General features: G+C 42.3%; 1 protein-coding gene across 1 annotated transcript; it reads left to right on the top strand.

Moving 5' to 3' along the window:
- Positions 1 to 52,756: 52,756 nt before the first annotated feature.
- Positions 52,757 to 119,429, top strand: LOC124594585 (carbonic anhydrase 1-like). The gene is made up of 5 exons (XM_047132956.1): positions 52,757 to 52,943; positions 72,209 to 72,347; positions 86,603 to 86,708; positions 98,736 to 98,963; positions 119,211 to 119,429. The coding sequence occupies exons 1-5, from the start codon at positions 52,757 to 52,759 to the stop codon at positions 119,427 to 119,429; spliced, it is 879 nt and encodes a 292-aa protein (XP_046988912.1).
- Positions 119,430 to 144,179: the final 24,750 nt, after the last annotated feature.

Genomic DNA, 144,179 nt, shown 5'->3' with positions numbered 1-144,179 from the left:
AAAATAGAAATAGCTGAAAGTAGAGTAAAGTGATTTCATGATCAGAGAATAGAGACCTGACACAGTCAAAGACTGCTTTTATCGGTTGCTGATCATCAGACAGAATTAATGTAAGACATTGGTTTTATTTACCCAACTATTGTGTGAATTATCAAATCCCAACTATTTGTTGTTGTTGTGATCTTCAGTCCAGAGACTGGTCTGACGCAGCTCTCCATGCTACAGTATCCTGTGCAAGCCTTTTTATGTCACAGTACCTACTGCTACATACAGCCTTCTGAATCTGTTTAGTGTATTCATCTCTTGGTCTCCCTCTACATTTTTTACCCTCGATACTGCACTCCAATACTAAATTGGTGTTCCCTTGATGTCTCAGAATGTTTCCTACCAACCGATCCCTTCTTCTAGTCAAGTTGTGTCACAAATTTCTCTTCTCTCCAATTCTATTCAGTACCTCCTCATTAGTTATGTGATCTATCCATCTAATCATCAATGTTCTTCTGTAGCACCACATTTCGAAAGCTTATATTCTCTTCTTGTATAAACTATTTATCATCAATGTTTCACTTCCATACATGGCTACACTCCATACAAATACTTTCATAAACGACTTCCTGACACTTAAATCTATACTCAATGTTAACAAATTTCTCTTCTTAAGAAACGTTTTCCCTGCCATTGCCAGTCTACATTTTGTATCCTCTCCACTTCGACCATCATCAGTTATTTTGCTCCCCAAATAGCAATACTCATTTACTACTTTAAGCATTTCATTTCCTAATCTAATTCCCGCAGCATCACCCGATTTAATTTTTACTGCATTCCATTATTCTCGTTTTGCTTTGTTGATGTTTACCTAATATCCTCCTTTCAAGACACTGTCCATTCCGTTTAGCTGCTCTTCCAGGTCCTTTGCTGTCTCTGACAGAACTACAATGTCATCAGCGACCCTCAAAGTTTTTATTTTTTCTCCTTAATCTATCTTCGAAGTCGTAGGGTCAGTATTACGTCACCTGTTACAACATTTCTCTGGAACACAAACTGATCTTCCCCGAAGTCAGCTTCTACCTGTTTTTCCATCCATCTGTAAAGAATCCGTGTTAATATTTTGCAGCCGTGACTTATTAAACTGATAGTTCCGTAATTTTCACATCTGTCGACACCTGCTTTCTTTGGGATTGGAATTATTATATTCTTCTTGAAGTCTGAGGATATTTCGCCTGTCTTATACATCTTGCTTATCAGAAGGTAGAGTTTCGTCAGGGCTAGCTCTCCCAAGGATATCAGTAGTTCTTATGGAATGTTGTCTACTCCGAGGACCTTGTTTTGACTTAGATTTTTCAGTGCTCCGTCAAACTCTTAATGCAGTATCATATCTCCGATTTCATATTCATTTACATGGTCTTCCATTTCCATAATATTGTCCTCAAGTACATCGCCCTCGTATAGACCCTCTATATACTCCTTCCACCTTTCTGCTTTCCCTTCTTTGCTTAGGACTGGTTTTCCATCAGAGCTCTTGATATTCATACAAGTGGTTCTCTTTTCTCCAAAGGCCTCTTTAATTTTTCTGTAGGCAGTAGCTATCTTACCCCAAGTGTATCACTACATCCTTACATTTGTCTTCAACTGATCCAGAGCCTTAGCTCGGATAGTTACGCTCAAATATTTCAGTAAGCCACCAAGCGTAGGCAACAGAGGTGGGTGTATCGTAGTGTGAGAAATATTGACCATAAACTCACAATATGGGTGATATTTTATAATCCTAGAATAGCACCCAGTCCCACACAGCTTGGAATATCAAATCCAGACAAATCATGAAAGTACACTGTACTCTGAGCAATGTTGTAACTCTGCCTTCACCAGTTACACCAAGTCTTTATGTAAACAGAACTAACGGCCAACTGACTCGCTATGTCCAGATCTTAGCCCGTGATGCCCTCTCATCCACTGTCACTCACTGCCTCACTGCCTTGCTTTTACCACCCCCACCAACGCTGCTCCAGGCCCACTTTAGGACTTCCTCTGGCAGGTATAATCAGCGACAAGTTGTAATTAGTTTGCACTGCCCATGGTAGTGTCAGTGAATAATGTTTGATATCAAGGGATGCGAACTTGATTGCTCGCTCCCACCGCTCAGATTTAAGATGTGTTGATGTAGGGGACCAGCTGAGGTATGGTGGGGTATTTGTGTCTTCATGAAACAAAGAGCACATATGTGCATGTCAGTCTCATCAAATTATCACATAAGATTAAGGAATATGTGTATCCAGCTCTAGCAGTAGCTACAATCAGTTACATGCTGATAAAAATCAAAATCTGTGTATACAAGGACCATTCAATAACTAATGCAACAACGTTTTTCTGAAAGCAGGTTGGTTTTAATCAGGATTCCAATACTCCATATTATTCCCCACCCTTTTGGTTAAAAATCCCATTTTTCAATACAATCTCTGTTCAATGGATGGCCATGCACCACCGTACTAGGAGGGCCTGTGCTCCCACGTAGTAACATTCTACCAGATGATGTCAAAGCCTTGCTGCATCAATAACCTACCCATTATCCGTATGCTTCTTCCCAGGAAGAGCGTCCTTAATCGTTCGAAACAGATGGAAATCTGAAGGTGCGAGATATGGAAGTAGAGGGGCTACAGGGCTGCCACTCCAAGTTACCTTTATCCAAGATGGCAGCTATGACATCAGCTGATGGCGTCATCCGATATGGCGGCCTTGACGTTAACTGATGAAGTCATACAAGATGGCGGTCGCGACATCAGCTGATGACACAAGTGCGTGACATCAGCTCATGACACGAATGACATCATTCAAGATGGCTCCCGTAACATCAGCTGGTGACACAAGTACCATTAGTGAAGAAGGTGGGAAAATGCCATGCTGCCCTGGTGGGAAGTTTTAATTTTGGGGGGAAGATAGGTCATTTGAGCTGCCTCCACTAACCTAAGCAAATGACAGAAAAGAAAATGCAGTTGGGCTACCTCCACTAACCCAAGAAAACGGCGGGAAAGAAAGGACACTTGGGCTATTTCTACTAACCTAAGGAAATGGCGGGAAGAAAAGGGCAGTTTTGCTACCTCCACTAACCTAGCCCTGAATCTCCTCCCTTTCCCCAGAAAATGGCAGGAAGTTCAAATTCCATCAGGACAGTGCAACACACCATGGCCACCTCTACTAGCCTAAGAAAACGTAGAGAAGATAGGTCGCTTGGGCTACCTCCACTAAGTCATCCGACCACCACCTCTTTCTAGAAATCGCCAGGAAAAGGACTTGGCATGTGCTGGACATAGGTCTTTATTTTCCACACAGTCTTTATTTAAACAATTAGTGGCAGTATCACCATCAAGTGTGTTCGCCATGGGGTCCAGAGTCCAACTGAGATAGTACACAGTACTGCCACAAGAGGGCGCCATCGCCCCTCCCATCACATAATCCAAGATGGCGGTCTGGGTGGGGAGAAAATCGCGGGAAAAGGTCTCAGCCTGTGCTGGATGTATGTCTTTATTTAAACAATTAGAGGCAGTACCTCCATATAGTGTGTCCTCCATGAGGTCCAGAGTACAACTGACGTAGTACACAGTATTGCCACCAGAGGGTGCCGTTGTCTCTCCTGTGTTGTAAGCATAGATCTTGGTCTGGGGGGAAATATGGTGGGAAAATGGCGCAGCCTGTGCTGGGCTGCTGGAGAGAGGAAGGAGTGTATTTATTTTCGAGCAATTTATTTAGGGGCAGATTTCACATAGTTTATGTACACTCCTGGAAATTGAAATAAGAACACCGTGAATTCATTGTCCCAGGAAGGAGAAACTTTATTGACACATTCCTGGGGTCAGATACATCACATGATCACACTGACAGAACCACAGGCACATAGACACAGGCAACAGAGCATGCACAATGTCGGCACTAGTACAGTGTATATCCACCTTTCGCAGCAATGCAGGCTGCTATTCTCCCATGGAGACGATAGTAGAGATGCTGGATGTAGTCCTGTGGAATGGCTTGCCATGCCATTTCCACCTGGCGCCTCAGTTGGACCAGCGTTCGTGCTGGACGTGCAGACCGCGTGAGACGACGCTTCATCCAGTCCCAAACATGCTCAATGGGGGACAGATCCGGAGATCTTGCTGGCCAGGGTAGTTGACTTACACCTTCTAGAGCACGTTGGGTGGCACGGGATACATGCGGATGTGCATTGTCCTGTTGGAACAGCAAGTTCCCTTGCCGGTCTAGGAATGGTAGAACGATGGGTTCGATGACGGTTTGGATGTACCGTGCACTATTCAGTGTCCCCTCGACGATCACCAGTGGTGTACGGCCAGTGTAGGAGATCGCTCCCCACACCATGATGCCGGGTGTTGGCCCTGTGTGCCTCGGTCGTATGCAGTCCTGATTGTGGCGCTCACCTGCACGGCGCCAAACACGCATACGACCATCATTGGCACCAAGGCAAAAGCGACTCTCATCGCTGAAGGCGACACTTCTCCATTCGTCCCTCCATTCACGCCTGTCGCGACACCACTGGAGGCGGGCTGCACGATGTTGGGGCGTGAGCGGAAGACGGCCTAACGGTGTGCGGGACCGTAGCCCAGCTTCATGGAGACGGTTGCGAATGGTCCTCGCCGATACCCCAGGAGCAACAGTGTCCCTAATTTGCTGGGAAGTGGCGGTGCGGTCCCCTACGGCACTGCGTAGGATCCTACGGTCTTGGCGTGCATCCGTGCGTCGCTGCGGTCCGGTCCCAGGTCGACGGGCACGTGCACCTTCCGCCGACCACTGGCGACAACATCGATGTACTGTGGAGACCTCACGCCCCACGTGTTGAGCAATTCGGCGGTACGTCCACCCGGCCTCCCGCATGCCCACTATACGCCCTCGCTCAAAGTCCGTCAACTGCACATACGGTTCACGTCCACGCTGTCGCGGCATGCTACCAGTGTTAAAGACTGCGATGGAGCTCCGTATGCCACGGCAAACTGGCTGACACTGACGGCGGCGGTGCACAAATGCTGCGCAGCTAGCGCCATTCGACGGCCAACACCGCGGTTCCTGGTGTGTCCGCTGTGCCGTGCGTGTGATCACTGCTTGTACAGCCCTCTCGCAGTGTCCGGAGCAAGTATGGTGGGTCTGACACACCGGTGTCAATGTGTTCTTTTTTCCATTTCCAGGAGTGTATTACACTCATACAAATCACACGCTCTGACATGCTTGGGGTCACGCCACAGCCTACAGACCTGCAAACTACTCGTAAATTACCGAAATAACACATGTTAAACACTCTGCACACACGCAAACAACTCCTAAATTACTGACATAATGCACAACAAGGCACACACAGGTGCAAACTACTCGTAAATAATGCAGCATACTGATGTGCAGACATGAAATCAACTCGTAAGTTGTCAAAATATTGCAGTACACAGCATACAGATCTGTAAACTACAGATAAATCACCGAAATAATGCGGTACATTGATGTGCAGACCTGAAAAATACTCGTAAATCACTGAAATAATTCATATATAACGCTCTCCCAACACGCTCACAACGCTTAAGGAGCCAGAAACAATGCAGTGCACAAACACGCATTGCACGTAAAAACGCTATCGAACTATCATCAACGTATCAGTCTCCAGCGGCGCGCGCACGTCGACGCCGCCGCGAGCTACTGCCTGATGCAAGCCAGTGTGAGATATCACTCTCATGCCGCTACCGCCTACAGCAATCAGGTGAAAGTCGCTTCTATTTTCGGTTATGCAGTTAGAGTTCTTCGAGTGTTATACTGATGTCATAGAACTCCAAGGCGCTCACACACTGCTCCTACACACGAAACAACTCTGGGCACATGTGTTTACCGTTGCCGACACTATACCTGTGGATACTGATGTCACAGATCGTGCTATAGAAATCTGTTCCAGAACAGCACAGGCTGCTTTCTCCCTAGCGAACCTAACGGGACATACAAGCTGCGTCTAGCCGTGCACACATACCCAGCTGACGCATCACCGAGATATGTCCGCACGGCAACTCACCATCTAGAAGGTTCTCAATGTTATACTGACGTCACATGGCTATGTAAAATAAGAGCCAAGTCGAGCTCACGGAAATTGTATAGTGTCCCAGAAATAGTTAATGGTCGCTTTTGTAGGAGCTTTTGTGATGCCTCAGCTTGTCTGCATGGAAAATTTTGTCCTAACCAAACCTGTAGCGCAGAATAACGCCGAATGAATTCCTCATAATGGTCCTAACATGGCACCCCATCCATCACTGCGAGGTATGTGGCGCGTTGCATTGTCCTGCTGGTTGATGTCATCGTACTGCGGAAAAACAGACAGCATGTAGGGGTGGACATGGTCCTGAGGATTTATGTACACTAGTGTTGATCCATTGTCTTCCGGAATGATGAGATCCCTGGACCATAATACTTCCTCCTCCTGACGTTTCTGACGATTTTTGCTCGGTGTTCGCTTTCAGACGTTCCACGCCATACACACCAACGGCCATTTATCCAATGTAGCATAAAAAGCGATTCATGTGAAAAGACCACCTATCGCCACTCAGTGGACGTCTAGTTGCGGCATTGGCTTGCAAATTCCAACCTTCGTCGCCAATGAACAGCAGTCAGCATGAATGCATGAACCAGGCACCTGCTGCTGAGGCCCATACGCAGCAACATTGCTGAACGGTCATTGATGAGACACTGTTTTTAGCCCCCTGGACCATGTGGGCAGTCATTCACTCAACAATTGCACGTCTATTTGCCCATGCACATCTCAGCTTGTGTCATTCACCTGTGTCATCTATGTCCTGTGGTGCACCTCATTTGCCTCAGAACCGGTTTTGGATAGTGCCATTTTGCCATGCATGGTATACACAAACCACAGGAGCATGGAAACAGTTTGCAGACTTAGCCGTGTCGGAAGAGTTCCGCCATTGTCCTGAAAGAAAATGTTGATTGCCCTTTTGGACATCAATGATCACTCGGTTTTCACGATAACTACTCCACTGTTTTCCCATTTCCCTGAGACGCTTTAGATATCCTCAACTGCTAGTGCTGGCACCACGTAGACGTCGAACACAGGTGTTGATCACGTTAATGTGACTGGACTGTGGCCGGCCGGGGTGGCCAAGCGGCTAAAGGCGCTACAGTCTGGAACCGCGCGACCGCTACGGTCGCAGGTTCGAATCCTGCCTCGGGCATGGATGTGCCTGATGTCCTTAGGTTACTTAGGTTTAAGTAGTTCTAAGTTCTAGGGGACTGATGACCTTAGAAGTTAAGTCCCATAGTGATCAGAGCCATTTGAACCATTTTTTTTGACTGGACTGTGTATTTCAAACTGGGAAATTCCATACTGCCAGTCCGTCCACTCTTTGGGTTGTAGAACAGAGCTTGCTATCTCTTGGAGTACAGAATGAGAAGTAAAACAAAATGAGAAAATCATTTACTTCATTTTGTGTACAAACAAACTAGGTTTTCTCATTTTTGCAACGAACTACATCATTCCCACTAGGCTGTTAATGTAAATGAGTAGTTTATTATCCACTACTAACAAGTTTCGAACGTCTGCTCATTCTCAAGAACTGGTGTGTAGAACCGAGCATTACAGTACAGTAAAGAGAATGTCCGTTGTTAGATGACAGGTTTTACACGAAAAATAGTAATAATCCAAAGCAGACAATGAGTTTCTCAAGCAAAATAGCACTATTCATAATGGAAAGAGTGCATAGCGCACAGTGTCTGTAGTTTAATGTAGAACACAACTATTTTGCGTGTAGAACCAAACGCCCATCCTAGAATAGTGTATTCAGTCTCCTAAAATACTTTGTTTCACACATCATGCACTACTGCTACAACACTGCAGATCAACAAGGTGCTCTTGGAAATGAGCCCAGGCTCGGAAAATGCCAGTAGTGCTTAATAAAGCTCTCAAAAACGGCTCTGAGCACTATGCGACTTAACTTCTGAGGTCATCAGTCGCCTAGAACTTAGAACTAATTAAACCTAACTAACCTAAGGACATCACACACATCCATGCCCGAGGCAGGATTCGAACCTGCGATCGCAGCGGTCACTCGGCTCCAGACTGTAATAAAGCTCTCATTTGAAATGATAGCCTGATGGAAATATACTGAGATTCTGGTAAACTAAATGTAAACATCTCTCACCTATTAGGCCTTAAGCCTGTTCCGAATGTCCGACTGCCATCTACAAGGCAGTACAAGTAGCGATCGCTGATCGTGGAACGTATGATCCACATGTCGCCAGTTCCTCCATATGTTATTACTAGTACGTGAATCCTAATGATGCCGGTGCATCTTTATACTAACAGCTCCTGAACTGGCCTTATAAGAGCTGAGTGGACTCCGTACCAGAACTCCATATCTCAGAAAAAAGAGAGGAGGGAGTGGGAATCAAACACGTGTCCTACCGTGCCAAAGCAGCAACGCTAAGCATTCGCCTACCTTTAATTATTTGTTTGTTTTGATTGGCGAGTAATTCGCGATATCGAGGCAAGCGCTAACGCCTCCAGTATGCAGTGACCATATATTGGTGAAAGGCGTGTGGGTGCTTATCGCTCCCATCATATATAATGTAATGAACATAGTGACCTAACAACCATGCAGTGGTATTTGACTTTCCTCACGGAAAGTAGGAGGAATCTGCACTTTATTGGGTATCAGCCGAAATGGCAGTCTTAGCGGATCGAGTTACGGACGCTGTTTTTGAGTTAGTGCCAGTTCGCTTCGTGACCACGATAGGTAAATCTATGTTGTAGCGTGTCTATGACGGGGCGGCGACTACACTGATCCGTGACACTGCGTCCAATACGAAATAGCAGCTCATTGGTGGATTAAGTACAACGTGATGCCACGAAGATGCCACCGCCATTGTAAAACATGAAGGCTAAGATGAAACCACACCGTCTACCAAGAAGTTTGCTTTGATGCCCATCCAACCGGCGCCGTACACTCAATCCTTCTCCCGTGCTTTAACGAAAATGAGGTACTGAAATGCTGCCTCTATAGAATATCTGCCCCCAAATAATCGTCATCAGTATAAGCTTCACGGACATGTTTTAACTGGAAATTTACTCTGCCAGTACCGATAGGTGGATTTAGACTGCCCGGCCACAGACAGTTAAACAACACAGACGTGAATGTGTGGACTGCGTGATAGCGAGCACAGCGCGCCGAACAAATAACACAGGCCATTTCCTTTGAATATCGGAAAGTTTCTAACACCCGAGACAACGCGCATGTGCAGTTACCTCGTATCGTAATAGAAAAATGTGATACTTCCATAGAAACGACCAGCCAGCTGTTTCAGTTTCATCGCGGGAAGGGGAAACATCCGAGCGATGTAAAATGCTTTGCACAAGACATAGGTATCCAGAATCTGAACTTTCTGAATCTGGTTAAGGGAGAGCCTTCCATGTTCCACGATTGCTCCTTGTATCTCCTCCGTAACCGACTTCCAACTAAGTGTAGCCATTTGGAGTGGAGAACGGTCAGTTATGACTCCCACAGATTTATGACTATGGACCACCGTCGCCATGAAATGACAACATTATCAAAATGCCGTAATTTCATCAATCGACATTTGCCTTCGTTGATGCGGGCACCAGATACAAGGCAAAAGGCATCCAACGTAACCTTGAGCAACGGAATTTCAGTGGCAGGATGGAGTAACACCATCACATCATCCGCGTATGTAACACCGAAATCGTCTGGCCCAAGTGTGTCTATCCTTGTGGCTGAACGACGATTCTTCGAAGAAGGGGCTCAAGTGGTTATCCATGAGGAAAACCCTTTCGGAGGTTCACTGAATCGTATGGCTAGGGCCCCCCGTCGGGCAGACCGTTCGCCGGGTGCCGGTCTTTCAATCTGACGCCACTTCGGCGACCTGCAGTCGATGAGGATGATAGAATGATGATGAGGACAACACAACACCCAGTCCCTGGGCGGAGAAAATTCCCCGACCCATACGGGAATTGAACCCGGTCCCAGAGGATTGACAGTCCGTCACGCTGACCATTCAGCTACCGGAGGCTGCCTTTCGGAGGGTAATAGCGGGTGTCAGTTGGTCATTTACAGCCAACGAAGCTTGTTTCTGCCGAAGCGATGTGAGACAGTGCTGCCTATCCAAAAGAAATCAATTTGATATTTTTTTTATCTGATTCAGAACTAAATTAGAACTAGTTCTCCCACTTCTGAAAAGACTTTCAGGATGTTCACCTTAGTTGTAAAGCAAGCTGAGAGCACCTCACTGGGAAAGCCTGAAGATCTACAAAAAGAAAGCTCTCCCTGTTCGGTGGTATGTGGCTGAAAACCTGCGGTCTCTTCATGTGGTGGCCTAATAATTTATCCAGAGTATAAAACATAAATAAAAAAGGTAGCAACGGTCTTGGTTAAAAGACCTGAACCATAAGCACAGAGGACGACCTCGAGTGGAGCGTGAGATCTACCTCAGGAATGATTCTCTCCATATGGCAGATCCATCATCACACACCTTGAAAGACATATCTTTGTCAATTCATTTTTCAGTGCAAAATTCGGAACCATCCCACTCTGAATATTACAAATACAGCTGCTAGAAATGTCTGACCTACAATGAGTATTTGACCCACCAGTGCAATAATAATCCAAGCAGTCCACTTAGCATCCTGACCACCAGTCACCACCTTCATTAAATACCTGAAACCTAGCCCATCCCAACTGCTTCTGTAAATATAAGGGAAAGCCTTCTCCCCACAAACCTCAATTGATAGTCTTCAGGCATTACCCTTGCCACTTCTTTGGTTCTGCAGATTATCCATCTATTTCAATACTCTCGGTATACTTCAACGAGTCACGCAGTATTTCACACTGTAGTTCAATGAAATTTCGAAATCGCTGCTACTTCATGTTCTCACGGATACACCATAGTCTGAACATACTCCCATCCTACCTTGTGCTGCAGTTATTGGTCTTTCAGCACACAATGCCCCTTTTAAGGAAGAAAGTTGCTCACTCTTTACCCGAAACCTCAGAACACTCTCTAGCAAATACATTCCTCCAGTTCACATCCCTAAACCACTCCTGAATCGCATTATAACTTGATCTCCCTGCTCATAATCCTGTTACTCCCCATCATCAAAGACGGGAATTGGCCATCAAGACTCAACATCATTATCATCATCTAAACTTAACGGACTCATGAAAGTACCTAAACCAACATCATTACTTCAAGATCACTCCCTCTTTTTAAGGAAATCTGAGTGTCTGTTGAGTTTTTAATGTTCCTTTCAAACGCCTTATTTTTAAATAATTTTTTTGTGGCTGAAAGCAAGCCAAATTTCTGCTGTAAACAGAACGAAATGTCAGTAAAGAAAAATGTACAAATTGATTGAAAAATCTCGAAATCCGAAGAACCCTCTTGCTAAGACAGTCATAAGCTGTTGACGTAGCGCTTCTTTCAGGGCCATGACGACAGATAGTCGCTACAGTGTTGAAGTCAAGAAGCGTCCATACGAAAATTAACTGAGGCCCACTTTTTCTGCTCATCAGCGAATGAGACAGTTAGACTAAAGCATTTAAAAGTACAAAACATATGGGTTTAAGGTAAGCAGATATCTGATAGTATGTAACGAATGGGAAATGTGACGAACATGTGTTACTTCTCATAGTATAAAACATTTTAGAGTGCCTTAAATGCACCTACATTTCAACAAAGCTGTTTCTTCTGTTTCAGAAAGCTGTCACAGCCTCGGCTTCAGAGAAGACTGTAAGTACCAAAACCAGTTTTTATGTAACAATGAAATCAGAAAACAATGTGGAAGCTGGTGAATAACAGAACAAGCAAGTCTTGGACGAGTATAGTTCACGTATAGAGGCATATCGTCGCCATATTTAACACAATGCTGGATGAAACTCAATTTCACTAGCAAAATTTCACCTACAAAACCGTTCAGTACTGATTCGAAACTCGATGTTGAACAGCAGAGTGGGCATTACTGTTACTGATAGGAAGTACCGTGAGGGAATACATTAAGCTTATTTCTGAAACACAGAGTATACAATCGACTTCTGCATTTTTGGGCAGATATTTTACTACAGTACAAATCCAAATATAAATGAGCGTAAGACATCAAACTAACGCTATTACTCTGTAATTATCCACCGGACACAAAGGCTCGCTTAAATCAAAATGCACAGATAATGTCCCAGAACAACATTTGAAAATTTTTTGGTGGAGTTGGGGTTCACCTTGTATACCGGCGTGCAACTACACCTTTAGGTTTTGAAGAGAACTCAGCAGGAAATGTTGTAGAAAGACACAATATTCACATTTCTAATGGTGGAGGCTCCTGTTGATGTTTTTCTACCATGTATGAGCATAAAAAATTAGTTTCTAAAAAATCTGCCCTCTGCAAAACACAATGTATTTTATTTTGTCAATTTACCCTAATCTGTTTCGACATATACGTGTCTTCACCTTTCGGTCTACATTTATGTCTATAAAATATCAAACAAAGTTCAAGTTTGTTTCACTATTTTAGGCCACAAACTATAAAATGTGCAGTTCTCATTTTTTTATTGCTTTCCTGAAACTACATCAATTTTGAAAGTGTATTTTGCAGGTCGGCTTCTAATAGTGCATTTCCTTGGGTTGTCAGGCAAGTCACCTGGAACAAAATAGAAGATTTTTTTTTCTTTTGACTCATCAGAAGACTGATGCGTGCCACCACGAATGCCTTTCCTGCGCCAACCTCTTCTTCTCGGAGCAGCACTTGCAACTTAATTCCTCATTTGCCTGATGTATTCCAGTCTCTGTCTTCCACCACAGTTCTTATCCTCTACAGTTCACTCTAGTACCAAGAAGGTGACTCCCTGATGTCTTAAGACATGTCCTATCATCCTGTCTCTGCTTCTTGTCAGTGCTTTCCATATGTTGGTTTCTTCGCCGATTCTGCGAACATGATCATCCCTTGTCAGTGCACCTCATTTTTAAGATTATTCTGCAGACCACGTCTCAAACATTCTGATTATCTGCTTTTCGAGTTTTCCTGTTGTCCATGTATCAGTACGATGTAGTGTTGTGCTCCAAACGTATATCTCAGAAATTTCTTCTTCAAATGATGACGTGTATATGATATTACCAGACTTCTCTTGGCAGGGGATGCCTTCTTTGCCTGTGCTTCTCTTCTTTCTATGTCCTCTTTGCTTTGTTTGTCAAGGGCATATCTTTATTTTTCTTCTGCCTTGCTTCCATCATCAAGTGCAAAGTCAAGACTACTTCTCTGGTGCCTTTACTTTTCCTAAAGCTACACTAATCCTCATCCATTAGTTCCTCGATTTGTTTATTATTCTTATAAGCAGCTTTGATGCATGAAACGTTAAGCTCATTGTGAGATAGTTTTCGCACCTGTCTGCCCTTTCTGTCCTCGGAATTGCGTGGATGATATATTTCAGAGAATCCGATGATGCCTAGCCAGTCTCGTAGATTCTACACACTACCTTGAATAGTCGTTTTGTGGCCATTTCGCCCAATGAGTTTAGAAATTCCGATGGAATGTTATCTCAAGTATTCCAAAGCTCTTCTAAATTCCGATTCTAATACCGGATCGCCTGTCTCTTATCTACCGACTCCTGTTTCTTCTTCTATCACGTCATTAGAAAAGTCCTTTCCCTCACAGAGGCCTTAAATGTACTTTTCTATCCATCCAATCTCCCCTCTGTATTTAACAGTGGAATTTCCATCGCAGTCTTAAGTTATTGCCCTTTATTTTAATTTCATCCAAGGTTGTTTTGACATTTCTGTAAGCTTAGTTCTTGCTACCATTATTTCTTTTTCAATAACTTAAAATTTTTCCTATAGACATTTTGCGTGGACTTTCCAGCACTTGCAGTTTACCTCATTACTATCTCATTTATTTATCGACGTTTGTGCCTTTCCGTAAGCATTTTTGTACTCCCTCCTTTCTTCGATCAGTTGAGGTATTTCTTTCGATACCCAAGGTTTCTTCGGAGTTACTGTCCTTGTACCTTGGATGTCTAACATCTGAGATTACCCTTATTACGTATGTCCTCTCCAACTGAACTGCCTAATGTGTTATTCCTCGTCGGAATACCTACATCCTAAGCGAACTTCAAACGTGTCTCATCGTTAATACTTCAGTATCGCACTTCCTTTTACACAGATTCTTCCATACAGTTGTCTTAAATTTCACTCTAATTGTCATAGTTGCTAAATTGTGATCTGAGTCTACATCTTCTCATGGGTACACCTTACTATCCAATATCTAATTTCGGAGTTCTCTTTCTAGCCACGATGTAGTTCAGCTGGAATCTTTCTGCTTGTAAGGGGGCGTTCCAAGTACGCCTTTGCCTCGTGATTTTTGAACAGAACAATTGCTCTTGCTGTCTGATATTTATTGCAGGACTAAATTAGTCCTTCTCGTCTATCACTCCTACCTCACAGGCCATATTCTTCCATACACCATTCCTTTATTCCTCCCCCTAGAGCCTCATTCCAATGCCCCATGATTATAAGATTTTCATCTTTCTTTACATACTGAATTGCCCCGAGTAGTATGCTAATGGGGTTTCTAACGCAGCTTAAAACTCATGTATAAATTTAGCCCAATGTCATTCCCTAGTAAAAAATAAAATCTCCTCAACACATGACAAATTTTTCAAAATTTTATAACAGTGCATTGAACATCCCATAATGAAGATAAATATGAGAAGGCTCCACACCACCACCTAGTTATGAGTGTGCATAACAAAAACAAGACAAATTTCTTTAGCAGATAAACACAGCTACGCTACATTGAACAGATAAATATCACAACAGGAAGATTGTGACTTGCTAACTATCATCTGCAGGTGATCGTGACATGGAGTAGTCATTTCCATCGACATTTGGTATGCATTTTTACTTAAAAATACAAAACAGTATATATAAACAAATAATGAAATTTATCATATAAAGAGCTACTAAAATTTTCAATTAGAATCTTGTGTTGTGCAACACTTAAATTTTTTCTTGTCAAACATGAATATATAGGCAAGTGTTTCTTTTGGAAAGTGGCACACAGTTTCATTGTTGTTTTTTGTGTAGTTAAAACATTTATTCTTCAAGTCATATTTATAACAAAAATAGGGTAATTTTCAGTAAAACTGGTTGGCCTCACACTAACATTACCATTCAATTGTGTGACTTTCTTAAAATTATGGAAAATACCACAAGCCTTGAAACGTTTTTTGGTGGTTGTAGATTCCATATTTCTTTAGGGAAAACTTCATTAATACCGTTCTTTATAAAGATATTCTGTAGTTTGATGTGATCGAATAACGAAGGGTCAGTTAATTGATTTTTCTTTCTTTTTGTCTGGAAAACAACGAAAATAAAGTAGGCATATCAAATTCTGTACAGTTATAGTAATTAGTGATATCTAACTCAAAATTACTTTATTACCTGCTTTTGGAAGAGTATCTTTTATTGCAACTCCAGCATCATTTTATCACTCCATCAAAGAATGGCATCTCCTGAAGTACGACTCCAAGTAAAAATTACAGTTAAATCTCCTTCCCACATAAATTCTTTATAATGTTTAAAAAAATTCTAATGGATAGAGTACTTCATTTTTCTTAACTTTTATCTTTCCATTTTTAAGAATGTAACCTTCTGTAACTAATGAGATAGAGAAGAAGTCAATCTAATAACAGCAGATGAAGAAATTAAATGATACTCCATCTGAGACAAAGTATTGTTCCCTTTTTAACTGCAATAAATCTGAAAAGTTTTGCTACATAATTATAGATTAATTTTTATTGCATTTTGCATTGTAAGTTGGATAATCATTACCATCGATATCAACTATATTAAAGTTCATTTGAAGTAGTGCATAATTACGATGACCCTAACCATGTCTAATATTTATATTAATCTCCATGTTCTTGTTGGTGAGATTTAAATTATTTTTAGCCTTCTCATTCACAGGGAATGAGTGGAACTTATAACTCTCGAGTTTGTCATGATTTATTAAGGAAAACATTTATTTAGTAATTTCAAAAATAACTGACTGACCCACTAACTAAGTCACCAACTACCTGCCTGACCAACTAACTAGCTGACCACCTAACTAACTGAATAACTAAATACATGACCAACTAACTAACTGACCAACAAACTAACTAACTGACTGACCAACTCACTGACTGACTAGCTAACTGACAAAGAAAGCAAAAATATTTTATTAATACTTTTTCTTCTCTAATAAATGTTTCCAAAATATGACCCAGAGGTTGTGAAAAGACTAAATGAAATCGAAAGATAATGGAACAATTAAAAGAGAAATTAAAATGCAAGAATCAGTCAAGAACAGAATATGAAAAATATAAAAAAAGAAGGTCACCCTGTTACTGGTGCAATCGAAAAAGTTAAAAAAGGAATCATAGTTTAGTTGATAATGTTTTGAAATTAATTGAAGAAAGTAGAGAGGTTGAAAAACAAGTGGTCTCTTATAACCATTATACTGAAGAATATAATGACATGCCAATCATTAAATAAGGTGATGGAGATTAAGTGAATCAGAAATATGGGAGGTACTGAAAAAATATGAAAAAGGAGTGGAGACATCAAAAAAATAAAGGACAGTGATGTTAATAAGTGAATATAAGTGAAAGAATGCTAGAATATATTAACCATCGTGAAGTGCTGTTTATGGAGTAAGCTATTGGATGGAGATAAATTAACTGTTGGTGAGAAATCATGTGAAGGAACAGTGAGTTTAATGAATCTTTTAACTAAAAAGCAGATTACTATGGTCGAAGTGGGTAAAAATGTTATGGTGCAGATATGTTATTTAATACAGGTGCATTATATACAGAAAAAATCCAAATAGAATAAATGCGAATGGAGGAGTCAAACATAAACGCTTGATAAAAGAAAATGTGGATCTTAAACATTAAAAATTACCAACAGGTTTAGATTCAACTGAAGAATAAAAAGTTTGTGAAGGCTTAATTAAAAAGTATACAGAAAAACCAGTTGAGTATATTTAAATGATTTCTGGCAATTAATTGATGGATTAGCTGTAATCCATGGAAAAGAATTGGCTGGTGATAAAAACTTTCATAATGAAAAAGTTGGCATAGTACAGATGTTAACAAATAAATTTGGTGATTTCTTAATCAACAATCCAAAAGAAATTCCATGTGTAATCAGATTTCTCAATAATCTTCCCCACAGATTTTGGAAAATGAAAAGTGTGCTAAAGGAATGGTAAACTGTGCTGTAAATAATCTGCCAATGCCAGAGATGCATTTTCCAGGTTACTCATACTGCGGACCTGTTACTACACTAGAAGAAAGACTACCACATGGTGATCTAGGAATAAATAAATTATACAAAGAACGTTAAAAACACTATATTGCTTATAGAGTTCATAAAGATTTAGGAATTAGACACGAAGCAGATAAAGAACTTCAACTTGCTGTAAAAGTGAGAATGCATGCAAGTTGATGCTTCATTAAGAGAAAAATTAACTGCATCTGCAGTTAGAGTAATGATGTAAGGGAAACGAAAATTATGAATGGGCTTAGGTGTGAATGACAATGGTTGGGGAGTATGAAAATATTAATCCTTATATTTCCTCATCTATATAAATAAATAATTTTACAGTTTGCAACCTAGTGGCAAAATTAACAAAAAGATTATAAATTAAAGAAAATAATGAAGTACCCTTGTATTACATAGTATTGATTAGTTTTTAATTGATGAACAAAAATAAAAGAAAAGTGGTGGAAATTTACTTATTATATTGGGTATTCCAGTTGTGGAAAAAATTATTTAATATCTAATAAAAGAGAAAGAAAGTTCTGGACTAACAAAACATGAAGGGAGTTTTCTTCAATTACTTTTGGCCACTGGATCAGCAGCACTTGCAGATCAATAAAGAGAAACATGATAAAAAATTAGAGGAAGAGAAAAGACATAATTTAGTAATGGCGAAGAAAGGCACAGGACTAAAAAATATCCAAAAAATCATCCATATGTATCCTAATACATTATGAAATTCTGATATAGCAAAACATACAAAGCAATTAAAAATTAAATATTTGAGAGGAGTGTTTATGACTAACAGATTACTGAATACACCAAAAACATTTGACTCTGGAATAGTGAATTTAGATACACATGCCTCCAGAGGCACTCACTGGATATGTTACTATAAAAATAAAGATAAAAAATTTGTGTTTGATTCATTTGGAGGAAATATTCCCAAACAATTAGTTAAATATCTTGCACCAAGAGAGCTGTATTATAAAGGACAGTGAATTCAAAATTTTGATGTAACATATGGTCATTTGCGTCTATTTGTTTTGGAATTGTTTTCAGATAATTATAAGTTTAACGATACTTTAAATTTAATCATTTTATTTTATAAATTTTAATCTCTATAAATGGACTATCATGCTGTACACTCACTCCTTGAGGATGACCATATATGGTGTTTGAAATCTAAAAAGTTTACTGAAACATATAGTCCTTATCAAACTGTAATGGAAAATGGAAGACATAGAATTGAAGGTCTTTGCACAATATGCAAGGCTAAGAAAAGTAAATTTGTTAAAACACTTTTGTAGGTAACTAAATCTTTACTCACCTAAAAATATTTAATATGATAAGCAGTTAAATGTTCAACCCCCTGGATATATTCGTAAAATTTAATCTATATTTAACACGCAACCTATGGTTTCATGATTTAGAGATATTTGGTTTCCATTATGTGAAAAAAAGACTGTGTTGATCATAAATGAAATTTTGTGTTTTATTAAAAATGGTATTTCTGTACTCCCCATGAGAGGGGCACTTATTTTCAGGTACTAACTTATAATGAAAGAAAAAACATTACTGCAGTGATCATGTTTTACGACATCTGTAACATTTTTGGATCATTATATTTAATCTCTAACTTATTACCTTTTAATCGATGGAAAATTATTGGTGTGGGATTTTGCCACATTTTTAATATTATTCAGAAAAGATCAGATTCAATCATATTCTGAAGCTAATGGATAATTATTATATTTTGTTTCTGTATTTTGTAGATTGTTATTTTTTAAGGATGTAGTAAAATTCATCTTAATAACAATAATATTTTCAGTGCATCCCTTCAGATGTGCTGTTTCATGCCTAACAGAAAATAAAATATCATTAGTGATTACAGCAATATTTTGACTAAAAAGTAAAGGAAACCACATATCTTGAAACCAGCAGTTTTATTATCTTAACATCATTTCCAATTTAAAGGATCATCGTTCAACAGAAAATATTTGTTCATTTTATCTCTTTTTCGATTTTAATTAATAGATCTATATTTCAAGTTTAATTAATTTACCTTTGTTCTTAAAGTTGACTTTTGATTGCCTTTGAACCCATCCAAGTCACTGTGAATGAAGTATAAGAAATCTTTAAAATTTTGCCTATCCTCCATATCAACAATTTTAATAATTGTATCTCTAATGTTAGAATATTGTAAAACATCACAAATATCTTTGGATTTAAACCATGGATTATTATGATCATCCATTATCATATACGCTTGCTTGTCATTATATACTTGTTGTTGACCAGATTCACTTATAAATCCAGTATCTGAATGTAAGTGTAGCTGCTGACTACACTTCAGTTCTGCACACTTTTTTATATATTTAATTTTGACATTGTCTTTCAAAGCATCTCGAATTAACATATTCTAAAATATCACATACATCCTTAGCTTATGAATTATCAAATTTAATTTCTGTATATGTTATATTTTTATGACTAAGGAATTTAACTAATGTTTTTATTGTGCTTAAAAATCTCCATTGGTCAAACAATTGACTCCTGGAATTCTATGTAGAAAAGTTAAAATATAAATAGTAATTACAGATAATTTTTAAAACATATGACTGAATTTCTTCAATTCTAGAACAATTTTCAGCCAATGGAACGACATTGAGAAAAAAGTTGAATTTTTGTGTGGTGGCCGAATAGGAACCCTCGTACATTCAGTAAAAAAATCTTTGATGAGCCATTTTTTATTAATAAACTTACATTTTATAATGTGCATATGGTATTGTACTATGTCGTTTTCCAAAACATATCTCTTTTTGTCATGGGGGCTTAACACTTTCCTATTGACTTCCACTGTATAGATTTAGTGTTTTTTAATTTGAATCAGTTTCATCACTTTGTATATTTGAATATTGTTGATCAGACATTCTTTGCAGTCTGGAAGGCATACATTGTTCTCTATTACACATTTCTTGACATTTTCGATTTTTCTCTCTTCCTCATTACCAATCTTACAGGCACACGTTTTTGCTTTCAAACTACAGAATTCTTCCATTATTTTTCCATTGCATTTATTCTTCATTTTTCCTAAAACTTTCTTGTTTACTTGTGGAATGTTTTATATATATATACACTCCTGGAAATTGAAATAAGAACACCGTGAATTCATTGTACCAGGAAGGGGAAACTTTATTGACATATTCCTGGGGTCAGATACATCACATGATGACACTGACAGAACCACAGGCACATAGACACAGGCAACAGAGCATGCACAATGTCGGCACTAGTACAGTGTATATCCACCTTTCGCAGCAATGCAGGCTGCTATTCTCCCATGGAGACGATCGTAGAGATGCTGGATGTAGTCCTGTGGAACGGCTTGCCATGCCATTTCCACCTGGCGCCTCAGTTGGACCAGCGTTCGTGCTGGACGTGCAGACCGCGTGAGACGACGCTTCATCCAGTCCCAAACATGCTCAATGGGGGACAGATCCGGAGATCTTGCTGGCCAGGGTAGTTGACTTACACCTTCTAGAGCACGTTGGGTGGCACGGGATACATGCGGACGTGCATTGTCCTGTTGGAACAGCAAGTTCCCTTGCCGGTCTAGGAATGGTAGAACGATGGGTTCGATGACGGTTTGGATGTACCGTGCACTATTCAGTGTCCCCTCGACGATCACCAGTGGTGTACGGCCAGTGTAGGAGATCGCTCCCCACACCATGATGCCGGGTGTTGGCCCTGTGTGCCTCGGTCGTATGCAGTCCTGATTGTGGCGCTCACCTGCACGGCGCCAAACACGCATACGACCATCATTGGCACCAAGGCAGAAGCGATTCTCATCGCTGAAGACGACACGTCTCCATTCGTCCCTCCATTCACGCCTGTCGCGACACCACTGGAGGCGGGCTGCACGATGTTGGGGCGTGAGCGGAAGACGGCCTACCGGTGTGTGGGACCGTAGCCCAGCTTCATGCAGACGGTTGCGAATGGTCCTCGCCGATACCCCAGGAGCAACAGTGTCCCTAATTTGCTGGGAAGTGGCGGTGCGGTCCCCTACGGCACTGCGTAGGATCCTACGGTCTTGGCGTGCATCCGTGCGTCGCTGCAGTCTGGTCCCAGGTCGACGGGGACGTGCACCTTCCGCCGACCACTGGCGACAACATCGATGTACTGTGGAGACCTCACGCCCCACGTGTTGAGCAATTCGGCGGTACGTCCACCCAGCCTCCCGCATGTCCACTATACGCCCTCGCTCAAAGTCCGTCAACTGCACATACGGTTCACATCCACGCTGTCGCGGCATGCTACCAGTGTTAAAGACTGCGATGGAGCTCCGTATGCCACGGCAAACTGGCTGACACTGACGGCGGCGGTGCACAAATGCTGCGCAGCTAGCGCCATTCGACGGCCAACACCGCGGTTCCTGGTGTGTCCGCTGTGCCGTGCGTGTGATCATTGCTTGTACATCCCTCTCGCAGTGTCCGGAGCAAGTATGGTTGGTCTGACACACCGGTGTCAATGTGTTCTTTTTTCCATTTCCAGGAGTGTGTGTATATATATATATATATATATATATATATATATATGTATATATATATATATATATATATATATATATTATTGTATATGAATGTATCAGTATCTGTATATGTAACTTCAATATTTTCTACATATTTTTGTTTCATTAATCTACAGTAAAAATCGTTTGTCAGTTCTTTAGAGAGATCAATTTTGTGTACGCCAATGTATACAGGTTCACTGAAAATAGTTTTTGTCTTGTTCATGAGCATGACAACAAGGTTTTCTTTAAATACTGTTACTTCTTTAAATTTAGGTCTTTTTCTCAATTCTTTGAGTATGAGATTAATTTTGTATCCTCTCTGTTTCTTATATTTTTCTTTGTGTTGCCAAAGGCTGAGTTACTCATCAGCGTATATATCTCTTTCTCGAAGTCATTTGTAGGCTTGGTCCTCATCTGTGTGTTCAGACATATATATTTCTTTAGCCACTCAGACTGCTTAAATTTTTTGAGAGCATCACTCCTAGTGAGAGGTACTGTTTGAAATTTCCGTAGTAAATCTGATATTTCTATAGTGAATCACATATTTCTGTTTATCGTTCAGTGTTCTTAACAACTTGTTTCCTTTGTTCCTGGCACAGTTTTATTCTATGGAGCCAATGGTAAATCTTTTCCTAAATCACACACTTCCTTTGGATATTCCAGATCTACCTGGAATATACATCCCTCTTGAGAAATGTTTGACATCTCACTTATTTTCGCAGAATGCAAGTTTATTGGATCATCCCATTCAAATCCTTCATATGGTATGTATTGACTCATTGCCCAGCCATACAGACTTCCTGCTTCTAAGTAAGCTAAATAATTTGATATCCTAGTCACATTAAAATCCTCCAGATATTTGTTGTTTGCCTTCACATATCTCTTGCAACACTGGGATATGCCCCCTCTTATACCCTTTTTGAGCATTAGAATCATATGGTAATTGTTTATTAAATCGAGTGGTTGTCTAGTCATTTTTAGCATTGACTGGCATGATAATCCTGGTGCTGTATAGTAACCAGAAGGATCAAGATCATAAGCTTTTTTGCAAGTTTTTCTGAAATTCTCGAAGACATCAGCCAATAACGCCTCATCAATTTTCAAATATAAATGATGATATTCGCCAAGATTTTTGGTATCAAATTTTTTCTATATCTTTTTGCTTGTATGTAGTCTTCATGTTCTATTTCAGTATTGTTGAGTCTGTTGCAGATCTTTCTTTGGCAGAAGTCATGTTTGTTCAAATTTCTTCTAACTCTCCATGTAAATGTATAGATAAATATCTTTTATGAACACTAAATCGTCTAAAACTTCTGGTATAAAGTTTTTAATGTTTTCCATTTGCTCCTTCTTGAGATATGACGAAAGTTTATCCAGTGAAGAGGCTATGAATCTAAATGTGTTAATAGATCTTGTCTGTAGATTTTGTGTTTTCTTGCCAAAACTAATGTAATTCTGTTCATTATTGGGGATTAAATCTATCTATTTTCCATCATAACAAAGTTCCTTTACGAATAAATGAGTATCGTATCCAGATAGATTATGCAAGGAAATAGGTACAAAGCTCACATGCTTTAGTTGCAAATTACAATTATTGCACAAAGGGGCAATGTGTTTTCCAATTAGATGACTGTGGTGATCGACTCTTTTGTTCATTTTTTGAAAGTGACACCTGCATAGTTCACAAAATTTTGCTGTTGCTTGCCTTGACTTTTCTTCAGGTGTGGTTTCATTTATTCAATTTCAGAGTAAATTCTTTACATTTCTTCAACTTCTTTTTTCGTACCTTCTATAAATTGGGTCTTTGTATTGTCCATTAATGTATTTGATATAATAACAGAAACCAATTGGCAGTGTTTTTGATATTTCATAGTATGTGGTTCTTTCAGGGTTTTGAGACCAGATGACTATCTTTCGTAGTATACTTTCAAAATCCACATAAATAATGAATGGAACTTTCTGTGAGTGTTGATAATTTTTAAAACCTACGTAGGAGCCTTTCTTTGGTAATTCAACTTTTAATGGTTTGTTAACTAAGCAACTTGGAGTATGATCATAAAATTTTTCTTTTCTGTTAATTTGGAGAAGACATGTCACAGATAAATTTTTATTCTTTATACTTTGTTACCTGAGTTGATACAAGGCGAGTCAAATCTTTAATCCAGGAGTAGTGTGAATTTTCACCTTTTCTGGAAATAAAGTAAACTTAACCGTTTATCTTTCATGAATTTCGCAGTTTCCAACGCATGTATTTCATATTTTTCACTAAATGAATAGACATCGATAGATATATTAATTTCACTTTCAGTTTTCGGTATATTAGCAAAAACTACAGGAAATTTAAATTTTTCGAGTTTTTCTTCAATTTTAAGACAAATGACATGATATTTGCTTACCCTTTGCTGATCTTTCTTTGGGGAATATAATGCAGATTTTATTGACCACAAAAAACATTTTAGATCATTATTTTTCACATTGATGTGGACTTTCTTGGCACTTACTTTTTCTGGCAATTAGATTTAACATGACTCTCTCAGTGGAACACATCTGTTAATTCCTAGTTGCAAAGCTTCTGTTTAATGTCCATCCTGATTTTCGAGCTTGAAAATCAGACACTTTTGCTAGAATATCTTGTTTCCCATCCTTGAATTTCTTAATCAAATCCTTCTCTCTAGTGATCATAGAGTGTGGTGTTTGAAATATAAAGTCCATAATTTTTCGATCAGTGTGCTTCTGATAATCATAAAAGAGAATGCAATTAACTGTCACTCCCCTATGAATTTCGAGGTGATTTTTTCATGGTTTCCATGATCTTTGGTGTTATGCATTGAAGACGAATTTTGGATAAGCAAGGTTAGATTATTCTCGAAATTTATTGTCTGCAACCTCCCTGTAAATGCTTTATTAACTAGATATTTGATAACTGTTGTTCTTCCTCTTTGCCTCTCGACCACATTGGTAGAAAATGAAAATACTTCCTTTAATGGTTCAGTCTTGTTACTTTTAAAAATATCATCAGTACTTCCAGTTTTAGAGAAAGGCAGTTTTCTCCAGAGCCTTCCACTGGCCCTTCTTTTTTAAATGATTTGTTTAGTTATAAAATTAATTAACCCTAACTTTCTCAATATGCTATATCATTTCCATCCTTCTCCCCTACATTAGGACCAAAGATCGATGATGGTAAGTTGCTCGAGTTGGCTGTTTATTTTTAAGGATAAAATTTTATTAGGTTTTAAAAAAAAATTGAAGGTCAACTGTGAAGATTGTTTGAGTTGGCTATTTATTTATAAGAATAAATTTTTATAAAACAGTGAGGACTGTTTGAGATGGCTACTTATTTATAAGGGTAAATTATTATTTGGTTTTTAAAAATTGAAGTGGGCAATACAAAATGAATGTTTTGCACACTTACCTATAAAGGAACAAATTTTATTTACATTTTTAAAATAAATAATAAAATTCTACTATTGAATTTTTTAAATGACAGTTTCTAGCAAATTTAGATCTTTGTTCAGAATTAGATGCATTCTAAAACTGCACTTATTTACTTCAGTTCCACATTCACACATCACTTTACTTTTCTATCTTATAGTTCACAAGTTATACATCTCCTTGCATATCTGTCCTTTGCAGATGGATTTGCACAAAAACAGACAAAATCTTTAATTTCGTGGCACATGTTGCAATTTTTGTTGCTTCATTAGTTTTCATGGATGACATGATATTTTTGTTTGTTATATAGCTAGTTCTACAATATCTTTGCACATGTTACGATGTTTATCTCTTTTAATCATTTACAGATGATATTCAATGAGTGGCTTCTCCTCTCCACACTGCACACATTGCTTTAAAGTTGCTTCCACTTATAAGAATAAATTTAGTTTAGCTTTTTGTACAAAGCCAAAGCATGTAGTTTGAAGATGGAAATGACTGTTAGCATTTTGCGATCACATGCAGCTGCTAGTTATCAAACTGCAATCTTCCTGTTGCATTATTTATCCATTCAGTGTGGCATAGTTCTGTTTAAGTGCCTGAGAAGTTTGTGTTGCTTTTGTTATGTGCACTCATAACTTGGTGGTGATGTGGAGCCATCCCATATTTATCTTCATCATGGCATGCTCGAAGTAGTGTTAGAAAATTCTGAAAAATATGTTGTGCAATTAAGATCTTTTATTTTTTACTAATGAATGATTTTGGGCTAAATTTATATATAATTCCTGAGCTGGGCCAAAACCCCATTAGCACACTACTTACCCGTTCAGAACTGTCATATAAATGGTCTACATTCTGTTTCTGACATTGGCATGTATGCCTGAACTACCTTTTTTGGCGTTGATTTGCTGCTGAGTCTATGAGTGAACTGTCTGCAGTAGCTCACTCCCTGTACAACTTCTCTATTCATAACGAATACTAATCCACTTATACCACTTTCTACTGCTGTTGGAATTACTCTTTATTCATCTGACCAGAATACGCGATCTTCCTTACATTTCAACTCACTGACCCCCCTATATTTTGACTGAGTGTTTGCATTTGCTTTTTCAGTTTTTTAGATTTGCTACTTCATTCAAACGTCTGACATTTCATGCTCTGACATGTACAATGTTATTGCTTATTTTGGTTATTCCATCTTTTTCTCGTGGTCACCATCCCTTGGCAATCCCCTCCTGGAGGTACAAACGGGGAACTAGCTCGGAATCTTTTACCAATGGATAGATTAGCATGACTCTTTTTCAGTTACAGGCCTCATTTCATGTGGATACACATTATACGTCTTTAATGCAGCTATTCCCATTGCCTTCTGTATCCTCAAGCTGCTTTACAGTTCAGTCTCAACTGGCATCAGGTCTATCAACTTCTGTGTCCAGGCTGTTGGAAGAACATGACTTAGGAGTACCACATAGTTTGGAGAGAAGACAGAGAAACTGATGGGAACTCAGCGAAGACTGGATTTCGATTTTACATCCAGACTAGTGTGGTAGTCGCTTTTGGTTTCAAGATGATGACACAGTTGTAAGTTCCCAGTGTTCAGCATGTGGGGTTTCTGTTGTGGTTGTTGCATATCCCTGCGACCCATAGTACCTAGCGCTGGTGACCAACAGAGTGAGGAACCACCCCAAATTATCATGCAAATTAGTTTGAGACGGTGGTTACTGTGATGCAACGGAAATGTCTTATTTACGTCACTGTTAATGTGGGCATTCCAATTAAGCATGAAAGGAATAGTCACCACACCACTTACATGTACATTTTAATGGTAACAGGGATATTCAAGCTATGAATGAAAGGAAATTGACACCAGTGTAATCACATTTATTGCTTTAAGGGCAGGTTCTCATTCAATTGAGCAAAAAATTGGCAGAGCCTGTAATTTTTCTATGAGGCAATGAAAAAGACACATAAAGGATATGTTTGGCGGTTACGATTGCTCGTACCTTGAACGTTATTTTAGAATTTCAATTTAAAAAGTCACAAAATGGTGTCCATAATTACAATTTGAGTAAGGAGAGCATCAAAAGTAGTTTAGCACTGGCCGAAAGGGCCTTTCGACTAAGAGAAGTGTGCGAGTATCAAATACAGGCGTTAATATGGGGAAGAAATTTCTGAGAATGTACTTTTCGAGCACAGCATTGTATGGTAGTAAAACATGGACTGTGGTAAACCGGAACACAAGAAAATCGAAGCATTTGAGAGGTGGTGCTATAGACGAATGTTGAAAATTAGCTGGAGTGATAAGGTAAGGAACGAGAGGGTTCTGCGCAGAATAGAAGAGGAAAGGAGGAAAGGAATATGTGGAAAACACTGAGAAAGAGAAGGGACAAAATAACAGGACATTTGTTAAGACATCAGAGAATGATTTCTATGGTACTAGAGGGAGCTGTAGAGAGCAAAAACTGTAGAGGCAGACATAAATTCGAATACATCCAGCAAATAATTAAGGACATAGTTTGCTAGTGCTACTCTGAGATGAAGAGTGTGGCACAGGAAGGAAAGAAAAGTTCTCCCTCCAGAGTGCTGTGTCTTTTGGAGAGAGCAACTCGGATGCCGCCCATCGTGTTGTGCTCTTCCGTCCCCGGTGAATGCCGTTCTGGCCGACTCTAATCCGAAAAATTTACAACTCTGCTTTGCTCTATTGAGAAAGGTCTATCTTTCTCCATCCACCTTCCCTCTCAACTTTTGGAAGCCTCCACCATACTACAGACAGAAAGGAAGAAAACAGTGAAAGGAAAGCCGGCATTAGCGACACTATGCTGGTCTGCAATTACTAAGCAGTGTAACTGAACAACTGTGTGATCAACGGAATTTGTATATTATCTTTCCAAAAATGTCAGTGGACAGTTTCAGAGAAAAATGAGCACTTAACGTCACATCCGTGTCGCAAAATAAGATGGATGCTGATGAAATCGTGCCAAGATATATCTTCAACAAAATTTCATCAGACATTTTCAACTGGTTTGGGTGCTGTATTTCATTTTGTTTTGCACGCCAATTGTATGACGAAAGACGTGCCATGGTTGACAATTCAACCTGGTGCTAACGTAGAGATCTTAATATTCCTCAAGCACACCCATGTGGAGAGCATATCACATGTACTGGTGTAATAACAACTTCATTTCAGCGTTCATAAATAAGAAAGGAACACCAGTAGTTAAGTGTTGCAGATTCATGAACCATTGTTCCTATAGTGTCCTTGTTTGATGGCACTGCCGTTAAAGATTCATATACATTCACGGAGATGACCTGTTCATACATACTCAGTTCAGTTTACAATGAATGACCTCATTCAGACCTCTTACTTCACAGGTTCAAATCAATTATTCAATATAAGCAACAGCCTACTGCATAATGTATCATGTCGCTTAAAATACTGACCTTACAGGAGAACATTTAAAGAACTATTAGGTTGGTGCATAAGTTCTAGTGGTTTTGTTTTGCTAGTTGGTGTTTCGGTTGCTGCAAGTTTATTTATTATTTGTAGTTCATTTTTGCTATTTGAGATTAGGTATTGTCATCTTGTTATTTGGAGATAGTGAATGTAACTGAAGACGCTAGAAAATGGAGTGCCAAGTGGAAAAATCCAACAAATTCCTCTATTTTAATTCAGTAGAGGGGTGACAGTAGCGGAGGCCGCCATAAATATTTGAGCTGTGTACGGGGATAATGCCATTACAAAGAACACATCAAGAAAGTGGTTTTCTCGTTTTAAGGAGGCTCGTTTTGACATTAGTGACTCTCCACGTTTAGGAAGACATTCGATATTTCATGAACATGATTTGAACGCATTAATACAGAATGATCTACGTTAGTGTACTCGAGAACTGGAAAATGTGATGAACTGTGGTCATTCCACCGTCGTGCGACATTTGCATGCAATGGGGAAGGTTCAAAAATCGGGCGTATGTCTACTGCGTACTTTAAACCAAAACCACAAAAGTCGAAAAGTGGCCATATGTGCATATCCGCTTTCTCGTCGTCAGTAGTGAACAACACTCACCAGTTGTATCCTGTAACGTAATTGGTGAAGAGAAATAGTGTCTTTATGGTAACATAAAGAAAAGAAAGGAATGGTTGACCCCGAACGAAGCACCACCTTCCTGCACAAAGATCTGCACGCATCCACAAAAGATAATGTTATGCTTATGATTGAACAATGACGGTGTGCTGTACTATGAATTGATTGCCCGAGGTGTCACCATCACTGCTGCCATTTATTGTCAACAACTGAGACGTCTCCCAGACGCACTCGTAGAACAAAGACCGGGCGGACTGTGTGAAGATATGCTAATCCATGACAACATCCGCCCGCATTCTGCTAGACCAACCAAAAACATTGAAGAGGAGTACATTTGGGAAGTAATTCCGCACCCGCCTTGTTCACCTGACCTTGCGCCATCGGATTTTCATCTTTTCCGCTATCCATCAAACGGTTCAAATGGCTCTGAGCACTATGGGACTTAACATCTGAGGTCATCAGTCCCCTAGAACTTAGAACTAGTTAAACCTAACTAACCTAAGGACATCACACACATCCATGCCCGAGGCAGGATTCGAGCCTACGACCGTATCGGTCGCGCGGTTCCAGACTGAAGTGCCTAGAACTGCTCGGCCACCCTGGCCGGCCGCTATCCATCGAACGACATTCGAGTAACTTTCTTTCCGGATGAAAATACGCTCCGAACATGCCTCGACGAGCTCTTCGCCGCAAAATCAAGTGATTTCTACAGCTGCGGATCTAAAAGTTACCACAGCGTTGGTAGACTATTGCAAAGAGTGAAAAAGAATACATCACTTATGACTAAAGTCTCTACTAGTGTTTCTGTTGCGTTTATTATAAACTTGTGGAGAAACTCTACGAACTCATGCACCAATCCAATATATCAAACCATAAGTACATAGTATCACACACTGAACGAAAACATAAAAGATCTCAAAACAGATTCACAGTAAACCACAGATAAAGATAATCGACAAACAATTACACAAACACATCACCAAAAGAATTAAAATGTACTTAAAGTTATTCTTATGATACTTGTGTTACTGAACGGTCGCCTAGCAGTTCATGCACAGAAATCAGAGAACAAATTAGAATTCCATTAATGGACATTAATACTGATAGCTTTGTGGTACTCTCGACACGTGCTCATCAGTAAACACTTCGTAGCTGTGTGAATAGTATGATGTACAGATCGATAAATGAGTATTTACGATAAAGTCAAAAGCGGTATTGAGGTAAAAGTTTGTAAATGATTACAAGTACTGACAAATGACGAGTTTAAAAGTTAGAAATTGTGACACTGCTAATGGTATGTGATCAAAATGTTTACGATTACTGAATTAAAAATGAAAATAGAACATCATTAACGGTGTGCTTTAAAATTCAGATAATAATATATGTTAGCAAACAAGCCGTTTCTTCACAGTGTTTATAAGGCCGGATGGCCAGTTTTTTTGCACTGATTGCCTCTGAAATGCACATGATAAAAAAACGCAAAATACAAAGTAAAAATCACATCACTGTTCTTTAACATAACACTTCGTCACACACACTGTTTCTGTACAACGTTCAGCACACGAGAGATTACACGAATTATCGAGTGTGCATAGTTCCAGTCAAATCTTCTTGTGGTCAAGCAATACGAATCAGAGTTCAAATTGTGCAAGAAACAAGCGATGACTAGAGTTGATGCGCTGACTAGCATAGCTAGCATAGATTTTATGTTCGTGGTCTGATCTTAATGGTATTTAGTCTATCTCCAACTCACTCACAGCGCTTAGCGACATAGAGTTCAGAGCTATTAACTCTAAGATCTGTCCAGTCAGCAGATTACTTCAGCAATTGAAAAAAATGTTCATGACTAGCAAGTGGTGTAGCGAGTGTCATAGAACAAAGTCAATTCTCCCACAAACACACGATAAAGAAGATGTCGACGTTAACAGTGATGTTCTACATATATCTGTTTGGTATGACTTGTGATCCAAGTACACTGATGTTCAGAAAAACCAGAATACCTTGAGCGAATGGAGATAGGACGTTCATATTCCAGGATACGTGTATTAGTAGGTTCTGCTGAAATGATTAGCATTTGAACCATGTCCGCTGGTGGGTTCAAGGTCAACATCGATATCGCGGCGCAACATCACCTACCAGTAAATTGTTTCTGCGACTCTCTTTGTTGCTGTAAACTGAAGATAATGGATCAGTGTGACTTGAGCGCACGTGCAGGATGCCTCACAGATATACGCACGAACCGTATCGTAAAGTCAGTGAGTTTGAAAGAGGGCGCGTTATTGGCATGAGAGAATGTGATGCATCCATCCGGGAAATTGCTGCTCGCATGAGACGAAGTGTTTCGGTAGTGCAATGGCTGTGAGCAGAATGGTTTACAGAAGGCCAGAAAACACCACAAGATGGGTCAGGTTACACTACCCAGACCACTCCCCGAGAAGATCACCAGCTCATCTCAGTGGCACTACGGGACAGATCTGCGTCCTCCTCGGCCCTGGTTCAGCAGTGGAACAGTGGAACACATCGTAAACTAACAGGGGTGACAATTTGTCGCCGTTTATTACGGTTACGTGCGCGTCTTCCGCTACTCTAGCTACCTTTGAGGAACTTGCGCCAGCCGAGGTGGCCGAGCGGTTCTAGGCGATCAGTCTGGAACCGCGCGACTTCTACGGTCGCAGGTTCGAATCCTGCCTAGGGCGTGGATATGTGTGATGTCCTTAGGTTAGTTAGGTTTAAGTAGTTCTAAGTTCTAGGGGACTGATGACCTCAGATGTTAAGTCCCATAGTGCTCAGAGCCATTTGAACCATTTGAACGAACTTGCAGAAACATGCTAGACGACAGTGATGTATGGAACGACGTCATTAGGGATAGAAATGGCATCAGATAGTGTTTTCAGACGAATACAGGTTCTGTTTGTTTGAAAATGATGGCTGCATTTCGGTTCGCTGCACAAAATGGGGAGAGGCATCACAGCTACTTCATTCGCACAAGTCATACAGCGCCAGCTCAAGACCTTATGGTGTGGGATGCTATTGGGTAAAATCACAAATCACAGCTGGTGCTTGTTCAGGGCACTGTGACCAGTGTGACCTATGAGCGACCCGTAGCCGTACCCTTTCTGCACTATAACCCAGACGCCATTCTTCAACAAGACAATTCACGACCACATATTGCTGCATGAACATGTGCCTTCTTGGTGCCACTGAATGTGAGCCTTTTCCCTTGGCCCGCCAGATCACCAGATTTGCCCTCAGTCAAAACGTGGAGAAACGACAGGTGAGGCACTGTGACCCAATGCCAACCACGACAGATGAACTTTGAAATCAGGTGAATGCAGCATGTACGGATATACCACAGGACACCATTCGCTCCGTATACGCGTCGATGCCATTACACATGGAACAAGTTATGAAGCCTATGGCGGACCCTGTGCCCACTATGTGTCGGCCGCGGTGGCCGAGCAGTTCTAGGCGCTTCAGTCCGGAACTACGCGGCTGCTGCGGTCGCAGGCTCGAATCCTCCCTCGGACATGGAATTGTGTGATGTCCTTAGGTTAGTTAGGTTTAAGTAGCTCTAAGTTCAGGGGACTGACGACCTCAGATGTTAAGTCCCATAGTGCTTAGAGCCATTTGAACCCACTAGGCAACGGTCACTGAAGTGCTAATCATTTCTGCAGAACATACCAGTGCACAAGTCCTGTGAGGTAAACGACCTAAATATAATCGTTCAAGGTGTGCTGTTTTTTCTGAACATAAGTGTACATAAAGAGACACAATGGAATTGCAGACATTGGCTGTGAGCTGACACTGATTGAAATCAATGGGGAAAGTTACAAATTTGTGCCAGACTGGGATTCCAACCTGAGTCTCCTGTTTAGTAGGCAGATGCTCTGGCCTTTAAGCCATCCAGACACGGCCATGATTGCAACTGCATCGTGGACTACTCTAGCATGCCTCCTGTCAGACCCACATTCTCAATTTAACCACACACTGCTAAACTTTTGCATTGAAGAGATCTTTGGCCATCTCGCCCTAATTACAAATATATGTGGTGCTTGTTCTTTTGGACATGTCCAAAAGTAGTGTATGCGTAAGTTGACATTTTGGGTGTGACGGAAGGCATGCTAAAGTAGTCCACGCAGTTGCAATGACCACTGTGTCCAAATGGCTTTGTGGTCAGAGCATCTGCCTAGCAAGCACGTGACCCGGGTTTGAATCCCGGTCCGGCACAAATTTTCGACTTTCCCCATAGATTGAAATCAATCTCCAGTCGCAGCCAATGCCTGTAATCCCTTTGTGTCTTAATTCATAATGGCTTCTGGATCAAAGTGGTGTCTGTTATTGTATATATATAAAGAGAGTTCATGTTCTTTTGCAATGGTGTGATAACTACTCATGTAGCGTGACCTTGTGGGGCCTCAATGTTTGCAGAGATTCTTTCGATAGACTGCTACAAAGATTGGTTCATGTGTCAGATCAACTAAAAGCCTGCCTTATAGTTAATTATGCTGACATGGGTTCGATGACCTCCATAGCCACTCCAAGTGGGGGTTCAGCACGCGTCGGTAGATAGCAAGTCTCGCAGTGTTGCATCCGCTCTTGTCCTTCACCAGTGACTCAGAGCAGCATACTTCCATTTGGGTCAGCTGTTGCTCTGTTACCTTTTAACATAAGATATATAGCACAGAAATTTTACATAACACCATCGCATAGAACAAACATAAGTACACAATAAGAGATAAGTCTAACCAAAAAATTATGCAGTTGTAATACTAATCATGGCTCTGTGGCTGACAAAGAATTTTACATTTGATTAAGTATATAGGAAAATTTAACTGTACTTTGTAATCCAACAGACCTGACTACAGCTCGACGACCTCAAAAACTTTTGAAATTGAATAGTAAATGAGTGCTGTGGCGTTAAAACTCTCAAGTTACTGTGACTCATTGGTCTACGACACTCAAACAATTTTGAAAAACGTGCACAGAGTGATTCTGGTCTCTATGCCTTACAAAACTTTTAATATTGAATAAATTTGTGGATAAGCAGTTCAAATGACAGCTCTGTAGGCTCAAACATTTGCAGTACAGTAGGAACTTAGGCACTTAAGTCCTTAAGATACAAGTCAAGTACCGTGGCTTCTGTGCTTATTAAACATTTTATGAACTTTTGTAAATTGTATACAAACATAACTTGAGTTCCGTGCCCAAAAAAACTTAATACTACATATTTAGGTTTCTTGATCTGATGATGAAGTCCAAGAATATCTAGCAAAATCGATTAAGATTTACGGTGAAGTTCACTGATGTGGAATTCGCTCATTATCAGAAACAGTACAGTTAGCAGACATGCAATTAATGGTGAATGGCATGCAATTTTATTATTAAAGATACACTGTTACAGTTACTGGCGCATTCTATAATCCACTAGTGTGATGGTACTGTAAGTTATTACACTCCATCAAGTTACACGATGGGTCTTTATCTCGCTTTGTCTTTGCCACTTCCTTTCCTTTTTCAGTTTAAAATACTCCATTTTAATAAAAAAAACTGTTTTTTAAGGACTTCCTGACGTATACAATGAACACGAACACAACATACTGTTACTGATCTCACAAAGCATAATTTTTTTCCAACTCTTCTCATTAACACTGCAAATGCATTGAGGGAAAAAAATCGCGACAGAAAAAAATAAAAAAATAATCTGGGGCACGACTTCCTAACGTGTGGTCTGCGGACCCCTTAGAGGTCTGCCGGCTCTTTCTACAGGTCCATGGCCACCTTTGACCAAAATCTGTAAAAGAATGAAATAAATTATTAATTAAAGATGTAAAAAGCAAATTCATCAATATTGTCTTTTTCATTTAAAAATACGTGTACGTCTACGTAAGGTCCCGTTCCCAAGCAGCTGCTGCGGTTCCGAAGTGTGGATCCGCACTCCGTGCAGTGCCGATGGATGCAGCTGCCTTTCTCCGCAATACTCCGGGGGTGTCGTGCACGCTGGCTCGCGGCGCTCGATGCGCAGAAACCTCCTGCGCATGATATTCCGAAATGGCGCGACCGCAACCGACCTATCAGAGCGCCTCGCTGGCACGCAAGCTGTCCGAGACATCATTGTGATTTTGACCAGTTTACTACTTTCAACGTGGATCAGTGATAGAAGTCGGGATCATTGGAGAAACGAGCAGTTTCTTCATCGCCTTCACACCAAGGAAAACTTCTGGTTGAAATTAATGAGGAGGGAGGACTGCCAAATGAAAACCAATTACATGAAGCGCCACAGCCGGATTTATTAAGCGAATACTCCGCAAGTGCTCCATTAGCTGCAATACCCTGTGGAAGTGAAATAACTAAAAAACTTAAGTACAAGGAAAACTATTTAGAACTGGGCTTTATCGAGACAGATGAAGTTAAGGCTCAGTGTGTAGTTTGCATGCGAGTCCTTCGGAACAGTTCGATGGTTCCACTTAAATTGCGTTGCCATACTGAGGGTACTCACCCAGACTTCCAGACTAAAGAGACTGTTTTTTTGTTTTTTTAAGATGAAGAGCACTGAATTAATTGCTTCTCAACACTGCATGAAAACTCATACAAAACAATTAATGAAAACTCATTAACAGCTTATTTATTGGTAAATTATCGATTAGCAAGGACAGGCAAAGTTCATTACACTGTGGAAACTTTCATAAAACCGTGCGTTGGCGATATTGTTTCTTGTGTGCCAGGCGAAAAGACAGTAAAACTTCTATTTTCGGTGCCACTATCACACAGTACTGTCAAGAGATAGCTAGTTAAGATGTCAAATGATGTGAAGGAATTATTGGTTTCTCGCATGCAACACAATTCATTTTGCCTCCAAATAGATGAATCTACTGACGTTGCGTGATTAGCGATTTTATTGGCTTTTTTCCGTTATCAACACTCGGAATTTTTCGAGGAAGACCTCTTATTGTGCAAACCACTACCTGGCAGTACAACAGGTGCTGAAATATTCCCTTTGCTGGACTATTATTTAGACCAACAAAATTTCTTGGTCTAATTGTATCACGGTAAATGATGACAGCCAATTGTATCGATATGAGCACACATGGTGCAAAAGCCAAGGCGGGTCCAACCGTCGGAGCGATAACTACAATAAAAGAGAGCTCGAAGGATTGCAGCAGTAGTAACTGTGCTCTCCAGTGGCATGGTTTAGCTACGAAACAAATGGATGCTTCCTTCAAGAAAGTTTTAGATGAATCCGTCCAAATAATTAATAACATAAAATCATGGCCGCTGGAATCAAGACTTTTCACAGTACTGTGTGAAGATATGGGAAGCCTTCATCGTTCCCTGTTTCTACATACAGAAGCAAGGTGGTTCTCACGTGGGAATACACTCTCGACTGTATGAATTATGTTCAGAAGTCCTAGCTTTACTTTTAGACAATAATACTAAATTATCAGACTTTATTAATGACGAAAATTGGCAATGTATACTTGTTTTTTTTTTTAGCAGATATGTTCTCCAAAACGAACAAAGTGAATACTTCACTGCAAGGGAAAAGTATAACAATGGTCACTGCCAACGACTAAGTTTGAGCGTTCAAGAGAGCAGAGACAGTCGAGGAAGGTAAGGTTGAGTGTTATAGGTTTCCAACGACTTTTTGAAACAATTTGTTTCACGAAATTCTCGAACAACTCTAAAATTTGACGTTATCGGTGGAGCATTATTTCCCAACAGCTCAAGATCAGAAGCTGCAGGAATACGAATGGGTGGTCATCCTATTCGCTGCATCATGAAAGTCGAACATGCTGTCGTCGAATGCATATGAGTTGTTGACAGAAACTGCCGCGGACTCAACCTTGAAATGTACTTTCGGTGGTGACGGTTTCTCGCACGTTTCGATCCAGTTGGAAAACATAAAATTCCACTCCATTGTTAAAAAAGCAATTTTGCTGCAACATATATATGCCTATCCGGATTCTCTATCCATGCCGCCAACAAAACTAAGACCGAAGCTGATTAGATGCTCAGCGCGACATCTATCTCCAGTTGTCAAGTATCAAACCCGATTTTTCAAAACTGTTTCAGCGGAAACACATTTAGATTCTATTATTATTCCTATGGACTCATCTCTAGTGCAGAAGACCGCATTTTGCTTCATCGACGAGCAGTGAACATCCCCAGATTATAACTTTTGTAGGTATTTTGTTTGTGTTTTCTGTTAGTTATTTAATATTTAATTAAATTCTGTTGATGTTGATGTTTTTGTTCCGATAATTAAAACGATATCCAACGTATGTTGCTTTTCTTTGTAATTTGTTGTGCTCCACTCAATTAGAAATATGGCCTGTCTAGTACGTTGAAGAATGGGAGCAAATCCAACGGCTAGTAACCGAATATAGAGGGAATTCACAGACAAATGGGAACGTCATTAGTTTCAAGTCGTTTCCATTCACCTTTGAACCATAGACTCTTGATTAGCCGCGCGGTTAGAGGAAAAGTGTCAGTTGCATTAACAAGTTTTCAATTCCCATGGGCTTCGCTCTGAATGTCGACAGTTACTGTGTACTCTACTTAGATAGGATCTGCCTTGAACTTTCAGCTGAAAAAGGAGTACTGAAATTTTGAGAATATATTTGTCTTAGTAACATGTTTAAGTGATTAACATTGCAAGAATACAAGTTAATAAAAGCACGAGAGTTGTCATCCAGTGATATCCCATACGTTCTCGATTGGAGGCAGACCTATTGTTCGAGTAGGATAAGGCAACATGTCGGCATTCTGCAGAGCATGTTGCGTTACAGCAACCGAATGTGGGTGAGCGTTATTTTGTTGGAAAACACTCCGTGGGTTGGGTTGATTTGGGCGAAGAGTCCAAAGAGCAAGGTCATCGGTCTCATCCGATTAGCGAAGGATGGGGAAGGAAGTCGGCCAGGCCCTGTCACAGGAACAATACCGGCGTTTTCCTGAAGCGATTTAGGGAAATCACGGGATACCTAAATCAGGATAGTCGGACGCGGGACTGAACCGTCGTCCTTCCGAATGCGAGTCCAGTGCGCTAACCACCGCCCCACCTCGCTCGGTAACACCCATTGAATAGCCGTTCATGAATGATAGCACAACGGGTCGAATTACCAGACTGACGTACAGATTTGTAGTAAGGGTGCGTGGGATAACCACTAGAGTGCTCCTGCTGTCATACAAACTTGCACCCCAGACCGTAAGTACAGGTTTAGGTACAGCTTGTCTAGCGCGCTGACAGATGGGTTTCAGGCCCTCAGTTGGCTTCCTTCTAGCCAACACAGGGCCATCAGCGGTACTGAGACAGAACGAGCGTGCATCAGAAAACACAACATATATCCACCCTGTCCTCGTGTGAGCTCTCGCTTGACACCACTGAAGTCTCAAAAAATGGCTCTGAGCACTATGGGACTTAACTTCTGAGGTTATCAGTCCCCTAGAACTTAGAACTACTTAAACCTAACTAACCTAAGGACATCACAAACATCCACGCCTGAGGCAGGAGTCGAACCTGCGACCGTAGCGGTCGCGCGGTTCCGGACTGTAGCGCCTAGAACCGCTCGGCCACTCCGGCCGGCCTGAAGTCTCAAATGGCGGTGGTTTGGGGTCAGTACAATGCACGCTACAGGGCGTCTGACTCGGAGTTGTCCTTGAAGTAACCGATCTGTAAGAGTTAGTTGTGTCACAATGGTGCCAGCTGCTGCTCAGATTGATTCTGCAGATGCAGTAAATGCGCCAACGCCATACACCGAACACGGTGATCGCCACAACAGGATCACCCAAACAGGACCCACAGGCATGAGTAGAAGGGTAGTTACAATCATCAGTATAACAGACTAAAACCCAAAAAAGCATTTCAAGTAGAAACAGAGCCCCAACAATTTTGTTTAACCAGAAAGCTAACTCGCTTTAAATTCTTGGACTATGTCACGAGAGAAAGATATAAAAAAATTGGGTACTGATCTTGGCGTAGCATAAACAGCCACAAATAATTTAAACCTTGAAAGTTTTAAATCCGAGCTCTTCATGGAAGTTCCATTATGCTTTTAGAAATTCTCCACTTTAAACGGCACTGATCGTAATAAATGTGTACATATAATTAAAGAGGTTAACTCAAAAACAAACACTAGCTTGAGGTTTAATACATATAAAACATTTAGGACGGCAATGGCCAGCTGTGCAGTAAAATTTATATTTATTTGGCTAACGACAATGACATTAAAAAAGTGTCATATAACAGCCCTTCAGCAGCAACTGCCATTTGCAAATAAAGCTACTCAATGGAACGGGTATTAAACCCACAGCACAGTGCTCTGTAATGACTCCAAAATCTGATTCAAACTGCATAGCAACTTAACAGGTTAAGGGGGGATGTAGCAAAAAATGTAAACATTTATTTAAAAAATCATTACAGCCATATTTATTAATGTACAAATCGAAAATTTTGCCTGTGTAAAGCAAAACGGAAAAATATAATAAAATATGCAGGATTAATATTTTGCCAGAAATGTAAATTTTTTTTTAATTGTCTTTTTCATAAAAAGCCATAACTCAAATTTTAATTGTGCAATTAATCTGAAAATTTTATTGTGCTGTCCTGAGAAGGTTATAAGAACACTGAACTACAGTTATTAATTTATGGTACAAATTATATCATTAACAGCGTTTTTAATTTTGTTCATCCAAATTAATTTTTTCTACATAAAATCATCTAAATATCAGAATGTAATTGCAGGATCTCGTATTTTTTAATTCCATGGAGACAGCAACACGTTGCGAAAAGTTCCTGAAAATTTCATAGCATTAGCGCGTATACTTTTTGAGAAACGGCTTCCGATAACATAAAAAATGTAAAACAGAGAAAATTATGTGTGTTTTTCGTAATAGCTCTCCCATAAAATAATTTTCTTTCAGAGTAAGTCTGCCTTTTCCTCCTAGTGGTTTTCCATCCTCAAGTACTTCACCTTTCTTCTCTTTCAGCAAGCGACGAAGCCTACCAGCAAGCCACTTTTGGATGTGGCCACACATTCCAACTTTTCTATTGTTGTATTGTACAGATTTTTATCTGTTACAGTTTTGAAAGAAGAGGAGTCCCATCACCAAGGTATTTAGTATATCTAACACCATACTGGTCCTCAGATCTGGAGAACATCCTCACAACTGCAGCAGCCTCCATGCCCCCACTTGAGCCACGATAATTTTTAGAGCATACTACTGCATGCTTTTCTTGTCACAGTTTCCCACTGTCTTCATTGTTGGACATTTTCCTTGTTACACACTGGTGGCAGTATTTAGACATAATTTCTACACCTACAACTGTATCTGAGTCAATACCAATAAGAGATGAAACTCCATACAGAGCTGTGTGATCCCATCTACAGGATCTATTTCTTTTTGGTTTATTTCCACCAGTTCCTCCAATGCTTTTTTCATAGAAACTTTGGCATTATCGCATACAACATCAGACATTTCTTTATTTATTTTTTCAAACCTTGCACAAGATGGAGGCATGTTCAGAAAACCACACAGTTAATTACCTCCTTCCCTGCTCTGTACAAGGCATCTCAGCATATGCTAACCTCAAATTCCTTTCACAGGTACCAGTGTCAGTTTTTTTGGAGGAGGAAAATGAAAACTCATAGCCACACGAATTACAAATTAATTTAAAATCACAAGCTATTCCCACTCTTCTTTCTTCAACAACAATAATGCATTCCGTATTTTTACAGCTAACATATAACAGAAAAACTTTATAGTCTGGCAGAGAAACTTTGAATCAATAAGTCTGAATCCACTGAATCCAGTAGAATGCATCATTCACGCATCTGTACAATTCTCCTGTCCCAAGTTTCGATGGTTCAAGCTGAGAGCTTATGTTCTTCATTTCGAGCTGCTTCCTCTTTTTTGTTGGTAAACCGATTTCCGTGAAACCTCAGTTTCCTAAACACAGTTTTTCCGCTACTCATTATGCATAAATCTTAACTTCCATGTAAAGGTTTGCGAATTCAACCTTACACCTACTAATATGTGTTAGTATTGTCAAAACGTAAATAAACCACATGCAAGAAAGTTTTCAGGCAAAGATGTAGATGTGAGCCAGAGATATAGATGTCAGCCAAAGATATCGAAAGAAAATGGCCTTCACACTGACAAAAATTCCGCTGTTTGCAAGCAGTTTCCCAAATGTCGGAGAAGGTGGGAGTGGCCACCAGTGCAGAGCTAATCAGTTTAACAATTTAATGGCATTTCTAACGCTACTATCACAACAAAATTCAAACACAACATAGATTAAAAGGTGTAGATCAAGAAAATAATATTTTTGAAAAATCAGTTACAACATCCCTTAAAAAACACCCAAACTTTTTTAGCCTACGATGGTGTTCTAACCAATTTGCCCTTGATGGGGAAGTGACATGCTATACCAAAAGATTGGAACAGCCTTGCTCTCCAGAATATTATAATAGAATATATTTTAAGTTATTTACTAAGGACAACGAAACCTGAACACAGACACTGAGAAAGTGAATCTATATCAGTCGCCGCCACATTGGACGACTTACGGCTGATGATGATGATGAAATGATGGTGAGGACAACACAAGACCCAGTCCCCGAGCGGAGAAAATCTTCAACCCGGCCGGGAATCGAACCCGGGCCCAGGAGACAAACACGTTACCACCCTGCTAAGCAGGCGGACATTGTCGCTAAAAAATGAATGCATAGAATGGTATATCTAAGATGTCAGTCAAATAAAAGAACGACCAATGAAAATGAATTACTGGTATTTAGTACTGTAAAAAGAACTGAAAATTTAGAACTTTATTTTAGTGTTTAGCTGATCGGATTCTTTCTCCTGAAACAAGGGATGGCGTTTACGTGCAGATTTTGAAGTGCATACTTGCTGAATTGAATAACTGAAAGTAAATCCTCGCGAACCAGTTTCTGAACAGCAGTTTGTTGCATTATAAAATCAGTATCACTGTTCGCTGAGTGGAGCTGCCTGACTGTTACAATCACTCTTCTATTTCTAGAAACAAAGAAAAAGTGTAAAGCATTAGGCACCGCAAATTTTTGTAGGAAACCAAGAACTGCATCATTTAAATAAAGCACTGTTGGAAATCACACGGTTTCTGCAGAATAAACCTAACCGAATAGAAGTTAAGGAGAATCTGCAGGTCATTAACATTTTGTGAACTGATAAATGATCTTTTCTCTTTTGACCTCAGCCCCACTCGGCTAAAACTGCTTTCTGCAGGCGCACTTATTGAGGGGATTATTAGTACAGATCGAGATAATCTGAAGAAATGTTTTCTCACCTACTACTTTTTTCACAGCAACTTAGCTGGATCCTCATTTTCAGAGTAATCTGTTTCTAAGTAACGTGAAATGTCATCTTCTCTACTACGGTTCCTCTGGGAAGGGTCATCCATGTCATATACTCAGTTGCCAAATCGCTTTTACTTTGGTTCCATAGGGGACACACCACCATCTTTGACAGAAACTGAAAAAAACATAACTTACAAAAGGATGCCGACAGTCTGCCCGCAGCTCGTGGTCGTGCGGTAGCGTTCTCGCTTCCCGCGCCCGGGTTCCCAGGTTCGATTCCTGGCGGGGTCAGGGATTTTCTCTGCCTCGTGATGGCTGGGTGTTGTGTGATGTCCTTAGGTTAGTTAGGTTGAAGTAGTTCTAAGTTCTAGGGGACTGATGACCATAGATGTTAAGTCCCATAGTGCTCAGAGCCATTTGATGTCGACAGTCTAAAACTCACTCCAACAAACGCTCCACAACAACTGGCCCCGGTTCACTGCATTTGCACTCGATACTGCTGCTCGCTTCCTGGTATCTAGCCGAGCCGTAACTTCACATCTGCACCAGGCTGGTCCGAACACTGCCGCTTACACACCCTTCCAGTCAGCACAATTCCCCCCCCCCATTTCCCCCCCTCCCGCCCCCCGGCAACGCCCACTAGTCCCTGCAGCGAGGCTCTCCGTCAAAGATAAGAACTCCCATCGGGAAGCGAGAGCGATAGGAGCCCGCATTGCTCATTTCACTTAAGGGATTTTTTTGGCTTAGAGGTCCGATTTTTATCTCATTTTCAACATTTTTTGAGGTGAAATCAAATGATACCTCAAACAATGCTTGTATCCATTTATTCATTTATCTTTCGTACGCATTTAAAAATTTTTTCTCCACAAATATTAAGGGGTTATTAAACAAAAAGGCGCCAAAGATCGTATGCGCGTTGTGCACAGGTAGGCGGGTGCACCTGGTTCAGGAAACTGTGTGGTCTGAAACAGACCAAACAAAAAAATTATTAAAACATGACTGTATCTATTGTCAGAACCTCTGAAAAGTGAAAAAATGTCATTTTTCACAACATAGCGGCAATTTGAAAAAAAGCAAGAAAAATCGACATTATCTTGGCATTCAAACGTACATAAAAATCGATATTTTGCTAATTATTTAACGTTTAGAGGTTCCGATCATAGCCAGTTCTCTATAAAAATAGCTAAGCGGCATAAAAATCGGCAAAGTAGTTTTTCGGCAGTCCAAACACCCAGCAGGGAAATGAGAAGTCGCGTTTAAAGTTTTAGTAAGGGCTTTCGCCGGTGTTTTGGGACTTCCCATTAGCGTGCGGTGCGCTGAACAGACAAACGCCTTCCTTGATCTCATAAATCTCGATCGCGTGCGTCGCTTCCTAACGGGACGCAGATCCGGCTTCTTTACTGGCCGTAGACGCGCTGTGCTCTGAGCGTATAAGGCGGTCCGCGCTGCACCCTTTGCCAAATTCGAACACCAAGTTGCCAAGTTGAACATTGTCTGTGAAAATCCCATGAAGCCGTCGTTGAAGATAACTGCAGCCAAACTGATTGCAATTTCGACTACTTGGCAGTTCTCTTAGGTTGTTCGCAGATGATGCTGTAATTTACCGTCTAGTAAGGTCATCCGAAGACCAGTATCAGTTGCAAAGCGATTTAGAAAAGCATGCTGTATGGTATGGCAGGTGGCAGTTGACGCTAAATAACGAAAAGTGTGAGGTGATCCACATGAGTTCCAAAAGAGAGTGTGGCAGATATGATACGCGAGTTGGGATGGAAGTCATTAAAGCAAAGACGTTTTTCGTCGCGGCGAGATCTGTTTACGAAATTTCAGTCACCAACTTTCTCTTCCGAGTGTGAAAATATTTTGTTGAGCCCAACCTACGAAGGTAGGAATGGTCATCAAAATAAAATAAGAGAAATCAGAGCTCGAACAGAAAGGTTTAGGTGTTTGTTTTTCCCGCGCGCTGTTCGGGAGTGGAATGTAGAGAGATACTATGATTGTGGTTCGATGAACCCTCTGCCAAGCACTTAAATGTGAATTGCAGAATAATCATGTAGATGTAGATGTTTTACCGGAATGTGTTTTGGGAAAAGCGTTAAAATCAGCGAATTTATCGACTCGTTAGCGCTTTGAGTGTTCACGCCAACACATCTTTCCAGTAAACTGTCATTCGATAAGTCTTCGTATACAGGTCTGATTGCCTCCGACGCCGTCTGTAGGTGCCAGTTCGATGATCCTGTATTTCAACTGTGTGCGATAGTTTATGGGCAAAACGGTTTCGTCCACATGTTCTATAGAATATAAGGTATCGAAATATGCAATAAAAATCGATTTTTTGAAACTTCTAGACGAGAAAACCCCGTTAGTCCTTTACTGTTTGAATTGCAATGTACAGTAGTAAATTATTGCTGTCACACAACAGATTATAACGTCCCTTAATCATTAGCAGTTAACGAAAATACTGATACTTTGGGTAACTTCATTTTACAGTGCTGTATTTATTTACTGAACACTTTTCGTTGAGTTTGTGTAACAGGAGCATATGTGAGTGGAATGGCTCGATGCTTAAGTGGGCTACTTCTAACAATAACTTTTATTAAAACAAGTAAGTATTTGCGCTCTACGGGCACTTTACCAAAAAATTTTAAAATTGAATTTAACAAGAAAACGATTTTTAAGTTCAATAGTTGTGCCTAACGTCCAAAAAAAAAAAAAAAAAAAAAAAGTGGTTCAAATGGCTCTGAGCACTATGCGACTTAACTTCTGACGTCATCAGTTGCCTAGAACTTAGAACTAATTAAACCTAACTAACCTAAGGACATCACACACATCCATGCCCGAGGCAGGATTCGAACCTGCGACCGTAGCAGTCGCTCGATTCCAGACTGTAGTGCCTAGAACCGCACGGCGCCTAACGTCCAACCTACCAAAAGCTTAACACTTACATTTATTTTAAAATTTGAATTTGCTTGAAACACAAGACTCACAATAATATGAACAAGAATTTGAAAAGAGTGATTTGGGGCAATGGCTACTTTACTAAAAACTTATTCACTTGGTGTCCGGCGACAGCTATGGTTTCAGCATAGTGGTGCACCAAAAACTTCGGAATGAATGTGTATAATTATTGAAATGTGGTGTTTCTGGGGAAATGTATTGGTTGTGTTCTAGCCTCCAGCTTCCCCGGACCTTAATCCACTAGATTTTTATTTGTGGGGGGCGGTTAAACCAACAAGTTTAACACGATCTGATAGCTCACGTGCATGCCGCTTCGACAATGATGAATTCAGGTGTGTTGCGTAGGCGCCTGCAGGGTATGATCCAGCGAATGGCCAAATGCAAGGCGGTCGCTTTGAATGTCCTCTCTAAGCTCAATGTTGCTCGTAAGTGTATGTAGCAGCTCTGTGAAGATAAACTTGGATGTCAAACGTTCAGAGTGGAATAATTATTGTGCACAGCATAACGTGGAAACTAGTGTAGCATTCCTATTGTGTTTTTTGTATCTCATTCTCTACAGTCGACGTTACTGAATCCTTTGATATTTTCTATTGACTTTGTGTCCAGGACGAATCAGGGTTGTCGATTACGTGTGTAACAAGTTCATGTTATGTCTTAACGATTGAATAAACGTAACTGTAACAGAACGAAATACACAAGATACTGCAATGTTGAGGAATAAACTGGACACCATTTGATGCTTTAAGGGGCTCCGGAACGCCCTATACTTGCAATGTTAAAATAACGCTTATAAATTACATCTTTCCTCACAAAGTATTTGAGGTAGGAAGTTGAACTTTTTACAGATTATTTATTGGAATATGGGCTACAACTTAACACAGGGATTTTACAAAATTTTAGTTCAGTTATTAAAGATGATTTTTTTTTCAATTGTAATGAAAATTCACAACATTTTTTTGCAATTTTTTATTTATATAGTCAAAAATATACAGTTTTTTTGGAAAAAGGCTGTGTTAAATTATGCAGAAGGTACTGTGTAACATTTACTGAAAGTTTGAAACAAATATGTTTGGAAGATCCTTAGAAAACATGTAATTAGTATGAGAAAATAAAAGTTTTGGGAATCGAGCGACAAAGATTGGATTAACTTTTTAGTGCATTCCAGGTCCATAGGATGGATTATCTTCATCCTCTGCAAACTCCTCCTCCGGCTTCCTCTTGTTCCTCCTCCTGTTTACTCTTGCTTGTATTTCTAGACTCTTTACAGCCCTGTCTGCAGCCCGAAGGTGTTCCTTGTCTAAAGCAAGCATCGCTCGTTGTTGTGTTCGTAGATTTTGCTACCATTTTCTTCAGTTGCAGTTACTGCAACACTGTTCCAAAACGTGGTCATGTATGAACACTTACCACATTTCAGTTGTATTTCACTAGCAAGTCCTACGTGCTTTATTATGGAGAGTTCCAGACCAACTTCACTACAATGAATACATCTTACACAGTTTGAAAAAATTCCTTTGAGAACCGACATATCAAATATTTCATTCACATCCGATTCGCCCATAAAACATTCATAGTTTTCACTCATTGAACCAAGCTTCTCCTGTGAAATATTTTCTTTCCCACTTTGACTGCTATGGGCAGGTGTACTTGAGAGGTTAGGTTCACTCACTTGATTATCGTCTTTATTGTTTACAGTAATAACACATACCTTTGGCTTTCCAACATTCCTCCATTTCTTAAAAGCATTCAGAGGATTTCTAATAACTTTACTTTTACTCATTATTATACTTCAACAAAACAGAGACTCAAGAAACAGAATTAATTACGAATATTTTCGAGATAACGACAGAGTAAATAAACATGAAACAATCGACAATCACACCAGCGATATATTGAACCATCACAGGTTAGCCACAACACATACTTTATCTCACATCACTAAAATGTACCTGATGAACACGGACGTTAATAATAACACCATTTGACAGCAGTTTAACAGCGCCACAGTGGGTCACGCCCATGTAGAACACATTTCAAAAAAAATTTGAAAATAGTTGTAGTCTTCGGAATTGAATAAATTATATATCTATTAAAAGGTAATAGTCTGCAGATTCAGAAAACGCAAAAAAGTAAAAATTGAACTTTTCATGATTTTGAGTCTTTCCGGAGCCTCTTAACTGAACAAAAAATTTTGGTGCGAACGCGGCTCTAACATCGGCGACTCTGCATATCGTTTCTTGACGGCATTGCCTCGTCTGTCTGAGCTAATGGGACAGCTGGAACACAGCGCAGAGTTCATGCTGCCCGTTCCTGGCCACGCTGCACGAATTTTCAGCATTACCAGAACATCTTTTTCATAAATCACATTTCTACTAGATTTCTACATTGGTGGTCTAATTTTTGCTAGCTACACTTTTGTCTTGAACTGAGATGAGGAATCGCAAGTCGACCCCAAGTGCATCATTTTTCCCTGTCAGCTAGAACTTGCACCGCAAATATATCGGTTATGGAAAACGGCACAGGTATGCGGGTTTCGCAGATTGGAATAACAGGCGGGAATCCGACTTTGCAGCTCATACACAGAGTGTTACGAGATTCAAATGTTTGGTTTTGGGGCGATCAACTGCGCGGGCATCAGTTACCGTTTCAACTGTGAGTCTGTTTACAAAATGGAACAATGCCTATTGACAGTACCACGAGCAAGGTAGACTAAATTACAGGGCCAATGGTGTTTCCTGCAGAACTCTTGAGCAAATAATTTACGAGATATTCTAGTTTGAACGTTGTAATTACCGCCAGTTGTTTGTTCCATGTTGTAGCACAAACGTATAGAAATTTCATATGGATGCGTATGTGCATCCGTACACAGACGTTAATGCGTCTCTGAAGGTGTCGTGTTAAACAGGACATTACCTAAGAAAACGAAAGACAAAGTGCATCTGTGGGGTCCCAACCTAAGTACCATCAAAGCCTGTGCTCAGAATGATCACCACCAGCGTGAATACAAGCTTGCAGTCTGCTACACACTTTCTAGAACTTTTTTTTTGTGATCAGTCTGACTGTTTTGATGCGGCCAGCCACGAATTCCTCTCCTGTGCCAACCTCTTCAACTCAAAGTAGCACTTGCAATCTACGTCCTCAATTATTTGCTGGATGTATTCCAAACTCTTCATCTACTATTCATGTACAGTTTTTGCCCTCTACAGTTCCCTCTAGTACCATGGAAGTCATTCCTTGACGTTTTAATAAATATCCTATCACCTGTCCCTTCTCCTTGTCAGTTTTTTCCACATATTCCTTTCCTCTCCGACTCTGCGCAGAACCTCCTCATGCCTTATTTTATCAGTCTACCTACTTTTCAAAAATGGTTCAAATGGCTCTGAGCACTATGGGACTCAACTGCTGAGGTCATTAGTCCCCTAGAACTTAGAACTAGTTAAACCTAACTAACCTAAGGACATCACAAACATCCATGCCCGACGCAGGATTCGAACCTGCGACCGTAGCGGTCTTGCGGTTCCAGACTGCAGCGCCTTTAACCGCACGGCCACTTCGGCCGGCTACTTTTCGACATTCGTCTGTAGCACCACATCTCATATGCTTCTATTCTCATTTTTTCCGGTTTTCCCGCAGTCCGTGTTTCACTACCATACAATTCTCTGCTCCAAACGTACATTCACAGAAATTTATTCCTCAAATTGAGGAATGTGTTTGATACTAGTGGTCTTCTCTCGTCCAGAAACGCCCTTTTTGCCGGTGCCAGTCTGCTTTTGATGCTCTCCTTGCTCCGTCCGTCATACGTTACTCTGCTGCTAGGTAATAGAACTCCCTGACTTCATATACTTCATTACCATCAATCCTAATATTAATTTTCTCGCTGTTCTCTTCCGTCTTCAGCCTTTCTTCGATATGCTCTCAATCCTTATCGAATTCCATACTCATTAGAATTAGACTGTTCATTCCATTCAGCAGATCATGTAATTCTTCTTGACTTTCACTCAGGATAGCAATGTCATCAGCGAATCGTATCATTGATATCCTTTCTCCTTGAATTTTAATTCCACTACAGCACCTAGTAGTAGTAGTAGTAGTAGTAGTAGCTTTATTCATCCGTAGATCTCTTTTTACAAAGATGTAGGACATGTTAAAGTATTTACAAGTTTAGATGAATTTAAAATATTGCAATAAATGCATTTAAGGGAGTTTGAACGTGGTGTTATAGTCAGCACACGAGCGATGGGACACAGTGAGGCAGTGATGAATAGAGGATTTTACCGTGTGACCACGTCACGAGTGTGCCGTGTATATCAGGAGTCTGGTAAAACATCAAATCTCCGGCATCGCTGCGGCGAGAAAACATGCTGCAAGAACGGGACCAACGACGACTGAAGAGAATCGTTCAACATGACAGAAGTGCAACCCTTTCGCAAATTGCTCCAGATTCCAATGCTGGGCCATCCAGAAGTGTCAGTATGCGAACCATTCAACGGAACATCATCGATATGGGCTTTCGGAGCCGAAGGCCAATTCGTTTACCCCTGATGACTGCAGGGCACAAAGCTTTATGCCTCGCCTGATACCATCAACACCGACAATGGACTGTTGATAACTGGAATCCTCGGGCATGGATGTGTGTGATGTCCTTAGGTTAGTTAGGTGTAAGTAGTTCTAAGTTCTAGGGGACCAATGACCTAAGATGTTAAGTCCCATAGTGCTCAGAGCCATTTGAACCATTTTTTGATAACTGGAAACATGTTGCCAGGTCGGACGAGTCTCGTTTCAAATTGTATCGAGTGGATGGACGTATACGGGTATGGAGACAGTTTCATGATACCATGGATCCTGAATGTCAGCAGAGGTTAGTTCAAGTTGGTGGAGGCTCTGTAATGATGTGGGGCGTGTGCAGCTGGATTGATATGGGACCCCTGATACGTCTGGATACAGCTCTGACGGATGACAAGTACGTCATCGTCCTCTCTGACCACTTGCACCCATTCATGTTCATTGTTCATTCCGACGGACTTGAGCAATTCCAGAAGGACAATGCGATAGCCCACACGTCCAGAATTCCTGCAGAGTGGCTCCAGGAGCACTCTTCTGAGTTTAAACACTTCTTCTGGCCACCGAACTCCTCAGAAATGAACATTATTGGGCAAATCTGGGATGCCCTGCAACGTGTTGTTCAGAAGAGATCTCCAACCTCTCATACTCTTACGAATTTGTGGACAGCCCTGCAGGATGCAAGGTGTCAGTTCCCTCCAGCACTACTTCAGACATTAGTCGAGCCCATGCCACATCGTGTTGCTCGCGGGGGGCCTACACGATATATATATATATATATTATATATATATATATATATATATATATATGTATATATACTCCTGGAAATGGAAAAAAGAACACATTGACACCGGTGTGTCAGACCCACCATACTTGTTCCGGACACTGCGAGAGGGCTGTACAAGCAATCATCACACGCACGGCACAGCGGACACACCGGGAACCGCGGTGTTGGCTGTCGAATGGCGCTAGCTGCGCAGCATTTGTGCACCGCCGCCGTCAGTGTCAGCCAGTTTGCTGTGGCATACGGAGCTCCATCGCAGTCTTTAACACTGGTAGCATGCCGCGACAGCGTGGACGTGAACCGTATGTGCAGTTGACGGACTTTGAGCGAGGGCGTATATTGGGCATGCGGGAAGCCGGGTGGACGTACCGCCGAATTGCTCAACACGTGGGGCGTGAGGTCTCCACAGTACATCGATGTTGTCGCCAGTGGTCGGCGGAAGGTGCACGTGCCCGTCGACCTGGGACCGGACCGCAGCGACGCACGGATGCACGCCAAGACCGTAGGATCCTACGCAGTGCCGTAGGGGACCGCACCGCCACTTCCCAGCAAATTAGGGACACTGTTGCTCCTGGGGTATCGGCGAGGACCATTCGCAACCGTCTCCATGAAGCTGGGCTACGGTCCCGCACACCGTTAGGCCGTCTTCCGCTCACGCCCCAACATCGTGCAGCCCGCCTCCAGTGGTGTCGCGACAGGCATGAATGGAGGGACGAATGGAGACGTGTCGTCTTCAGCGATGAGAGTCGCTTCTGCCTTGGTGCCAATGATGGTCGTATGGGTGTTTGGCGCCGTGCAGGTGAGCGCCACCATCAGGACTGCATACGACCGAGGCACACAGGGCCAACACCCGGCATCATGGTGTGGGGAGCGATCTCCTACACTGGCCGTACACCACTGGTGATCGTCGAGGGGACACTGAATAGTGCACGGTACATCCAAACCGTCATCGAACCCATCGTTCTACCATTCCTAGACCGGCAAGGGAACTTGCTGTTCCAACAGGACAATGCACGTCCGCATGTATCCTGTGCCACCCAACGTGCTCTAGAAGGTGTAAGTCAACTACCCTGGCCAGCAAGATCTCCGGATCTGTCCCCCATTGAGCATGTTTGGGACTGGATGAAGCGTCGTCTCACGCGGTTTGCACGTCCAGCACGAACGCTGGTCCAACTGAGGCGCCAGGTGGAAATGGCATGGCAAGCCGTTCCACAGGACTACATCCAGCATCTCTACGATCGTCTCCATGGGAGAATAGCAGCCTGCATTGCTGCGAAAGGTGGATATACACTGTACTAGTGCCGACATTGTGCATGCTCTGTTGCCTGTGTCTATGTGCCTGTGGTTCTGTCAATGTGATCATGTGATGTAACTGACCCCAGGAATGTGTCAATAAAGTTTCCCCTTCCGGGGACAATGAATTCACGGTGTTCTTATTTCAATTTCCAGGAGTATATATATATATATATATATATATATATCGTATGTGTGTGTGTGTTTGTTTTAGCAATAATTAATTAATTAATAATTCGTGATCTACAAATCATTTTATTAACCGTCTTTTACTTCTGAACGTACACATACAGTACATAAAAGTCTTCCATCTTGTGGGGTCATACGAAAAGCGGATCGTAACACAGGGAGTGCGTTCTTAAAGATGCTTTGTCAATGTCACTGCTTTTTTTAAACACATTTATCAAAACACGTTATGTCTGTGTCCACAGGGGAGGAGGAGTTGGGAGAGTGTTGGCCATCATGTGCTGGGGAGAACCAAAGTCCCATAGACATCCAAGACAAGGATGTCACGACGGAAAATCTGCCACATATCAGTGGCTCCATCTACGACAATCACTTCAGAGAGTTCAAGTTCAACCTCACTAACACCGGAACAACGGGTGAGTATTGCGAAAAAATAACAGTCCATCCCCCCCCCCCCCCCCCCCAGACGTTGAACGCTTTCGAACACATGTTGTGGAAATACTGTTAAACTGCAGCTATATTTGGATATAGCGACCCTTCTGCTGTACAGTGGAAATAAATCTTTTACAACGTCTATTCCAGTCGCAAAACAAGCACTGCATTATGCTATACGCGTTTTATGTCTTCGGGGCCTAAAACTATTGCCAGGCGACGAACCAGAATTACGTTGTTGGTGTGCTCTTCAGTCTGAAGACCGGCTTGATACTGCTCTCTGCGTTCGTGTACCCTGTGCAAACCTCTCCACTTCTCCATAACTACTGCATCTTACATCCATTTGAGACTGCTTACAGCAGTTCCCTCCCTCCAATTCCCACCATTCACCCACAGGCCCCCCCCCCCCCCACACACACACTTCGCACACACTTCTTTCCAATTAACTGTTCGCTGATGCCTGAAGATGTGTTCTGTCACCTATGCCCATCCTTTACTCAAGTTGACCGGTAAATTTCTTTCCTTCCCGACTCGATTCAGAACCTCTTTATCAGTCATTCGATCTACCCATCTAATTTTCCGGATACTTCTTTAACACAATATCTCACATGCTTCTGTTTTCCTCCTGTCCCTGCTATCGTCCACGTTTCACTTCCATATAAGCTCCACTTCAGACAAGTACTTCCAAAAATATCCAAACATCTACTTAACACTTCAGTTTAAGTTAGTAGCTAACACATTTATCTTTTTCGCAGATGTTTTTCTTGAAGTTGTCAGTATGAGATTTTTACGATTTTTACTTCCGTCGTAAGTTATTTTGCCGCCAAAACAACAAAACTCATCTATTGTCTCAGTTACTACACTCCATCACACTTGTATCACTTTTAGTCGTTCAGTACGTTTACCAAATCCGTCGCCATCGCCGACAGAACTATAATTTCATCGGCAAAACTTGGATTCATTATTTTTTCTGCCTGAGTGTTAATGTCTTCCCCAAATATTCTTTGGTTTCGTTCATTCCTTGTTTAGTGCACAGATTAAATAACATCAGGGATAGACTAAACCACTTTCTCACTTCCCACACTATCATTGCTTCCCTTTCGTGTCTTTCTAGTGCACTTTGTTTCCTAGAAGTCATAACTAAGCACTCACTACCTGCATTTTGCTTCTGACAGCTTTAGAATTACCATGACTGCCTTCCTATCAACATTATGAAAACCTTTCTTCTAATAGTGGATGTTTTTTCTATTGGTACTAATATTACTCGCATTATAACTTTTTTTAAATAAGAGATCCTTTAACTTTTCAATTAGCTAGCTTTTGAGCCACTGCAGGCTTCTCTTCATATGTTAGCTATTGAAGGGCAATCTTCACTATGTGATCAAAAGTATCCGGACACCTGGCTGAAAATAACTTACAAGTTCGTGGCGCCCTCCATTGGTAACGCTGGAATTCAGTATGGTGTTGGCCCACCCTTAGCCTTGATGACATCTTCCACTCTCGCAGGCATACGGTCAATCAGGTGCTGGAAGGTTTCTTGGGGAATGGCAGCTCATTCTTCAAGGAGTGCTGCACTCAGGAGAGGTATCGATGTCGGTCTGTGTGGCCTGGAACGAAGTCGACGTTCAGAAGCATCCCAGAGGTGTTCTATAGGATTCAGGTCAGCACTCTGTGCACGCCAGTCCGTTACAGGAATGTTATTGTCGTGTAACCGCTCTGCCACAGGCAGTGAATTATGAACAGGTGCTCGGTCGTGTTGAAAGATACAATCGCCATCCCCGAATTGCTCTTCAACAGTGGAAAGCAAGAAGGTCTTATACCATTAATGTACGCCTGTGCCGTGATAGTGCCACGCAAAACAACAAGGGGTGCAAGCCCCCTCCATGAAAAATGCGACCACACCATAACACATCGCCTCCAGATTTTACTGTTGGCACTACACACGCTGGCAGATGTCGTTCACCAGGCATTCGCCATACCCACACCCTGCAGTCGGATAGCCACGTTGATTACCGCGATTCGTCACTCCACACAACGTTTTTCCACTGTTCAATCGTCCAATGTTTACGCTCCTTACACCAAACTAGGCGTCGTTTGGCATTTACAGGCGTGATGTGTGGCTTATGAGCAGCCACTCGACCATGAAATCCAGGTTTTTTCAACTCCCACCTAACTGTCATAGTACTTGCTGTGGATCTTGATGCAGTTTGGAATTCCTGTGTGATGTCTCGATAGATGTCTGCCTATTAGACATTACGACCCTCTTCAGCCATCTGCGGTCTCTGTCAGTCAACAGATGAGGTCGGCCTGTACGCTTTTTTGTTGTACGTGACCCTTCACGTTTCCACTTCACTACCACATCGGAAACAGTGGGTCTAGGGATGTTTAAGAGTGTGGAAATCTCATGTACAGACATATGACACAAGTGACACCGAGTCATGTGACCAAGTTCGAGGCCCCATTCTGCTCTCCCACGCTGCCTAACGACTACTAAAATCGCTGATAGGAGTACCTGGCAGTAGGAGGCAGCAAAATGCACCCAATATGAAAAACGTATGTTTTTAGGGGTGTCCGGAAGCTTTCGATCACGTAGTGTATATTTTGTAACAGCTGGAGGTAGCCGCTGGAATCGTAGCACTTGTGAAAGCGTTTGTATCTATTTAGATGCTGCAGTTTCGTGTACAGCAATAAAGGACTTCCGTGTTAATTTGTTACTTAAACGTTAGGTAATTCCTGAAGTTGTAAGCATGGAACTTTAAAACGATCCATTACAGAAGCGCGGAAAACACAGAACTTAGACGCACTTGCTTTAACAACCTGTGTACAAATATTTCACTTACCATGGTACTTTTTTTTATGGAGACTCGAGCATGACCTTTAATTGCAAGCGAACCGATAGACCCATTGCAAAGTGAGTTGTACGAATATTTTTCTTGTTTAATTGTGCATGTGGCCATATGGAGGACTTTGGTGTTAAAGTTAAATATATATTTTTTGTTTTGGACTGTACCAAGCATTGTCCGGTTTTCAGCGTATTCGCTAGGAACTGTTCACTTTCAAACTACATGGCTGGAAATTTATTTCTCCGCTCGTAATAACATTCTAATAAGCTATAGGCACATATACTGGTAGTGGAAATCCCAAGTTACAGCATTATCCAGTCGCCCAAAATGATTCTTGTAAAGTAACTTTTTCTCAGGCCAGGATAAACATATAACAGAAAGCATGGGGTTGTTTTGAAAGTCTCTTTCATGGTTGTAGGAAACCGCACCACTCTGACCTTACAATGGGAAATGGGTTTTTTAAAAAGTAAGATTAAAGAATGGTTGTGTGCGTGTATGACTTTGTCATTAGAAATGCACACGGCAGTGAAATCGAGTGCAGAATTGCCGCGTACCGTTAGTTACCCCCAGAGAGTTGGGATTTATTTATTTTTTATTGCAAATTTAGAAACCTGTTACACGATTTTTAAAGCAGGTCTTACATTTTACAGTTCTGTCATCTTTTTTGTAGTTTTTTTTTTTTTTACTTTTATATGCAGCGTTTGATATGGAATGAAAAACTTTTTAATATAACAAATGATTTGAGGTTGAAACATAAATACATTTTTTTTGTTTTAAGAAAGAGGTAAAAAGATGATCTCATACGGGAGAGGTCTGTTACTGGCATCAGCACCTGTGGCTGGTCACAACATAGTAGTTTACGGTTTGTAGTAGAGAAATGGTATTGCTAATCTATGCGTTAATATTAGCTACTCATTCACGTACAACACTGGGTGCTTTCTTGACTAGACTGCCAGCGCTTTATGTACTCCAGTATTGGGAGTCGTTAACTATTATTTTACTGTTACGTAGACTTTGTCAGTGCATTTTGGCATGTTATGTCTGGTTCATAATTCCAGTTGTCTTATTTACTGTTATATCTCATCTTCCGCCTCCTCATCTTCTTCATTGCCACTGTTGTCGCTGTCACTATGGGTGTCGCTTTCACCCTCGGGAGAGTATTGTTGTTTTCTTTTCTTTTTTTTAAGTGCTATTTATTTATTTCAAAGTGAGGGAAAAAGTAGGGGATAGTAGGTTTCCTATCAGAAAGTGGCCCACTGCAGTGGAATATCGTTAGTTGTACACAGCGAAGAGAGTAGGAACTGTTTCAAAGGAAAATGAAGAAAATATGTCTCCTACTGTAAGGAGGATAAAGAAACGTAGCGTCTGTCCAGGGCGTCCGAAAATCCAACTCGATGATTTTACTTTGTGCACAATACGAAGAACTATTCACAACTTTTAGATGAATAAGCTATTTCCCACAATTACAAACCTCCACCTGAAGCTGACAGAAAATACAGCAGATTTTCCCGATATTTCAATCTCTACTCCTTTGAAGTAGTTACGTGCTTGTGGTTCCATTTCAAAAAAACTTAAGAAAAGTGCTATTGGATTCGGTGACGGCTGCTGCATCTCGACATACCTTCCTTAGGAGAATGAGAGAGCTACGAGAACACGGCTGTAAGATTCTATTTACAGACTAGACCTGATATGCGGACAGAATCACACAATGAAGTGTGGGTGGCAAGAAAACGTGATTAATTCTTTAGGAAATACACTACTGGTCATTCAAATTGCTACACCACGAAGATGACGTGCTACTGACGTGAAATTTAACCGACAGGAAGAAGATGCTGTGATATCCAAATGATTAGCTTTTCAGAGCATTCACACAAGGTTGGCGCCGGTGGTGACACCTACAACGTGCTGACATGAGGAAAGTTTCCAAACGATGTCTCATTCACAAACAGCAGTTGACCGGCGTTGCCTGGTGAAACGTTGTTATGATGCCTCGTGTAAAGAGGAGAAATGCGTACCATCACGTTTCCGACTTTGATAAAGGTCGGATTGTAGCCTATCGTGATTGCGGTGTATCGTATCGCGACATTGCTGCTCGCGTTGGTCGAGATCCAATGACTGTTAGCAGATTATTGAATCGGTGGGTCCAGGAGGGTAATACGGAACGCCGTGCTGGATCCCAACGGCCTCTTATCACTAACAGTCGAGATGACAGGCATCGAGATGACCGATCGTGCAGCCACGCCTCGATTCCTGAGTCAACCGATGGAGACGTTTGCAAGATAACAACCATCTGCACTGACATTTCAACGACGTTTGCAGCAGCATGGACTATCAGCTCAAAGACAATGGCTGCGGTTACCCTTGACGGTGCGTCACAGACAGGAGCGTCTGCGATGGTGTACTCAACGACGAACCTGGGTGCACGAGTGGCAAAACGTCATTTTTTCGGACGAATCCAGATTTTGTTTACAGCATCATGATGGTCGCATCCGTGTTTGGCGACATCGCGGTGAACGCACATTGGAAGCGTGTATTCGTCATCGCCATACTGGCGTATCACCCGGCGTGATGGTATGGGGTGCCATTGGTTACACGTCTCGGTCACCTCTTATTCGCATTGACGGCACTTTAAGCAGTGGACGTTATATTTCAGATATGTTACTCCCCGTGGCTCTACCCTTCATTCGATCCCTGCGAAACCCTACATTTCAGCACGATAATGCACGACCACATGTTGCAAGTCCTGTACGGGCCTTTCTGGATACAGAAAATGTTCGACTGTTGCCCTGGCCAGCACATTCTCCAGATCTCTCACCAATTGAAAACGTCTGGTCAATGGTGGCCGAGCAACTGGCTCATCACAATACGCCAGTCACTACTCTTGAACTGTGGTATCATGTTGAAGCTGCATGGGCAGCTGTACCTGTAAACGCCATCCAAGCTCTGTTTGACTCAATGTCCAGGCGTATCAAGGCCGTTATTACGGCCAGAGGTGGTTGTTCTGGGTACTGATTTCTCAGGATCTATGCACCCAAATTGAGTGAAAATGTAATCACATGTCAGTTGTAGTATAATATATTTGTCCAATGAATACCTGTTTATCATCTGCATTTCTTCTTGGTGCAGCAATTTTAATGGCCAGTAGTGCAGTGTTGTCAATTATAATCAGTACCGTAGATACAGTCAGCAGATTTCTGAATGGCATGGAGGGTACAACACACAGTCTGGAGCTGGGAAATGCATCATAATTTTACACACAGGAAGTGAAGAAGGATTTCTTGCCAGCGCAGAACTTTGTTCTTGTGGGAAGAAAGGAACCGGTGATTACCACTACGAATTGAACTCGTCGCATCATGAAGAATGATTTCAGAAAGGTCGAAATTTATTGCCTCAAGCCCAGCTTCGGTTATACATCACGCGCTATATCATATGATGGTCGATCTTTGAACCAATAACTCGAGCATGCCATGGCTGAAAGGTGAAATCGTTTATTAGATAGCATCAAAGAATATTTCACCTGTAATTGACGGTTTTAGCAAATTGACTAGGCAGAGCTGATAAGAAAGCATACCAATCTTATTTCGGTATAAATTTACGAGGCCAGAACAAAGATTTTACGACACATGCATTGCGGGTTTGAGAAAATGGGTACAAAGCAAGCAGAAATCATTACCATTCGTGACTCCAGTGGTATGGAGAGAACAAGAAAGCCATGTTTATGTTACTATTTTTGTATGGCCAAAGTTGGCGGGCATAACACGAGCAGTATGAAAGGAGTTTTTATCCAAACGTAGTATCAACCATAAGACCCATGCAACACGGTCCTAACATTGCCGTGCCCGAACCGCCCACCGCTTTAGAATCTTCAACATCATCATCATCATTATCATCATCATCATCAAGTGACATTTCAGATGCTATGACTCCACCGCCCCCCGCCCCCCCCCCCCGCCCGCCCCCCCCCCCCCCCCATGAACCATGGACCTTGCCGTTGGTGGGGAGGCTTGCGTGCCTCAGCGATACAGATAGCCGTACCGTAGGTGCAACCACAACGGAGGGGTATCTGTTGAGAGGCCAGACAAACGTGTGGTTCCTGAAGAGGGGCAGCAGCCTTTTCAGTAGTTGCAAGGGCAACAGTCTGGATGATTGACTGATCTGGCCTTGTAACAATAACCAAAACGACCTTGCTGTGCTGGTACTGCGAATGGCTGAAAGCATGGGGAAACTACAGCCGTAATTTTTCCCGAGGGCATGCAGCTTTACTGTATGATTACATGATGATGGCGTCCTCTTGGGTAAAATATTCCGGAGGTAAAATAGTCCCCCATTCGGATCTCCGGGCGGGGACTACTCAAGAGGATGTCGTTATCAGGAGAAAGAAAACTGGCGTTCTACGGGTCGGAGCGTGGAATGTCCGATCCCTTAATCGGGCAGGTAGGTTAGAAAATTTAAAAAGCGAAATGGATAGGTTGAAGTTAGATATAATGGGAATTAGTGAAGTTCGGTGGCAGGAGGAACAAGACTTCTGGTCAGGTGACTACAGGGTTATAAACACAAAATCAAATAGGGGTAATGCAGGAGTAGGTTTAATAATGAACAGCAAAATAGTAATGCGGGTAAGCTACTACAAACAGCATAGTGAACGCAAAAAAATGGTTCAAATGGCTCGGAGCACTATGGGACTTAACATCTGTGGTCATCAGTCCCCTAGAACTTAGAACTACTGAAACCTAACTAACCTAAGGACATCACACACATCCATGCCCGAGGCAGGATTCGAACCTGCGACCGTAGCAGTCGCGCGGTTCCGGACTGAGCGCCTTAACCGCAAGACCACAGCGGCCGGCTAGTGAACGCATTATTGTGGCCAAGATAGATACGAAGCCCACACCTACTACAGTAGTACAAGTTTATATGCCAACTAGCTCTGTAGATGACGAAGAAATTGAAGAAATGTATGATGAAATAAAAGAAATTATTCAGATTGTGAAGGGAGACGAAAATTTAATAGTCATGGGTGACTGGAATTCGAGTGTAGGAAAAGGGAGAGAAGGAAACATAGTAGGTGAATATGGATTGGGGGACAGAAATGAAAGAGGAAGCCGCCTGGTAGAATTTTGCACAGAGCACAGCATAATCATAGCTAACACTTGGTTTAAGAATCATGAAAGAAGGTTGTATACATGGAAGAAACCTGGAGATACTAAAAGGTATCAGATACATTATATAATGGTAGGACAGATATTTAGGAACCAGGTTTTAAATTGTAAGACATTTCCAGGGGCAGATGTGGACTCTGACCACAATCTATTGGTTATGACCTGTAGATTAAAACTGAAGAAACTGCAAAAAGGTGGGAATTTAAGGAGATGGGACCTGGATAAACTGAAAGAACCAGAGGTTGTACAGAGTTTCAGGGAGAGCATAAGGGAACAATTGACAGAAATGGGGGAAATAAATACAGTAGAAGAAGAATGGGCAGCTTTGAGGGATGAAGTAGCGAAGTCAGCAGAGGATCAAGTAGGTAAAAAGACGAGGGCTAGTAGAAATCCTTGGGTAACAGAAGAAATATTGAATTTAATTGATGAAAGGAGAAAATATAAAAATGCAGTAAATGAAGCAGGCAAAAAGGAATACAAACGTCTCAAAAATGAGATCGACAGGAAGTGCAAAATGGCTAAGCAGGGATGGCTAGAGGACAAATGTAAGGATGTAGAGGCCTATCTCACTAGGGGTAAGATAGATACTGCCTACAGGAAAATTAAAGTGACCTTTGGAGACAAGAGAACGACTTATATGAATATCAAGAGCTCAGATGGAAAAGTTCTAGGCAAAGAAGGGAAAGCAGAAAGGTGGAAGGAGTATATAGAGGGTCTATACAAGGGCGATGTACTTGAGGACAATATTATGGAAATGGAAGAGGATGTAGATGAAGATGAAATGGGAGATATGATACTGCGTGAAGAGTTTGACAGAGCACTGAAAGACCTGAGTCGAAACAAGGTCCCCGGAGTAGACAACATTCCATTGGAACTACTGACGGCCTTGGGAGAGCCAGTCCTGACAAAACTCTACCATCTGGTGAGCAAGATGTATGAAACAGGCGAAATACCTTCAGACTTCAAGAGGAATATAATAATTCCAATCCCAAAGAAAGCAGGTATTGACAGATGTGAAAATTACCGAACTATCAGTTTAATAAGTCACAGTTGCAAAATACTAACGCGAATTCTTCACAGACGAATGGAAAAACTGGAAGAAGCCGACCTCGGTGAAGATCAGTTTGGATTCCGCAGAAATGTTGGAACACGTGGGGCAATACTGACCCTACGACTTATCTTAGAAGAAGGATTAAGGAAAGGCAAACATACGTTTCTAGCATTTGTAGACTTAGAGAAAGCTTTTGACAATGGTGACTGGAATACTCTATTTCAAATTCTGAAGGTGGCAGGGGTAAAACACAGGGAGCGAAAGGCTATTTACAGTTTGTACAGAAACCAGATGGCAGTTATAAGAGTCGAGGGACATGAAAGGGAAGCAGTGGTTGGGAAGGGAGTAAGACAGGGTTGTAGCCTCTCCCCGATGTTGTTCAATCTGTATATTGAGCAAGCAGTAAAGGAAACAAAAGAAAAATTCGGAGTAGGTATTAAAATTCATGGAGAAGAAATAAAAACTTTGAGGTTCGCCGATGACATTGTAATTCTGTCAGAGACAGCAAAGGACTTGGAAGAGCAGTTGAATGGAATGGACAGTGTCTTGAAAGGAGGACATAAGATGAACATCAACAAAAGCAAACCAAAGATAGTGGATTGTAGTCTAATTAAGTCGGGTGATGCTGAGGGAATTAGATTAGGAAATGAGACACTTAAAGTAGTAAAGGATGATGGTCGAAGTAGAGAGGGTATAAAATGCAGACTGGCAATGGCAAAGAAAGCGTTTCTGAAGAAGAGAAATTTGTTAACATCGAGTATAGATGTGTCAGGAAGTCATTTCTGAAAGTATTTGTATGGAGTGTAGCCATGTATGGAAGTGAAACATGGACGATAAATAGTTTGGACAAGAAGAATGCTGAAGATTAGATGGGTAGATCACATAACTAATGAGGAAGTATTGAATAGGATTGGGGAGATGAGAAGTTTGTGGCACAACTTGACCAGAAGAAGGGATCGGTTGGTAGGACCTGTTCTGAGGCATCAAGGGATCACCAATTTAGTATTGGAGGGCAGCGTGGAGGGTAAAAATCGTAGAGGGAGACCAAGAGATGAATACACTAAGCAGATTCAGAAGGATGTAGGTTGCAGTAGGTACTGGGAGATGAAAAAGCTTGCACAGGATAGAGTAGCATGGAGAGCTACATCAAACCAGTCTCAGGACTGAAGACCACAACAACAACAATGACTCCACACCCACAAAAGGACAACCAGAACAGTTTACACAAGAAGTACTGAATGACTTGGTAAGAGATCTGGGTCGTTCAAAAGAAGCAACACAAATTTTGGGGTCTCGGTTATAGGGATAACGTTTGCTTAGTCGAGCACAGCATTGCACTGGTTTCGATCAAGAGAATCGGACATTCGTAAATATTTCATTACACAAGGGTATTGTGTTTCTTGTAAGAACATTGAAGGTGTGTTATCAAGATCAGGTGTTACACACACACAACACGAATGAATGGAGGCTATTTATAGATTGTAACAAAACACATTGAAGATAATCATGTCTGAATGCAATTAGCATTTACGTACACTTAAAGGAACCTGTGAAAACATGGAGATGCTGCTGAAGGTATTAAACTATTCCAAATACGACTGGATTGTGTGTGGAGACCTGAAAGTGATAGCAATGCTGCTGAGACAACAGTCAGGCTTCAAAAAGTTACCTTCTTTCCTGCGCTTCCGGGATAATCTTGCCCGTGAATCGCACTGGAGTAGAATAGAATGGCCTACCAGAACAACAATGAATTCTCAGGACAAAACAGTGATAAGAGATTCTCTGGTGAAACGACAGAAAAATCATCCTGCCGACTCTTCTTATTAAACTGGGAATCATGAAAGAGTTCGTGAAAGCACTGAATGTTTTTAAGTTCCAAATCTTTTTTCTGTCGGAGGCTAAACTTAAAGAAGGAATATTTGTGGCCCCAACTACTAGAAGTTTGATGAAAGATGAAGTGTTTGAAAATGTACTAACGTAAGAAGAAAGATTGGCTTGGACAGGATTTCAGAATGCGGTTGACAATTTGTTAGGGAATAAGGAACACCCAGATTTCAAAGCCATGGTGCAAAATATGTTGATATGAGTGAAAAATTTAGGATGCAATATGAGCCTTACAATTCAGTTTTTTCATTGGCGTTCTGATTTCTTCCCTGAAAATCTTGCAGATGTTAGCCAAGACGAAGAACATGGAGAAAGGACTCATCAAGACATGAAAGAAATAGAATCACGTTGTCAAGGCAGGTGGGATGAAGGGATGATACCTGATTACTGTTGGTCTCTAAAACAAAGTGGAGCTACAGCATAGAAGAAAACCTCGAAGACAAAAATTCTGTCTTAAAATTCTTCAACAGAGGCCAGCAATTATTAAAAATAACCGTTCAGCATGAAAAGTCTCGAACAAAAATTTGATTTTGCAGCCTTGTGTAATCCTAGGCAGGCCTTATTTTGAAACACCAGTAAGGAAACTGGAAACATGACGTAAAATATGGAAACCAGGCGTAAAATATGTTCGGTTGCCATTGGCTCGTTGCGAGGTTAATCCAGTCAAGCTCATGTGGCCTTATGCAAAGGTAAAAGTAGAAAAAACGAATACGGTAACAACATCGGGAAACGGTAGAAGTATGGAATCATTTGACACTTTATGCTGAGAGACCTTAGGTGCTGTAACTCCATAATCCTGGAAAAAGTGTATTAGATATGCCAGAAAAATTGAAGACTACTACTACGAGAAAGATGAAGTGTCTGAAAAGGGTCCTCACATTGAACTACTTGTAATCAGCATGAATGACAGTAATTCAGATTCGTCGGAATGTTGTGATTCTTCACATGCAAAATACTGGTAGAAAGAATTACTTTAACAGTGTGTAATAATGTAAACAGTTGTTTTAAAAATTATTCATTACGAAATTTCTAAATCATAGCAAACCATTTCTAAACCTGCCATTTGAGCAGAAAGTGTGAAGGAAATCTGATTTTTTATACGAGAACACAGAATTAAGGTCAGAAAGTAAATACAGGTAGTGGCAACATAGCGCCTGATTCCGGTCACGCGCCCATTGCTAATCGCACGGTCCAACAAGCACACAAGTGCTCTTCAATCAAATCCGTGTCACAGTTTATGTCATGGTGGTTACATCTTCTTACAACCACGAAAGAGACCTTCGAAAGAAAACCACGCCTTCTCTTATATATTATCTTGGGGTAAGGAAATGCTGCTTTAGAAAAATCAAAATAATTCTTCTTTGGATGACTGAGAAATTCTGTAACTTGAGATTTTCACCACCAATACAAGCTGACGGAAAAACAAAACGTAACACCAAGAAATAATTAATGTAGACTAATGAAATTAGGGAATACATTTGTCTAGGTAACATATTTAAGCGGCTAATATTGCAATATCACAGCATAGGGTAGATGCGAGACAAGCCACTGCAACTGTGAAATGTTGGTACATGAACAACTCCGGAGTATCCACCAGAAAGTTGAATGCAAGCATGCAGACATTCATGCATCGTGTGTACAGGTGCTGTATGCCAGTTTGTGGAATGGAGTTGCACGCCCGTTGCACTTGGTCTGTCAGTACAAGGACGGTTAATGCTGTTTGTGGATGACGCTAGAGTTGTCGTCCGCGTAAAGACAGATCTTGTGATTGAGCTGGCCAAGACAACAAGTCGACACTCTACGGAGCGTGTTTATAAATGACAGGTCGAGTCACCAGACTGACGTAAAAATTTGCTGTCAGGGTGCTCCTGCTGTCATACGAAATCGCACACCAGACCGTAACTCCAGGCGTAGGACTCGTGTGTCTGACACGCAGACAAACTGATTGTATGCCGTTAAGTGGCCTTCATCTAACCAAGTCGATGGCATCACTGGCACTGAGGCAGAAACAGATTTGTGAGAAAACACAACAGACCTCCATTCTGCCCTCCAATGAGTTCTCACCTGACGCCACTGAGGTAGCAAATGGTGGTGGTTTGTGGTCAGTGGAATACACGCGACAGTGCTACGAAATTTGGCGTTCATGAGCTATGGAAGCAGGCGACAGATGCGAGTACCTTTGTTAACAGTACAACACCGTTTCTAGCGCCTCCTCTGGGGTAGTGACTATATCGGATGGACCCTAGACGACTGAAAAACCGTGACCTGTTAGATGAGTCCCGATTTCAGTTGATAAGAGCTGATGGTAGTGTTAGAGTGTGGCGCAGACCCCACGAAGTCACGGACCCAGTTTGTCGACAAGGCACTGTGCAGGCTTGCGGTGGCTCTTTTATGTTCGGCTACCTGGAGACCATTTTCAGCCATTTCAGCTGGCATTCTTGTGGATGACCATGCCCCATGTCACTGGGCCGGAACTGATGCGACTGGACAATGCGAGCGAATGGTTTCCCCACTCAGATCTCCCGACATGAATCCCATCGAATATTTATGGGACATAATCGAGAGGTCAGTTCGTGCGCAAAACACTGCACTGGCAACACTTTCGCAGTTATGGACGGGTATAGAGGCAGCGTGACTCAATATGTATGCAGGGGACTTCCAACGACTTGCTGAGTCCTTGCCACGTCGATTTGCTGCACTGCGTCAGGCGAAGGCTACAAGACTTCCTGCAGCACCTCAACTCGCTGCACCATTCATCAAGTTCACGATGGAGATGGAACAAAATAGCCAGCTTCCATTTCTTGATGTGTTCGTCAGGCGAAGACCAGATGGCACACTAGGACAGAGTGTCTACTGTAGACCGACACCCACAGATTTGTACATGCATGCCTCCAGCTGTCATGCTCCTTCACAGCTAGACGATGTCCTACGCACGTGCATAGAGCAAGCGCAACGGTTCAAATGGCTCTGAGCACTATGGGACTCAATATCTAAGGTCATCAGTCCCCTAGAGTTAGAACTACTTAAACCTAACTAACCTAAGGACATCACACACATCCATGCCCGAGGCAGGATTCGAACCTGCGACCGTAGCAGTCACGCGGTTCCGGACTCAAGAGCCTAGAACCGCTCGGCCACCGCGGCCGGCCAGAGCAAGCGAAATCTCCGATCGTGACAGTTCAGCAACTGAGATGCAGCCCTTAAAGGCCGTGGTTAGCACGAATGGTTACACAACTAGGAGATAAAACGTGCCCTAAGACTGAATAGACCGAGACCGCAGCCTGTCACGGACGAAGACAAAGCGCTTGCGACGGGGATTATACCATACGTCGGGAACAAGTCAGCAAAGATCGGCAGAATACTCCGAGAACCCAGTCTGAAGTGCGTGTTTCGCCCTCCGGCCAAGACGAAGACCTTATTAGGACAAGTCAAGGTCGACTTAGGACTCCTGAAACCGGGAGTTTACGGCATAGAAACAGGGAGTTTACCACCTACCTTGCAAGTGCGAAAAAATGTGTGTAGACCATACCATCTGGATGGTACAGGAGAGATACACTGAGCATAATCGCCACACTGGCGACGAAGTTCGTCGTGGCAGAGCACTGCATCTCCCACGCACATGGAATGAACTGTGATGGCACAAAGGTGTTGCAGTAATCGAATACCTTCTGGGATTGTACTCTCAGAGAGGCAGTGGAGATCCGTCTGCATAATGAGCTGATGAATAAGGACAGAGGCTTTCAGTGAAGCAAGGCCTGGCATCCAGGTTTGACGATTAAATCACACCGGCAGCCTACATGGAAATCCGCTCCCGTCACGACATCTGAAGAAGAAGAATCATCGTCGCCAGGGCGGCTGAGATCTGCACGCGGCCGCGGAAGGATCTGTCGCGGGGCGCCGAGTTTGCCCCAACATCCGGCGCCGAGCATCCCCCACCATCGGCCGCTGACCGCGCGGAGCCGCCGACACGGAGGCTGTGGGAGGGCTGTAAAGACTATACAGAGCAGGCATCCATTAGAGACCAATCAGACACCAGGAACGCCTGAAGATGGCAAGAAGTCGGCTTGCCGAAATAACGTGCCTTTTGGACGACGCCACCCGGCCGAATACCCGAGAAATATTCAAGATTTCCGTACGCCGGGAAATCCTTAAAATCAGATACATTTTGTTATATTGCTAGAGAAGGCCGAAATGCACGCTATAAGCTCACGCAGGATGGCGCGAGGTCTGAAACAGGATACGTAATGAATGCTATAAAGAAAAGTACGTAGCTTCTGGAATACTTAACTTTAATCCATCATTTGTATACATCGTTCTTGATGAGACTTGCTTCATACGATAACTATCAATTGCTATGGCGCCTTGCTAGGTCGTAGCGATTGACTTAGCTGAAGGCTATTCTAACTATCTTCTTTGCAAATAAACGAGGCTTCGTCAGCGTTGCATCGCTAGCTAAGTCGTCCGTACAACTGGGGCGAATGCCAGTAAGTCTCTCTAGACCTGCCGTGTGGTGGCGCTCGGTCTGCGATCACTGATAGTGGCGACACGCGGGTCCGACATGTACTAATGGACCGCGGCCGATTTAAAACAACCGCCTAGCAAGTGTGGTGTCTGGCGGTGACACCACACATTTAATATAAGTACCACAGCGCTGTTTGACATCTTTGTCTCTGACTTCTTTTAATTTTACCGTTTTTTTTTTTGAGGAAACTGCGTTTTCTAGAGCTATACGAAAAATCTGTATCTTTTTCCTTTTTTAGCACATACCGTTGCAAATCAACATTTTTTCGATTAAAACCTAAATTGAACATTGACAATGTCAATTCCACTATAAATACATTTTTAAGTAACAGATGGGAGGATACCTGTGTAGGACAAAATTTTTCCGTATGTTACGCTGCCCTTTCTGTGTCCTCACTCAGTTTCTAGAAGGTTCATTGCTTCCGCTTTCTAGGGGGATCTAGCAAGGCAGTGATCGCACACACAATCAAAACGATCGAAATAAGGTAGCGCCCGACTGGTGTGCAACACACCTAACGTGCAGGCCATGTTAACTGACCAAGCCTAGTAGCAGAACTAACGTGTTTATGCCTGCTGGTGGTAGTGTCTGGTAATCTACGGTAGTTCTACGGTAGTTCTACAATCCTAGTGGTGACTAATATTACGTCCGGCGCGCTCGTGTCTTTGTGATGCTAATAATACTGCACAAATTGCTGCCTATTTGGAAATTTCTTCACCTTGTCAATGGAATGTTTACTGCAAAACATTTTCTGTCTTGCAAGAGAATCTGCCTCCCGTCCACCTCAAGTCTTTCCTTATACAATATGTGTAACAGCGACATTATAACTTTGATATTTTTCTGGTGTTCTCAATTGTCTTACCCGTTGATTGTGTCATCATTTTCTTCTTAAATAGATCCAGTGATATTAAGAAGAAATCGTAGTACCCATGCGTGAAGACGTATTCTTGTGATAATTTCTCACTATTGCTATGCAAGTTAACAATGAGCAACACTGTCAGTGGGTCATGACTGTCCAGTTCCATGAATGTATTTACTTTCCACTACAATACCCAGGTTATTTTTCTCCTTCATGAATAACTCCCTGCAGTAGTTGAAAATAAGGCACTTGTTAAAGAAATTTGGCAATATTTTACGCTCTTTGAGCGCATAAATGCTTCTTAATTTCTTAACTCTTTTTCCATTTTTATTAATTTAGAGATCCGTCTCAGTTGTATTAATCTCGGGGTTTTAAAAATCCGATCTTCAGATGTATGAAACCGTGACATACTAAGGAGAGGACGGAAGAAATATAAGCAACATAAGTGCAATAAACGAAAGAGTAGACTGCTAAAACAAGGTGACTTACTTATTGTTTTTGGCAACACGTAAGATGCGCTTGGGCCAGTTAGTGAAAGAGCTCCAGTCACTGCATGTTGGTGGAACTAGAAAAAAGGGGGCGGGGCAATAATCAAACTGGCCTAAAGATGTGACATCCGGGCGGGTGGGACGAAGTAAACAGAAGCTGTGAACGAACACTGTACTCACACTGTCAGACTCCAGGCAGCCGCACGTTAGAAACGCTAACCACTACTGAGTGGAGGGCCACGCCGAATGTCAGGAAGAGCGGTCTGGCGCAGGCTCCAAAGGTGTACAAGCAAGTAAACTGACGTTATCAGCGAAGATACGGAAAATCTGGACTGACTGGTCTGAGCGCTCAGAATACTTCATTTCAGAATACAAACAGAATACGAACTTTCTGTATTATGATGATAGACTAAATAACTCTCAAACATTTGACAATATGTGACGATTTTAGCCAAGAAGGTAAAGGTAAGTAGGCAAAATAAATTAAAAAGCGATACAGACAGCAACAAAAGTAATAAAAATTAATGGCAATGTAGGCCATACTAAGAAAATCGTCATATGTATGATTAATTATGGACTCGAGTGAGGAAAATAAAATATATAAAAACCATCAAAATCTAAAATGCGAGTGTAGTGGAAACATCGCAATAATAAACAAAAATGATCAGGCTGGGTGCTACTTATTATACAAAGCAATACTGATATGGAAGGATGGCGAAGAGGGGAAGCAACTAAACGAATGGCAGAAAAAGTAAGCCTGAACTTCAAAGACTAGTAAAAATATTTGTTTTGTAAATAAACCAGGCTTTTCATCCTGCAAATTAATTTATTTTTCCCAGAAGCGTTTCGACTTTTTCTTGGTCTAAGGTGTCATCAGTGTGGGATCTATAACGATACAGTTTTGTTACTTTTAGATTATCAAAAAGTCCACGTCGCGAATTTTTACGGTTTGCTGTGATCTGCGTTTCCTCTCATCTGGTCTTGAGGTCGTACTACCACTTAATTATCGACAAATAAGTACAATTTTGTATTCCGAACTTTTTCACGCTGTTCACCATGTTTCTCCTTCCTTTTTTGTGGTGTACTGCTATTCTTTTGCCACCTGCTATTACTAATTCTTCGGACACAGTGCATTTAACAACGTAAATATTGTAATATTGTTATGTGTTTCCTTCTCTTTGGTCTGCTTACATACATGTTGCCAACCTAACGAAGTATATGTTCAAAACGAACATCTATTCATGGAGTTTATATCGTCTGTGTGTGTGTGTGTGTGTAAGAGAGAGAGAGAGAGAACTGAAGAGTGTGTGAGTGTATGTACGTGTGGGGGGAGGAGGGGGCGGGGGATTGGTGGTTTGAGTTGTAGAGTGTGAATGTAGTAGCTGTTAGCGAGTGGTTGAAAGCTTTGGTGTGACAACTGATTTGAAAAGTGATATATAGAAGAAACTGATAGAAAAAGCTATATCGTGTGGCATAAGAGTAATAGCACATTACGAAAAGGAGGAACATGGCGAAGAGCGTGAAAAAGTAAAAGTTTGGAATACAAAATTGTGCTTATGTGACGATGACAAAGTGATGGTGCGACCTCCAGACAAGTGAGAGGAAACGCAGATCACAGAAAACCGTAAGTAATTACTTGTTTGCATAAAAAGTCGTGACGTGAACTGTTTGATAATCTAAAAGTAACAAAACTGTATCGTTATAGATCCCACTGGTGACGCCTTAGAGCAAGAAAAAGGCGAAACACGTCTGAGAAAAATAAATTAAGTAGCAGTAAGAAAAGGCGGTTTTATTTACCAAAGAAGTATTTCTGTGCTTACTGCGAGGATGGCCATTCAAAACAAATTTGTTTGTAAAATACGTCTGTAATAGGCAACAAGGCAATGATAGATAGGCCAAATGAGTGAAGAGGGGAGTACACAATAAAAGCTGTGATAAAAAGTAATACCAAATCAGTCATCATGTATGTAGCATACATTAAGGGGCCAAGTAATGTGCACAAAAACCTATAAATATGAAAACCATCATAACAATTCTACAACGTAAGTGTAGCGATGCTAGAAACAAAACGGAAAATCTACACGATCAGACTGAGAGCCCTGTAGTAGACTAAATATCACTAATACGTAAAGATGATTAAGGCGAAATAATAAACGAATGGGAATTCAGAGAAATAGTCCTTATCCTGTGACATATTATTTTAGAAACCTGAAGTGATTCAATCGAACCGCATGTTTATGTTCATTTAGTGTATGTTTCAGTTTCATACACCTGAAGAAAGGATTTTTAAAATCCCGAACGCAGTCGTGGGTTAAAATAAATACTTAGTACACCCGAATTAATTAACATGCATCTCTGTTGCGGATGTCCTATGTGCCAAGTCTGTTTCATTTGTTAAACCCAAGACTCTACCCAGACCTCCCGACACTCTGTCTCCTGTCCACAGTGATGATGCAGCTGCAGGATGCAGACTACCTCTACGTTGAGGGTGGGCCTCTGGACGGTCGCTACTACCTGCACCACCTAGAGTTCTACTGGGGCTCAGACGACTCCAAGGGCAGCGAACACACTATCAATCAAGAGAGGTGAGCCACTGACAACAATCTGTACTGCTGCTGTACCACCACAAATGGTTCTGCTGTGTCCACGATAGGTGGGATGGCCTGAAGTCAGAAGGGGAATATCTCCCCAACAATTGACGCACCAGACTAGTCATCCTGAGCGACAATGTAGTTGGACCTCTACTTTTGTCTCCAAATCATGGTGACACTCAACTGTGAAGAGCCCAAGGACTATATACCTATCAGCCAGAACATTATGACCACCGACTTACAATCGTTATAAACCCGTTCACGTGATAGCAGCATCACCTGGCGAGGAATGACTGTTAATCAGACACATGCATGTTGCATGTTGTATGTTGTATCAGTGAGCGTTCTGTCCATGTGTAGCATGGGGAAAGCACGCGGTATATCTGAGTTCCACTGTGGTCAGACTGTGATGGCCCGAAGGCTCGGTACGAGTTTTCCGGAAACTGCTCGACTTGTCAGGTGTTCGGGGAGTGCGTAGTGAGTGTCTTCAACTTGTGGCGCAACCAAGATGAAATCATATCCAGACGCTGTGGAATTGGGCGGCCATCCGCCATTAGGATGTCAGACGTCGTAGGCAGGGCAGGCGGAGAACAGTAGCGAAACTAACATCAGACTTAAACGCGGAACAGAGTTCCATTGTGTCTGAACACAGCGCACCGCAGCTCAGTTGTCGTTTTCATCAACCGAACTAAACCTTAGTGTTTCCCAATCATTTCTGGGACACCATGCGTTGTTAGTCCCGATAGGTTGTTAAGTTTTAACGAAAAGCCACTTGATGTCGATGTAACTGCTACCAACAAATCTTGTGGCTTCGTGGTATCCGTAAGTGAATACAATACCGCTAGTTCTTCAGTTTGATTAAAATGAGCAATAACGCTTCTGACAAATCGCCACTCGCGTGGTATCCGCCATAACTGTGCGTTCATCCAAAGCTATAAAATAAAATACAAACTCATATGCACGATTTTTTAAATTATTTTCAAGTCTTCCAATGTCGTCCACATATCTAGTAATAGTTTGACGAGACAGGCTTATTTTTGAGAAATCCTTTTCCTTTTCTGGACACTCAGTTTCAACAATGGTCTGTAAGCATTCCTTAACTATTTCGCCATCTGAATATGTCTTTGTGTTTTAGCCATTATCAGAACTATTGCATAACTCGCTTTCACTTAGCATCTTGACTTTGAATTGGCCCTTGTAAATGTCTTCTGCTGAGCAGAAAGTTTCTTTTTTAAGTCTTTCACCTAGTCTTGTCGAAACTGTCCTTTGTACTTACCAAACACAAGTGCGTGTTTAGTCTCGTAATGCCGTTTGATGTTATATGCCTTCGGAACCGAGACGGATTTATTGTATACCAGACATATCGGTTTTATTTGTAACCCACAAAACAATAGTCTACATTCCACTTACTTTGAAAAGTTCTCAGGTCCTTTGTAACTTTCCTCTTCTTAGGTCCTATTTCTTTACTAGTTGACGCCATACCAAGTTTACGTCTTGAGCTGAAACAGACTTTTTCACCATAAGTCGGCAACTGACTAAGAGACCACTCGATAATCGGAGTTTTGTAATTTTTTATATATATGGTACTTGAAGTTCAGAATCATATATCAGTTACCTAAAGTAGTTCGATACAACTCTCAAAAATTCCCTACAATTTCTGCTTTAAAGTTCCCCGAAGTTGTTTAACACCGTAAACAAAGCTGACTCTTTTGATGGGCTGTGTGACTCTGTGCTAGGATACCCAACTACCACGTGGGTGGCCTTCTACTCCCAGTTGTGCAAAATTTAAAAAAAAAAAATTTAAACAATGTTTCACGGGCATTTCGGTGAAGCGTAAGGTACATGAGGATGAAAAAAAATTAATCTGAAATGGTTTTCTTTTTCTACAACAATCTAATATATAAAGGATCAGTAATTAGGTATTTATATCTGCAATGAAAATTTGATTTGGGTGTGTGAAATATAATTAGGTATAAGAACATGTGCATTTTCATAAAAATGACAATTACATATGTGCTAAATAGCATATATTTAGATGAGATGAGTATTCGAATTGAACGGAAAAAACTAAAAAAGTAATGTCGGAACTAGACGCGAACCAGCAATCCAGCAATTACGACTCTTGAGCGCTGTGTTCTTTTCTTCTTCTTCTTTTTTTCAGTCTTTATGCATTTCACGCTTAGCAGAAACGCTTGTAGAGCATGTGAATATGTTTCAAAATATATCTCAACTAGCCACCTATGTTGAGAAATACAACCCATCTGAGAATCAAACCCTGGCCCCCGCATGGAAGGCAAGTGTCGTGTCACAGAGCTACACTGCTCATCCAGTTATCGGTCTTTCCTTTGAGTATTATACGCACTTGGGAAACTTCATAGTCTGGTGTCTCGAGAATTTTTTACACGGGCATTCAACTTCTTTAGGAAATTGATGTTTTAGTTATAAACGTCATGTGCCATATATATAAAAAATTACATATGCTTCACTTAAAGTAGCAACCTTGCCTTAATATTTCGACCCGCATTTCGGCTTCTTTTGTTTTGATTGTTTCTTAGAACTATTATGTATTTCAAGCAGATAATATTATTAGTTACTGTAAATAACAAAGAAAGACAGATGGAAAAGTAGAATTAGGAGGGTCCCTTTTACACCTTTGTAATGCGGAATCCTTAAACGTCATCACAAACACATTATTACAATTAAATATTTGTTTGTTTTGTTTTACTAAAATTAAAAGAAGATACTGAGGCAGAAACAATAGCTAATGTCGATTGTTGTACCTGCTCACCATAACTGAATACATAAAAAAAATACAAGCCCACTAAAATTTTAAGACAAGAATCACAGATTAAAAAATCTAGATTTACTTACTTAAAGTGATGATAGGACTATCGCGATCCAACGTGCACCACGTAAGTTTACGGCCGATACTGTTGTGAGTTTGCAGTAAAATAAAATGTGTGCTGTATTGGCTATGTCTAGCACTCATCTCACTTGTGCAGCGCAACAAACTTATCCGGTTGCATAATTCATACTAAAGTTGGTTACTGGTTGCATGTCGACAAGGCGAACTATATTTTCTTCAAAATAAATCCAACATAGCGATTTTTTCAACCAGGAATATAGGCGAAAAACCTAACGATAGTAGAGTCAATTAACTGAGATAATCCTATTGTAATTGGATATGAGACGAAGGGCGCTTGATGGAATGTTCTTTTTTGGGGCTTTACGTGAAATAAAAGCTGAAGTTTTCTTTCATATGAAACAGTTCCGCGGGCCAAAAATTAGCACTCCGCGGGCCAGCTGCGGACCGCGGGCTGGCAACCCCTGCTCTAGGTGATAAATATTTTTGGCAACTGTTGTCAGATAGCTCTAGTACCTCTCTGATAGCAGCCAACCAGTCAGTCTTTCTGTGAACATCTCTATCAACGATACTATCACACCGCAGACATCTCAGAAGTGCGAAGTGAATCGGTTTTCTTTTATAAATAACTAGCATCATTCCAGTACATTGCCCGAAGATATCCTACGAAGTCGATAGCCTCTTTCTAGAACGCCTCAGAGATTCACACAGATTTTACAAACCAATGAAAGCTTTGATCTTCATAAAATCTGTATCTTAAGCATTCGTTTCCTTAGAAATGTTACCACGAGCTTCATTGCTGTGAGTATTAGAACGTGTTACAATAACGGGTATTACATTTTCATACAAAAATGACTTCGTAATAACCATTTCTTTGTTACATGAGCTTCATTTTTGGGTGCAGGTAAATCAGTAATAATGTTACAAGATCTTGTTCTAGCATTGGTAACATATTCACTTTTCATCCCTTTAGCTATTTCATCTTGTCCTAAAAGAAATATATCCTGAAATACTTGTTCCTGTGCTTCATATTCATTATTTTCTGACATTTTTTGTTCTGTTCCTGAATCATGATCACTTTCATGTACACAATACTCGTTCTCTGAGTCAGAAATATCGCAGTAAGGACCTTCATTACTCAGCTCTTGCAATTATTCCAGCCATACTCAGGATCTCTGCTAAACTCTGTAGGTTTTTTCACCTTTGACACTGATTCCACAAATTAATGTATAGAGAATATTTACTTTTCGTTGGTAAGTATTCTAAGTAAAAAGCAAATTAACTGTAATTAGTTCTGATGTGCCTGAAATTACGCACATGGATTGAATCTAGGGAAGCAGTGAAGTAAAATACACTAACTTTGTTTCAGAGTGTAGCAGTAGTGCTCGCGCGGATGACTATAGCACTCCAAATTGTAATAATATTTCATAAACAGTACAATCCTGCATAGCTGAAAGCCAGTAATGGTTGGAGCTAAGGGGGTGAAGAGTTAATAGAAAGGTTCTGGAAGTGGCACGAACTCAATACAACCGAGTCATCACACAAAATAGAGCAGGAAAGTCAGTGTGGAGTGCGATTTTTGTACGCTTAAGCAACTGAGAAACAGATGTCCTGTCACCCTGTACCTTCTTCTTGCCAGTGTTTCCCCATTTTCCTTTCCTCGCCGATCCTGAGGAGAACCTTCTCTTTCCTTACCTTATGAGTCCTCCTAATTTTCGACATTCATGTGTCGCAGCAGACCTCAAATGTTTCGATTCTCTGCTGTTCCGCTGGACTACGCGAACATTATTATGGATTACCTTCATCCCTCCAAGCTTGATTTCTTCCCTGATAGTGATGACCTCTTCCAGCTGGATAGCTGGATAATTGTCTGTGTCACAAGGCCAGGGTCGTACAACAGTGAGAGGAGCTTTGTGGCAGCGTCACAGAGATGCCTTGACCACTAACTTCGTCTGATATGACTGCTGTGGAACATGTCTGGGACACCATTGGGCGCCAGCTTCGCACTCATAAACCATCGGCCCATAATTAATGGGATTTGTATGATCTCTGCGTAGATATCCGGTGCCGCATACCTCGAGAAACCTTGCAAGCACTCGCGGAATTCAATTTTTTTTTCTTAATTGTCATTTTTAAAGCCGTACAACAGGCAGGCTGTCAGCAGCATCTTACGCTGCTCTGCAGCCATAGATAGACAAAGAAACAACAGAAAGAATACACATAAGTTACATAACGGTGGGCAATAAAACAGTAGACACATAAAGACAAACACGGAGCCGTTCACACTCGACGATAATCCACACTACAAACTGTTGACACGACGCACAAACACTGAAGATGTCGATGGCACAGGTGAACGATGGAGTGCGACGGTGAACACTGAACACTAAACACGACGGCACACACGAGACACTGATGGCGATGACCTCCGGCGCGGGAATGTCCATGTAGCGTATGCAAGTCTGGGGACCTGCCAAGAGGGGAAGAAGAGGGATGGGGGAGAGGGGAGAACAAAGATGCCAATGGCTGAGGAGATGGGAGGAGGAGTAGAGGGACAGGGGAGGGGAAGCCTGGGGGAGGAGTGGGGAGAAATGGAGGAGGGAGGGAAGGGGGAGAGATGGGAGGGAGGGTGCCCAAAGAAGCAAACACAGGAAGAGGGAGGGAGGATCAAAGTTGGAAGGAGGGGTAGATGAAGGGGAGGAGGGCATCATCAGGGAGGGGGAGCTGACGGAAACCACCTTGGGAGAGGGTAAAGTGGGTGGAGAGATGGAGAGCAGGTGGGACATGGGAATACAGGCGCGGCAGTGGGCAGGGGAGGGGGAGAGGATGGGGGAGACAAGCGGGTGAGGAGGATCGAGTTTATGGGAGGCGTAGAGGATCCATATCCTTTCAAGGAAAAGGAGGAGGTGGGGGAACAGAATGAGGTCATACAGGATCCGCGTGGGGGATGGGAGACGGATGTGATAAGCGAGGTGGAGAGCATGGCGTTCAAGGATCTGAAGGGACTTGTAAAAGGTAGGGGGGCGGAGATCCAGGCAGGATGGGCATAACAGCGGATAGGGCGGATGAGGGATTTATAGGTGTGAAGGATGGTGGAGGGTCCAGACCCCACGTACGGCCGGAAATGAGCTTGGGGAGCAGGAGTCGGGAGCGTGCCTTGGCTTGGATTGTCCAGAGATGGGGGGGTCTAGGAGAGGCGACGGTCGAGCGTGACGCCAAGGTACTTAAGGCTGGGGGTGAGGGCGATAGGACGGCCATAGATGGTGAGATAGAAATCAAGGAGGCGGAAGGAAGGGGTGGTTTTGCCTACAATGATCGCCTGGGTTTTGGAGGGATTGACCTTGAGTAACCACTGGTTGCACCAAGCGGTGAACCAGTCAAGATGGGATTGAAGAAGGTGTTGGGAACGTTGGAGGGTGGGGGCGAGGTCAAGGAAGGCGGTGTCATCGGCAAACTGGAGAAGGTGGAGGGGGGTGACGGCGTCGGCATGTCCGCCATATACAAAAGGTACAGAAGGGGGCACACCGATGGAGGGAAAAAAGGTGTAGGAATCAGTGTTATGGATGGTGATGTAGTAAGGATGGTGGGAGAGAAAGGAGCCGATCAGACGGACGTAGTTAATGGGAAGGGCGAAGGTTTGGAGCTTGAAAAGGAGACCAGAATGCCATACGCGGTCATAGGCACGTTCGAGGTCCAGGGAGAGGAAGATTGCGGAGCGACGGAAATTAAGCTGTTCGGAAAGAAGACGAGTGAGCTGGAGGAGAAGATCATCAGAAGAGCAGGACGGCTGAAAGCCACACTGGGTAATGGGAAGGAGGCGGTGCTGGGGGAGATGCTGGTGGATGCATCAGGTGAGGATGGATTCCAGGACATTGCTGAAGACCGAGGTAAGGATGATGGGAAGGTAGGAGGAGACGGTGGGGCCGGCAGCGGTGGTCTCGCGGTTCTAGGCGCGCAGTCCGGAACCGCACTACTGCTACGGTCGCAGGTTCGAATCCTGCCTCGGGCATGGATGTGTGTGATGTCCTTAGGTTAGTTAGGTTTAAGCAGTTCTAAGTTCTAGGGGATTGATGACCACAGCTGTTAAGTCCCATAGTGCTCAGAGCCATTTGAACCATTTTTTTTTTTTTTTTTTTTGGAGACGGTGGATGGCAGTTTACCGTGTTTAAGGAACATCAGGATACGGGAGGTTTTCCACAGGTCGAGGTAGTAGCCGGTGGACAGGACTACATTGTAGACCCTGGCCAGGGTGGAGGGGAAAGAGACAGGAGCTTCACAAAGGTGACACGATCGTGACCAGAAGCGGTGTTGCGTTTTGTGCGGAGTGTAGCAATGAGATCCTGTGTAGTGATAGGGGCATTGAGTTCCGTGTGTGCCATGTTGTCCAAGTACTGGAAACCAGGTGCGAGGGGAGGGACAGAGGTGTCAGTTCGATCGCGGACATCCGGTAAGAGGGAGTAATCGAATTGGGGATCGTCGGGGATGGAAAAAACATCGGAGAGGTAGGAGGCAAAGTGATTGGCCTTACTAAGGGTGTCAGGGAAGGGGTGATGATCATGGAGAAGTGGATAGTAGGGAGAGGGTTTAGTTCCAGTAAGGCGACGGAAGGCGGAATTCAAGCAATGCAGAATCGCTTCTGCATTTCTTTCCAAAAATGGATCAATACGCTACTAAGCAGCTGGTCAGACTGTTTTGATTCAAAAGTGTAAATTTATTTCAGTATAAACAGCTTTGCACCGGGCGCTTAAGAATGTCCACTACATCTGTTGCTACTCACTAGCATTTAAAGGAATTCAGGGTAGTAACTTCGGTTTACAGCTTTATTCACAGCATTTATTACAGTTTCAGTCACAGTTATAAACTCACACTGCAGAGGGCAGCACAGTCTAGTTTCATACACATTACCAACAGATGGCAGAAGAGTCTGTTATTCTCCTGGTGGGAAGGTATAACAGGCTCCATCAAGCGTTGCTTGAGAAAGGTGGTTGGTCGATAAAGAGAGCTTAATGCCATTTTGATAGTAATGGAAGCCACAATAAACTCAAGACCCATCACTCACGGATAGAGTGATACGGCATTGACACCATCTCAATTCCTAAATGTGGCAAACTAGTCACCATTTCAAGTGGGCTAGAACTAGTAACTAGAAAGGATCTGGCCAAGCAGTTCTGACTAAGACGAAAGGTAAATGAGGACATTTGGCCTAGGCGGAAAAATGAATAACCCTATCTCCTAAGAAGCTACCATGAAGTGAAGGGATATTCCTCAAGAAGAAGGTCAAGAGCTGGAGAAGTCTTTCTACTTCAGGAGGACGTAAAAAAATGGTTCAAATGGCTCTGAGCACTATGGGACTAAAACCATGGCGCTTGTGGTAGGTAGCAGTGGTGGAAGAGATGCGGCCGGACCGAGATGACAAGATGCATCTCTGGCAGTTGGAAGGCACCAAGACCAGTCAATCGGTGCAGCTAGGGGTGGAGGGGTGGTGGGTGGTGGGGGGCGGACATAGGGAAATAAGAGACTCTTATGCCATCTGTTGGTGTTGTATACGAAACTGTAGACTGTGCTGCCCTCTGCAGGATGTGTGTATAAGTGTGACTGAAACTGTAATGGACGCTGTGATTAAATCTGCGAGCTGAAATTACGTGTTGAATTCCTTGTGAATGTGTACCAGCAGTTAATTTCTTCTTATACATCCTGGTTTCGGCATCAAAACTCACTAGTATTTAAAGGAATACAACACAGTAACTTCAGCTCACAAATTTATTCACAGTCCTTACAAAACTCTACCATCTGGTGAGCAAGATGTATGAGACAGGCGAAATACCCCTAGAATTCAAGAAGAATATAATAATTCCAATCCCAAAGAAAGCAAGTGCTGACAGATGTGAAAACTACCGAACTATCAGTTTAATAAGCCACGGCTGCAAAATACTAACACGAATTATTTACAGACGAATGGAAAAACGGGTAGCAGCCGACCTCAGGGAAGATCAGTTTGGATTCCGTAGAAATGTTGGAGCACGTGAGGCAATACTGACCCTATGACTTATCTTAGAAAATAGATTAAGGAAAGGCAAACCTACGTTTCTAGCATTTGTAGACTTAGAGAAAGCTTTTGACAACGTTGACTGGAATACTCTCTTTCAAATTCTAAAGGTGGCAGGGGTAAAATACAGAGAGCGAAAGGCTATTTACAATTTGTACAGAAACCAGATGGCAGTTAAAAGAGTCGAGGGGCATGGAAGGGAAGCAGTGGTTGGGAAGGGAGTGAGACAGGGTTGTAGCCTCTCCCCGATGTTATTCAATCTGTATATTGAGCAAGCAGTAAAGGAAACAAAAGAAAAATTCGGAATAGGAATTAAAATCCATGGAGAAGAAATAATAACTTTGAGGTTCGCCGATGACATTGTAATTCTGTCAGAGACAGCAAAGGACCTGGAAGAACAGCTGAACGGAATGGACAGTGTCTTGAAAGAAGGATCTAAGAAAAACATCAACAAAAACAAAACGAGGATAATGGGATGTAGTCGAATTAAATCGGGTGATGCTGAGGGAATTAGATTAGGAAACGAGACACTTAAAGTAGTAAATGAGTTTTTCAATTTGGGGAGCAAAATAACTGATGATGGTCGAAGTAGAGAGGATATAAAATGTAGACTGGCGATGACAAGGAAAGCGTTTCTGAGGAAGAGAAATTTGTTAACATCGAGTATAGATTTAAGTGTCAGGAAGTCGTTTCTGAAAGTGTTCGTATGGAGTGTAGCCAGGTATGGAAGTGAAACGTGGAGGATAAATAGTTTACACAAGAAGAGAATAGAAGCTTTCGAAATGTGACGCTACAGAAGGATGCTGAAGATCAGATGGATAGATCACGTAACTAATGAGGAGGTATTGAATAGAATTGGGGAGAAGAGAACTTCGTGGCACAATTTGACTAGAAGAAGGGATCGGTTTTTAGGAGATATTTTGAGGCATCAAGGGACCACCAATTTAGTATTGGAGGGCAGCGTGCAGGGTAAAAATCGTAGAGGGAAACCAAGAGATGAATGCACCAAGCAGATTCATGAAACCGGTCTCTAGACTGAAGACCACAACTACAATAACAGCAACTTAAGTAATTAATGACAGCAAGAAAGCTGCTAGAATATCTGCTTGGACCTCAGTAAGATGAAATCGATTTTTGCAGCAGACCCAGTCAAGACAATATACGAGATGTGCTATAAAATAACGGGACTAATGGTGTGAAATAATTTTTTTCAAAAACATACATATGTAGTTACTGTCACCCTCAATATACTCCCCTTCTCTATCCCTACAATGCTCCATGCGAATTTTCCATTGATGGGAACGGTGCTGGAAATCTTCCTCTGTGAGCCCCTTGATGACGGGTACCACTTCTTCTTCCACTGCTTCAACAGACTGCAATCTTGTTCCTTCTAATGTAGATTTAGTCTTGGAGGGTAAATAAAAGTCGCATAGTGCTATGTTAGGCGAATAAGGTGGGCGGTTTTACACTGTGATGCTGTACTCCACTAGAAACGTCTTAACAGACATTGTTCTGTTCCGCAATTCGGGTTGTTTTCCTTTTCTTATTTTCACACGGAGTTGAACAAGAATCTCAAAGCAATACTATTAGTTGATAATTCAAATTTCTGGGTTCCAATGAAGATACACAGTTTCATGAGTATCAAAGGAACACAGTCTCATCGCTTTGGACCTTGATTTGTTCATCCGAGCTTTCTTCGTTTTCGGTGAAATTGGGACCTTCCAGTGCAAATATTGGAACTTAGTTACTGGATTATAAATGAAAAACTAAGATTCGACACATTTATCATTCTTACCGAGAAATTATCATAATTTTCGATGGTATTTAAAGTGTCAGTACAAACATTTTCACCAGCTACTTTTTGGTTGATCGTGAAAATTTTCGGCACAAGTTCTGCGCACAGTTTTCTCATGTTAGATTTTTTATGTAACATTTACCTCGTGTATTCTTTGTCAGTTCTCACAGTTTCAACGATCGATGAAATAGACATATTTTCATCAGTTTTTGATGTTGACGGGCCTGCCTAGCATGAGTGACCTTTACTGTCTTCTCGGCGTTCTTGGAAACGCATGAAACACCCAAAAACTCGAGTACGTGATACACAGTGTTCGCCATACACTTCCTTCAGTAAAAAATGTGTTTCAGTAGGTATTATTCCAAGTATTTACGAAACTTCACGACATTCCGTTACTCTATAATTAACTCATAATTTTTCTTGCAAAACAAACGCTGAAAGTAAGAAAATGAAGAGTGTGGAATGCTATCAAAATTAAAAATCTGAAGCGTCTGGAAAAAAAATCATGCAGTGTGACGTCTCTTTCTGCTCCGCCTTTGACGCCGCAAACCCGCAGTGCACCTACACTTGGCGGGTTATCATCAGCTCAACACTTGCGTTCAAGTTGGTTTAAGATGTATCTGACCCATCCTCCAGAGGGCCTCCCGGTAACCAGCCAGAGGGCGCAGAAGATAGCAGCAGGGTCACTGCAGACGTCCACCTCTTGCTGCATCCGCCCGTTTTCGATAGCTAATAGGAAAACTGTAACCTTCCGCCACGCGAGTATTTCAGCCCGTGCGGTGCCGGCTAAAGACAGTTCCGTCTTCGCAGCCAGCAAATGATGTACCCTCGCCGTTTGGACACCGCCTCGGATCGGACGTCGCCTTCACACTATCCGGACGGCTGCGCTCCCGCGACCTGTGCTCCGAGCCGGACAAGTCTCGCTGCTCGTGAGATAGAACTTTGAATACTTACTTTGTTTTTAAGATAGACTCTTCATTGGTTAGGAGAACGTAATCTACGCATTCAAGACTCTGTTTTCGTTTCGTTGTGGAACAATTGTTTGTGACGAACTTCTCCTTCGCATTACTAAGAAGAATTTTTACAGAACATTGATTTTCTTTTGTTGTACTTGTTCAGATAAAGAAAGTTTAATTACATCAACTTGTGCCCCGAGCGAGGAATACTTCTGTGTTTATAGACAGTTTTGATTCAGTGGGGGTGACATACATCGAGCGAGATAGGAACTTGCCCCCCTTCTTGCAGCGGTGTACCGTAGGTCTCTAGAAGAGCGTAGCGTTCCAAAGGATTGGAAAAGGGCACAGGTCATCCCCGTTTTCAAGAAGAGATATGCAGAACTATAGACCTATATCTCTAACGTCTATCAGTTGTAGAATTTTGGAACACGTATTATGTTCGAGTATAATGACTTTTCTGGAGACTAGAAATCTGCCCTGTAGGAATCAGCATGGGTTTCGAAAAAGACGATCATGTGAAACCCGGCTCGCGCTATTCGTCCGCGAGACTCAGAGGGCCATAGACACGGGTTCCCAGGTAGATGCCGTGTTTCTTGACTTCCGCAAGGCGTTCGATACAGTTCCCCACAGTCGTTCAATGAACAAAGTAAGAGCATATGGACTATCAGACCAATTGTGTGATTGGATTGAAGAGTTCCTAGATAACAGAACGTAGCATGTCATTCTCAATGGAGAGAAGCCTTCCGAAGTAAGAGTGATTTCAGGTGTGCCGCAGGGGAGTGTCGTAGGACCGTTGCTATTCACATCATACATAAATGACCTAGTGGAAAACATCGGAAGTTCACTGAGGATTTTTGCGGATGATGCTGTTGGATATCGAGAGGTTGTAACAATGGAAAATTGTACTGAAATGCAGGAGGATCTGCAACGAATTGACACATGGTGCACGGAATGGCAATTAAATCTCAATGTAGACAAGTGTAATGTGCTGCGAATACACAGAAAGAAAGATCCTTTATCTGATTTGATCCATTATAAATGGTTTCCAACCAGCAGCTCAATACACAGTATCAAAATTAGGAATAAAATCAATCTACATGAAGACCTAAAATCACTCAGCTTCAATAAATTTCCAGCAACCGTTAAAACCTTGGTTTCAGATAAAACACGGTTTAAACAGAGTTTGAAAAATTTTTTGATAGGCAGCTCCTTCTACTCCATAGATGAATATCTTAACAGTGACTCTTAGACCAGCTTTAATAAAAATGTCTGTTGAATTACAGTTTGGACAGCATTTCATCACAGCAGTCAAGATTAGGTATATTGCGTATGATAAATATTGAAAGTGCATAACAATATTTCATTCTGACAGTGCGTCAGATTACTGTAATGTATTCGCCTATTTTGACAATCTCCTGATAAATGATCAGAGTTGTAATTATTATATTTTTTATGGTATACTTTCTGACATGTGCCACACTCATCAGAATCATCCCATTTTTTGGGTCTCTGGAACAAAAACCGAGTCTGATCTAGTCTAACCAATGAAGTTCCAGCCCACGATGATCCGCGAAGACGTGTCTGGAGTCGCCTTGGAGAGCGGTGGGACACCATCCCCACTGTCGCCCGACAACCAGAAATGATGCTCTGAGGTGGCATTTCATTTTATAGCAGGACCCCTTTGGTTGTCGTTTGAGGGCCGCTTACAACATAGCGGTACATCGACGATATTCGACGTCCCGTTTTTGTATTCTTGATGACAAACCATCCTGGGATTGCATTTCAGCAAGATAAAGACAGCCCATACACTGCGAGAGTTTCTACTGTTTGTCATCGTGCATACGAAACTATAACTTGGCCATGAACATAATGGGCAGGGCCCTTCAACCAGCTCGGGATTTTCAAATGTAAAGCACCAATTAGAATTTGGCACGATACCCCTCAGGAGGACAACCGATCAATGCCAAGCTGTTTGCATAAGGGCCTGACTTGGACCAAAGCGCTATTTGTGAAGATCTTGCTCTTGAATAAATCATTCAAGTTTTCTAAAATCACAATTATTTGTTTGTACACGTGTACATGTCTGCCAATTTTAGTCCCATTCAGACAATTCCTTCATAATGCGTCCTTTTTTGTTTTTGGGTGTATAATATTTCCGAAATATTACCCGAACACAAAGTTTGGTTATAGCTACGTAAGGGACCAATGCCAGGGAAGGGGGGATCAGATAGTGGTACAATAAGTACCCTCCGCCACACACCGTAAGGTGGCTCGCGGAGTATAGATGTAGATGTAGATGTAGTACTGTTTGTAAAACCGAATTGAGAATCCATGCGGATCTGGTGACTTATTTGCTTTCATATCTTTCTGTGGTTTCTCTACATGAGAGATGATTATTCCTCGGATAAGCTAACACAAAAACCCTGTGTGTGTGATTGTGTGTTTTGCGCTTAGCGTAAGTTAGTTTAAGTAGTGTGTAAGTCTAGGGACCGATGACCTCCGCAGTTTGGTCCCTTAGGAATTCACACCCGTTTGAACATTTGACAATGTGCGTAGCTACACATGTTCCATAATTTATAACTTTTTCAGGTACCCGATGGAAAGCCAATGGGTAATGTACAGCGAGAAATACCCAAGCTACGAGGAAGCTTCTCAACACCCGGGCGGAGTGCTCAAAATGTCTCAGATGTACTCTGTGAGTATGACCACCAAAAGCTCAGGGGGCAAGCCAGTAGTAAACACTAAATGGAAACTTAGAAGTAAAAGGGACATATAAAAGGAGAGAAACTTGATGAAAATTTATGGAAAGGATACACGAAATGATTGACAATAATACGGAGGATGCGGTACTTTCCACAGGAATTTGACGGATCTGGGAAAGTCTTAAGTCAAAACAAGGCAAGTGGAGTCGACATTTCCTCAGAGTTATTAAGACCCTTTGGAGAAGTGGTTACGTCCTAACTGTTGCGCCTGATATATGGCAATCTTCGAGAAGAACGTAAAAATCCCAATTCCACAAAAGGCAGATACCGATAGGTCTGAGTTTTAGCAAACTATCAGATTAACTATCCTTGTTCGCAAAATACTGACATGGCTTATCTGCAGAGGCCGACCTGGCGGAGGATCAGTTTGGGTTGTAGAGAAATGTGATAAAACGTGAGGCAGTTCTGCTCCTACGATTTGTCTTAGGAGATAGAGTAAAAATGGAAAACACGCATTTAAGGCATTTGTAGAATTAGAATAGTTTTGACACTGTAGAGTGGAATACACTGTTTGAAATCTGATGTTTTCGGGAGTAAAATATTGAGAATGAAAGATTATCTACAATTTATACAGAAACCAGGCTGCTTTTAAAGAGTCTAAGGATGTGAAAGCGAAAAAGTAGTTGAGAGTGAAGTGAGACACCCACCCCATGCTGTTAAACACATGATTACATACTGATGATGCTTTAACTTAATAAAAGGAAGCCGGCCGGTGTGGCCGAGCGGTTGTAGGCGCTTCAGTCTGGAACCGCGCGGCCGCTACGGTCACAGGTTCGAATCCTGTCTCGGGCATGGATGTGCGTGATGTCCTTAGATTAGTTAGGTTTAAGTAGTTCTAAGTTCTAGGGGACTGATGACCATAGAAGTTAAGTCCCATAGTGCTCAGAGCCATTTGAACCATTTGAACCATTTGAATAAAAGGGAATTCATATAGCAGAATAAATACGAATTCTTAGTAATTACAAAGACAATATTGAAATACCTTGAGTAATGATACAGGAATAGCGGACACCATGATCACACAAATGAAGGATGTTGTTTATTGTTTGTGTGCCGTTTTGTTGCAGGAACAGTAACATGAAAATCAGTATCTCCAGTGACCTTTTTACGTAACTTACACTATGTGATCAAAAGTATCCGTGCACCTGGATGAAAATGGCTTACAAGTTCGTGGCGCCCTCCATTGGTAACGCTGGAATTCTGTATGGTGTTGGCCCACCCTTAGCCTTGATGACAGCTTCAACTCTCGTAGGAATACGTTCACTCAGGTGCAGGAAGGTTTCTTGGGCAATGGCAGCCCATTCTTCACGGAGTGCTGCACTGAGGAGAGGTATCGACGTTGGTCAGTGAGGCCTGACACGAAGTCGGCGTTCCTAAACATCCCAAAGGTGTTCTATAGGATTCAGGTCAGGATTCCGTGCAGGACAATCCATTACAGGAATGTTATTACCGTGGAACCACTCCGCCAGCGGCCGTGCATTATGAACAGCTGCTCAATCGTGTTGAAAGATGCAGTCGCCATCCTCGAATCGCTCTTCAACAGTGGGAACCACGAAGGTGCTCAAAACGTCAGTGTAGGCCTATGCTGTGATAGTGCCACACATAATAACAAGGGGTGCAAGCCCCTTCCACGAAAAACACGACCACACCATAACACCACCGTCTCCGAATTTTACTGTTGGCACTACACACGTTTGCAGGTGACGTTCAGCGGGCATTCACCATACCCATATCCTGCCATCGGATCGCCACATTGTGTACCGTGATTCGACACTCCACAGAACGTTTTTCCACTGTTCAATCGTCCAATGTTTACCCTCCTTACACCAAGCGAGGCGTCGTTTGGCATTTACCGGGGTGATGTGTGGCTTTGAGCAGCCGGTCGACCATGAAATCCAAGTTTTCTCACCTCCCACCTACCTGTCATAGTACTTGCTGTGGATCCCGATGCAGTTTGCAATTCCTGTGTGATGGTCTGGACAGAAGTCTGCCTATAACAGATTACGACCCTCTTCAACTGTCGGCGGTCTTTGTCAAGTGGTTCAAATGGCTCTGAGCACTATGGGACTTAACTTCTGAGGTCATCAGTCCCCTAGAACTTAGAACTACTTAAAACTAACTAACCTAAGGACACCACACACATCCATGCCCGAGGCAGGATTCGAACCTGCGACCGTAGTGGTCGCGCGGTTCCAGACTGTAGCGCCTGGAACCGCTTGGCCACCACTGCCGGCGGTCTTTGTCAGTCAACAGACTAAGTCAGCCTGTACGCTTTTGTGCTGTACGTGTCCCTTCACGTGTCCACTTCACCATCACATCTGAAACAGTGGGCCTAGGGATGTTTAGGACTGTAGAAATATCCTGTACAGACATATGACACAAGTGACACCCAATCACATGACCACTTTCGAGGTCCGTGAGTTCCGCGGAGCGCCCCATTCTGCATTCTGATCTCTTACAATGTTTAATGACTAATGAGGCCGCTGATATGGAGTACCTGGCAGTTGGTGGCAGCACAATGCACCTAATATGAAAAACGGATGTTTTTGGGGGTGTCCGGATACTTTTGATCACGTAGTGTACGTGCCATGTTGTTACGGGAGCAAGAATAGGAATTTAATTATATTCAGAGACGTTGTACTCAAGTATTACTTGTGTGTCGTAGTATTGCAGGAACAGGAATAGGGAAATCAGAGTCACCATAGATATTGTGTGTTATTTGTGTGTCATGTTGTCACAGGAAAACGAACATGAAAAATCAGTTTCACAAGAGATGTTACGTGGTACATGTACAGACCATATGGTATTTTGTACCACTAATGTAAACGTGATCTCAGTCCACAGGCACTGGCAGGCTCATCGGGACCGACCGATCGCCACGTCATCCCCTGTCAATTGCGTCACTCGATACGGTATGGAGTCAGGAGACCAGTCCCTTAGCCATTGTCAGTTTTCGTGACCTGGAGCCCCAACTACTCGGTCAAGTATGTCCTCAGTTAGCATCTTGAAGCTGAGAACATTTCTTTGCAGCCTTATCAAGGAAAAATTGATGACGTGCGCGGAAAAACGGGCTGACCGTCGAATGTGAAAGCTTACAGATAAGTGTTATCGACTGTTGCTGGGCACGGGAACCATCAAAACTGACATTGGTCTCATCCCTAAGTGATATTTAGCGATGAGACCACTGTCAGTTTTGATAATTCTCGTACCCAGCAACAGATGGCAGCACTTATCTCTAAGTTTTTTACATTTCAGAGTAGGCCCATTGTTCCGCACGTATCTTCGATTCCTGGCAGTGCAGGATATCGAACCTGTATCTTCTGCATGGCAGTTACCACCGAAGACCACAGCTACAAAAGTAGATTTATTACACTTCTAACCATTTGTTTTCTTGTTCTACGTGCAAAAGGAGCGAGGGAAAAACGACTGTCCATATGTCTCCTTTGGAGTCCTAGTTTCTTTTATCTTGTCTTCGTGGTCCTCACCTGAAATACGCATTGGCGGCAGTAGGACAGTTCCGTAATAATGCAGTTCCCGCTTCTCTAAATTTTCACACTAATATTTCGCGAGGAGCCGTCGTCTTCCCTCCAGAGATTCCCATTTGAGTTCCCAAAGCATCTCACTTGTTGATCGACACTGCCGGTAACAAATTTTAGCGACTCGCCTCTGTATTGCTTTGACGTCTTCCTTTAAGGGGCCCGGCTGGTAAACGCAAAAGGAAATCTTGAAAAATTTGTCACTTTTCTAAATAGTGGAGTTCAAAGAAATAGAGTTGTAAGCCTATGTAATGCTGACTGCCTTCTAATAGATCTTTTGGAAACAATTTGATGTATGAACCACAGCTCTCGGTCTCACACTTTTTTCTGAATCGGATTTGACATTTTTTTTTTTTTTTTTTTTGCGGAAGTTGTTAGATTATTATGTTGAAAGCAGACCTTTAAAAAGATGTTGCAGTCATATATGATGGTGCAATTTTTTAATAGTGATTATCGAAAATTTCAGCAATTAACTCAGTTTTTTGAAATCTTTAAGTTTCAAATTTAAATCGTAAGAAGAGTGTACTTTTCAGTTAAAAATGTTTAAAGACAGTGTATAAAACTCCGTCTTAAACAGATTTTAACCAGTGTGTAACAGAATATCAGAAGAATGAATTTCCGGCAAATTCAAGTTAGAGCTAAAGCTTATTTCTCTACCTAACCTGCATAACACTAGGCTATCCCTGGTCCAACTTCATCTTGTTTCTGGTACTGATCTCTCCTGCTTTTCCTTTTCAGACTACTGTTTCTTGCCACTGACTTCTCTCCTTCGAAGACTCTCCTGCGGTAAATGGCAACTAACCCCTTTGCATTTTAGTCCATCAGGCACTCACATCTATTCCATAACGTTAAACATTGACGCTGCACCATCACTGAAATTTAGCAGATCATCCACCACACCCATTTTCGAAGTATTTAGTCCTATATTTAGTCCTACTAAAACTGGTTTTCGTATCCATTCCTGTGTACAGTTGGTAAAACTTTCATTAGCGTTTTGAGTTCTGCCATGTAATTACTTCTCTAATAATCTTGTATTACTAGAGACTAAAAAGACACGAAAAACAAAGAAGGGAGAACAGAATTCTTTTTTTAACGGAGTTGCCAGCGTAACATTGAGCATCGTCATATGCAGAGACTTAAATTCCCATAATTTTTGGGCTTTCTTCGGTACAATTTCCTCGAAGTAAACTTTTCCGTGTTCAGAAAACTACAGAGAATTTTTTAGACAAAAATTTAAAAAATATATTTTTTACAGTTATTCACGTCCTAATCACCTTAATGCGACTTGGTGGGGACCTTAAATAGTCGATCAGTATTGAAGAGCCAGTCTGTCTAGTATTCTATCCGCGGTCTCCTTTGTGGTTGAGCTTACGGCGGTAGGAGGGAAAAAGGAAAGGCGGATGAAAATGAATTGAAATGGCTGTTAAATAAGGGGTATTATGGAGATGCCATCAAGTCAAATGATAACTGAGCTAAGTATAGAATGTGACGATATTAGTCTGTTTCGAAATCAACATTCATTTTCCACATCAGTTCTTACTTCCCTTACCCTTCTCCATGATACGATGAATGACATGTACCTGTGTTCATTTGTACCGGAAATGTAGGATATATAAGGGGTATAGTTGTGTTCCGCCGCTTCAGGGTAGAACACAGAGATTCTGTTATACTTCATTAATCTAATATCTTCTACAAATGCCGTTGTCCCAGTGTATATGTGGAGCTCAGGTCGCGAGTTCGTTGTTCGCGAAGCGAGGTTGTAACATAAGTGGTGAGTAACTGAGGCTTTTTCTACTACATGGTCTGACCAGTTCCAAATTAGGGATGCCTATAGTTTTTACTTATTCACCACAAACGAAGCAGATAAAGCTACGAAGTGCTAAAAAGACGTTATGCATGTATTCGCCTACAAAGTCACACATTCCGTAGTTAATATTAGAATCAGTCACAATCGTCTTGTAGGAAACAGGATCACAAAATTTATATACACTTTTACAGCGTTCTTCTTTGTTTTGCACGCAGGGTCGTGTTATTTAAATACAATATTATGTGACACTCATCCGAGACCTCAATAGCGTAGCCTGCAGCGCGACCCATACCGTCAACCCGTAGCTCCACACTGACTAGGCAGCATCAATCACGTCGCTCTGTAGCGTACTTTGCTGGGGGCCGAATGTACACCAAGTACTTCGGCTGGATACTGCGACTTCAGTATTCAGTTCAGGTGCTCACTATTAATTTGCAAAAAATGGGGTTAAAAAAGGAACTGAACCTATCTCCAAAAATAACTGAATTAGCTCGGTGCCCTCAGCACTATTGTGCAGTTTATGAAGGAATCAATGTTCCAGTTAGCAGCACTCTACCAAGGGCCACAATGAATGGAAGGACCTTTTTTTTAATATAATCTGGCTGTGTTTGCGTTTAGTGGCCGACTACTCACTCGTCGCATTCGCCCCAGAATTGTCAACTAAGAAAAAAGAACTTCCAATTAAATGCGGGCAGGAATTTTCGTAAAGAGAGTTAAAGCATATAAAAATTGAATATATTACCTGTTCATCTCACGGTATTGCTAATACCGAATTTTTATTACGCCGTGTAAGAACTTACACAAAAAAAATGGTTCAAATGGCTCTGAGCACTACGGGACTTAACATCTGTGGTCATCAATCCCCTAGAACTTACAACTACTTAAACCTAACCAACCTAAGGACATCACACACATCCATGCCCGAGGCAGGATTCGAACCTGCGACCGTAGCGGTCACGCGGTTCCAGACTGAAGCGCCTAGAACCGCACGGCCACACCGGCTGGCCAAGAACTTACAGGGTGACAAATATTGAATTATATGAAATAAGATCGTTGTAACTTCTGAACGGTTGGCTGCGTAGCATGACGACAATTAGTATGCGCATGCATGGTATGATTTAGCGACGAAGCCCACTTTCAGTTGGATGGGTTTGTAAATAAGCATAATTCGCGCATTTGTGGGGCTGAGAATCCGCATTTTTCGGTAGAAAAATCTCTTCACCCTCAACGGGTAACTGTGTGGTGTGCAATGTCCAGTCACAGAATAATCAGTACGACATTGATGGCACGGTGACTACCGAACGGTACGTGAAGGTTTTGAAAGATTATTTCATCCCCATAATCCAAAGTGACCTTGATTTAGGCAAGATGGGGTTCATGCGAGATGGACTTCGACCCCATCGAAGCAGGAGAGTGTTTGATGTCCTGGAGGAGCACTTTGAGGACCGTATTCTGGCTCTGGGGTACCCAGGGGTCACTGGCATGGGCCTCGATTGGCCGCCATATTCTGAACACATGCGAATCCTTTCTATTGGTCTATATTAAAGACAAGGTGTACAGCGATGATCCCAAAATCATTGCTGAGCTTAAAGCAGCCATTCAGGAGGTCATCGACAGCATCGATGGTCCGACACTTCAGGCGGTCGTACAGTATTTCTATATTCGTCCGCGCCACACCATCGCCAATGATGGCAGGCATATCGAACGTGTCATAACCTAAATCTGTAGTGACGTGTACATATTGAATTAAGTGTGTGCTCGACGTAGTAACTAATTTACGTTTATTTTTCGTATGGTTTAATAATTGTCACCCTGTAAATAAACCAAGGCAGTTCCTCGCGAATTCTAAAATCTCGCAACACTTCTGAGCCCCAGTCACTTAAAATTCAAATTAAAACTCCCCATTTGCGAAATGGCAAAAATTACAAGATCCAGAAAACTCAGCTCGGCGGTGAAATTTCAATCTTCTGAATCGTTCCCTGACGAAAGATCTTGTGTTTTCTGGCAACACACATGTAAATTTTATAAGCCCACGTTTAGACACTTAAGAAAATTTTAATACTTCCGCGAAGCGACTATCTTTCTGCGCATTCACAACTCACCACAACGGCTACTCGTGAATACTGCCAGAATCAGACTCTACACCTCCTATCGCCACCTAAATCAGACTCTCCGCGCTATGATGGCTGCCGACTATCCTCGCACTGTAACACGAATCCAAACACATACGTTCTTTCTTCCGGAACGTATAAAAACTACGAATATAAATTCGCATGCAAATTTTCTCAGATTTTCATTGCCGCCTTCGTTTTTCAATAAATTCATTAGTTTTCTCGTAAATTGTATCATGGAAAACGTTATTTGTTGTTATATTGTCGCTAATATATATAAACAATTGACAACCACCATAATCGTACTTCCCTAACTGTGTAGATTTTACAACATTGCCGCTACTTTCAAAGTATTAATTAATCACTATTCACTATTTTCCTGCAAGGAATGCACATCCCAGCCTTTATTTCAAACCGGGTGATGATTATTACAATTCTGTTTTAATTATTTGACAGACCTCTATGAGACGTATTCATAGATACTTCGCTTATAAAAATCGGGAAACGTGTCGTCAAGTTAGGATTTTTAATGTTTATACCATTCACAAAATATTTAACGTAAAATAGCTTCTCTCCTGCCGGAGGTTCGAGTCCTCCCTCGGGCATGGGTGTGTATGTTGTTCTTAGCATAAATTAGTTTCAGTAGTGTGTAAGTCTAGGGACCGATGACGTCAGCAGTTTTGTCCCTTAGGAACTCACACACATTTCATTTTAAAATAGCTTAGAAACTGTACATCGTACTGGGGGTGCGTCTAAACCGTCGCACACATCATAACATTCTCCTTTTATTTGTGTCATTGGCTTTTCAATATCTTAATGGTTTTTTCTTTTTTTATATTGAGATGTATTCAGCGCTTTGTCTGGTCTCTCTGGCTAGTCATGGCGGACTTTTCCTCTGTTCTACATCTACATCTACGTGATTACTCTGATATTCACGATGAAGTGCCTGGCAGAGGGCTCAATGAACCCTCTTCAAGCTGTCCCTCTACCGTTCCATTCTCGAACGGCGCGCGGGTAGTTAAATATTTCTGCGCACTATCTCCCGCATTTGTTGATAATACTAGACGAGCTGTCCTTCTATGAACTTTCTCGATGTCTTCTGTCTTTGCTCCCAACGGCCAGAGAGCAAGGGGAATTCCGATCACGTGTTTTCAGAGCATACTAAACGTGTGCTAGTCACCAGGATTTGTCATACTTCCAGAACGACCTAATATCAGAGGCCCAAAGAGCGCCGACATCTAGCGAGGAAACTTCAAAGTCGGTGCCTCTGTGGTCAGGCCAGCGCGGCCGTCACGTGGCCGGCTGCCATCCCTATTTTCCTCTTTTACCTTCAAACTCGCATTCGCGCGGCGACTCTTGTCATTCAGCTCACAACAAACCGCGCAGGCGCAGCCGCGTCCGCTTTCACAGTTTCTAGACAACTGTTTGGCGGCTGTACGGTCACAATATCGTTACTCTAACGTTGGTGAAAATGGTTATGAAATTGAAATCTGTAATAAATAGACTGAAACTTGCTATTAACAGTGTATTGATCATGAAAGACATTTAAATCTGAGCTATACTTTATGAAATACTAATCACTGAATCTAACAAATTTGTCTCTCTGTGTCCTGTGTTGGCAACCAGTCAGGTGATCCTCTTATAAAGTGGCGCAATTTATCGCAGAATTGGTATTCGCCGCACCACGTCTTCCTCTAACCCCTTCTGTTACATCTCGCCTCATCTACTATAAACTGAGCCAACCTGTGGACTGAATCCTGGGAAAGAGTCTTATGGCTCCAAAGCCAGAAATATCTCAATCTACACATCCTTAAAATTCTCCCAGTAAACCGAAGTTGATCATTCGTCTTCCTAAGTACCGCTGGTGATCGTTCCACCTCCAACAGCTTTGCATTTCTTGATCGGCGTGACTGTGGCAGGCAGAACACTACCAGTGCCGTATTCGAACATCACGGGATTGTTTTTCGTACTAATCTGCATTAAGTTACAGTTTTTTACATTTAGAGCCAGGTGCCATTCATCACACCTGAGCAGTGCGTGGCTCGTGTTCCTGCCATCATATATTTTACACCCTGTTGTTAACGTACTTCCGCCGCACTACGTTAATTTAAATTACTACTGTCACTGAGTTGCGGCTTTGCCTGACCGTGCGCGGCGTTAGCAGCGCGTATCGATATATCCCCTCTCGTGGTATCTTTGCTCGATTGCTATTACTTCCCGGTCGCTGTCTGTCGTAAGGAGTTTCGGGTCGGCAGTTCGGGCTGCCAGTCAGTTGGAACGTGTCTGGAGCGCAGTCCGGACCTGCCAGTCGGGGAGTTGCAATGCGGCACTAGTGCAGTCGGATTGGAGCAGCAGTGAGGTCTGCGTCGACATGGCTCGCCCGACCATTGCCGTCACGCACCACTAGAGCCGGGTCACGGTCTTGGTGGATCGTCGGTCGGTCGTCCAACCGGACGACGCGTTTTGGCTCGCCGATCGTTCATGAGTCGGCTCTGTGTGTGTGTGTGTGTGTGTGTGTGTGTGTGTGTGTGTGTGTGTGTGTGTCTGTCCGCATCTCTCCCGATTTACCTTCGTGTGTGTTTAGTTACTGTTGGGTATCGTTCAGGTCCTCGTGCAGTGTTTGTCAGATTGTATGTGTAGTTGCCGTTATTTTTACACTGAATGCTATTTAGATGTTGTCGGCATTCTGTCGTGGTGTGAGTCGGCACGTGCGAGGAGGAGAGTTCACGGCGGCAGTTCGGGTCGTGAGTTGGGCCCTGCCAGGGAGTCGCAACGCGTCTCGAGCGCAGCCCGGGACAGCCAGTCGCAGGCTTGCAGCAGTAGCAGTGAGCCCTGCGTGGACATCGCCCGTCCGACTGCTGCCGCCACGCATCACTTAAGCCTGGCTGACCTTTGGTGGATTGTTGGTCGGTCGGTTGGTCCGAGGACATCTCCATGAGCCGTAGTCGACTGGGCCGTTGGCGGTCTCTGCGCAGTATCGGAGTCTGTCTGGAGCTGTCCGATCGGTACGAGCTTCGTCGCTCGCCGACCCAGAACTTGAAGGCTCAATGGTTTTGAGCATTACGTTGCTGGTTCCGGCATTGCTGTTGTGGAGGTTTTCCTGTGAGCAACAACAAGTGAAGTGTTCGAGATAGTCACCGCCATGTGGAATTGATCAAATTAATTTATCCATAGTCGAGTGCACCAAGGGAATTTTCTGCCTTGTGGCCGTTAGTGTTCTGGTTACCTGCCCTGGCCGCTAACGTAGATTTTAGGCAGTGTCTTTTCCTCCCCATGTTCTTGCTGCCCAACATGGTATGTAGTTTTGGCAGCTCAGTACACATACGCGTTTGTTTGGGGATAGTGATACTTTGGTTGAGTTCGCACGAATTAAGTGTAGTAGGACTCACCACCCGTCTCGCCTAAGTGAGCGAGGGCAGACCGATCCACTGGAGACTCATGAATGCCGTTCTCTCAATTATTCTTTTGGCAGTGTTAATGTTGTTGTAATTTAACTGTATTTTATATTATTAATTTTGCAAATTAGTTGTGGGCCTTCAGCCCTGGAAACATGTTCTCAGAGTTTCCTTCAAGTCCAAACGTTATCGCCTTCTGCTCCTGAAAGGTTATTGTAATTTCGTCTGAAAGATTTTACCTGTTATTGTGGGCCTTCCGCCGTTGGTGTTGCAAAAGGAAATTTTTGAACTTAATGTATTGTTTTACCGATTGTTAAAATATATATTCCCTTAATTTGCAGAATTTGACTTTGCGGCCTTCAGTCATCTTATTGCGCTTGTTTATCTCTTTCTGTGCACCTTGTGGGCTATCAGCCCTGTTAGCATCTTAAAACATTGTGGCCTTCTGCCTTCAGTAATCATAATAGTATATTTGGAACTTTGAAGATTTAATCCGGCGGCATTCTACCGCATCGCGTGCTGATCTCATACATGTATTCGATATATCTTATTCGTAAATTTAACTGTGTGTCACGTCTTTTCAAAATTGAACATATTCTAAAGCATCTGGTTGGAGGCCTTCAGCCGCGAAGGAAATTTAATTCCTTCAAAAGCGTATTTGTGCACTAAATGATAATAAATTACAATTGTGAAATGAATCCGACCGCAACTCCCTTGGCCCTTTCTACTACCCTAATTTCCTGCTAGACCTCCGTGATTTTGCGGGCATTTCAACAGCAATTAGGAATTTTATCTAAGTCGCCTTGTATCCTTCTCCTACAGCCACTCAATGACGACACCTTCCCGTGCGCCACAGCATCATCAGCAAACAGACCCAGATTGCTGCCCATGTTGTCCACCTCATCATTCACGTATATCGAGAACGGCGGACCTGTCATACTTCCCTAGGGAGCTCCTAACGACACTCTTGTCTCCGATGAAGACCCGTCGTCGAGGACAACATACTGGCTTTTGTTACATAGGCAGTGTCATTTTGTTGCAGGAACAGGTACACGAAAAATCAGTGTGTCCAGACATGCTGTATAATTGCTTGTGTGCTGCGTTGTTGCAGATAACAGAAGACGAAAACTGGTCGCTCAGTCCCATCGTGGAACAGCTGCCCAACGTTCGTAGGCCTGAACGAGTCGCTGTATCGAGCAGCCCACTGGAATACGCCTTACTGTTGGGCGTGCCCGTGGACGACTACTACTACTATAATGGCAGCTTCACCAGGCCGCCCTGCTCAGAGACAGTCATATGGCTCGTCTATCCCAATGCGAATACCATCACCGAAGAACAGGTAACGCTACATCTACATTTGCATCTACATGGCTAGTCTGCGAATCAAACTGAAGTGACTGGAAGATAGTTCATCGAACCACCTTCACAATAATTCCCTATTATCTCACTCTCCAACAGCGCGCGGAAGAAACTATAACACTGAGTGCGAGCTCTTGTTTCTATTACTTTATTACGATAATCGTTTCTCCCTATGTAGCTCGACGCACACAAAATACTTTCACATTCGGAGGAGGAAGTTGGTGAATGAAATTTCGCGATTCCGCCCCAATGATGAACGCCTTTGTTTTAATGATGTCCACACAGATCCCGTATCATGTCCGCGACACTATCTCTCCGATTTTGGTGTAATACAAAACATGTTTCTCTTCTTTGACTTTCTCGATGTACTCCGTTATACTCCGTTAGTCCTCTCTGGCAAGGATCCCAGACCGCTCACCAGTACTCCAAAAGAGAACGGACAAGCATAGTGTAGGCAGTCTGTTTAGTAGATTTGCTACATTTTCTAAGCGTTCTGCCAGTAAAACACAGTTTTCGGTTTGCCTTCCCTATAACATTTTCTTTGTGTTCTTTCCAAATTAAGTAGCTCGTAATTGTAAGTCCTAGGTATTCAGTTAAACTAACGGTCTGGTGTAACCGAAGTTTAAGAGGTTCCTATTACCACTTGTGTGGTCAACTGACATTTCTTTTTAACCATACAGATATCTTTAGTAAATCTTTTTCAATTTGTTTGGATCATATGATGGCTTTACTAGACGATAAATGACAGCATCATCTGCAAACAACCTAAGACGGCTGCTCGGATTGTCTCCTAAATTGTTTGTATGGATAAGTAATAGCAGAGGGCCTATAACACTACCATGGGGAACGCCAGAAACCTATTCTGTTTTACTCGACGACTTTCCGTCAGTAACTACGACCTGTAACCTCTCTGACCGAAAGTCACAGATCTACTCGCTTAACTGAGACATTAGTCCATAAGCACCCAATTTGATTCCAAGCCGCTTGTGACGTACGGTGTCAAAAGCCTTCTCTAAATATGTAATACGGAATCAATCTGAAATCCCTTGTCGATAGCACTCAACACTTCTTGTGAATAGAGAGCTAGTTGTGTTTAACAAAAACGATTTTATCTAAATCCGTATTCACTATGTGTCAATATATCGTTCTCTTCGAGGTAATTCATAATTTTCGAACACAATATATGTTCCAGAAACCTGATGGTTATCGACGGTAGTGATATTGACCTGTCATTTAGTGGGTTATTCCTGTTGCTTTATGGGAATATTGGTGTTATCTATGTAACTTTTCACTCTTTGGTTACAGATCTTTCGCCGAGCGAGAGGATGCATATAATTATTAAATATGGGGCTATTGCATCAACATACTCTGAAATGGACGTAATTGGTGCTCAGTTTGGACCGGATGACTTTGTTTTATTAAGTGAAGTTGATTCACTAATCCGAGGATATCTACTTCTTTCTTATGATTCGAATTCGGATCGTATACTTCGTCTTCTTTGGTGAAGGAATTTCGGAACTCCGTGATTAAATGGTTCAAATGGCTCGAACACTATGGGACTTAATAACTAACGTCATCAGTCCCCTAGACTTAGAACTACTTAAACCTAACTAACATAAGGACATCTTACACATCCATGCCCGAGGCAGGATTCGAACCTGCGACCGTAGCGGTCGCAGGATCCAGACTGAAGCGCCTAGAACCACGCCGTGATTAGTAACTCGGCTTTAGCTGTACTGTCATCGATAGTCTCGCGCAGAAAAGGCATTGATTGTGTCTTGCCGCTAGCATATTTTACACACGACCAGAATCTCTTTGTGCTTTCTGCCAGGTTTCGAGACAAAGTTTCCTTGTGGAAAGTGTTATAAGCATCTCGCGTCGAAGTCCACGCAAAATCTCAAGCTTCTGTAAAAGATAGGCAATCCTTTGGATTTTACATTCGTTTAAATTTGCCATGCTTTTTTCGTTGTTTCTGCAACAGTGTTCTGACCGGGTTGGTTTACGATGGATGATCTCCTCCGTCTTTTGTTAATTTATTTGATATAAATGTCTCAACTACTGTCGATTCAATTTCTTTGGATTCAAGCCACATCTGGTCAACACTTACATGTTAACTTCGAAGGAGTCGAGATTGTCTCTCAGCAAGGCGTCAAGCGAATTTTTAAATGTTTTATTTTCCCCAATAGGTATATTTTTCGTTTATTTTTGGTGGATTTGCGGGTTACAGTGTTCGGTCTGGCTACGACAACCCTGTGCTCACTAATTCCTGTATCCGTTTGCTCGAAATGATTTTCAGAGAATGCGTTTAGGATAATTTCGGATGATGTTTTATACTTCCGGATTTAAATAGGTATTTTCGCCTACATAGCGAGGGTAAACTGAAGTCAACACCTACTATACATGTATGAGTCGGGTACGTGTCTGAAATTAGACTCAATTTTTCTTTCAACCTTTCATTGTTTGTATCATCTGAGTCAGGAGGTCGGTAATAGGATCCAATTATTATTTATCCAATTATTATTTTATTCCGGTTGCCAAGAATGGCTTCTACCCATACTGTCTTACAGGAATCATCTACTTCAGTTTGAGTAGAAGATAAACTACTACAAACAGCAGCAAACACGCCACCGCCAACTGTATTTCGCCTATCCTTTCTGAACACCGTTAGGTCTTTCGCAAAAATTTCGGTTGAACTGACCTCCTGCTTTAGCCAGCTTTCAGTGCCTATAACGATTAGAGCATCACAGCTTTCTGTTAGTTCTTGGAGCTCTAATACTTTCCTAATACAGCTACGACAATTTAAACTGTTATACCCACTGTTCCTAGATCTACGTTCTTTCTGTGTTCGACCTGCACCCTTTGAGACTTCCAAGCCACATCGCTCCCGATACCCGTGTGGCCGTCTTGTTCTATCGAACTGCTGAAGAATTGCAGATTCAAATTCAGACCGTCTGGATTTTGTTGCTGCTTTAATATCCTGATTTCGCCACATACTAGGTCTGTTTGACGCTGGGGCGAGTGACTTGTCGCGGTAGTTAACACGACGGAGGTGTGATCAGCGGCAACACGCGCCAGCGCTAACGAAGGAAACCGACAGCCGAAACCAGAAGTGCGAATTCATATGGATGAACAAACAATACGAACGTAAACGGTCTTTCTGCGGGTACTTGCAACATTTCATTGCGGGAAATGACTAGCTAGATCGCCCGGCCAGAGCTGCTGTAGACAGACGTTAGCCTAAACGATGGGCGTCCATTAGTCACGGAGAACTGTCCAGAGACACAGTTGTATCAGGACTGCTATAAGCACGTCACGTGGTTGCTAGCAGTTACTTGTGCGAACTCGTAATCCAACGGTGTCTTGGCTTGGGAACACTGAGAATATGGATTCAAGCAGGGGGTCCTCAGTCTGGCAAAGGAAATGTAGGTGGTTTCGTAACTCTGATAAGTTTCCATGAAATAACGGAACATTTTTGTTCACCTTCGTGGTTGGTAAACTTGATTATTCCAACTGCTGACGAAATATTGGAAAAATGCACCATAAAAAATTCCAGAACACTTGCAAACACAATAAAGAACATACGAATTCTTTACATTAACATACCTAAAGAAGTAACAATACATATTATAGAACATAATCCCGTGGCTCATAAGAAAAACCAAGTGAAGGCATACACGAAATTATACAACTTCTCAAACTAACTCTTTCGCAAATCTATTTCCACTTTAACTAAAAACTTATGATGGCAAGTTTGAGTGAACAACGTGCAGCTGTGAAAGTTTCTTTTCCAATCGGTATAAATGTTGCTGAAACTGTTTTATTGTTGAAAACAGCTTACCACGTTGATGCAATGGGAAAAAGTCAAGTGTACAAGAGGTTTGCTCGATGTAAAAAAACGAATGTCAATTGATGACAAACCTCGTTGTGGACGTCCGTCAACTGCACGAATCGATGAAAATACTGAAAAAATTAGAGTGCTCACACACTGTCGAGAGACAACTGTCAGAGATTGCGCGACAGTGTTCGCCATAAAAGACCCGATTTGTGGCAGACAGGAGATCGGTTCTTCCACCACGACAACGCACCTGCACACACAGCCACCTCTGTTAGGCAGTTTTTGGCTAAAAAGGACACGGTTCCCCTGCTCCACGCACCTTACTCGCTGGCTCCGTGTGACTTTTCCTTATTTCCACGCATGAAAAGGGGTGTGAAAGGGCACCAGTTTGACAACACTGAGGAAGTCAAGGGAAAAAAATGATGAGGGAGGAGCTATCAGGCATTGCTAAAGATACTAGAAAAAAAGTTCGACCAGTGGAAGCACCGGTGGGACAAATGTAATATTGTAACAAAGAGCACTGTGAGGGGGATAAGTTTGTTTTGTAAACATTTTCAAAATATATAGATTTTAAAAACAATTCCGGTTTTTTTGGGTGCCCTCTCGTATACACATCTTCATCTCCGTGTAACCCCTGTAATCTACATTTCCTTAGTCAAGCTTTGGTCTCTATCTACAGCTTTTGTCGTCAACACTCTCTTTGGACCGATTTCAACCAAACTTCGTACACGTACACTTTACTGACAGGCAACATTCGCTGTCAGGGCAACAAGCATCTGTCTATCAGAGGGGAGGAGGTGCCGGTTTAAAAGTACCGTAGGCCCCGACGTGTAAATTCTCAGGCTTTATTCATCCAGTGAGAGCACTTAGCGACTTGCAATAAACTTTACACGTAATTTCAAACCTTTACGATTTTTTTTCCTCCCTGACAACCCCAACGAGATGATGAAAAGAGAAATGTTTATTGCTTACTACTTTTCTGCTATTCATGCAGTAACAGAACTGGCATGACGTTATAACTTACTACTTTTTACTACTAACTGTATTCGCGACGCATTTTACAGGCAGTGTACACACATACCACAGACTGTAAGTGCAAAATTATATCGTTGTACTATGCATGGTTTAGCAGCTAAGACGTCGTGACCTATGAGATGCAAGGAAAACTGCTGCATTCTTGATAACGTTTAAATTTATTACTTCATTGCTACTAACTCCAATCGCAACACATTTTTCAGACAGGATAAACATATGCCATTGAATGTACCGGGTGATCAAAAAGTCAGTATAAAACTGAAAACTGAATAAATCACGGAATAATGTAGATAGAGAGATACAAATTGATACACATGCTTGGAATGACATGGGGTTTTATTAGAACCAAAAAAATACAAACGTTCAAAAAATGTCTGACAGATGGCGCTTCATCTAATCAGAACAGCAATAATTAGCATAACAAAGTAAGACAAAGCAAAGATGATGTTCTTTACAGGAAATGCTCAATATGTCCACCATCATTCCTCAACAATAGCTGTAGTCGAGGAATAATGTTGTGAACAGCACTGCAAAGCATGTCCGGAGTTATGGTGAGGCATTGGCGTCGGATGTTGTCTTTCAGCATCCGTAGAGATGTCGGTCGATCACGATACACTTGCGACTTCAGGTAACCCCAAAGCCAATAATCGCACGGACTGAGGTCTGTGGACCTGGGAGGCCAAGCATGGCGAAAGTGGTGGTTGAGCACACGATCATCACAAATCGACGCGCGCAAGAGATCTTTCACGCGTTTAGCAATATGGTTTTTTTTCTATTAAAACCCCATGTCATTCCAAGCATGTGTGTCAATTTTTACCTCTCTATCTACATTATTCCGTGGTTTATTAAGTTTTCAAATTTATACTGACTTTGGATCACCCGGTACCTACAAAATCATACCATTGTACGAAACATAGTTTTATGTAAAACTTCCTGGCAGATTAAAACTGTGTGCCCGACCGAGACTCGAACTCGGGACCTTTGCCTTTCGCGGGCAAGTGTTCGCAGGAGAGCTTGTGTAAAGTTTGGAAGGTAGGAGACGAGATACTGGCAAAAGTAAAGCTGTGAGTACCGGGCGTGAGTCGTGCTTCGGTAGCTCAGTTGGTAGAGCACTTGCCCGCGAAAGGCAAAGGTCCCGAGTTCGAGTCTCGGTCGGGCACACAGTTTTAATCTGCCAGGAAGTTTCATATCAGCGCACACTCCGCTGCAGAGTGAAAATCTCATTCTGGAAACATCCGCCAGGCTGTGGCTAAGTCATGTCTCCGCTATATCTTTTCTTTCAGGAGTGCTAGTTCTGCAAGGTTCGCAGGAGAGCTTCTGTAAAGTTTGGAAGGTAGGAGACGAGATGCTGGCAGAAGTAAAGCTGTTAGTACCGGGCGTGAGTCGTGCTTCGGTAGCTCAGTTGGTAGAGCACTTGCCCGCGAAAGGTAAAGGTCCCGAGTTCGAGTCTCGGTCGGGCACACAGTTTTAATCTGCCAGGAAGTTTCATATCAGCGCACACTCCGCTGCAGAGTGAAAATCTCATTCTGGAAACATCCGCCAGGCTGTGGCTAAGTCATGTCTCCGCTATATCTTTTCTTTCAGGAGTGCTAGTTCTGCAAGGTTCGCAGGAGAGCTTCTGTAAAGTTTGGAAGGTAGGAGACGAGATGCTGGTAGAAGTAAAGCTGTGAGTACCGGGCGTGAGTCGTGCTTCGGTAGCTCAGTTGGTAGAGCACTTGTCCGCGAAAGGCAAAGGTCCCGAGCTCGAGTCTCGGTCGGGCACACAGTTTTAATCTGCCAGGAAGTTTCATATCAGCGCACACTCCGCTGCAGAGTGAAAATCTCATTCTGGATAGGTTTATGTAACCTCATTGTCTCTGTAGGCCTGTACCAAGGGAACAAGTAGAAGCTGCGCACACCCCGCTTGCCAACACCGCTCGTCAGACTGCACGGTCACCTATCCAAGTTATAGTCCTGGCCGACAGCGCTAAACGTCGGTGATCTGACGGGAACCGATGTTACCACCGCGGCAAGGACGTTAGCCATTCTACACTGAAGCGCCAGAAAAACTGGTATGCATATTCAAATACGGAAATATGTAAACTGGCAGAATACGTCGCTACTGTCAGCAACGCCTGTACAAGACAAGAAGGGTCAGGCGCAGGTCGTTTACTGTTGCTACAACGACGGGTTGTCAAGATTAAAGTGAGTGTGAACGTCACGTTATAGCGGGCGCACGAGCGATGGGACACAGCATCTCCAAGACAGCGATGGAGTGAGGATTTTTCCGTACGACCATTTCGCGAGTGTACCGTGAATATCAGTAATCTGGTAAAGTATCAAATCTTCGACATCGCTGCGGCAGGAAAAGGATCCTGCAAGAACGGGACCAACGACGATGAAGAGTTTCGTTCAACATAACAAAAGTGCAACCCTTCCGCTAATTGCTGCAGATTTCAATGCTGGGCCATCGAGAAGTGTCAGCGTGCGAACCATTCAACGAAACATCATCGATATGGAATTTCGTTGGTGATGGCCCACTCATGTACCCTTGATGACTGCACGACACAAGGCTTTGCGCCTCGCCTGGGCCCGTCTCACCATTGGTTTGTTGATGACTGAAAATATGTTGCCTGGTCGGACGAGTATCGTTACAAATTGTATCGAGTGGATGGACATGTATGGATATGGAGACAACCTCATGAATCCATAGACCGTGCGTATCAGCAAGGGACTGCTCAAGCAGGTGTGAGCTTTGTAGTGGCGTCGGGCATGTGCAGTTGGGGTGATATGGGGCCTCTGATACGTCTATATGCGACTCTGACAGGTGAGGCGTACGTACGCATTCTGTCTGATCACCTGCATCCATTCATGTCTATTGTGCAATTGCCTTGGGAAATTCCAGCAGGACAATGCCACACCGCACACATCCAGAATTGCTTCAAAGTGGCTCCTGGTACACTCTTCTGAGTTTAAACTCTTCCTCTGGCCACCAAACTCCACAGACATGAACATTAATGAGCATATCTGGGATGCCATGCAACGTGTTGTTCAGAAGAGATCTTCACCCCTCTTACTGATCTGTGGACAGCCCTGCAGGATTAATGGTATCAGTTCCCTCCAGCACTATTTCAGACATTAGTCGAGTCCATTCCGCGTCGTGTTGCGGCACTTCTGCTTGCTCGCGGAGACCCTACGCCATATTAGGCACGTGTACCAGTTTCTTTGGCTCTTCAGTGTATGAAGTATAAGGTAACTACTAACGTTATCTTCTTTGTCTGCGTACAAGGCAGTAAAGTCCAATTATTTTCATCAGCGTCACGATTCCAGCGATTAGGTGCAGATTCTACAGAACATAAAGTTTCTCTAAAAATGTTAGGAGGGGAATAAAACGGAAAAGGAAGAGGTGTCAACGCTAAGGTTCTCGGAAGACGCGGACGACCTATCCGTAAGTCAAGAAAATGCGGAATAACTTTTGCATTGAATAGACAACATGCCAAGAAAGAAAATAATGGTGATGCACAGCAGTAGAAGGAAGTATAATGACTTCTTTAACCTGAAGTAGTAGTGGAAGAAGTAAAGAAATCCCATTTTTAGGAAGCTGTATGACACGAGAGGGTCGAAGCAAAAAACATACGAGTAGAAGTAGACTGGTGCAGACGAAGGCAGTTTCCCGAAATGAATTTTCGCTGTGCAGCGGGTTGTGCGCACACTTGAAGCTTGCTGGCGGATTAAAGGTGCGTGCCGCATTGAGATGCTTGAAGGATCATCTACTGGCCGACCTCAAAATTTTTACCTGTGAAAAAAGCTCTCTTCAGTAAACAGCTCTACTGGTGTCAGATAGTGACTTCGAAATGCAGAAGTTCCTGAAATAGTATGTCTAGAAGCAAGGCAGGACCACCCAGAAAAAAAGTTTCTAAAAACACTAAAAATGAAGAGCTAACTAATATTAAAAATTGCGTGGACACAAACAGCTGAGGAAGGAGGTGTTTTGGAGACACTTACAAGAGTAAGGGACAGGTAAATGAGACAATTGCTCCTATGTCTTTGATTAAAACTTATAATGGGCGTAAAATATCTCAAATACGGCTTACACCGGACTGTAAAAATATGTTGACGAACATTATAAAGTGCTGGACACAGTGAAATCTCACCACACGAATCACTCGCTTTTTTTATGCCGACCTACCTTTTCCATGGGTTTACTAAACCATCTCTGGCTGAATCGAGAAGTGTTTGTTGGACGACGTGAAGGCCGATATCTTCGTACTGCGTCCAATTCGTACTGCGTCTCTTCCGCAGTGTTGAATTCACACCTCTCCCACATTCCAACAGACTATTTCCCTTTTCCGAATCACAGTAACACGTTAGCTAAAAGGTGTCTCAAAGGACGCAAATGTTGCGTTACTCATCATATGCGTAGAGGTAGGTTAGCGGTATCGAATATGATTACAATTATCGACTGGTCCTTTTGCTGCTAAAAGTAAAAGCGTGGCTTATTTAAATTCAACCCTACAGTATTTACACGAATAAATACAACGAAGTATCAATATTACTAGAAAGTAAGCACTGAAAGTTTAGTGCAATGTCACAAGATTTATATATCTCTTATTACTTCTTCCTAACAAATCCTACAACGTAGACTACTTAAAAATCGCGCACATGCACAGTGCGACAAAACAGTTAATCGTCCAACGACAATGTAGAAAAACATGTACCAAGGGATGACGGAGGCGTAAACTATTGAAATATCTGTGAAACATCATCACTACGGTTCTCACAATTCCTGAAGAAACACGTTGACTATGCATATTCTATCGCTCACAAACACAGTCCGTTTGACTGTTCAGAGATGTCAATAAACCCGCACAAAGATGTAAACACCCATGCACGAGCAGCGCCTATTAGACGGAGGGGATCCGACAGCAGATCAGTTCCAGTCATTCCACCAGGAAGGAGGTACACGGCTCGTGTTGTCTGTGGTGAGTACCGCGATTCGGTTGCGTCCGCATTGTTACTTTGTTCAAGGAAGGGCTCTCAACAAGGAAAGTGTCCAGGCGTCTCGGAGTGAACCAAAGCGATGTTGTTCGGACATGGAGGAGATACAGAGAGACAGGAACCGTTGATGACATGCCTCTCTTAGGCCGCCCAAGGGCTACTACTGCAGTGGATGGCCACTACCAACGGATTATAGCTCGGAGAAACCCTGACAGTAATGCTTTTCATGCAGCCACAGGTTGTCGTGTTACGACTCAAACTGTGCGCAAAAAGCTGCATGGTGCGCAACTTCACTGCCGACGTCCATGGCAAGGTCCATCTTCACAACCACGACACCATGCAGCGCGGTGCAGATGGGCCCAACAACATGCCGAATGGACTGCTCAGCATTGGCATCACGCTCTCTTCACCGATGAGTGTCGCATATGCCTTCAACCAGACAGTCGTCGGAGACTAGAGACAACCTGGTCAGGCTGAAAGCGTTAGACACACTGTCCAGCGAGTGCAGCAATGTGGAGGTTGCCTGCTGTCTTGGGGTGGCATTATGTGGGGCCGACGTACGCCGCTGGTGGCCATGGAAGGCACCGTAACGGCTGTATGATACGTAAATGCCATCCTCCGACCGATAGTGCAACCATAGAGGCTGTACATTGGCGAGGTATTCGTCTTCATGGACGGCAATTCGCGCCCCCGTCGTGCATATCTTGTGAATGACGTCCTTCAGGATAACGACGTCGCTCGACTAGAGTGGCCAGCATTTTCTCCAGACATGAATTGTATCGAACATACCTGAGATACATTTAAAAGGGCTGTTGATGATCGACGTGACCCATCAACCATTCTGAGGGACCTACGCCGAATCGCCGTGGAGGGGACAATCTGGACCAACAGTGCACTGATGAACTTGTGGATAGTATGCCACGACGATTACAGGCATGCATCAGCGCAAGAGGACGTGCTGCTGGGTATTAGAGGTACCGGCATGTACAGCAGTCTGGACCACCACCACTGAAGGTCTCGCTGTATCTTGGTACAACACGCAATTTGTGGTTTCCATGAGCAATAAAAAGGGCGGAAATGATGTTTATGTTGATCTCTATGCCAATTTTCTGTACCCTTCACCTTTATGACGGCTAGGGACACTTGAGATGAAGTATCTAAATGTTTGTGGAGGAATTGCAGCCCACTCGTCCTCAAGAGCGGAAACCAGAGAAGATAGTGATGTTGGACGCTGGAGTCTTGTTCGACGTCGACATTCTACACCTTACCTACGGTTCTTCATTGAGTTCAGGTCGGAACTGTGTGCAGGCTAGTTCATTTCGTGAATTTTATTGTCCACAGACGATTGCCTCACTGCCTTGTGAAAGGGTAGATTGTCATGCTGCCTCAATCATCGCCTCCGAACTGTTGTTCTACTGTACACAGAGCACACTGCTATGAAATGAGTTCATATCCTTGTGCTTTGCGACTTTCTTGAGCGCAATAAGGTGAGCCCACTATCACCACAAAAAACATCCCCACAACGCAACACCACCCCTTCTATACTACACACTATACATGTTGGCTGGTAGCGTTCACTGGGCATTCGCCAAACTCAGTTCCTTACATCGGATCACCAGAGGGTACATCGTGATTCACATTTACACATCACTCATTGTCAGTGATCCACTGTCCAATGGCGTCGCTATGTACACAAGCTCGAGCATCACCTAGCACTGACTACCGAAATGCGTGGCTTATAATGAGCAGCTCGACCATTGTGCGCTGTATTGTGTAGCTTCCCACTCACAGCCACTGGAGATCAGTACCCTAGACTTAGAACTACTTAAACCTAACTAACCTAAGGACATCACACACATCCATGCCCGATTCAGGATTCGAACCTGCGACCGTAGCAGCAGCACGGTTTCGGACTGAAGCGCCTAGAAATCAAGGAGTGATTTCTTATACTGGTTTCATGCTACTTCTACAACTACCCTTCGGAGTGCTCCATATGCTATGTGGGCCAGCACATGAGGTCCACCTGGTCTTGGTGTAGTTGTGGCCGGTCCTTCGCGTTTCTACTTCACGATCACAACACTCCCACGTGACATACAGGACGTTCGAAGTCACTCAGCTCTCTTGACTGACCCATTCTGCTGTTACTGCTTCTCCGCTGACAATACTCCCCACCTCCTTTTACACTAGCGGGTCCACCTTTCGTGAGATACAGTGGTCCGTTCCGCATTACACAGGAGTGTCTGGGTACTTTTGATCAGATAGTGCGGAATAAAAGGCCAAGACGACGATCTGATGGTAGATGGACTAAGCACATATCTAGGAGCAACAGAGATGAGGACTGCAGAAGTCCATCGCATGTGAAAATGTTTAGAGGAGGCCTTTACCCAACAGTCGAGACAGATGTCTTCTATTACTGAAGCTGAAGTCTATGACGCCATCACGAAGTTCATCGATAAAATGATAGATATGTGAAAATTCAGCCGTAAGCAAATATTTCGACAAATACACTGAAACGCCAAAGAAATTGGTATAGGCATGTGAATTCAAATATCGAGGTATGTAAACAGGACGAATATAGCGATGCGGTAGACAACGCCTATGTGAGACAACAAGTGTGTGGCGCAGTTGTTACATCGGTTACTGCTGCTTCAATGGCGGATTATCAAGATTTATGTGAGTTTGAACGTGGTGTTACAGTCTGCCGCACGAGCGATGTGACACAGCATCTCCGAGGTAGCGATGAAGTGGGGATTTTTCGCGAGTGTACCATGGTGGATATCAAGAATCTGGTAAAGCATCAGATCTCCGACGTCGCTGAGGCCGGGAAAAGATTTTGCAAGAAGACGGTGAAGAGAATCGTTTAACGTGCCAGAAGCGCAACTCTTCCGTAAATTGCTGCAGATTTTAATTTTGGCCATCAACAAGTGCGAACCATTCAACGAAACATCATCGATATGGGCTTTCTCAGCTGAGTGCCCACTCGTGAACCCTTGATGACTGCAGGACACAAAGTTTTATGCCTCGCCAGGGCCAATCAACACTGACATTGGTCTGTTGATGACTGGAAACATGTTGCCTGGTCGGACGAGTGTCCTTTCAAATTCTATCGAGCGAATGGAGGTGTACGGGTATGGAGACAACCTCACGAATCCGTTGACCACACTTGTATGCAGGGGAATGTTCAAATTGGTGGAGGCTCTGTAATGGTGTGGTGCGTGTGCAGTTGAAGTGATATGGGACCCCTGATACGTCTAGGTACGACTGTGACAGGTGACACGTACGTAAGCATTTTGTCTGACCACCTGCATCCATTCATGTCCATTTAGCATTCCGACGGACGTGGGCAATTCGACACCCCCAAAGTCCAGAATTACTACAGAGTGGCTCTAAGAACACTCTTCTGAGTGTAAACACTTCCGCTGGCCACCAAACTCCCCAGACATGAACCTGATCGAGCATATCTGTAATGCCTTTGTACGTGCTGTTCAGAAGAGATCTCTACCCGTCGTACTCTTACGAATTTATGGACAGCCCTAGAGGATTCATGGTTTCAGTTCCCTCCAGCGCTACATCAAATATTAGTCGAGTCCATGCCACGTCGGGTTGCGGCACTTCTGTGTGCTCGCGGGGGCCCTACACGATATTAGGCAAGTGTACCAGTTTCTCTGGCTATCCAGTGTATTATGTCCTCTAAGAAAACAGGAAAAAAAGACGATGCACCACGAAGCAATTGCTCGAATGGGATGGAAATTAGTAGATGTGATGTACATGTATAGACAAACAAATGATTACAGTTTCAGAAAAATTAGATGATTTATTCATGAGATGAGCTTCACAAACTGAGCAAGTAAATAACTCGTTGCTATGCAAGCATTTATTTGGCTTGGTCTGATTGTTCGCTGGTCATGGGGGCCCGGTTCCAAACGAGACTCATCACTGAAGTCAATAACTGCAGTCGAGTCAACGAGAGTACCAGGCCGATGACGCGTCTGGTGGCACCCCGGACTGTTGTTTGATACCAACCTGACTGTCGCCCTGCATGTGCCCCAATCACGGGAGTGGTAATCGGGAGTGTCATTTCACTGCATAGCAGGGCCCCTTTGGTTGTCATCCGTGCCACACTTACAGCACAGCGGTACGTCAAAGATAGTCTACGCCCCGTTTTGCCACCCTTCATGGCAAGCCATCCGGGACTTATAGTACATTCCAGCAAGCTAATGCCCGCCTGCATACTGCGATAGTTTCTGCTGCCTTGGCCAGCTAGTTCGTCTGATCTCTCCTGAATTGAGAAGGTTTGCGCCCTCCATCCAAGTCAGTGTCTGGTGATCTAACGCGCCAATTGGACAGAATGTGGCACGAAATCCCTCAGGAGGACATCAAACAACTCTTACCAGTTAATGCCTGGAATAATAACTGTTTGCATTAGAGCGATTTGCAGACCAACCCGTGATTGACGTGCTCAATTTGTGAAGGTCTTTCTCTTGAATAAGTTTTGCAATTTTTCTGAAACTATAATCATTTGTTTGTTTGTACATGTACGTCAATTCTACCTATATCTGTTCCATTTGGATGATTCCTTCGTGGTGAGTCGTTTTTTATGTCTTAGAGTGTATTTGGAACCAGTTTTGAAATACATTAACAGGTGACACATATATTTACTTATTTTTACATTACAGTTAAATCATAATCACTGATGAAATATTAATGCTTCTGCGGTATTATGGTGATGGTGGATGTATGAAAAGGATCATCTTTGGAGTCCCTGGGATCTACTAAAATTCATTGAAGGAATGGAAAGGTAAGGGAGGGAAATGGAAGGAGGTGTGAGGTGGGGATTTGTGAATAGGGCTGGAAAGAATTGTGTAACTCGACACGGATTTGATCTTTGGGTAGTGAGAGTTGTTTCAAGTTATGGTAAGATGGATCAGGTATGAGGGAGCATAGACGGTGGGACATGGATATACAGAGGCAGGATATTGGGTGATGTGACTAAGTTTTGAAAATCAATGCAGTGGGTCCGAAGATGCTCCAAGAAGACAAGAAGGTGTGGAAAGTGGGTGACCTGGTAAAGATGCGAGTTTGGTACATTGAGCTAGCAGTAAAGGAGATCAAAGAAAACTTCGGAGTAGGAATTAAACTCCAGGGAGACGACATATAAACTTTGAGGTTTGCCGACGACAATGTAATTCTGTCAGAGACAGCAAAGGACTTTGAGAGCAATTGAAGGGAATGGACAGTATATTGAATGGAGGATATAAAATGAACATCAACAAAGGCACTACAGGGATAATAGAATGTAGGCGAATTAAATCAGACGATGCTAACGGAGTTACATTAGGAAACGAAACACTTAAAGTAGTAGATGAGTTTTGCTATTCGGACAACAAAATAACTGATGATGGCAGAAGTAGACAGAATATAAAATACAGACTGACAATGGTAAGAAAAGCATTTCTGAAAAAGTGAAATTTGTTAACGTTGAATATGGATTTAAGTGTTAGGAAGTCTTCACCGAAGGTATTTGCCTGGAATGTAGCCACATATGGAAGTGAAAAATTGACGACAAACGCTTGGACAAGAAGAGAATAGAAGCCTTCGAAATGTTGTGCTACAGAAGAATAATGAAGATGAGATGGGTCGACCACGTATGTGATGAGGAGGTACTGAACAGAACTGGGGAGACAAGAAATTTGTGGCACAACTCGACTAAAAGAAGGGATCGGTTGATAAGCCACACCCTAAACCTTAAGAGATCATCAATTTAGCCATGGAAAATGTGTGTGTGTGGAGGGGGGGGGGGGGGAGGGAGGGGGATAAAAATCGCGGAGGGAGACAAAGAGTTAAGTAAAGTATGCAGATTCAGAAGGATGCACGCTGCAGTAGTTGTTCGGAGATAAAGAGGCTCACTGAGGATGGAGTAGCATGAAGAGCTGCATCAAACCGGTCCTTGGACTGAAGACTAACAACAACCACCCTGGCCAGTACATCCTCCAGACCTCTCAGCCATGGATTACCCAGGACTTCAGCCACTACAACTGATGGATGAAGTCTGGTATACAATTAAAGCACTATGGAACGCCGTACCTGTATTTGTCACCCTAGCTCAGTACTACTCATTGCTTATCCGGGTTAGAGCTATTGTTGCTGCCAGACGTGGCTAATCTGTGTACTAAATTTTGCACCCTGTATACCACCAAATCACCTAAAAACTTAATACTGATTTCTTAATAGTGTACGCACAACACACTGAGGCGACAAAAGTCATGGGACAACGATATGGATATATACAGACGTCGGTAGTATCCAGTACACAAAGTATAAAAGAGCAGTGCACTGGCGGAGCTGTCATTTGTACTTAGGTGACTCATGTGAAAAAGTTTCCGACATGTTTATGGTCACATGTTGGGAACTAACAGACTTTGAACGCGGAATAGTAGCTGGAGCTAGACGCTTGGGACATTCCATTTCGGAAATCGTTAGGGAGTTCAATATTCCGATTTCCACAGTGTCAAGAGTGGGCCGAGAATATCCTATTCCAGCATTACCTGTCAACACAGACAACGCAGTGGTCGACGGCCTTCACTTGACGACCGAGAGCAGCGGCGTTTGCGTAGAGTTGTCAGTGCTAACAGGTAAGCAACACTGCATGAAATAACCGCAAAAATCAACGTGGGACGTACAAGGAACATAATTTGTTAGGACAGTGGGGCGATATTGGCGTTAATGGGCTATGGCAGCAGACGACTGAAGCCAATGCCTTTTGCTAACAGCGCTGTGACCATATTAGGTAGACCCCAGACAACTGTAAAACCGTGGATGGGTCATATGAGTCCCGATTTCAGTTGATAAGAGCTGATGGTAGGGTTCGAGTGTGGCACAGGCCCCACGAAGTCATGGACCGAGGCTGTCAACAATGCACTACGCAAGCTGGTGGGCGCTCCAAAATAGTGTGGGCTGTGTTTACACGGGATGGACTAAGTCCTCTGGTGCTACTGAACCGATTATTCATTTGAAATCGTTATTAATGGTTACTATTAAAATCAGCCTTGATCACAAATTCCTTTATTCTGGTAACCGGTTTCGACCACACCTGTGGTCATCTCCAGACCTACAAGACAAATACAAAGTCTGATCAGAGGGCTACATACATTAAAGAAAATTATATAAAACTACAAAGTTATAAAACGATGAATTACCAAAATGCTGTGTGAGCAGGAACCTCCTTCTGGTGGTAAATCACTGCTATATAGAGCAATGCACGTCTTACTTATATACTGGAGGCTCCACCCACTTTTGACAGAAGTGATGTCATCGCCAACCAATGGGTTAAAGGTGAAATAACAACGTAAAATTTCGTAATTAAAATAACAATGACAAGAATAAAAAATAAAAATACATGGAACTTAGCTGGTTCAACAGTTGTCAGATAAAATATGTAAAAATATTAAACATATGAGATAAGTAAAAATCGTTTCTACAGTATATAGGTTTACCTCCCTGGGCCTGTTGGTAAACCAGTTAGAAGCTACTGGTTGCCATGGTGAGTATAGACGCCATTCCAAAGATGTGGCAGCAGGCTACTCTCCAACGAGGTAGTTATAATATCGATAGGCAAACACCGTCACGTCAGACGACGTACCATGTTGTTATAGAAACGGTACACACTCTACCAGGGCGCTTCCCATTAAGAAGGCTTCAAAAATCGTTGACGGACATGTTGTAGTAAATGCTGCACAGATACAATTTCAAAGCGTAACAAGAGATATCTATTATGTATAGATTATTCGATAGATAATAATTAGTTCTTGCAGATGAAAACTAAAGTTATCGAGAAGGCACAGTACTTGTTCATATTCTTAAAATACTGCCTATGACGCTCCTATAGATATTGCAAATTTTAGATGTGACAATATTAAACGGCATTGCTATATTTTTACATGCCAGTCTTATAAACAAAAATATAGCTACTGTATAAAAAATAATACTAGAAGACTAAGAATAAAACAATGACAGGGTATGGTACGGAATTAACAGGTACCTGTGACAAACACTGAAGCAGGTGACATGCACTATTGGGCAATAAAATATATGCACAAAATTATATATATAATACCAGTTTATATTGACTTTTGTTTCTTTGTAAAATGTAAAGGAAAAGAAAAAACTGAAGAGTGGCTAAAACTTATGAGACAGATTATATTATCATAGAATAATATCAATTGCACATAAGTATATAAAGATGTTTATGAAACAAATATTGTAACATAAATCTTGTATATAACATTAGTCAGAAAATAGAGGGTGAACCGTAAATTTACTTTCAAAATCTTTTCTTAAAGAATTTACTTTATTTAATAGCGATTCATGAATAACATAAACACATTTATTCACACTTGGTGAGCGTGGAAGTAGTTGCCAGGAAGTAACTGATGGAAAATGAAATTACTTTTAGCAAATGTGAATTTTATTTCTAAAAGCTTTTCAAAAACAGATTTAAAATTACAAGCAGAAAAGCACCCTCTAAATATCAAGTTACAATTTTATTTAGAGGCAGAAAGAACAATATTAACAGAATGAGCCTTCGGGCTGAGAAGCTTGCCTGCTCTCTTTCAGCACGGCCGTAGTCATGACCGCTCACAACAACCTCTGAAAGAGTACACTCGTGCAAATCTGCAACACACCAGATTACTTTAAACTAAAAAAAATTTAACAACTCACACAAACACGTAAACTATGCACCCCGTAAGAAAGAGGGATGGAAATGGTACAACACTCAAATTATTTGCCACCGAAGGTGCAATTTCTTTTTTTTTTTACTTTTTTTTAAGGACTCTTACGGTGGTAGGGTGGCAACCTCATAACCTAAAATGACTATTTGAATAAAACCCATAAAATGCAGACTTACATAAAATGTACAACATGCTCTACATTACCACCTCGCAAGATGATAGGCAAGATAAAAACATATTTCAAGAATTCGGCCTTTAAGCAATAAATTTGTTAACACCGAATCCGACAAACATGAGAGAGGCAGCTATTAACGTACGGCAGACCGACAGACAGACACTAACTGCCTAACAAGTGCGGACGAGAGACAGACGAGCTAGTTGGGGACGAGAGACTGACCAAGAAAACAAGTAGAATTTAACAAGTAAATGAAACAACATATCAGCAATCACTTAACTTCTAATAAACGGTGATGTCTGGCGAAGACCTGGCGCAGCACCCTCAAAACGCTCTCCCGAATCGTCCGCTGCCAGCCGCTTTAACGGACTCAGGAAGGCGCACCGAACTCCCGTCTCACGGCGTCGCAACTCTTACTGGCCAGACTAATCTCGTAGGTTGGCTCCTGTCGCTCTCGTGTCGGCCGCGAAGCCACTACGCCTCGCTATACGGCGCGGCCACTGTACTCACGTGGCGACCTCACATGCGCCGACGCTCCAGGCGGACAAGTCATTTTGTGTCCCAGTGCGCGACCGACCAACCGATCGATCCAACCGCTATTGCCCATTGCCTGAACAAACTCGAGCAGACTGGCGCCTAACACATACTAGCACTCCGGACGGCAGACCGACACTGACTGCCCCACACTGAGCCGGCTGACCAACAGACCAGACTCGCCGAGATTGCAGACTGACCCCTCGAATGCACGTGAACAGGCAACCTTTCCGCTTTCCCACCAGAGGGAGACACCAAAGCTGCGACTGCCACAGGGGCGCCACCGCCAGAAACGGAGGGCGACTGCTTTCCACTACGCGCTGCGGCGCGCTCTTCAAAACAGCTAATTTTACCACGGCTCAGAGGGAATTTAAAATACAGTACTACCAGCTGTAGTGTCAGAATATTAAAAGGATTTGAATTTCCATTATACAGTCTTAAAGTTAAACAGAAATAAACATTATAAAGACAGATAGTCAGTCATAAAATAATATTTGGCAAAATAATAAAGGTTACAAAGTATAAAATGTTTTATAAGGGTTTGAATTTTTTTTTTTTTTGTTCGACAACTTAGAGCCATTTGCAGCCATTTGCGATGGAATTTTTATTGGTGACAATGAGCCACGCCACTATCGAACATGATAGGTTAATTCGTGCTCAGAATAATGCACCGGCAAGAGTTTTGCAATTATATAGGCAGCATGGCTCAATATTTCTGCAGGAGACTTCCCGACTTGAGTCCACGTCACGTCGAGTTGCTGCATTCCTCCGGCCAAAAGCAGGTCCGACACTGGACCAAGAAGTAGCCCACGACATTCGTCACCTCAGTGTAAATAAAATTTCGTCATATGCTGTCTTCCCTGGTGTAGGCCAGTAGCGTAGTCCGGGAAGCTCGTGTGTAATAGTGAACATGGTGGTAACCAGCGTCTTATGTGTTGACAGTTGGAGGCGTTCCGGAACCTCCGATCCGCATCCGGCTCCTACATGGCGAACAACTTCCGCCAGACGCAGCCGCTGAACGGCCGCAAGGTGATCCGGAGCGATAAAGCGGAGCCAGAGCGGCGGCGCGCCAACAGGCGTCGCCAGGCAACCCAGTCCGGCCGGCGCGCACGACACGGCGTCTCCAGGCGCCGCGGCGCCGCCCGACGCGTTCACCACTAAGCTGCCCCCTCCCGGTGCCTGCCGCACACACCTGGGCTGCGGCGGGGACGTGGCCGAAGCCGGGATCCACAAAAATACCAGCAGGCCGACCCACACAGCTCCAGTCTACAGTCTGCTAGTTTACTGCACTCCCATCCCTATGCCACGTACAATCGAAAAACATTTCACCAAATCATTCACTACCAGAATAAAGTTAAATGCACTAAAGCAGTGAACCCCCACAAAAACGAAGTACGGAATATGTAAAGATCTATTTACAGTGACACAGCTTCGTGAAAAGTTTCTCCAATCAAATTTCGAGTAGTGGTCGCCATTGTTGCCGAGGGTGTTTCATGACGATGCTAATCAACACCTCCTAAAAAAAGAAAAGAAAGTCTGTTCACCGGTCTGTGTATCGTCATCGTACGCTGTCGGAGTAAGTGTAATCGCAATCCGTTCGGTAAAGGGAACGGAAGTCTAAAATTCGTAAAGAAATCGATTTAAACTCTCTGATGATTTATGGCTTATGGAACGGCAACATTACCTCTTCGGAATGACATAATTGTTTTCTTTGTAGCTTTTTGCTGATTACTTTGAAATGGTTTCGAAACAAATGATGTATGTTTATTTGTATGGCTATCTTCCGCAACAGGTGTTATGTACCAGTTATTATTGTTTGTTTTTCTTTTCACTTGCTTACTGCAATTTGAGAGAAGGTTCTCGCCAGAAGCGTCTTGCTTGTGTTTACAAATTTACTTTTATTTTTCCCCCATCTTCAGTTTAGTGCGATTTATAATAATTTTTTCACCAGAAGCCTCTCGCCTACATTTATAATGCATCTTCTGTACTTATTGCTGACTCTTCGTCTTATTTACAGGTTTTAAATTCCGCTGTCACACACACGAACACAAGAATATCTGACAAAGAAATGAAATCTGAACTGAACTTTACTTAAACTGAAACTGATAATACTTTTGAAATGAAATGCTTGACTGAATGGTTTTATTGTATCTCGACTGTGACGTCAGACTGGCCCTGACAAACTTTGGTGATATTTTGCGTCAACGGACACTCCATACAGCTCTTAGGTGATGAATGTTAACATGCAGCGCAGCAGCAGAGCAATTAAAAAAAATAAACTTTGCCCAAATACAATGCATGGAAATGCGACTATACTAACACATTAAGCTTTACTTTGAAGTACTGCGTTGCACTAAGTACAATGCGGTGACACATGATTTAGTGAGGAGACAGTGGACGTAATTTAACTTACTTAATGATAGAAAAGAGATAAGCATACAAAAACTGTTGTGAAACTCTGATTGCTTAGCAATTACAACAATCTTCACAAAATTTATTTTTTATAGAAAAATAAATTCAATTTTGACATGTGATTAGTTACTGAAATTGTAAAGAAGTGACGAGCCTATATTTCTGAGTGCAAAGCATCTTAGCAGATAATTTCGCTTAAAGTAATTGACCAACCCAATAAAGAAAAATCATGCTAAATATTTGCCTTTTCATATTCATCATAAGCTACGCGCGAGCAAGCTATGCAGTGACCAGTTTTACCTGAACACTTTCATACTTCTCAAATCAGGCCTTATTATATCATAGATCCTAAAAGCAACATCCTCTGCATTTGCATGTTGGTGTTTCGTTAGTTATACCGGACCACTCAGCACCGTGACCAATACAAGACTCTCTCCATACTTCTCACTGAAAGCTACACTGGCAACGACAATGCAACTGCAACCAAAGATCACATTGCTTGTGCTCAGATTCTCTTTGTCGTAAGCGGAGGTTAGAAACAAACATGTCTGCACAAGTGCCGAGTGTGAAACAGGAGAAACTACAGTTCGATTTCTAAGAAAACAATTTTTTTTTAATTTGCGAAAGTGAGGTACAAAATATCACAAATGCACAAATAAAAAGAAAACAGTCTATTTGTGCATTGTAAGATAGGAAGCAGTTCTTCACTCAGAGTGTTATACCGTGAATTATTAACATGGATTATAAATATCATGTTGCTACCGATGGACTAATTTATGATGGGTGTCCTAGTATCGAAGCTACGGTTTCAATTTAGTTTTCATTTACTGAGTAGACCTATACGAAATTTCTTGCTTTCCAACGGGCCGCTTACTGAAATTGTGGCAGCAGAACACGGAAATGAATACTACAGCCTGCCAGATTTGTATTACTGGATCAAATACTAAAGACTGCTACGTGAATGCAGGGAAGCTAATGTTCTCGAAGAAGCGTCTGCATGAAATTCAGTTATCGGATTTATACAAACGAATATCGAGGGGGGAGGGGGGGGGGCGTCGACTGCCCGAGAAAAAGAATCACAATGAACTGAAAAGAATCACGATCAACTGTACTCTTCGCCATTAAAATTAACCTCTTTTAAGAACGTAAAGGAAACAAAAACTCACACTGGAAATTAAATAAGGAGTAAAGTTATTCCAGTGAGTTCTTGATAGTCATTACTTCTTCATTGTTTCATCCTCCAGAAATTTAAATACAATAGTTTTCGAGCCTCCGTCATACTGTCTTATAGAAGTCGGCACTGAACAACGAAACGGCATTTTGGCAGGTTGATCGAACACACACAGATCGTCAAATATAGTGCACACAAACTAAACAAAAACAATTCACGTTCAGTCACGTAGTAATTACGCTCAAGAATGATCTCAGTTGCGATAAATAGCGTGCTGTGCGAGTGTTTGTACGAATCTTTTGTTGCCCACGTACGATGCCATGTTGTGACGTTACGCAGAACGCGTATAGGCTTTCTTTTACAGGAGGCACTAGGCAAACCGCTGTCGGTTTCTCGGTGCGTCAGAGTGCATCACTCCTCTCGTTTGTCATAGTGTAAGCGCCATTACTTGAAGCATGCGTGCCAATGGACACCGGGGAATGCTTTCATCTAATCAAACTGAAAAAAATGTGCTCGTTTAAACGGAACCACAAAGGAGAAGCGAAACATAGTCTGGCAAAAAGGGAAAATACGAGGCTAGAAATAAGGGTGATAGGCTAGAAATAAGGATGATCCTCCAGCAGCCGGTATCACTTTTATATTTGGTTAGGTTTAATGCTCTCAACATCCAGGCACCAGCGCCATATAAATATCGAATTCAGAACTGGAAAAAAGAACAACTGTCGGGTCCACGGGGCCCAGTGCAGATGCAGCTCCTGGAGCCACGACAGATCATGTTGAAACGGCTGTGCGTCCCAGATCAGCGGTATGCCTTTTTTCGCAGTTGATTCACACATTTCGCCCTGCGCAAGTGAAGGGACGATACAGCTGCCTCGCGAAACACCCTCGCACAATTTTTTGATGAGGAAAGTTATGCGTACTGCAAACACAATTCAAGAATTTCGGAAACATGGATTGAGGAAGTCTACAAAGAACAACTGATTGCTGAATTTACATTTTTGGTAGTCTAGCTTCTGCAGCGCTAACGTGAGCTGCTTCCACGCGACGAGACTTGAACGTTCTTTCTTTGCACTGATCTAGAACACAGTTTCCGTTGTCGAAGCTACACACTTGTAAGTGATTCACTCAGAAAAGTCTGCTGCACAACGACCAGTTAGCGAGGCTTTACGCGATACTTAATTATTTCAATCCTTTGTCAAGTGTCACTTTTTTCAACTATTTGCCGAAATGTATTACAGTTGTAATTTTTTTGGTATCTGCAATGTATTTGGTGAAACTTTTAACGTAACATTTCTGTACCCACGCTCTCTTAGCACATGTGCACCTGTACAATAAAGAATTTTCGCATTAAAAAGCTGTTATCTTTCACGAAACTTCCTTTGAGCCAGTCTCAACTACTATCATTATTTTACATGACTAGATAGAAAATTTCTTCGAGATAATACAGCGACAGCACAGTGTTGTAAGTAACTAAACGACGAATTTATGGAAGTCGAGCTATAATATACAGAATTATGAGTACCAGACGTTTAATAGGAGCGAGCAGTAAAACGTTCACATTCCTGCATAGTATTGAACATAATTCTGATGCTCACAGGAGTTACCCTCAAGTAACGATTCGCTAAATTGCATCTTGTTTTCCCTTTCTCCTTGCGCTAACAAGACTCACTGCACTAAGAGGAGGAGGAGGATATTAGTGTTTAACGTCCCGTCGACAACGAGACCATTAGAGACGGAGCGCAAGCTCGGGTTAGGGAAGGACGGGGGGAAGGAAATCGGCCGTGCCCTTTGAAAGGAACCATCCCGGCATTTGCCTGAAAGGATTTAGGAAAACCACGGAAAACCTAAATCAGGATGGCCGGAGACGGGATTGAACCGTCGTCCACCCGAATGCGAGTCCAGTGTGCTAACCACTGCGCCACCTCGCTCGGTCACTGCACTAAGACAGTGGGGATAGATATGAAATCAGCACCCAGGACGACCATTGTAAAATACTCAAACTTTTTTGGATTAATTCTTTGTGATATACCGTAAAGCTTAAATCTTGTTATTTATTGTTTCACGGAATAGTTAGTGTAGAAATTAAGAAAATTTTACCAGCAGTATTTACGTGGGATGATTACCCATAGAGAGAAAGTATTTTGACAAATGCGTGATATTTACTATAGAAATAGAGGATACTGTACAAGACAAAATTAACTTGTTAACAAATAATTCTATTGGAGGGACGAAGTGCAAGAACACGCCAAGGACGAATGTATCAGAATCCGTGGCAGGGAGGAGACTAAGTGGTCGTCCGACTGTGGAAAACGTAATTGCTATGTATGATGTACCTGCTGTATGCGATGACCATCAACCAGAGGTATTACTGCTTAATGCCTAGCCCAATCCTGACGGCTTGCAGCCATACATGTAACGGCCACTACCTGCCATTTTATATATGCATCATGTAATCCATTAGTCAGGCAGCTGCAATAAATCGACTTGTGGAATGATGTGCACATCTGAAGCACCCCAGTAAAACTTTGTCTGACAGTGTTTCATGTATCTCAAGATACATAGCCGGGAAAGTAACCCTCAGATTGTTTTTAGTAGAATCATCATGTCAGTGCTTTAAAATCTTAGTGTGTGGTGGAATTATTGTACCTCGCCCAAATAACGATATCGATTTCACCTCAGTACGTATCGACATTATCGAGTGAAAGAGGTTGTGGGCCACGGCAGTTCAGGATAGGCGGCGCACCTGGTGATTGCATGGTCCCACCACCTAGAGGCCAGATTTTCCTTACAAAGCACAACGATGTATTGTTCGCCAAGTGAAGGCAGCTGACATGATGCTCGTAGTGCGCTGCTGGAACCTGTTTGCTTTCTACCAGGTTGGAATAGGGACTGCTTTGTGAACTATTAATTTCTGTGCTGATACTGACTTTGGGAGAACTTGTGGACTTTCTAGTCTTACAATTTCATCATCAAGATTACTCAGGTAGAACCATCTCATTCAGGATTTGTGAACTTTAACTTTGTTCTGAGGTTGTTTAATTGCAAATTAATAGAAGTTGTGCACATTGGTACACATGAATGGAAAAAGGTGTGCAAAAGTGACAATGAGGTGTCCAGTAACAGCTCTACGGCACATGACTAGAACCCAGTACATATTCACTTAAGACTGACATGGACCAAGAATTTCTTAAACTTTGGCAGCATCAATTAATGCTGCAACAGTAACAACAGCAACATCAACAAAATTCATATTTCCAATTAATCATAGATACTCATGTAACTTTTCTGCAAGCAACGATTCTTTAAATTCTAAATTACTTTTCCTTTCTCCTTACTCTCAAGTACTGGGTGGTTATAATTAAACTTTCCCTATTTGACACGTTATAACAAGGAAACCAATTACCGTGAAAGTACCAAACTTGATAGTATTAATGTCAGGGACATGGGGAAGAGAAATACTGTGGAATCAGTTCAACTGAATACTTTTAACCTGCTACTACGGTGCATCATACCATTACATACTTGTACCACAACCGCTACAAATGGGCTCTGTACGACGCCCATCAGTGTTCAGAATAGTCTGAAAGCGCAGGATTCCATTCTGCACTGCAGAACGAAGTATGTCCGTAGCTGTGGCGGCTACGTCTCTTGATATGCTGCGCCTCAGATCAGCACATACGTGAATGTTCCCCCTGTCTTTCAGGTAGCTCCACAATCAGAAATCACAGGGAATGAGATCAGATGATCGTGCGGGCTAAGCATTTGGAAACGATCGGCTGACAATTCGATCATATCCAAATGTGTTACGCAGAAGCAGATGAACTTCACGAGCGATGTGCTGTGGGGCTCCATCTTGCATGAAAACTGTTAAGTTCAGTGAGTGTCTTTCAGGTAGTGTAGGTATGACATGCTAGCGAAGCATATCGCAGTAACGCTGGCCAGTCACACTGCACGTCTTTGGTCCTTGAGCGCCAACCTGTTCAAAAAGGAATGGGCCAATCCTGAACGTAGCCGTGAAGCCATACGATACGGTGACTCGTTCAGAATACACAGGAACTTCCTGCACAGCGATTGATGGTGAAGATCCCCACACTCGCCAATTCTGTGTGTTCACCTCACCAATCGGAGAAAAATGAGGTTCGTTTGTCCATGGAATGGTCCAGAGCCTGCCTTTCGTTAAATTCCGTCCTTGCGAGAAAGTGGAGAGCGATGTCAACTCGCTGATGTGCGTCCTATGGTGCAAGCTGCCGTATTGTAGGGCCGGCCGGTGTGGCCGAGCGGTTATCGGCGCTTCAGTCTGGAACCGCGTGACCGCTACGGTCTTAGGTTCGAATCCTGCCTCGGGCATGGATGTGTTTGATGTCCTTAGGTTGGTTAGGTTTAAGTAGTTCTAGGGGACTGATGACCACAGATGTTAAGTCCCATAGTGCTCAGAGCCATTTGAACCATTTTGAACCATTTGAGAATGGTTCGAAGCACCTTCCGTACAGTAGACAACGGCATGTTCACAGCACGCGCACTGCCTGACGATCGGGAATCGCGCGCAGCGTTGTCTCTCATAGCAACAGCGATTTCATCAACCACCTGTTATGCAACCAGACGTCGGCCTCTTCCAGAAGCGGCGCCCAGTTTCCATTTAATTCGAACTTCTTCATCATGGTCGGCACAGCAGTAGGAGGAAGAGGACCATTTCATAATCCTTTCAGCCGGCGATATCCTCGAAGTGCAGCTGCAGGATTGTTGCTGTTTTGGTAACAGAGTTTAGCCGATAGTGCCCTCCTCCTTTTGCCCAAGATCATGTTGACACATCAACAAGTGCACTGCGACTGGTCAGATGTGTGAGACTATGAATCACGGTGACTGATCACGGAACGTGGTGGCCATAGTTTTAACTACATGGTGGCGCTGTGAAGCATGGCAATTCTGCAGCTCATACTCTCGACATTAATGCTACCAAGTTTGGTACTCATACGGTAATTATATTCCGTGTTATAAGATGTTAAACAGGGAAAGTTTGATTTTAACCACCTGGTGGATAACATAGGACTCATGTGACGATCTACACAGAAATGGCTGTCAGATCAAAATTCATGACAGGCAATTAGCAAAAATTCTTTTATGGACGGATTCTTTGTGGTGTTACGGTAAAGATGGAATCTTATTGTTCACATTTTTACAGTGCAGCTGTACCAGCTTACACTTCTTATATTATCACCTATAAAATAAGGAGCGAAGACATTATAATGTCATTACTTACGAAAATTACCTTATACTTTTTCTCCTTTAACTCTAAAGTAATCTGTTAGTACACTCTCATGTTGGAGACTAAACATCAAAAAGTATTGGCCCACAAATTTCTTCTGCGGTATATCTGCATCCAAGACGATGCTGAATAACTCCAAAACAAGACAAAAAAACATAACAGATACTGCAGAGATCATTTCGTTTATCTCTGCATTGAGAAGGTATTTAATGTAATCACAAAGTCACTGAGGCTTCACATTCGGACCCAAATTCGCGTTGATTTCAATTATCAGGTACGAAAATTTTGCACTAATTGGAAATTAATAGCAAATAACATATGTAAGTAGGCTGTTTAGGTTTTTATGTTGGTAACGTCACGTAGCGCTCTGTATGAAAATCAGTGACTGTGCTGTGTGCAGTCTGTGGCTGGTTTGCATTGATGGAATATTTGCCATTGTAGTGTTGGACAGTTGGATGTGAACAGCGCGTAGCGTTGCGCAGTTGGAGGTGAGGCGCCAGCAGTGGTGGATGTGGGGAGAGAGATGGCAGAGTTTTGAGAGCGGGTGATCTGGACGTGTGTCCATCAGACAGAGTAAATTTCTAAGACTGGATGTCATGAACTGATATATATATATATATATATATATATATATATATATATATATAATGACTTTTGAACACTATTAAGGTAAATACATTGTTTGTTCTCTACCAAATCTTTCATTTGCTAACTATACCTATCAGTAGTTAGCGCATTCAGTAGTTAGAATCTTTTATTTAGCTGGCAGTATTGGCGCTCGCTGTATTGCAGTAGTTCGAATAACGAAGATTTTTGTGAGGTAAGTGATTCGTGGAAGGTATAGGTTAATGTTAGTCAGGGCCGTTGTATTGTAGGGTTTATTGAAAGTCAGATTGCGTTGCGCTAAAAATATTGTGTGACACTTTAGTGTTGATCAGAATAAGTAAAGAGAGAAATGTCTGAGTACGTTCAGTTCTGCTCAGCTGTTTGAAAATCAAATAACGTAAGAGGTTTATCAGCACAGTAATTCACTGATTTTTAGAAGGGGACGTTTCACATGTGTGTGGCAACTGCAAGAATTTAAATGGAGTGCATTGGAATCATATTATGGCTAGATTGATCTGATATTTGGTTTGTTTCTGTCACATACTACAGTGCATTGTGTTAATAAGTATCTGAGGGTTGCTTTCCAGTGTTTGGTTGTTACGTTGAGATAAGTGGGAAATTGTCAGGCAAACTGTTAACTGGAGGGATGTAAGCTCCCTACTAGGTTTGAAGGTGGTTTACCTACAAATGTAACTCAGAAACGTGCCCTGAAGTGAAAACACACTCCCTACAGAATGTTTAGATACAGGAGTCGTACTAATAATGCGATCTGACTGTTAAATTTATAGTATATTACCCACACAGGAAAGGCTTGCTTTGCGCAACGACTTATGATGAGCATTGTACAAGGAAAATAATTTACAAGAACGCAGTTGGTTGTAGAGAACGTCTAACCAAACTAAACTAAACTCCTCCCTAACAGGCCATGAAGGCCCAACGGCACCGACCTGCCGCCGTGCCATCCTCAGACCACAGGCGTCACTGGATGCGGATATGGAGGGGCATGTGGTCAGCACACCGCTCTCCCAGCCGTACGTCAGTTTCCGAGACCGGAGCCGCTACTTCTCAATCAAGTTTGCCTCACAAGGGCTGAGTGCACTTCGCGTGGCAACAGCGCTCGGCAAACCGGATGGTCACCCATCCAAGAGCTAGCCCAGCCCGACAGCCCTTGACTTCGGTGATCTGATGGGAACCAATGTTTCCACTGCGGCAAGGCCGTTGACGAGAACGTCTAACACTGCATGATAAACGTGTAAGCAACAGGGTTCACAGTTTCGTGACGTGAAATATGTTTGTGGAACCACGCTCTTATTATAACTCACAGGACATGAAATAATCACACTTAATACCCTGTCCAGTCACATTAATGTGAACAGGTGTCAAAAGCCAGAATAATCACCTTTTGCAGCACAGTCCACTGCGAGACAAGCAGGAAGAGACTTGATGAAGCTCTGGCAGGTACCCAAGGGACGTGGAGCACTGCTGAGTCCATTGCCGTGACCAGCTGTACTTAGCGTGCACAGCCCAGTCGAGGTAGTCCCACAGATTCTCGACTGAGTATAAATCCGGCGTATGGGAGTATGGTAACCACACTTTGGTGCTCTTCGGAAAACGCACGTGTACTGCAAGCTGTGTGACATGTTGCATTGCCTGCCGGTGTGGCCGTGGGTTCTAGGCGCTGCAGTCTGGAACCGCGTGACCGCTACGGTCGCAGGTTCGAATCCTGCCTAGGGCATGGATGTGTGTGATGTCCTTAGGTTAGTTAGGTTTAAGTAGTTCTAAGTTCTAGGGGGCTGATGACCTCAGAGGTTAAGTCCCATAGTGCTCAGAGCCATTTGAGCCATGTTGCATTGTCCTACTGGTAGGTACCATAGTGCTGAGGAAAAACAAACAGGATTTAGGGATGGAGATGGTCCCTCAGAATGACGAGGTCACCCAGGGAATGCTACAAAAACATTTCCCAGAAAAAAATGGCTCTGAGCACTATGGGACTTAACAGCTGTGGTCATCAGTCCCCTAGAACTTAGAACTACTTAAACCTAACTAACCTAAGGACATCACACACATCCATGCCCGAAGCAGGATTCGAACCTGCGACCGTAGCAGTCGCGCGGTTCCGGACTGCGCGCCTAGAACCGCGAGACCACCGCGGCCGGCCATTTCCCAGATCATAACGCCCCATCCTCCACTCTGGACCCTTCTGATGATGACTGCAGGGTGTTCGCGGTCACTCTGATGGAGCATAATAAGTGATTCACCTGAAAACGTAGCCCCAGTGGACGTCCAGTTGCGTTACTGGAGTGCATTTTCCAGCCTTCGTCACCGATGAACAGGAGACAGCATGGATGCATGCTGCAGAGGCTCATACACAGCAACGTTCGCTGAACAGTCCTTAAGAAGACACTGTTGGTAGCCACTTGGTTCATGTTGGAGGTCTAGGAACAGCGGTGCACCACAGTTGCCCTGACGCCAGTTTTGGACAGCACCATTTTGCCACACACGGTTCACTTTAACTTCGGCGGCAAGCGAGCATTTTATAGACTTTACCGTCTCGAAAATGCTTCCACCCTTGACCCGAAAGCCAACGATCTTGTCCTCCAGGCGTCAGATAAAACGCTTATTTGCGCAACACGACAACGAGTGCAGCCTTTCAGGTGTCCCCCTAGCACGCTTAATATACCCTCCACTGCTAATGTTGCCACTTACCGTCTCTGATTAGTTATTGCATGTTGACGTCGAACACAGGCGGTGGCATAAAAGTGACTGAACCGTGTAGTGTAGAGATTAGCGATTCTGCCAGTTGTGTCAAACTACGTCACCTGCCTTTTATCCTAAAAAAAATTACGCAGGGGACAGCAAGAACAATGTTGACCGTGATTGGTTCTGGTTTTGAGATTGATGGCATTAAGAATTTTAGAAAATCACTAGCAGGGCTCACGGCAACTGTGCATCCTGTATCGAATGATATTGAGCTAATTGCTAAAAGTAAATCGGCGTAAACTCGTCTGAATATGGAGGCGGTAACAAGGAAAGCGGTTTATCTGAAAATTATTTAACACGTCCACGTAAGAAAAGAGGCAAGGGAAAATGTATATGTAACGGAAAAAATTGAATACACCTTTATATGGAGTGTGGCGAATTTAAATATGTTATCATTGGATGAATTATAGCAAACAGATTCTGTACCGCACATCGAAACCTGAACTCTTCACAAACTCACAAAAACCATGTCCCCATATGGGAAACGCGCTTTAAAGTCATAAAAGTTTCAACGAAATTTATTTCTTTAAACTTCGCGATGCGAGCCAAGAAAGCTATTATGTGTCACCCGTCCGCAGCTCGTGGTCGTGCGGTAGCGTTCTCGCTTCCCACGCCCGGGTTCCCGGGTTCGATTCCCGGGGGGGTCAGGGATTTTCTCTGCCTCGTGATGACTGGGTGTTGTGTGATGTCCTTAGGTTAGTTAGGTTTAAGAGTTCTAAGTTCTAGGGGACTGATGATCATAGATGTTAAGTCCAATACTGCTCAGAGCCATTTGAACCATTTTGAACGTGTCACCCGCACTATCTCTGTGAATGATTAAGAAACCTTACTGAAAATCTGTCCTATATGCGCGTAACAAAACTGTACCCAATGGAACGACCATGCTCCAAACACCGAAATCACCCAAAACGAGACTTCACTGCAGGCTCGCGAAAACTACTGTCTCTTCAAACAACCCACCAAGGTTCACATCGATGAGAACTGGGACCTAACTGGTCCAGCAAACTTGAACTCAGATAGTTCATAAATGCTTTACGAAATGTGTAAGTTCACTCCCCGTTTCCTGGGTCCCTGTACTATTATGCGTATTTTATGCCCAGTTAATCTTCTGATAAAGGATAACCACACCGGTAAGCAATACCGGGTCCATGTTAATCAAATTAATTTTGGTTAGGCCACTTGTTGGGTTACCCCCAGGTTGGTGTTTGAGGGGGGGGGGGGGGGGGGGAGATTGAGCCATGTTGCGGCTTGCATTGGTGCCGTTAGTAGGTTGGCGTCGTGTAATAGGGATAGTGGATAGTGGCGTCTCGTTTTCTTCTTGTGTTTACTGGTGCCACTACGTTTGCTAGCGTTGTCTGTCCTTGAGTGGCAGCAGTAGCGGTTATCAATATATAGTATGGTGTTATTGTCTTTGGAGGGACGTAAAATGTTTTCCGGGTCGGAGTGTGTCGGGGAGTTCGGTTGGGATGGAGCAACAGTGAACTACGACAGCGCGGGAACATGCTGGGACTGCTGGCAGCACACTGGCACTGTCAGATCGAGGGGCTGTCGTTTCGAGGGCCACAACCTCGTTGTCCAGCGGACCCAGGACGTTTGAATTGAGTGAACATTAACCCAGTAGTGAAACCTCCACTATTTTGAGATCACAGAGTTTGTTCGCGCGTTGCTGCTCGCAGGGTCGCTGAGACAAACAGCAACGAGTGGAGTGTTTGGAGTTGGCGAAATTAATTAGCCGTCCTATTATTATTATTATTATTAATCGTTGAATTCCTTGTGTTATTATTGGTGAAGTTCAACTAGCGGTATTTCTCAGCCTAGTGGCATCTAAGGCCCCAGTTACCTGCCATGGAGGTTAGCGTATTTTCGCGGCAGTGTACCTCTCCTCGCCTTGCCACTGCAGTCCGGTAAGGTGTGTAGTTCGACAGGCTCCTTGATTGTGGTCAGATATTTTGTTTCTTTTGGACTGCTTTGGTCGTAGTGGTTCCTTCTGCTTCTGGTTGTTCTAAGCACTGGATTCTGAAGACACAGTGCGGTCCGCCGGTTGCGTCTTGCCTGAGTTATTCCATCGTTGTATTGATTATCATACATTAAGTAGATTTTGCAAAAGTCTTGGTCTGCGATTAAAATGTCACTACTTTCAGTTGCCATCTGATTAAGTGAATACAACACTTTGCTGCCTGTGTCATCGATTATGAAGTCGAGCAACTTTCCCAGGTCGATCCTTGGTGCACTGTCTGAGACCCACTTCTCTCTTGATTTGGTCAGATTGTGATGATTGTTTGTTTAAAAAAGCATTTTAATTTTGAATTATTACTGTTTGGGCCTTCAGCCGACAAAGAGTTTGTTGAATTTATTGTTAATAAGGCCGTCAGCCGTGAGTGTAACTTGTCTTAAGGAATTATAATTAGACAAAATATCTTAACACTGAAATGTTGATGATTGTTCTTTAAATATCTCTCGAAGAAGTTCAACTGCTTCTCAAAAATTTGCTATCCAGGCCTTCATCCGTCCAACTGTTTTTTGAGTTATTACTACTGGGGCCTTCAGCTGACAAATAATCTGAATTTCTTGTCAGTAAGGGCTTCAACCTTGAACGCAAATTGGTCTTAAGAATTTTTAATTAGATATTGTCTCTTAATAGTGTAATTCTGATGATTGTCTTTTTTTAAAAATATTTTAGTATCTCTTGGACAACTTTAACTGGTTCTTAAGAATTTGCTATCCAGGCTTTCAGCCGTCAAATTGTTTATTGAGTTTCACTATTGGGGCCTTCAGCAGACAAATAATTAGAATTTCTGGTCAATAAGGCCTTCAACCGTGAGTGCAACTTGCTTAAGAATTTTTTAAATTAGACATTGAGTCTTAACAGTCAAATCTGATAGTTGTTCCTTATTGTCAGCCTTATTTGCAACTGTTCCCAAATATAGTGTACATGATTAAAAAAAACTGAGCAGCCAGCGGTAGCTGATTACGGTCCCGTCCACACCGAATCCTGCCTTTCCCTAAGAACCAGGTCTCAGTGAGGTTGACGGAACTCGAAAAAGATTTCTGGAAAGTTCTTCCAACTTAATTAGTAATGTCTTGTAAGGAGTGCATCACTGGCACAGGGAATTTTTCAGACAGGTTGAAACATGAAACTGTTTAACCATTTCATAAGAAAGATGGTAAGACAGACTTAAACAAGCATTATCCTATTTCCTTATTGATATGTTTTTCCAAAATACTCGAAAAAGTAATGTACTCATGGGCAGCCGTACACTTATATTCAAACAATTTTTTTAGCATATTGTAGTTTGGATCTCAGAAGGGTTGCACGACTGAGAATGCTGTTTATACTTTCACTAATCACATTGTACAATAAACAATAATACATAGCCAGGTCGAATTTCTTTGGCCTTTCCAAGGTGTTTGATTTTGCAAATCATGTTACTAGCTTAGACAAACACTAGTTTAGTAGAATTGGTGGCTTTGTAGGCAGCTAGTTTATATCATAGATAACAAACATAACGCAAAAGTTAGTGCTGAATAATTTAGAAGTGCCGGAAAGGTAGAAAAGTTTAGTGATTTGGGGAAAAACGATCACAAAGTGAGTCGTATAGGTTTCAGTCTTGGGTCCATTAGTTTCCTTATACATTGAAGAGACAGAGAAACTGGTACACCTTGCTAATGTCGTGTAGGGCCCCCCGAGCACGCAGAAGCGGCATGGACTCGCCTAATGCTCAATAATGTTCATGTCTGGAGAGTTTCATGGCCAGCGGAAGTGTTTAAACTCATAAGAGTGTTCCTGGAGCCATTCTGTAGCAATTCTGGACGTGTGGGATGTCGCATTGTCCTGCTGGAATTTTTAAAGTCCGTCGGAATGCACAATGGACACGAATGGAAGCAAGTGATCACTCAGGATGCTTACGTACGCGTCACCTGTCAGAGTCGTATCGGGGGTGAAGTGGCTATTCTAGAGGAGTAGTTATTTATTTATTTTGTTTATTTGGTGACTTTAAAAACACGCGTATGGTAATGAGCCTCGGCGTATTTGTTCTTTAAAGAGCATGGACTCAAAAATTTATTTTGGACCCTCACAAAACTGGAAAAATACTCCTCTTACCATCACATTCAGGCTGTGGTAGTCGAATCCCAGCTCTCGGCGTAAGCTGAAAAGTAAAATCTTAAAACTTATGTTGCTCCCCACTGCGGCTCATTGCTGTGAAGAAATGTTTGTTAAATGTTGAAGCGGGCGATCTCTGCGCTTCCGCTAAGATTTCGCTTTTTAGATCGAAGCGTAACGGCGTCCGTTGAAACAGCGGTCGCTGTTATTGTAGAGCTATAAACGTCTTAAGAAAAATTAAACCAATGCAAGGAACATGACAGAGGGCTCACTGTGCATTGAAATAACTCAAATAGAAACTTTAACGTACTATATTAAGAAGGTCAACAGCATAAAAGCTTACATTACTTTCGTGCAGCAAGATGTCTGCTTCTTAACACCATAAACAAGTGAGGGAGGAGGAGGAGAAGAAAAATCTAGGAGCGTTCTTCTCCCGTATTAACATCATAGAGCTTATTACATTTTAAGAGTTTACTCCTTGATACTAAGATTAAAATTTAATATTTACAATAAAACATGGATATTTTTCTCCGCCTATGCGGTCGGTGAAACACGTAATGTTCGTGTACTTTTATTTCGTCGTATAATACTTCTCGTTCCAAGTTTTTTGTTTTAAATGTCGACGTCACAGTCGTCACTGGGACTGTACAAGGGTCCCATATCACTCCAACTGCACAACGCCCCGCACCATTACAGAGCCTCCACCAGCTTGAATGTTCCCCTGCTGATATGCGGTGTCCACGGATTCATGGTTTGTCTCCATAGACATACACATCCATCCTCCGTGCGCCAGACACTTCTCTTATATAGGCGTTTCCGACTCGCATGGACCAGGAGAATCAGCAACTTTAATGGTTCAAATGGCTCTGAGCACTATGCGACTTAACTTCTGAGGTCATCAGTCGCCTAGAACTTAGAACTAATTAAACCTAACTAACCTAAGGACATCACACACATCCATGCCCGAGGCAGGATTCGAACCTGCGACCGGAGCGGTCATTCGGCTCCAGAATGTAGCGCCTAGAACCGCACGGCCACTCCGGCCGGCTCAACAACTTTAGACGGTGGTACGTTAACGGCGGAAGTGAAAGCAGATCAGCGTCAGACGATCGAAGAAGCGTCATACACTCTTAGCTGACTTCGATTGACCATTCAAGAACATCTAGAAAAAATTGTTGAAGACATCACATGCAGCTCATTGCTTCAGCGGTAGCCTACACTACAGAAGCGTTTTTTGATCGTTTGGTCTCTGAAGACGACAAAAGGGTCCTCTATGATAATCCAAAACTCAAAAGGCAGTGGCTGTCTCCTAATGAATCCCCACGAAGTATAGCTAAGCCAGGTTTACACCCCAAAAAGACACTTTTGTGTGTTTGGTTGAGTAGTCGTGGGGTCGTCCTGAAACCTGGACAAATTGCGAATACAGACATTTACTGTGGACTTAATTTTTAATTGAAAAGTGCCCAGCGATTGCCAACAGAAAAGGTGTTATTCTGCAAAACGATAATGCAAGACCGTACTGCGCAAGACGAAACCTGGAAAAAATTAATGAATTGCGCTGGGAGATACTGCCTCGTCCACCATACTTTTCCTATATCGAACCATCGAATTCCCATTCATTTCTGTCGTTACAACGTTTGGTGAGTGGCAAAGAAACTGAAAATGTGGATGACGTCCATAAAGCCATCTGGAGACAATTTGCTCAAAAATCAACTGAATTTTATGGAACTTGCATTGAAAATCTGAACCCTGGATGACAAAATGGTTTGTTAACAATGGTGATTACGTTATTAATTAAAAATAAAAACTGTTAACAATAATTTTATCTGTTTGAATGTAATGTAAGAAACGACCTTACTCTCCGATCGCCCTAATATATTTTTCTGTGGTGTCAGCAAGTACATTAGCCTGATCTCTGCTCAAACCGAAATTACCTAAGGGCTCAAGAAGAAAATAAGCATTATATCCTTCCAAAAGGTGAAAGAAAACGTGTATGTGTCATGGTAGTTTATAATTCTGGTTGGATGAATTATGTGCTGCACCGCACAATTTGCCGGTTTTAAGGCAATGATCCTCGTGTGGTCCTTTAACTTGTTAGTTTACGGTAGCCTACGAATATACTTGTCAGCTGCGTTATAGTACAATGAGTGATTTTTCCACGTGCTGGTTAGGAATTTTGGTGTAATAAACCACATCAACTTCCTGTTAGCTCAAAAAGCAATCATCTCAAAGAATCTTACCCACTGTATGATCTACAAAATTATGACTCTAGTTGCAACGGGGCGGGTTATAAAATCTCAAACCGTATATCAACTAGATCAGTAAGCATGTTGAAGTCTAGCCTATTCATTTTGCATTGATAGATACTGGTTCAGACGACGAAAGTAGCGCTGAAGAAAAATCGACTACACATCTACGAAACAAAGGTCGCATATCTCAAGCATGGTGGCAGCATCTGAAAGTTCGTAAAAATATTGAGCGTTCGGGATTCTAAATAACTTGCGTGAAAATTTTTCGAAATTCAGTTGATTAGGCTTTATTGCGTCAAAAACAAGTATTAAATGGCTGTTATGTCGGTATTTACTATCAAACTATTATTGGTACAAGTTACTTACTGTTCTTCTTCTGCAAAAGGCAGTAACGAGAAATTCACCAGTCCTACTTGAACAATTTTCACCTCTACACAGTCACTGACCCATATCAATTTGAGATTTACTTCATCAAGTCGTTCAGTGGGCTTCTTAAAAACAAGTACTCCCTCAAAGTTGTCCGAGATGTTCTCTAAATATGCCACACAGACCTTAAGTACGATCAGAAAGCTTAAACGCAGATAACTTCCAAAAAATCCGCCTAAAATCTCCAGACTTTCACTATAGTATTCAAAACTAAATTCGCTCTATCGTTCCGATAACAGAACCGAAAGAACATAATGTTTATATGATGTTACCAAAAAACTGCGTACTCCGGTTCCTCATTGGTCTGCGCAATAAGCATGTTCACGAGCGACTCGTAGAGATGAAGAACTGTAGCACAAAGCACTACACAAGGAGCGGTCAATTACTCGCAGTAATTCCTAAGTCATCCAACAGAAAGCAAGTTCTAAATGAAATGTATTTACGAAACCAAATTTAATTAAATAAAACAAAGAATGCTTTATCCCTAGAAACGAAATACTAATTGGTTTAATACCTAACTTCTCTTCTAACTGTTTTTATTCAAAGGCATGCATACTGGTAGCACAATAATTTTCCCACGCATGTTTATTACGTAGTTGTCAATAAAATAAAACATGCACACCTTCGCATGTTCTCCATACACTCCCTCGAACTCTCCATAACACTCGCACAATTAGATGTAGTTAAATAATATTTTTGAAAGTGATTACTATTGTGTCGGAAATCTATTGTAGTGAACGTAAAGAAATTCTGGAAGAATAATTTCTGTGAACTGAGTCGTTTTATTTATAGTTTCAAATGATATTATAAATGAGTACTTTACAATTTCTAGCTTAGTTTTGTAACAGTAGGAAAGTTATTACGGGATTTAGGCAAAATTTTATAACTCGAAAAGTAAGAAAGTACTGATCTCAGATTATTACAGTATAGCTGGATTACGTATCCTTAATACAAGTCTGTATATGGAATGTGGAAAAGATCTAATTCAATTTAATACCATTTCTTTCGATTCATTGGGAATGTGCATAACGGATCGTAATGGTGCGGTAGGCCAGCTAAAGGACCCAGCTGCTAGCGATAGCTCCGCTGTGTGACAGCAGAGAACTACTCTCCTCTTGACTACAAGACACACTGCAAGATCGCTTACATCACTGTAAGGAGTGATGATTCGGAATGATTTTTGCGTTACGGAGTCATGCGGACATGTAGCACGATGCACTGACATAAATGGTAAGTTACGTGTTGTTCTGTGAGGGTTGTACGTATGACAGTGAGATCGCCCTTACAGCCCAGCACAGGAACGACAAGGCCCCGAAATCAGCGTATACTAGAAGGGCACACGCTCCTTGTGGAGCAAATTCTTAATATCCGCCTCGGTAGAGATACATGGGCTCAGATTAGCGTCTTTAATCAGTAGTCAAAACGTTCTTGGTCCCGGGTTCGGACCCGCCAGCGCATAATCATCAGCAATGGCGGCCGAAAACTTTTGGCGTAAGAAGTCACCCTCATTCTGCCAACGGCCTTGTCAATAGAGGGCGGAGGAGCAGACAGAGGTCTAGAGCACTCTCTTGGCCTTGGGCGGAAAACTGTTCCTAAAGGCGGAAAAGTAAGACTGATCAGCGGGATGAGGATGCAGAAGACAATGGAAACAGCTGCATTAAAAACACATAATGTTTATCCACAGGACATGTGGCCTATAATTGAAAAAGTGGCATTATCTCTCAGTTGGCCAACGACTCCGTATCAGTCAACCACGGTGACCTCCGGGAGGGGACTGCTAAGGGGGAAGTGACCACGTGAAGAGGATTGAATAACCGACTAAATGATAATGTTATACGAGTCGGGGCGTCGAACGGTAGGACTATGAACGTGGTAGGCAGCTTAGAAAATCTGAAAGGTAGATTAGTATTGGGTAATATCAACAACAGCAGTAAATGGTATAACGGGAGTAGGATTCGTTGCGTATAGGAAGATAGGACACAGGGTGAGCTACCGCTAACAGTTCAGTAACAGCGTTGTTCTCATCAGAGTCAGCAGGAAACCAACACCGGCAACAATAATACTTCAGTTATACAAGCCAACATCGAAAGCCGAAGATGAAGAGAGGGAGAGAGAGAGAGAGAGAGAGACAGACAGAGAGAGAGAGAGAGAAAGAAAGAAAGTATATGAGGATACTGAACTGCTAATTCAGTACGTAAAGTGAGATGAAAATCTAATAGCCGTGAGGGACTGAAATGCGGTTGTAAGAGAAGGAGTAGAAAAAAATGGTTACGGGAGAGTACGGGATTGGTGGCGGGAATGGGCCAGGCGAAAGAGTAATTGAGTTCTGCAATAAATTTCAGATGTTAATAGTGAATGCTCTGTTCTAGAATCACAAGAGTAGGAGGAATACTTCAATTACCGGGAGATACGGGGAGGTATCAATTAGATTACATCATTGTCAGGCAGAGACACTGAAATCAGATACTGGATTATAAAGAGCACCTAAGGGCAAAAATAGACTCAAATCACAGTTTAGTAGTAATGAAGAGAAGTTTGGAGTTTAAGAGACTACTCAGGGAGAATCAGTGAGTGAAGAAGAAAGACTCGGAAGTGGTAAGGAATGAAGACATGCGCTTGAAGGCCTCTGAGGCTGCGATAACGAACAACTAAGTAGGTCATTCAGTTGAAGAGGAATGGACATCTCTTAAAAGAACAACAGCAGATGTTGGAGAAAATCATAGCTGCCAAGAAGGTAACTGTGAAGAAACCTTGGATAACAGAAGAAATAATCAGTTGGTCGGTGAAAGAAGGAAGTACAAAAATGTTCGGAGAAATTCAGAAATACAAGCAAAAATGATCGTTATCTAACGCGTCCTCCATTTTTCTTCCAATTCTCCTGTATATCATTCTTGTTAGCGATGTGGATGCATGAGCTGTTAAGCTGGATGTGCGATAATTCGCCCATTTGCCAGTTCTTGCACCCTTCGGAACTGCGTGGATGACGTTTTTACAAATGTCAGATGTTATATAGTGAGACTTACATATTTTACACACCGACGTGAATAATCGATTTATTCCCACTTCCCACCCTGTGGGAGAGCCAGAAAAGAAGAGAATTTAAGCATTGGAGATGTGATGCTACAGAAAAATGTTGAAAATTTGGTGGACTGTTGAGGTGAGGAATGAAGATACTCTCCAGAGAATTGGCGGGGAAAGGAATATATGCGAAACCCTCATAAGAAGAAGGGACAGAAAGACAAAACATCTGTTAAGACATCATTGAGTAACGAGTACTATACAGATCTGTAGAAGAAAACAGACGAAATGATGGAGGACATAGATTGCAGGTGGTACTCTGAGATGAAGAGGATGGCACAGTAGAGGAAGACTGATGGGTAAAAAAGGTATCTCTACGCATACGGGGCCTGTACAGACCTATCCAGCTGATGATCTGTTAACCGCTCATTCGAATAAAACGTTTCCAGGCACTAAGAACAAATGGATCACAAGATCCTATGTTTTGAGGATTTAGTGGGTGGGGTGGAGGAGAAGGGGGGGGGGGATGTATAAGGTGTGACTTTTTGATCCAGTGGTATGTTGTTTCTCACTCAGAGAGATTAACAAATCTGGATGTATTGTGTGTCAACCAGAGAATAGGGAGAAGTGTAGTGGTCCAACGACTTTAAGCTTATCAGGCTTGTTTTGATCCAGCTCATACACATGGACATATAATGGAGGTCCTAGAGTTTCAGAGGAAATTCAATACTCCATTATTTTTTAACACCCACGATTATCAACAATTTGATAACAACTCGTGTGCTTTGCATTTGTCTTATAATATCTCTTGTAAGCTACAGGTTACCGCGCAAACCAAAAGTTGTATTGTCGGACATTAATAAGGCCCTTTCTATCTGGTACGTAAGAAGGATACAAGAAAACCTGCCACATCCATTTGAATGTCCAAATACAGGATCCTATCAAGAGCTTTCCCAGAATCTCCTCTTTGGATTTCAGAGAATGGGGCCTGTATGTGATATGTATTTCAGTAACTTCTCCTCAGCCATTCAGAGTATGTGTTTTGATTGGAACACAGGACTCTCATGTTCATGTTGATTTTGATGGTTGCTTCCCTCAGTCTTGTGTTTTGCGCTCACTGGTCCCATGTGATCATATTATTTACATTTTTGTTGAGGTCTCTGCATTGTAACGAGTGTCGGTCAAGGTTTCGCCTTTCTTCTACAAGCTGTTCCTTTCGAGTCTGAATCTCGAATTTTTTTTGATTTTGGAGTTTACTGACTTTCTTCACTGCTCTTCCACTACTGTGGTAATTTCTGTCACGAGCTCTTTGAGTTCTATTACTCTTAACGTTTCTCTTGGTAATTTCTCATCTACACATTGGCTGAAATTACTTATTTTCTGTTCCTGCTCACATATTGTAGGTCAGATGTTCTTTTCCATTACATATTTTCTCTCGAATAGAATGTTAAATTAAATCCTGGCTCTATTAGCCTATGGTCGCTACCTGCATTGAAGAGATCCACGAATGACACTTCAGAGCACATTCGGTTGTTCATTATGTGGATGCAATTTATTTCATTCCTAACCATGGCATTCGGGCTTCTCTAAATCCACTACATTTACGGATTTTTTTTTTTTTTTTTTTTTTTTTTTTGTAAAGTGTGTTCATTCAGAATAAACGTTCTGTGGTAAGACAATTCATCATCGTTTGTCCTCTCTGGTTTCGCGCTGAAAGTTCAAAACTTGTAATGAAGGGATGGCCTTATGTGGACCTCATTCCTTATTATTAAAATCACCAAGTACTAAGGAAAATTTGGTGATTTATGAATATTTTACTGTTATCGGACCTCCATGGAACTGTTCTAGTTCTTCGTCTGTTGATATTCATGTAGGCACAGATGATTTGAAGGCTAACCTCAGGATTCAGCTCAACGATCATATACATTACTCTACCTGAAATGGATACGGTCTTGGAGGTAAGGTGTTCCCTCCTTCTGTGAACTATCAAAGCTGTGCCCCCCATATGGAAATTCTTGTCCGAGCTATTCTGAAATTGGACATCTTAAGACAGTTGTCGCTTCGCCTTTGAACCTCGTCTAGTGATTCCGACTGTGTACCATTTGATGCTCTGCCATTCGTGTTCCAAACAGCAGAGATAATTTTCAAGTCCCATTGTGAGTGTATTATACGCTATAGCACAGAAAGTTTCGCTCAGGTTGTTCCGCTTGCCTTTTTGTGTTTCTTTTATTGTTTAATTTGATTAATCGATATTTTACTCCTCTCCCAGAAACCATGAAGCAGACTGACATAACAGAGCGAGATTCGGAGTCTCCTGCTTCAATTGATAGGGATGTGTTCGTTTTAAAGTTAATAATCTTTGCTCAGGGAACGTTTGAATCACATCTTCTCTTCTCGCTCTGGTCTAATATAGGTCGAGAAGAGGTGGAAGGCTGTATAGGAATTAATAGAGATATAGATGGATAAGGGTTATAGGACATGTTCCCCTCAGAGTATGGTGGTGAGGAAGAACATGTGCTAGTATAAGCCAAAGCTGCCACTCACGGAGGTGATTCTGGTCCCACAGGTTCATAAGAGGGAACCACATACCATCACAGCATCGCATTGCTCCTCGATAATTCTTGTATGCATGTTGTTGTAGCATAGAGGCGTCGTCCGTATGAAACCACCAAGGACTAAATCACTAATGCTCTGCGCTGACTGTGAAGTGCTGCATAGGAAATTAGCACGACACTCAGCTAGGCTCTCTCCTTCTTAAGAGCACTGGAAGTTGAAACTCGCTTCAACATAGAGGCGTTCCGCTTTTATTGACAATGCATCAGAAGTGGTAATATTTACGAGTACATCATTTTTGTCGTTCTTTCAGTATTTATAGGCTGAATGACAGTTTTGCTTAAGGATGACTTATTCTAGACATTACTGTCAGCGTTCTGTATTACGGGTTACACGGCCTGGCTGGCAACTGCTTCTTCTTTCCTGTTAGGTGGTTTGATTTTCTCCACGCCTTCTTGAGCCCTTATTTTCGGTCATGCCGCATGGTTTCAGAGCACAGTGGCATTTCTTGATTTGTAATTTTGTGATATTCCTAGTTTATGAAGACTCTCTTTGGATGTTAACGTTTAGATGTGAATGTTGTGTTGTTACCTTCTCATATGTGTCAGCGTTCTTAAGAAAAATATTTTCAAAGCCGATAATGATCAAAAGACATGTTGCCTACTCATAATGCTCGCTCTGTAACGCTCCAGATATGAGACTACCATTTGCTGAATAAGCTTTGCACTTTCCTGTAGACTTAAGAAAAGAAAACAAAAGTAAATGTTACAGTTATTGATTTATTGTGTAAATTTTGCGATTGTTGCTTCTGAGTATTATTAACAACTACATTCAGGTCCCTAAACATAGTTACAGAAATGTGAATATAGCTCAGTGACATATACTTTCTCTATTCTGACCCTTGGCAGCTAGACCTTTGAGACAAAGCTCCTGTCTGCTCAAGGAACACGTTGGCTAGTAGTCTTCCTCGCAGTAGTTTAACTGAACCACATCATTCACGCAGAACAAGTTTGATAACTCTAAGACGAATGAGTTGCTCCCTGGGTGGCACAGAATTATCCTGCTAAATTCAATTGATTTTTTGTGTTATTTCAATTGAATAACCTTAGTGATTTTCATCTAACGAATGACACAGAGTTATCAGTTCATGACTCTGAGACCAGGAAAGTCGATCCACATGGAAATAACAACTAATATCTTTTACGTTGTGATTTATCTGCCACGGCTACTACTGGGGCAATAAGTGAGACACAAATACGGCAGCACATTGCTAGCCTTGAGGTAACATGGTGCTTGTACAGTGAAGGTTGCTCTGACTTCGGTTCCATTCTCACTGAAGGCCAGATTTTTA

This window comes from Schistocerca americana, chromosome 2 (genome assembly GCF_021461395.2).
Source record: "Schistocerca americana isolate TAMUIC-IGC-003095 chromosome 2, iqSchAmer2.1, whole genome shotgun sequence".
NCBI lineage: Eukaryota > Metazoa > Arthropoda > Insecta > Orthoptera > Acrididae > Schistocerca > Schistocerca americana.
This window is presented reverse-complemented; position numbering and strand designations above follow the sequence as displayed.

Bases quoted from the DNA above. Each gene is read 5' to 3' on its own strand.
- LOC124594585 (XM_047132956.1), top strand. From the start codon at position 52,757: ATGTCTGTGTCCACAGGGGAGGAGGAGTTGGGAGAGTGTTGGCCATCA. The intron at 52,944-72,208 runs GTGAGTATTGCG...TCCTGTCCACAG, and splicing joins CACTAACACCGGAACAACGG to TGATGATGCAGCTGCAGGAT. The intron at 72,348-86,602 runs GTGAGCCACTGA...TAACTTTTTCAG, and splicing joins CACACTATCAATCAAGAGAG to GTACCCGATGGAAAGCCAAT.